Source organism: Mobula birostris, chromosome 25 (assembly GCF_030028105.1).
Source record: "Mobula birostris isolate sMobBir1 chromosome 25, sMobBir1.hap1, whole genome shotgun sequence".
NCBI lineage: Eukaryota > Metazoa > Chordata > Chondrichthyes > Myliobatiformes > Myliobatidae > Mobula > Mobula birostris.
This window is the reverse complement of record NC_092394.1, coordinates 36853243-36997421: the sequence shown is the minus strand read 5'-3', so window position 1 is coordinate 36997421 and position 144179 is coordinate 36853243. Positions and strand designations below refer to the sequence as shown.

The window sequence follows — 144179 nt, the reverse complement described above, 5'->3', positions numbered from 1 at the left end:
CTGGAACATATGCTCAGCAGCTGCCCAAACACCCTGGGAAAAGGCTGCTCCTGCTGGCGCCATAGCCAAGTGCTGATGGCTGTGGCAGAAAATATCTCCTCAGCCATTAACAACAGTACACACCGCCACCCACCCAAACCACCTATAGCCTTTGTCAAAGCTGAAGACCAACTATAGCGTCAGCCTCGATCACCAGCAGGTTTGCTCGTCACAGTGTCTGACTAGCAACTGAGAGTCGATCTTGGCAAGCAATTAAAATTCCCTGACTTCGTTGCATCCTCATCTCTGAGCCTGACATGGTCATTCTATCAGAAACCTTGAAGCAGGTGGTCGCAGTAGAATTAACAGTGTCTTGATCATAGTAGAATTTACAGTGCCTTGGAAAGACCAGATTGAGGAGGTGTTCGAGCATAAGAAGGCCAAATACCCGGAACTGATAGAGCTGTGCCAAAGACAAGGCTGGAAGGCATGTTCCGAGCTTATAAAGGTGGGGTGTAGAGTTTTGCTAGTTGTTCGCTGTGCAGAACCTACTCTCTCCTTGGTATTACAAGGGCTGAAAAGAGAAGAGCCATCACAGAGGCTGCTGATCATGCCTCCAGATGTCTATGAATCAATAGGTGCAACCCGTGAACTAATACTGCTGGGACACAAGCGAGTGCCTTATCAATCCTAATTGGGTTGCCTGGGTGACGGTGTCTGATGCTGAAAGACCCAAAACACCTGATCACACCAGGTTATATCACTGATTACGTGTCTCAGCGCATCTTAGCATGTATCTTAGCATCATGAGCTCTCACTAGAATTCTTCTAATAATTATACATCATCTTCAAATATAGAACGCTAATGTCGACATTTCTACTATAGATTCAAGAATAACAGCAGAGTATTCTGAGGACATGATAGGTTCAGGAGTAGATTTCAGCTATCATATGGATAGCCAGAGGCCTTGTTTACAGATGATCATTATAATGTCTGTCACAAATTATTCATAAGTAATGCCAAAAATCAGTCAAACTGTTCACTAAATCTCAAATACACTTGATAGCTGATTCACATAAAACATGAAAATATTTTGGCTTTTAGACAATGTAATGATGTAATCCAACATTGATTTTTTACTGCTACTATGAATTAATTTTGCAGATAAATGATCTCTTGTTGAAAAAACAGCTGAATCCATTGACTTCTGACATTTAATGCAGTGGTGTTAATGTATATGATTACCATGACTCTGTTTAAACGGATACATTTCAGCTGGAGCTTCCAATCCAGACAAGCTCGCATGGCCTGGCAGGTTGATTTAATTGAGTTTTATTGCAGTGCTATTCCTGATTGTGATCCACTTAACCTATTGCTTTGCATTCCTATTAGGCAATACCTCCATGGTGAAAAGATTAAAATCACACAGAAGAGAATAAAATCCTTGAAATGGATCCTTGAAAAACATGGTCATATTGTAGAACACTAAAGCACAGTACAGGCCTTTCAGCCCGAAATGTTGTGCCGAACCTTCAGCTTACTCTAAGATCAATTTAACCCTCTCCTCTACATAGTCCTCCATTTTTTCTATCATTCATGTGCCTTTCTAAAAGATTCTTAAATGTCTCAAACGTATCTATCTCTAACATCTCCTGTGGCAGAGCATTCCATACACCCACTGCTCTCTGTGTAAAAAACTTAACTCTGACATCTACCCTATGCCTTCCTCCAATCACCTTTAAATAATGCCCTCTCATATTAGCCACTTCTGCCCTGGGAAAGGGTCTCTGGCTATCAACTCTATCTATGCTTCTTATCACCTTAACTATTCTATCAAGAAACCTCTCATCCTCCTTCACTCTAAAGAGAAAAGCTCTAGCTTGTTCAACAGATCCTCGTAAGACATGCTCTCTAATCTAGGCAGCATCCTGGCAGATCTCCTTTGCACCCTCTCTAAAGCTTCTACATCCTTCCTATAATAAAACAACCAGAACTGAACATAATATTCCAAGTGTGATCTAACCAGTCCTTATATCTTAAGCTTAAGTGGAATAGCAAGTCCTTTTAATTTAATACCATCCTGAAGGTAATTTGAAGTGAAAGAATATTTGGCCAGGAATTGCATATTGGTTTAGATACTACATATGTTTGTTTTTATCATTTTATGAGTCATAGAAATGCACAAACCAATGCTCCACTTGTTAAACATTCTGATGAGGTGTAGCCTGGTGCAAATTCTCCAGGATCCTGCAACGGGGAATAATTCCTCATCATGGGAAAGTGCACCATACTTTGCTGCTGTTGGCTCTCAGGGAGCTCAACTGTTTTGTGTGAGCTTTCAAGCTAGTTAATTTATTAGAGTTCACATCACAGCCCAGCACAGCTCCATCTGATTGAGAGCATGATGACCGGCATATGAACAATACATTCTACATCAGATAAAAATTCTATCAAAGTCACAGGCTATAAATTCAAGGGTTATGAGAGATGTAGTTTTGATCCGGTGACTCTACACAATGTCTTGGCAAATTTAAATCTAATCTGCCACATCTCTATCTGAATGAGAACAAGATAACCAGCTGGACGTCAACATTATGACTCGTGGAGCAAAAACTTAGGCATCACAGCTATAAACTTTCTATGTAAACTTCTCATAGATCCACCAATAATCATTATTTGGTTAGTTACACTTGAAGCATACTATACTGTACTTTATTGTGGCATGTCATAATTTTTAAGCATAATGATTAAGAATTCCTGTTGCTTTTTCTTGAAATTGGATCAAAGGTGAATTGTTCTGGAGGAAGTTAAACCTTTTCTTAGTAATTTTATTTAGTGTACAGGCATAGCCAGTAAAGCCACTGCTTCACAACTCCAGTAACCTCTGTTCAATACTCTCCTCTGGTGCTGTCTGTGTGGAGTTTGCATGCTCTCCCCATGACTGCGCACATGGCTTGTTCCATTTTTCTTCCTCATGCCAGATACATGTTGATTAGATGGTTTATTGGCCACAGTAAATTGTCCCTAGTGATTGTGGGGCTGAGTTGATGGGAATGGGGGAAGAATTAAATATGATCACTGTGAATTGGTTGTTGATGGCTGGCATTGACTCGATGGGTCAAAGATCCTACTTCCATGACAGATGATCTTTTTTAATACTTAGAAAGTAAACAATTGGGATGACTGATGTTTTCAAGATTAGATGATAAATAGTGACAGATTTCTTTCACCGGTCAAAGATATGTCAATGAGGGAATATAGCTAAATAGGTAACAATGAAATCTGGAGAAGAAAGTCACAGATAAAAAGATGTTAGTGAGAATATACAATTGTCTGTTATGCACTGCTAGGGCTGCATTCAATGAATATGTTAAAGGGAATCATTTATAATCAAAATTAAAGTCTCACTCGTATTTGGAAGCCTGAGATCTCGGGGCTCTGGAGACTGGGCAGATCGAGGGTCGATGTCACTGCAGGAGATTCACGTGTCGTCGGGGAGGCCGGAAAATCTTTCGCTGTGGGCCCGAAGACACGAGATCTTTGCAATGTTCAGGCATAGAGCTCGTAAAAGAGCTTACGCGTGGGAGGGGGGAGCTGGGGTGGGTCTCACATTTAACTGTCATTTATTCTTTAGGGCACTTCTCTGTTTTCATGGATGTTTGCGAAGAAAAAGCATATCAGGATGTATATTGTATACATTTCTCTGACATTAAGTTGGACCTTTGAACCTTTGAAACTTTGAAATGTTAAATTAGTGTTATGGATTAGAGCAGTGATTCCCAATGGGGTAGTTATGTGGCCTTAGGGGTTGTTAGGGGAAATAGAAGTAATCCGTGAGTGTTCAAGATTCTTCCGGGGGGGGGGGGGCGGTAAATGCGGTAAATGGCACCCTAACTTTAAGCACAAGACCTGACCAACTGTGTCAACTCTCTGCTGTCGTCAACTTTGGATAGGCAATCCCAGTTTCTGTTAGCTTTTTATTTTAATTTAGACCCATAAGTGATAGATAAATATGTACAATGTGACCTCTGAATCGGAAAGTGGTGAAGCCTTGAATTCTAATCCTGCTAAGTAACCCAAATGACAGAAAGTGCGTCAATACAATGTTACGTACGTGGAGCATGGTTTTATTTTGTTCCCGGCAGATCAGCGACACCTCATGTGCCTTATTTTTAATACCATGCTGTCTAATGAAACTATGAAACCATCAAGATTGCATGAACACTTCCGTAAAAGACTGTATACTCCTCAATTTTGGTTTAACCAGAGAAATTGTAAGTTGTTCGGGCTAAAGCAATATGTGCCCTTCAGGTCACCAATGCAAAAGTGCTGCGTTATGAATTCTCAAAAGTAACAGGGTTTTAAGAATGAAAACATGGACTGCAACCTGTCACACTGTGTCTTCCATGAAGATATGTATAAAACTGATTAGATTCTATAAATTATTTGAATATTCTATTTTAACATTTAAGAATAAATTGGACAGATACATGGATGGAAGGTGTATGGAGGAATATGGTCCGTGTGCAGGTCAGTGCGACTAGGCAGAAAATGGTTCGGCATAGCCAAGAAGGGCCAAAAGGCCTGTTTCTGTGCTGTAGTTTCTATGGTTTCTATGGCTTCTATATTTAGCTTTCATTGAAACTTTATCTATCATGATGGACGCAATACAATATGTAAACTGCTGGGAACTATAGGGAACCTGGTTTACATTGTAACTGATTTAACACATTTGATTTGATTTAGTCTATTTTCACTTAATATAATGTCACCTTAAAGTTGTGGTGGCTTTCTCCTTGTACAGATGTTAATCATATGCCTAACAATCGGGGTTAAACATCCATAAGAGGGCCTGGTGTTGCCTCTCCAAATTTGCTATGCTGCTTTCCAATGTGGGCTACTTAAAGACCATCAGCTATGGCCAATTAGAATTGAGTAACTGTCCATGCTTCCTTTGAAATTTGTGAATGAGGATGCAGAATAAAGTCAAGCTGACCATTCAATTTTACACAGGAAACCAAAATGTTCCCTAAAGTAAACAGGAAGACAAGCTGAGCAAATACTTGGACAATGCAAACATTAGAATCCCACTGAGGAGCATATTCAGAGTACTCCACCTGTAGTCCTTGGATTTTCCTTTCATTTTTAAATCTTTTTATTAATATAATCTTCTACAGCTATAAAATACAGAGATTCAACAAATTAGTATATATATAATTAATAAAGCTGAAGAAAAAAAACCATATACACTGTATATGCTAATGAAAAAAAAATTTATAAGAGAAAAAGAAGGAAAAAAGAGAACCCCAGCTAATTAAAAAAAAAATCCCACTAACTATAAAACAAAAAAAGAGGGAAAAAAAACATTAGGAACCAACTCCCGGAGCGATACATCTTACAATCATTTATATATATAAGAAAAAGAAAACAACAACCACCAAATCACATTTATATAACATAAAATTGGAAGGAAACCATGTAAATCGATTCAAATTAAACGATAATATTTAGCGAAAGAGCCCCACCTTCTCTCAAAATCAAATCCGGGATTAAAAGTTCTACTTCTAATTTTTTCCAAACTGAGACATAACATTACTTGGGAAAACCATTGAGTTAGTGTAGGGACAGAGATATCTTTCCACTTCAATAAAATAGCTCTTCTTGCCAACAATGTAACGAATGCAATTACATGTTGGTTTGAAAATGAAATACCCTGAATATGATGCGGAACTTTTCCAAATAGAACAGTCAATGTATTAGGTTGTAAATTAATTTTCAAAGCTTTAGAAATTGTAGAAAATAAAGATTTCCAAAAAGATTTCAACAAGGGACATGACCAGAACATATGAGACAAAGTAGCTATTTCATTTTTGCACCTATCACAATAATTATCTATATTAGGAAATATTTTGGATAGCCTCTCCTTTGTTAAATAATAGCGGTGAACAATTTTAAACTGAAGTAAATAATGATTGGCACATATCGAAGAAGAATTAACCATTTTCGGAATTCGCGACCAGTCTTCATTAACAAAAGTCATATTAAGTTCTCTCTCCCAATCTTGTTTAATCTTTAGTGTGAGGTTATCTTTTTGTAGTAAAAATAAATTATAAATTCTACCAATGGACCCTCTCACTAAGGGATTCATATTCAAAATAGTATCCAACAAATCAGATTCTTGCATATATGGAAACGTAGAAACATATTTTTTGTAAAAAATGTCTGACCTGTAAATATTGCAAGAAATGTGTGTGAGGGAGGGAATATTTACTAATTAACTCTTCAAAAGACATCAATCGACCATCACTAAATAAATCTGCAAACGAACAAATCGGTAATTGAAGGTTTAAATAGCAAATTTTGAAATACAGGACTAGACAATTTAAATTGAAGTTAAAAAAGTTGCGAAACTGAAACCAAATCTGTAAGGACTGTTTAATATAACCATATAACAATTGCAGCACAGAAACAGGTCATCTCGGGCCTTCTAGTCCATGCCGAACTCTTACCCTATCCTATTCCCACCGACCTGCACTCAGCCCATAACCCTCCATTCCCTTCCTGTCCATATATCTATCCAATTTAACTTTAAACGACAACATAGAACCTGCCTCAACCACTTCTGCTGGAAGCTCATTCCACACAGCTACCACTTTCTGAGTAAAGAAGTTCCCCCTCATGTTACCCCTAAACTTTTGTCCTCTAATTCTCAACCCATGCCCTCTTGTTTGAATCTTCCCCACTCTCAATGGAAAAAGTCTAACCACGTCAACTCTATCAATCCCCCTCATAATTTTAAACACCTCTATCAAGTCCCCCCTCAACCTTCTATGCTCCAAAGAATAAAGACCTAACTTATTCAACCTTTCTCTGTAACAGGATAGAAATTTAAGTTAGAGATTTTAGCAAGTTGTAAAGGTAGTGGAGCTCTTAATAGTGAAGTTAAATAAAATTGATTAATAGCTTTAAATTCTAAATCAATCCAAGCTGGTTTTTGGTTCTTATCGTGCCAATATAACCAAAAACATAATTGTTGAATATTAACAGCCTAATAATACGATCTTAAATTAGGTAGTGCGAGTCCACCTTCTTTCTTAGATTTTTGTAAATGAAACTTATTAACTCTTGGTTTTTTATTATTCCAAATAAAGGACGAAATAGTAGAATCAATTTGATCAAAAAATGGATTTTCTGCTGCAGAACCCTGCTCAGTCTCAAAGCTCTCTATTTGCCAAAAAAAGATCATAGATATGCCAAAGAAATGCTGCTATACAGACTCTTAACTCTACTCTTATTGGGTTGCACTGAGTGTGACCTCCAATACAACACAATTTGTAAGATACAGCGAATAATGGGTAATACCAACCTCTCTATTCACAAAGATTTGACAAAAGTTTCATAAGTAAAGTAAATAAAATCACACCACCATTCTGCAACATGGCAACCAACAGCATAGGTCTAAAATTCAACCTTAAAGAACCGATGATGCATCCAGTGCAACTAAGCACAATGTAGAGGTCCTTAGCTTTGACTGTTCTCAGAGTCAGTAGACTTCCATCTGCAAAATTTGAACTGGACAAGGTGTATTTGGCCACCTGCAAGTGGAAAACCCAAATGACAACTGTGGCCATGAGTCCAGCTGCCCTGTAATATATGCTGCAGGAAGCTCCTTTATTCTCTGATATCATAGGAGGCTATTGAGTGAATATGCAGACTAGATGTTTGAGTGAAATTATCTAAGAGATCAGAATCAGATATTTTCTCATGGAGGTGATCCTAAAGAACTCTGGAATAAAAATTCACCTTCAATTCAATTAGAAACATATATGTATTGCATTCTGCTGCCAAATTCAACTCCATTGTCCTTACAGGGAGCAAATAACTCTACATCGAGGCTTTAGTAAATTGTATTTTGAGTTATTGTCTTCGATAGGAAAATAGAAACTCAACAAGCATAAAATGACAGGAATTGGTTAACCAATACAAAATTTCGAGTATTACATTCAATAGAGTGCATCATACAGGAACATGTGGTGAACCTTCTGGAACAGTGACCTCATTTGTTACTTTTAATGTTGCTGCCATTATTTCAAACATCCAGATTCATTGCTAAACATTGAATAAACATAACTGTTAAAAACAAAAAATGTGGGAAAGCATAGTGACACCATTTCACCCAAATAGTCTCTCTAGATATTATTGAGTTACAAAACAGCACCGTCAAGAAGCAGATTCATTAGCTTATGTAACCATTTGCTCTGGAAAACAGATTAGCCAACCTTGATTCAGAAATATAGACAGACTTTCCTGAGCTCCTTGAAATGACTAATTATGTATTTGAAAACCAAACAATGTTTGCTTTGACAATCAGATCCTGGAGGAAACTTCACAGCTTCCCACTGCCCCCGATGACCCTGTGATTTCAGTCTCCGGGAGAGAATGCTTCAGGATGGTGAAACCATGGGAAGCACTCAGCCCGGATGGAGTACCTGGCCGAGCTGATCAGCTGACTAGAGAGGTTACTGATATCTTTAACCTGAGGTACCCACCTGCTTCAAGCTGGCTTCAATTACACCAGTGCCTAAGAAGAACATGGAAACCAGCCTCAACGACCATCATTCAGTATCATCTACATCCATTGTGATGAGGTGCTTTGAGAAGTTGGTGATAGAACATATCAACTCCTGCCTGAGAAACAACTTCCATCCACTCCAATTCATCTACCGGTACAACAGGTCCACAGCAGATGCCATTTTGTTGGCACTTCACTCAACCATGGGACATCTGGATAGTGAGAATGCATACATCAGGATGCTGTTTATCAGCTTGGCATTCAATACTATCATCCCCTCAAAACTAATCAATACCTCCTTGTGCAACTGGATCCTCAATTTCCTCACTTGCAGACCCGAGTCAGATCAGACTGCCAACAACATTTCCTCCAGAATCTCCATCAGCAAGGCTGCACCACAGGGCTATGTGCTTACCCCCCTGCTCTACTGACTTCATAGTTATCACTGTGAGACTAAGCACAGCTCCAAAGCCATATTTAGGTTTGCTGATGACTCCACTGTCACTGGGTGAATCAAAGGTGGTAACGAATCAGCATATAGGAGACAGATTGAAAATCTGGCTGAGTGGTGCCACAGTAACAAACTCTCATTCAATTTCAGCACAATTACTAACTCCAGGAGCAGAAACTGGAGGTCCGTGAGCCAGACATCATCGGGATCAGAGGTGAAGGGAGTCAGCAGCTTTAAAAACATTAGTGTTATCATTTCAGGGGATCTGTCCTGAGTCCAACATGTAAGAGCCATTATGAAGAAAGCACCTCTAGTTGTGTAGAAGTTTACAAAGCCTTGGCATGACAGCTAAAACATTGACAAACTTCTGTCGATGTGTGGTGGAGAGTATATTGACTGGTTGCATCAAAACCTGGTATGGAAACACTAATGTCCTTGTGGAACATACCTCTAGTTGTGTAGTGTTTCATGTTGAACATTAGGTGTATTGCAATTTTCAGGTGTTTCCTTTAAAAGGGTTTTATTAAATGTTAGCGCAGTCTTAGCAATGCCCTTGATTGTTTAAATGAATTGGAAGCATTCTTGGAAGCTAGTTTGAAACACGTTTCTTCCTAGTTGCAAGAGTGGCCAGGCAAGTTTAGGGAAATTGATAGATTATCTATTGAATCCAATTTGGTAGATTTTGAAGTTTATTTTATGATGAGGATCACCAGCTGATGTCTAACCTCCCTCCGCTCAGACTAGAAGGTTATATAGTCCAAAAGAAAGTGCTGTTGGAGTATAGATCATTACGATACAGAAGCTCGTCATACCAAATCTATGACTTACAAAATCTAAATCTAGTCTTCAGAAACAATTTGAACTAGTAAAGAAACTAAACATAGTTTCAAACATCCACCAACACTTTCCAGTATGAGAATTGTTGTCTGTACCGAAGAATGACTCTTTAAAGTTGGTGATCAAACACCGAGCAATTGATTCTGCTCAGTGCCTAGCACTGCATGGACTTCAATAACTCACTGTGTGAAGTGACGAGCCTGAGAGGGACCCAGAATGCAAATTTATGGGAGGGGCTAATCCATTTAAAAGGCTGCAATTCTGAAACATGTTCAGAGAGATTCTGGGAGTCTGAGGTGAGTGACAGGTTGTCTCTAAGTCCAGGGGTTGTGCAGGTTGTTCACTGAAAACCTGCAGGCCCCATACAGTACATCATCATCAGAATTCAGGGTGGCAGCTGGGTTAATGACAATAGAAAGAAGGATAGATATCAGGATTGAAGTAATAGAGAAAGAATGTTGTTAGGACTTGGAAAGAGGAAGCTTCACTTTTGAAACAGATTTGTTAGTGATTTAGACCAATGATTATCTTAATATAAAGTTGCCAGTTACAGGGAGGCATCAGAGTCTGTTTGTTAGTTGCATTAAATGATTTATTTCCATTCCATTATATGGTTGAGCCCTGGGTTTATTTGTTGGTCACAGCACTGTTGCCCCAAACTCATGTAATGATGATTTTTTTTTTTCAGAATGTTGCCTGTGTGGTGGTTGTGTGTGTGCCTTTCTGGGCTTTTACTTCTTCAGGCCTTTGGAGTTCTGGCAGGTAAGATACTGCATACAGACCCTCAGAGTAATGTCACAGTGCAGGAAAATCTAATAGTTTAAGACTACCACTGACAAATTCTGAAATTTAATTACTCTGCCAATTTAAGTCATTGTTTGTTCAGATAAAGCCAAATGGAAAGGAAAAAGGCTGCCTAATTAATTTGGTAGAGGTGGAAGAAGTAAAAGGTGAATTGTTATAATCACTCATTTTAACTGGTGCCCTGCTGATGCAACAATTTGTACTGTGGCCACAGAGCTTCAGGGATCAGAATTTGAACCTAACCTAATGAGAAGGTAACATGCTGTCTCCATAACAGATGAGATTCCTCATAGAGCTGTGTTTTCTTCTCACATCCCAAATATGTGCTACAACTAGCAGAAGTATATTATTTCTTGGTGTGGGTTCACAACAATAATTTTTAAAAATGGGGGTTGATGGATATGTTTAAGGGAGAATAAGTTGTAAAATACTAGGAAATGATGAGATGGGGAATGTGGTTAATGAGATTTGTCCCCTGGGATTCAAAACAGACAGCATGGGCCTTAGTGTTCTTCTGTGCTGTTGAGCTATAAGGTTGTGAGTTAGATTGATCACTGCAATTTTAACTCTACTACCACCCTGCTTCCAATGGGGATGCATTAAAACACCCAGGGATGTGCTTCACAAACCATAAGCCATGGGTTAAAGCAGCAAGGATACTTATCCAAATCAAGCACAGAGCCTTCCCAATTAGATATGAGAGGTTTCAAGCTCTGGGCCAAACACGAGCAGTCGAGACCAACGTGCTGGGCAATACAGTTGGAATGGACAAGTTTGGATGAAAGTGTCTCTTTCAATGTTGTATGACTCTATGGTAAAAATGTATCATGGTTGGATCACCAGTTAACACTCTAAACCACTAGGACAGCAAGCTATAAGAATGTTTCCAGCTCACTGCTCAACTCAGTAATACCAATCTAGACTAGTTAAATCTTTATTTTTTGGCTTGACTTTGTTGGTACAGAATGTTTCGCAGGTGGTCCTGAGTGAACTCCATGAGAAACATCAATCGATTGTTAAGGCACAGTTGATGTTTTGGGCCGAGACCCTTCGTCAGGACTAACTGAAAGAAGAGCTAGTAGGAGAGTTGGTCTCAACTGCTCGTGTTTGGCCCACAAAGCTTGAAGCCTCCCTTACTAGCTCTTCTTTCAGTTAGTCCTGACAAAGGGTCTTGGCCCGAAACGTCGACTGTACCTCTTCCTATCGATGCTGCCTGGCCTGCTGCGTTCACCAGCAACTTTGATGTGTGTTTCTTGAATTTCCAGCATCTGCAGAATTCCTTGTGTTTGCGAATCTATTTTTAAGGGTTGGATATAAAAACATAGTGCCAAATGTGCTTTAACAACATTGCATTCTGTTTTACAGACATGTGATTTTTAATCAGATTGCTTTTGCCAGGAATATCAACCCTAGAGTCCTAAGCCAGGAATGAGAAATTGGACATACTGCCTCTGGGTTCACATTTTCTGAAGCAGAGATTACTGCTGTTATATTCCTTTAAAACACTTTAAAGACAATAATAATACATAAATTTGTTTTACACAATATAAATAATGCACATAACAATGTCCCACAAATATAATGCATTCATCAAGAATGAGTTGATTGCAGCTCTCACCAAGTACCTTAGTTCCATGGAAGGCCCCCTACTAATATAACTTGATCAGCTCTTTGTCTGTGCAATGGCAGAGAGATTATAATGTTACTGTAACATTTCAGAATTAGTGTTCTAAAGCATAGAAGTAGGTTACAGAGACCAGAACTTAAAGTATCTGACTGTCTCTTTCAATCATTAGTCCAAACAAACTTGGTGCTTCTCACTTTCCCAATAGCACTACATTTTTTAATCTCTCTTTCCACATTTATCCATTTCCCATCATTGTTCAGCCCCTATGACAATTGTTTTGCTCTGCAGACCTTCCATGTCATTTGGGTCAGTGTCGAAGTTGACTGGCATCGCTTGCTGACTTGAAAACAGCCCTGTAAACACTGATCGAGTGTACAAAGCTCATATAATCCAGCTGCAGAAATGGTTCAGGTCTCTCTCTCCCACGATTTAATCTGCTGCATGACTACAAAAAACAAGTCAAAACCTCCTCCCAAAATAAACTATTTCTAATACAAAATGTAAATAATATTGCATTTGACATTTCCTCTTTTAACGTGCAACCTTCAACAATTCATTGTCTTACAAGTTTACTGAGAGTTGTGAAGATCCATTTCTCAAGCTTGACAGCCACATTACAAAGAGTAACTACCTACACTTCCATGATACTAACACCAATGATTAAATGTTCAGATGAGAGTTTACATGTATACAGGGAGATCAGTGAAAATACAAAGCATAATCAAATCTACTATGTCTGTTATAAAACTAATCCAGTAATATTAAAATGCTGTAATTGTTTACTCCCTAGATTTTGAGAAACCTATTGGATCAGCAATGATGAACTACCCCAATGTCTACAAGTAGGTATTTCCCACCTCTTGAACATGATATACAGAAACACTCGACGCAACAGTATGGTACATCTAATAACAGACTTGTGGAATCTGTATTGTCAAAAAGGAAAACTAGCATATGGCAATCACCAGCATTTTCAAAACTAGTCTTTAGAATATGTATATTGTAGCATAGAAATTTCCATTAATTAAAATAATATGATACACCTATGCCTGTATTATAGGAAGTATGAACTAACTGAGAATCAAATTGGAACACATAAATTCTTAAAGTACTGGAGGGGCTTGTTCTGTTTGGCTGATTATTTCTGTTCCATTTGAATTCTTTCTATGTTATTTTGATGGATATTAGCTATGAATTGAAATGTACTTTGAACTGGTTGGTAATGAACTAATTTGGTATTTTCAGCCACATTCACAAATAATTATATCATATTATAAATGTTTAATGATGTGAAAAGCAGTGACATAAAATAATTAACATAGTGAGAAAATCTCCAAATGAAAATATTATGCTTCTTTTCTCTGTGTCCTTTATTTCTACATATGCATTAATTTAAGATTGAATTTATCATTGTAGTTTGCATTTCTTGCTTGGGCTTTGTGTGACTAATTTCAGATTTTTTTTCAATCTGATGATTCAAGAAGAAAAGCCATTTCCTCTGCTATTTAAAAGAAGGCTGAAAGAGGGATTGCATTATAATGAATTTGTAGTTTCGGAACACTGGAGGGCAAAAGTCTGATGAACCGTAGGAAACCATTCTCATTCTCTAAAACTTCACCAATTTTCATGTCGTCATCATCAAGCTTACTTAATCAGTCCACAGGTTTATGACAAACAACAAAGGTCCTGACACCAATCCCTGCAGTACACCACAAGTTACAAAGTTCAAGTCAGTAGAACAACCCTCTACCACTACCCTCTGTTTCTTGTCATCAAGTCAATTGAGGATCCATTTTGCCAAAACACCTTGGACCCCATGTGTCCTAACTTTATGGATCAGTCTCCCATGCAGGGGCTCAACAGAAGCTTTGTTAAAGTACCACTTTGCCTTCATCTAATTTTTCAGTAACCTCCTTAGAAAAACTCAACCAGGAGTTATGATGCACAAAACCAAGCTGATTTGCCTTATTCATTCCTTGGCTTTTCAAGTGGTCATTAAACCTATCCCCAGGAATTTGTTCAATAGTTTTCCTACAAATGCATGAAGATGTGCATGAGGACCAATTCTCTGATAACATAGAAAACATACAGTATAATACAGGCCCTTTGGCCCACAAAGCTGTGCTGAGCATGTCCTTACCTTAGAAATTTCCTGGGGTTACAAATAGCCCTCTATTTTTCTGAGCTCCATGTACCTGTCCAGGAGTCTCTTAAAAGATCCTATCATATCCATCTCCACCACCATCGCTGGCAGCCCATTCCACGCATTCACCACTCTCTGCATAAAAAAATTTACCCCTGACATCTCCTCTGTACCTACTTCCAAGCATATTAAAACTGTGCCCTTTCATGCTAGCCATTTCAGCCCTGGGATAACAGCTAATCATTAGCATAATTCTCAACTAAATCCTATTTCAATACAATGCTTACACTGTAATTAAGGCTTCCACTTCTCAATGACATCTTTGTTAAAGGTGTATACCTTTAACAAAAAGTGTCAAATATTTGGAATGATCTAATATACTGGGAAGGAAGCTCAACACTAAATCTAGTACTGGAAAATTAAAATGTGGTGGAATGCCACATTTGGAAGAATCTGAGCAACACAGTGTTGGATTGAAATAGACAAGTGAATGTATTACTGAAATGTACTTTGATGGACAATGAGTTTACCATGGGGCAACCGCTGAGTCTGAGCACTAAAACTGGGAACCTCAGCTGGATAATTAAAGTGCATTTAAATAGAGCCTTTCTCCTTTGCTACCTTGAAATTTTTAGGTTGTCAATCTTCCTTTATTATAAAATATACACCATGAATTCATCAAAAGCTCTTTCAGATTAAGATATTTTATTATGATTGAAGTTATATTAATTGGATCATTTCATCTCAGACAAATTTTATTTTACAGCAATATAATTCCTGCAAATTTGGATCCCTTTGAGAATATCAATGATCTCCAAAGGCATTATTGTGAGTTAAGAAAAGATCTTTAGAATAATATAATCATGGGAATTGTACAAATAGATGAAGAGAAAATACTAAGCACCTTCATTTCTTTGTACTTTTTGTGGAATTTCCAATAAAGGTAAACGGGGTGATTGGAGGAATACTGCAGAAAATTCATTCCCAAGTTTTATAGCGGCAATGCATTTCTGGTGTTGGATGGTAGATTAAATGGTGGTTGTCCATCGTGTCCGATGATGACAGGAAACCTGGGCAGGAGAGCTTGTAAAGTGGAAAAGCCATTGCACTCTCGACCTCAGAAGTCTGGATCCAATGGTATGAACAAGCATTACAAACTGGGGTCGTCCTTGGTTGCAGTGGACCACCATGACATCTTCTGTCCCTTGTCATGCCCTTCACTCTCCACAGATCATTGTAGAGCCACCTCCCTGGCCACTGGATCTCACTGTAGATCCCATTCGCCCAATCCGCTAGATCTGACTTTGTATACTAGCTTAGGCATGTCCCTATCTCACTGGGATATAAGGCTGCTGGCTACCCTCACCTGGTTTAGCCCGCTTGTTGTAGCGGTGTACTGGGGTGTGGCCACTGTTGATTGAAAACAGCTACTGGAGACACAGGTGAGAGCTGAGAGTCCGGTGGGTACCAAAGGTGAGTGAACTGCTACAGAATGGACACGACAATCCCCTTCACCAGAAGGGCTACCCCTCCATGGACAACCCATATAGCCCAATAGATTAAATATTAGAATTATGTGCTTTGATGACCAGAATGATGGGATTCAGAGAATTTAGCCATTGTTAATTTCTAAAATTCAGTTATAAGTGGGCGTACTAAACTCATGGATCAGTACAGTCAAAGTTGTTTGATATTCCTTCAAATGATTATGACTCTGAGGTTAATTGATTTTTATAGCTTTTCATATAATGAGGAGTCCTTACTTTTGAGATTCATAGGGTTATACGGCTTGGAAACTAGCTCTTTGGTTCAACTTATCCATGCCAACTAAGATGTCCGTGCAAGCTGGTCCCACTTGCCTAAATTAGACTTCTATCCTTACAAACCTTGTCTATCCACGTACCTGTCCAAATTTCTCTTAAACATTGTAATTGTACCCACCTCTACAGCTTCCTCTGGCAGTTCCTTCCTTATAGCTCCCAATCTCTGCATTAAAATTTGCCCCTTATGTCCTTTCTAAATCTTTCCCATATAACTTCAGATCAATGTCCTCTAGCTTTAGACTCCCCTGACTACCTGTATAGCCACTTTCAGGGAACTTCTTACCTGTACCTAGATCACTCTTCCTACAACACTGGATCTGTCATCTAGTGTGCAAGTCATGCCCTGGTTGAACTGATGAAATGCAATACCATACACTTCTTTGAGTTAACTTCCATCTGCCAGTCCTTGGTCCGCTTCCCCAGGTCACCCTGATCCCGAACTGAAATTCAACTCCTTTCTTTCTTTTTAAATCTTTTTATTGAATAAGTATACAAAAAGGTAAGCCATATAGGCACTAATACACTGTTAGAATATAATAAAATTACAGGAGATATTAATACAGAAAAAAAAGTGATACAAACAATGTAATTTAAACATAACATACTAAGGTAACATAATAGTATACTGATTTATATATATATATATATATATATATATATATATATATATATATATATACATACATCAATAGAGAAAAGGAAAGAAACCCCCCCCAAAAAAGCCCACCGTGCAACTAAACTAAAAGCAAAGCAAAGCAATGGGCTAACTTGGAACCAAGTAGAGTTAAAGAACTTAAAATCACGTCCTCAAACCCGACCTCCATTAAAAACAGTAAAAAAAAAACAAGAAGGGTATATAAATATGGAGCAAAAAAGAGAAGAAAAAAAAATTACATTAAATGAAAATATTGAATAAAAGATCTCCAGGTCTGTTCAAATTTAAGTGAGGAATCATAAAGATTGCTTCTAATTTTCTCCAAATTCAAGCATAATATCGTCTGAGAAAACCGAAAAAAGGTGGTTGGAGCATTAAGCTCTTTCCAATGTTGTAAGATACATCTTTTCGCCATTAAAGTAAGAAATGCAATCATTCTACGGGCTGAAGGAGAAAGATTACTGGAAATTTTAGGTAGTCCAAAGATAGCAGTAATAGGTTGAGGAGAGATATCCATATTCAATACCTTTGAGATAATATTAAAAATGTCTCTCCAAAATGTTTCCAGAGTAGGACAAGACCAAAACATATGAGTTAAAGAGGCTATCTGCCCCGGACATCTATCACAAAAAGGATTAATATGAGAATAAAAGCGAGCTAATTTATCTTTGGACATATGTGCTCTATGAACAACTTTAAATTGAATTAGGGAATGTTTAGCACAGATAGAGGAAGTATTGACTAATTGTAAAATCTGCCCCCAGTCATCCACGGAAATGATAGACCCCAATTCCTGTTCCCAATCTACCCTAATCTTATCAAATGGAGCTTTCCTAAGTTTCATAATAATATTATAAATCATAGCCGATGCACCTTTCTGACATGGATTAAGGTTAATTGTAGTATCTAAAATGTATGTAGGAGGAAGCATTGGAAAGGAAGAAAGTATAGTACTTAGGAAATTTCTAACTTGTAGATACCTAAAAAAAATGTATTCTTGATAAATTATATTTATTAGATAATTGTTCAAAAGACATAAGGGAACCATCTAAAAATAAATCCAAAAACCGTGAAATACCCTTAGTCTTCCAAATTTGAAAAGCACGATCCGTAAAAGAGGGAGGAAAAAATATGTTACCTAAAATGGGAATCGCTAGCCCAAATTGGTTAAGGTCAAAAAATTTTCTGAATTGAAACCAAATACGTAAGGTATATTTAATTATCGGGTTAGATACCTGTTTGAGGCGTTTCAAATCAAAAGAAAGAGAGGAACCTAAAATAGAACCAAGTGTATAGCCCTGAACAGATTGTAATTCCAATGCTACCCATTTAGGAATGGATAGTACATCCTGGTCAAGTAACCAAAATTTCATATGTCAAATATTAATTGCCCAATAATGGAATCTAAAGTTAGGTAATGCTAAACCTCCATCTCTCTTAGCTTTCTGTAAATGTATTTTACCCAGTCTCGGGTTTTTATTTTGCCAAATAAATGAAGAAATTTTTGAGTCAACTTTATCACAAAAAGATTTTGGAACAAAAATCGGTAATGCCTGAAATATATATAAAAATTTTGGCAGAAAAAACACCTTAACTGCATTAATACGACCAATCAAAGTTAAATATAAAGGAAACCATTTAGATGAAAGTTGAATAATATGGTCAATTAAGGGTAAAAAGTTAATCTTAACTCAACTCCTTCATGCAGAATTAGAATCACCAGAAGTCCGTACACCTGGAAAGCTTTATCCATGTACGAAGTTTAAAGATCAGGAGATTGGTCTCAGCTCTTCATATTGTCTTGGAATTCCTAGCACTTTTCTGTGGTTTAAGACAGAAGAATGAAAGTGAAGGATAAATGGACATCCCCAGGGTTTCGCCTCTATTTTCTCAGTGGAAGCACTTATTAATTCGTCAAGTGCCAGGGTTCCCAAAACCGGCTGATACATCAGCCTTCTTCACAGACTCCATTGGATTATATGCACAGAATGGTAGTCACAAGAGCAGGAAAAAAATATGGGAGTCTTTGAACCTCCTCTCTCCAAATAATAACCAATCATCTGAACATTGAAACTAGAGGTCAGCTGTAAACATCTGGAGTGAGAAGCAGCTCTGAATTTTCTGTCTTAGGTCAGTCAGGGAAGATCAGTTATTAACTGGGCATTCGGAAGAAAGAAAAATAATCTCAGCAGCAAGGCAGATGTAATGTATTTGGGTGTGCTGCCATTTAATGTGTGGGTGACTCCTGAGTTAATCAACCCCATATGGAACTAGAATTGTAACCTCTCTGTAATTTAACCATCACAACAAGTGTACAATGTAGAATCCACAGCTGCTGGTTATCATAATACATTTCATAGTGTGGAGAATGCAATTTTCTAAAATTTATAACAATTCCTTCTAGCTGTTGGAGGATATAAAGTATACAATGTTTAGTTCAGCTTCTGGCATTCATATTGTAGTAGATTTTATGCTTTTGTTCTGCTTTTTGATAATCTAATGGATTGGAATATCTCCCCCACAATTAGACATTAAACATCATTACCTCAGTGGTGCCAACAAATTTCAGCTCATCATTTCTGCCTTCTAATTCTATAACTTTAGCTGCATCACCCCTTCATTAAGTTATCTACCGCTAAATGCATTTTTCACTTCTGAACTCAATAGTGTTACCTAATTTGCTGGGGCCAACTTCTAGCGGAAGCAAAGGAAATCACTGTCCTTGTCTTCTTGTGGTCTACGATTACCTTAGCTGCAATATCTGGGAAGGAATCACACTGATGACTTCATTCACCACTACTAAATACACTAACTACCCTAATTTAGAAAATACTGGTTGGCTTCATGGAATAACGAACCAGACATATTTTTCACCATCCTGAACTACAATTGGTCTGGAAATGGCAGCTGATCTCCATGGATCTGACGGACTTCCACCTGAATAAAGTATCATTTGCTCCTGTCTTCTCTTTGTCCATCTCTCCATTCAATGTGGATAAACTTCAGTCAGTCCACAATTACGTTGCTTGTACCTGCTCATTCACAATTCTCTCTTCCATGACTATCTCTTCCTGAGTGTCCTACACTGAGGCTTCTTATTTGTGCATAAGTTCTAAGTAAACATCATCTCCTCCAGACCAACAGCACACCACTAAGCTCTTCTGATTATAGCCTACCCATTCGGAACTCTGAATACCTCGGATTCAATCCCCAAAGTAGTGAATCTGCTTTTCATTACTGGATTAATTAATAATGTTTTATTTTTTTTGCTCCCTGTTCCAATTGATCCTATTTATGATTCTCAAATGATTTTCTTGTTCAAATACAGTGTCTTTCTGTGGTAATCCACCTACCATTCGAAATGGAGAACCTCGGGTAACTGGCAACTTAGTGACGTACACCTGTCATCCTGGCTATGTGTTGATAGGATCAGCAGCACTACGTTGCCTCTCCTCAGGTCAATGGAACCACGATCCACCAACTTGCATGGGTAGGCTACTTAATGCTCCAACAGCAGATTGATAGGTCTGAGTTACTTATGAGCATTAATAATAGGGAAGCAGTCGTCCATCTAGTCCTCCAAGACTGCTAAATCATTCATCAAGTTCAAGGAAAGCCAAGCTCTTCCACCACAGTGACATTTTCCTCCACCATAACCATATCTCTTGCTTCCTTAATGTCCAAAAAATATTGATCTGCACTTTCAATGAATTGCATGATTGAATTCTCACAGTTTTCTAAGGCAGCAAATTCCAGAAGTTCACTACTGTGAGATGGTTGACTTGCTCTTTCTGAAGCAGTACACCTTGGTCTTTGGTTCCTCATCAAGGCTGAACATCTTACTTCACTTCTGTTGTTTCAATATTCTCTTCTCATTCTCCTAAACCTGCGAGAGCGCTGTCCCAGTCTACTTACTCTCTCCTCATGCAGCAAGCCTGTAATTCCTAGAACCAGTCTGGAGCACCTTTACTGTATTACAGTATTACCTCAATAATAAGCAAATGCCTTGAGAGGCTGGCCAAGGATTGTATCTGCAGCTTGCTACCATCCAAACTGGACCCCCTATAATTCGTCTACCGGCACAACTGATTAACAAATGATGCAATAGCCACTGCTCTATATACTGTCCTTACACATCTGGAGAAGAAGGATGCTTATGTGAGAATGCTGTTCTTGGACAGCATTCAACACCTTTGTTCCATCCAGGCTCAACAAGTAGCTCAGAGACCTCGGCCTTGACCCTGCCATGTGCAGCTGGATCCTGGACTTCCTGTCAGATTGCCAGCAGGTTGTAAGAGTGGGCTCCCTCACCTCTAACCCTCTGACTCTCAATACACAAGACCCTCAGGGCTGCATATTGAGTCCCCTCCTTTACTCCCTGTATACCCATGACAGTATCGCCACCCACTGCTCCAATCGGCTAATTAAATTTGCTGATGACAGTACATTGATTGACCTTATCTCAAACAATAACGAGGTGGCTAACAGGGAAGAAGTCATCTCCCTGACACAGTGGTGTCAAACATAGAAAACATAGAAAATAGGTGCAGGAGTAGGCCATTCAGCCCTTCAAGCCTGCACCGTCATTCAGTATGATCATGGCTGATCATCCAACTCAGAACCCTGTACCTGCCTTCTCTCCATACCTCCGATCCTTTTAGTCACAAGGGCCATATCTAACTCCTTCTTAAATATAGCCAATGAACTGGCCTCAACTGTTTCCTGTGGCAGAGAATTCCACAGATTCACCACTCTCTGTGTGAAGAAGTTTTTCCTCATCTCAGTCCTAAAAGGCTTCCCCTTTATCCTTAAACTGTGACCCCTCATTCTGGATTTCCCCAACATCAGGAACAATCTTCCTTCATCTAGCCTGTCCAATCCCTTTAGGATTTTATACATTTCAATAAGATCCCCCTTCAATCTTCTAAATTCCAGCGAGTATAAGCCTAGTCGATCCAGTCTTTCATCATTTGAAAGTCCTGCCATCCCAGGAATTAATCTGGTAAACCTCCTTTGTACTCCCTCTATGGCAAGTGTGTCTTTCCTCAGATTAGGGGACCAAAACTGCACACAATACTCCAGGTGTGGTCTCACCAAGGCCTTCTATAACTGAGTAGTACCTCCCTGCTCCTGTACTCTAATCCTCTTGCTATGAATGCCAGCATACCATTCGCCTTTTTCACCGCCTGCTGTACCTGCATGCCCACTTTCAATGACTGGTGTATAATAACACCCAGGTCTCATTGCACCTCCCCTTTTCCTAATCAGCCACCATTCAGATAATAATCTGTTTTCCTGTTCTTGCCACCAAAGTGGATAATCTCACATTTATCCACATTAAATTGCATCTGCCATGAATTTGCCCACTCACCTAACCTATCCAAGTCACCCTGCATCCTCTTAACATCTTCCTCACAGCTAACACTGCCGCCCAGCTTCATGTCATCAGCAAACTTGGAGATGCTGCATTTAATTCCCTCGTCTAAGTCATTAATATATATTGTAAACAACTGGAGTCCCAGCATTGAGCCTTGCAGTACCCCACTAGTCACTGCCTGCCATTCTGAAAAGGTCCCGTTTATTCCCACTCTTTGCTTCCTGTCTGCCAACCAATTCTCTATCCACATCAATACCATACCCCCAATACTGTGTGCTTTAAGTTTGCACACTAATCTCCTGTGTGGGACCTTGTCAAAAACCTTTTGAAAATCCAAATATACCACATCTACTGGTTCTCCCCTATCCACTCTACTAGTTACATCCTCAAAAAATTCTATGAGATTTGTCAGACATGATTTTCCTTTCACAAATCCATACTGACTTTGTCTGATGATTTCACCGCATTCCAAATGTGCTGTTATCACATCTTTGATAACTGACTCTAGCATTTTCCCCACCACTGATGTTAGGCTAACCAGTCTATAATTCCCCGGTTTCTCTCTCCCTCCTTTTTTAAAAAGCGGGGTTACATTAGCCACCCCCCAATCCTCAGGATCTAGTCCAGAATCTAAAGAGTTTTGAAAAATTATCACTAATGCATCCACTATTTCTTGGGCTACTTCCTTAAGCACTCTGGGATGCAGACCATCTGGCCCTGGGGATTTATCCCTTCAATTTACCTAACACCACTTCCCTACTAACATGTATTTCCCTCAGTTCCTCCATCTCACTAGACCCTCGGTCCCCTACTATTTCCGGAAGATTATTTATGTCCTCCTTAGTGAAGACAGAACCAAAGTAGTTATTCAATTGGTCTGCCATGTCCTTGTTCCTCATGATCAATTCACCTGTTTCTGACTGTAAGGGACCTACATTTGTCTTAACCAATCTTTTTCTTTTCACATTTCTATAAAAGCTTTTACAGTCAGTTTTTATGTTCCCTGCCAGTTTTCTCTCATAATCTTTTTTCCCTTTCCTGATTAAGCCCTTTGTTCTCCTCTGCTGGACTCTGAATTTCTCCCAGTCCTCAGGTGTGCTGCTTTTTCTGGCTAATTTGTATGTTTCTTCTTTGGAATTGATACTATCCCTAATTTCCCTTGTCAGCCACGGGTGCACTACCTTCCCTGGTTTATTCTTTTGCCAAACTGGGATGAACAATTGTTGTAGTTCATCCATGCAATCTTTAAATGCTTGCCATTGTATATCCATCATCAACCCTTTAAGTATCATTTGCCAGTCTATCGTAGCTAATTCACGTCTCATACCTTCAAAGTTACCCTTCTTTAAGTTCAAGACCTTTGTTTCTGAATTAACTATGTCACTCTCCATCTTAATGAAGAATTCCACCATATTATGGTCACTCTTACCCAAGGGGCCTCTCACGAAAAGATTGCTAATTAATCCTTCCTCATTGCTCAATACTCAGTCTAAAATGGTCTGCTCTCTAGCTGGTTCCTTGACATGTTGGTTCAGAAAACCATTCGGCATACATTCCAAGAAATCCTCTTCCTCAGCACCCTTACCAATTTGGTTCACCCAATCTATATGTAGATTGAAGTCACCCATTATAACTGCTGTTCCTTTATTGCACATATTTCTAATTTCCTTTTTAATGCCATCCAACCTCACTACTACTGTTAGGTGGCCCGTATACAATTCCCACCAGCATTTTTTGCCCCTTAGTGTTATGCAGCTCTACCCATATTGATTCCACATCCTCCCGGCTAATATCCTTCCTTTCTATTGCATTAATCTCCTCTCTAACCAGCAATGCTACCCCACCTCCTTTTCTTTCATGTCTATCCCTCCTGGATATTGAATATCCCTGAATGTTGAGGTCCCATCCTTGGTCACCCTGGAGCTATGTCTCTGTGATCCCAACTATATCATATTCATTAATAACTATCTGCACTTTCAATTCATCCACCTTGTTACAAATGCTCCTTGCATTGACACACAAAGCCTTCAGGCTTGCTTTTACAACACTCTTAGCCCTTATACAATTATGTTGAAAAGTGGCCCTTTTTGATTTTTGCCTTGGATTTGCCTGCCTGCCACTTTTACTTTTCACCTTACTACTTTTTGCTTCGACCCTCATTTTACACCCCTCTCTCTCTCTGCACTTGTTCCCATACCCCTGCCACATTAGTTTAAATCCTCATGAACAACAGTAGCAAATGCTCCCCCTAGGACATTGGTTCCAGTCCAGCCCAGGTGCAGACCGTCCTGTTTGTACCGGTCCCACCCCCTCCAGAACTGGTTCCAATGCCCCAGAAATTTGAATCCCTCCCCCTTGCACCATTTTTCAAACCACATATTCATCTGATATATCCTCCTATTTCTACTCTGACTAGCATGTGGCACTGGTAGTAATCCAGAGATTATTACCTTTGTGGTCCTACTTTTTAGTTTATCTCCTAACTCCCTAAGTTCACGTTGTAGGATCTCATCGCATTTTTTACCTACATCGTTAGTACCTATGTGCACCACGACCACTGGCTGTTCACCTTCCCACTCCAGAATGTCCTGCAGCCGCTCAGAGACATCCTTGACCCTTGCACCAGGGAGGCAACATATCCTCCTGGAGTCTCGTTTGCGGCCACAGAAATGCGTATCTATTCCCCTTACAATCGAATCCCCTATCACTATAGCTCTCCCATTCCTTTTCCTTCCCTCCTGTGCCGCAGAGCCACCCATGGTGCCATGAACTCGGCTGCTGCTGCCTTCCCCTGATGAGACATCTCCCCCAACAGTATCCAAAACAACCTCTCCTTCAATGCTGCAAAAGCAAAGGAGCTGGTTGTGGATTACAGGAGGAATGGAGATGGGCTAACTCCTATTGACATCAATGGATCTGGAGTTGAGAGGGTAAACAGCTTCAAGATCCTCAGCATCCACATCACCGAGCACCTCACTTGGTCTGTGCACACCAGCTGTGTGGTGAAAAAGGCACAACAGCACATCTTTCACCTCAGACAGTTCAGGAAGTTTGGTATGGGCCCCAAATCCGAAGAAAATTCTACAGGGGCACAACTGAGAGCATCCTGACCTGCTGTATTACTGCCTGGTATGGAAACTGTGCCTCCCTTAATCGCAGGACTTAGCAGAGAGTCCTGTAGACAACCCAGCGCATCTGTAGTTGTGAGCTTCCCATGATTCAGGACATTTACAAGAACAGGTATGTTAAAAGGGCCCGTAGGGTCATTGGGGGCCCAAACCATCCCAATCACAATCTATTCCAGCTACTACCATCCAGGAATCATTACTGCAGCATAAAAGTCAGGACCAACAGGCTCTGGGGCAGCTTTTTCCACCAGGCCATCAGACTGATAAACTCACATTGATTTGAGTGCACTGTATATTTCACTGGCTGTTTTATTTATTATAAATTACTATGACTGCACATTGCACATTTAGATGGACACATAACAAAGAGTTTTACTCATTAATGTAAAGAATGTATGAAATAAAGCCATTTCAGTTCAATTCAATATTGCATGTACGCACGTTATGATAAGAAGATCTAAACTCCACATTTGGTATCACTAGGGGCCTATTCAAGTATATAGGACAGGTATTGTGCATCAAAAAAATGGTGTATGAAGTCCCATTGTCAAAACCCATCCCAGACCTCTGTTAAACATGTCAAATTCAGCAAAGTCAATAGAGGGCAAGGACCTGGCGTCAGCCAACATCCAAAGCCCTGCTAACTCCATTGATTAACAATGAGGAACAAGAGCAGGAGCTCTTCTATACCATTGTTGTAATTGTTATATCACTGATTTTTTCCTTACTGTAGTTTTCTATTCTAGAGTACATCAACTGTTTTTCATTCTTATTCTTACTTTTCTTCAACAGAAATTGCCTGTCCACCCCCTAAAAGGATTGCAAATGGCTTTTTCAAACGTGTAGGACCAGTCGTGACATATTCCTGTGCAGAAGGCTATTACATGTTAGGGTATGAAGTAATAACCTGTCTCAGCACTGGCAAATGGACTGGACCCGCACCACGGTGCATACGTAAGTATTAACTAACTCCTTGTGTTCCAAAAGTAGCTTTTTCTCAATAAGTTATCACATGATAAGTTTCCTCAACTCCTAGCCATACCAAATATACAGAGTGTTGCTGTAATTGTGTAAAGTTTGATTGCTTATAGCAACATTGCATTTTTAGTCACATTCTGACAGGCGTTTTTGACTTCTGCAGATTTGGAGAGGGTATCTCTAGTGGCAGGATATTCACCCATAAAATACAACAAGTCTTCCAGTCCAGCTGGTTTCACAGATAATCTTTCTTAGAACGAAACAGTAGTTTCACAGGCATTGTTTCTGAACTTAGTTTTTTAGCCAGTGATGTTTTTAGTGTGTAATTGATTGAATTTTTATACTCCATGATGAGATTTGAACATCTGTCTCCAGTTCATCAGTCCATGCCAATAAATTAATGGTCCACTAACAACTATTAATGAAGCTTGTAATACATGCGCTTCCTTCACTATTAAAGTTCCTTGCCAAATACAGGTTTATTATATAAGATAAACACGAGGAAGTCTGCAGATGCTGGAAATCCAAAGCAACACACACAAAAAATACTGGAGAAACTCAGTAGGTCAGGCAACATCTATGGAAATAAATAAACAGTCGATGTTTTGGGCTGTGACCCTTCTTCAGACCAGGAAAGGAAGGGGGAAGACTCCAGAATAAACATTTGGGGGAGGGAAAGGAGGATAGCTAGAAGGTGATAGGTGAAGCCAGGTGGGTGGGAAAAATAAAGGGCTGGAAAGGAAGGAATCTTTATATTACAGTTCTTATTAATCTTATTATATTACAATCATTTGAAGGTTCTCACACTAAACAAGATGAACATCTTTTTGAACAGATATTAATGCCCCAAGAGGACCACCAGGAGAACCAGGTCCAATGGGACCAAAAGGACCAAAAGGTGATCCAGGTGCAGATGGATCAAGAGGATCGCCAGGTAAACCAGGGCAACCTGGAGTACAAGGAGAACCTGGACCCCAAGGCTATCCTGGAACACCTGGACAGCCAGGTCCACGTGGCCCAAGAGGAGTACCCGGACTTAAAGGTGGAAATGGAGCTAATGGTTTACCAGGTGCAGATGGTAACAGAGGTCTCCCTGGGTTGAGAGGACAAATAGGACCAGGAGGAAAGGTTGGACCAGCAGGAGAGAAAGGAGATACGGGAGCCCCAGGACCACCAGGTCTTCCAGGAACCTACAAAGTAGTTCTTGCTGCTTTCTCTGTGAGCCTTGGCTATAACTTCCCAGAGGGGAAAACACCAATTAAATTTGAAAATATAATATACAATGCCCAAAATCTTTATAGTCCTACAACAGGTTTGTTTACATGTAGAATTCCTGGTGTCTATTTTTTTACATTTCATGCTGAAGTTGCTAAAGCTAATGCATATATAGCATTGAAGAAAAATGATGTAACCATTGTCGTTGCATACCAAGCATTTCGAAATGGCTATCAGTCAATGGCTGGAGGTGCTATCATTGCACTGAACATTGATGACACAGTTCATTTGGAAACTCTGAAAGAACAGAATGGCCTCACAAAAGCATGCATCTTTTCTGGCCATTTGCTTTTTGTTTGTCCAACTTTTCACCTTTGAAACAGCGAGGAATCTGCTGGGAATACTCAGCAGGTCAAGTAGCATCTGTGGGAAGGGAGGAATAGTTGACATTTTGGGTTGAAACCCTGCATCAGGTCCCAAAGCGTTGACAGTTCCTTTCATCACATAGATACTGCTCAGCCCACTGAGCTATTCCAGCAGATTGCTGGCTGCTCCAGATTCCAGCATCTGCAGTCTCTTTTGTCACTTTTTCATCTTTGAAGATATGTTAAATATAAAATTATTTTATTCTTACTGTGGTCTATATTTAATAATACACCATTTCACAACTTCTAAATTTTAATTTTAGGATTACCCACAAGTGTCATCTCCAGGACACGGTGGTGATTAGAGAAGGGGTTTGGGAAATGTGACACCAGCGTAGTTTGGCCAAAGATTTAAAAAGTAGTTATAATGTCATCTTATGTATACCATAACTTATGGAACTGTACCCCTGCTGTCAACATCAAAGGCAAGTTAAGTTTGTTTCAACTCTCTTTGGACATGTTCTGAAAAATCTAGGGATGGTTTTCTTCACGATAATCATAGCAATAAATTGACATCAGATCCAATATACTCACAAACCAAACCATGAATATGGATCTAGTGCTTTCCCAGGGTATATGACGAATAAACTTTCTTGGGTTTCAAGCTGGGTACAGGTATCAATTATAACCGACATTTCGATGAGAAACTCTGCCATCTTCTTCCCTGAAGAATATAGAAGATAGTCAGAGCAAAGATAGAAGATAGTCAGAGCATAGCTAGATCATTTTACAATCAAAATGTTTACCATTTTGTGTAATGTGCATTTCAGAATCAAAATCAGAATCAGAATCAGGTTTATTATCACCGGCATGTGATGTGAAATTTGTTAACTTAGCAGCAGCAGTTCAATGCAATACATAATCTAGCAGAAAGATAAAAATAATAATAATAAATAAAATAATAATAATAAATAAAGTAAATCAGTTACATATATTGAATAGATTTTCAAAAACATGCAAAAACAGAAATACTGTATAGTAAAAAAAAGTGAGGTAGTGTCCAAAGATTCAATGTCCATTTAGGAATCGGATGGCAGAGGGGAAGAAGCTGTTCCTGAATCACTGAGTGTGTGCCTTCAGGCTTCTGTACCTCCTACCTGATGGTAACAGTGAGAAAAGGGCACGCCCTGGGTGCTGGTGGTCCTGTAATAATGGACACTGCTTTTCTGAAACACTGCTCCCTAAAGGTGTCCTGGGTACTTTGTAGGCTAGTACCCCAAGATGGAGCTGACTAGATTTGCAACCTTCTACAGCTTCTTTCGGTCCTCCATACCAGACAGTGACGCAGCCTGTCAGAATGCTCTCTACGGTATAACTATAGAAGTTTTTTAGTGTATTTGTTGACATACCAAATCTCTTCAAACTCCTAATAAAGTATAGCACTGTCTTGCTTTCTTTATAACTACATTAATATATTGGGACTAGGTTAGATCCTCAGAGATCTTGCCACCCAGGAACTTGAAGCTGCTCACTCTCTCCACTTCTGATCCCTCTGTAGGATTGGTATGTGTTCCTTCATCTTACCCTTCCTTTCTGTAATGTATTTTACCCAATCTCGGGTTTTTATTTTGCCAAATAAATGAAGAAATTTTAGAGTCAACTTTAGCAAAAAAGGATTTTGGAACAAAAATCGGTAGTGCCTGAAATACATATAAAAATTTTCAAAGAATAAACATCTTAACAGCATTAATACGACCAATCAAAGTTAAATAAAATGGAGACTATTTAAATGAAAGTTGAGTAATGTGATCGATTAAGGGTAAGAAATTAGTCTTAATTAAATCTTACCCTTCCTGAAGTCCACAATCAGCTCTTTCATTTTGTGACGTTGAGTGCCAGGTTGTTACTGCAGCACCACTCTACTGGTTGGAATATTTCACTCCTGTATGCCCTCTCATCACCACCTGAGACTTTATCAAGAATGGTTGTATCATCAGCAAATTTATAGATTGTATTTGAGCTATGCCTAGCTGCACAGTCATGTGTGTATATAGAGTAGAGCAGTGGGCTAAGCACACACCCCTGAGGTGCACCAGTGTTGATTGTCAGTGAGGAGGATATGTTATCACCAATCTACACAGATTGTGGTCTTCCAGTTAGGAAATCGAGGATCCAATTGCAGAGGGAGGTACAGAGGCCCAGGTTCTGTAACTTCTCAATCAGGATTGTGGGAATGATGGTATTAAATGCTGAGCTATAGTCGATGAACAACATCCTGATGTAGGTGTTTGTGTTGTCCAGGTAGTCTAAAGCCGTTTTGGAGAGCCATTGAGATTGTACCTGCCATTGACCTATTATGGCGATAAGCAAAGTGCAATGGGCCCTGGTCTTTGCTGAGTCAGGAGTTCAGTCTAGTCATGACCAACCTCTCAAAGCATTCCTTCACTGTCAATGTGAGTGCTACCGGGCAATAGCATTTCCAAGAAAATATTGTTCTATGGGATCTTCTCAAATAAAATGATACAGAATGCTGTGTCATAAAATAAATTGGATAGATCCCAGTAGTTTTTGTGATCATTCTTTAAAAAATGACATTTCAATGTTGGGGTCATGGGTGAAGTATTCTGCAGTACATGCTTCTTTAATAATATGTCATGAACAACTGAACGTTATGAGCAGGTAATAGATCTGTAAGCTGCTCCTTCCCTCTGCTAGCCCGCGGGTCACCCTTTGGCAAGGTATACACCTGCTTAGGTCCTCGATCAGAACATTGTAAAGCCACAGGAGCAGCTGGTGGATGGTCGTATGAGCAAAATTCCTGGTTACGTGACCATTGATACCACGCAGACAATCTCTGAAGAGTATTGATAATGGCTGGGGTAACCTATCTTGTAAAGGTACTGCCCAGAAGAAGGCAATGGCAAACCACTTTTGTAGAAAAAATTTACCAAGAGCAATCATGGTCATGGGACCATGATCGCCTACATCATACGACACGGCACATAATGACAATAATGAACAGATCTCATTGGGATTTTAGATCTATCATTTATTGCTGCATTTAAAACAGCAACCTTATCATTTATTATCAATTATTCTCTTTGGATTTTAGATCTACTCTCATTTATTGCTGCATTTACAACAGCAACCTTATTATAGTGGCTTCATGGTAGCACCTTTGATGAAGGTTACCAGAAGCAATAATACGAGAGCTCTTGCATAGCTTCCATGGCTTAGCCAAAATTTTTCATTTAATAGATGTACAAAGTCTGGATTTACAAGATGTCAACTGTCTTATCAGTAGACGACCTGACAGACGACATATCAGGTCATTGACTGTGGGTCCTGCTTTCTCTGGTGAAGTTTTATGTAGGTAGTACCTTGCACTGCCATGCTCCACTTTTCAGGACCCCACTAGTACACACTTCAGTTCTGTGGCCCAGTTTCTGTGTTAAAGAAAATCTTCCATATTCATAGCAGGCCAGGCAGCATCTATAGGAAGAGGTACAGTCGACGTTTCGGGCTGGGACCCTTCGTCAGGACTAACTCGAAGAAGAGATAGTAAGAGATTTGAAAGTGGGAGGGGAAGGCGGAGATCCAAAAAGATAGGAGAAGACAGGAGGGGGTCTATCTCTTCTTTCAGTTAGTCCTGACGAAGGGTCTCGGCCCAGAACATTGACTGTACCTCTTCCTAGAGATGCTGCCTGGCCTGCTGCGTTCACCAGCATTTTTTTGTGTGTGTTGCTTGAACTTCCAGCATCTGCAGAATTCCTCATGTCTGCACTTCCCTATTCATATTCCTTTCCTGAATGGAATTCTTCAAATTAAAACATTTCACTTGACCTACCTTTCACAGTTTTACAATTTTGACGAACGTAGACAGGAACAAACAGATTAGTATGTGTTAATTTTATTTTGTAGTTTCTGTAATTCATTTTGTGGATATTATGAATATACATTGCAAAATAAATCAACTATTCACAGAGAGAATGGATGAAAATATATAGTGAACTCAGTCAGTTATTCCAGTGGGAAACAGATTGTTAAAACTGTACTTTCAAAATGGCTGTTTCAGTAAAATTTTGACTGTATGAAATTTGAATTCTCGATTGTTCAGGTACATAATAAAGAACTTTGCACTCTCACTTAATTGTGACTTTATATGTGCAACTTCTGATGAATAAAGGAATGACCTTTGACTGCATTCTGTTGTTCTGAAGCTCAGAGTGAAATAATTGGTAAAAGAAGTTCCCTATGGAAATATAATATCTAATAACTGATTTACTCAGAGCCATCTTACTGTAAGGGACAGGCTAATGTAACATACTTCAACTCGTAGGGCTAGCGCTTCTCCAGGCTGCTTATATTTACAAAGAGTCAGTAATTGGATTATTAGCTGCATAGAAAACCTGAAAAGAGGCTTCTTGTAAATGGCATATAGAAGGAGAATTCCATATTCTGTGCTGAAACCTGTATCTGAAGTTGGAAAATTGAGATAATGTTATTGTAACTGCTGACAACATAACATATTTCTATTTCTGTCTAAGCATCATAACTACTAACCAAACCCTGTATATATTCACAGCTTCCTAGGTGGTCAATCTAACTCCCATTGACTGACAAAACCATCTTTCCAAACTTCAGTCCGTGTCAATGGTTCACTGCCTAACATCTGCTGGTAAATGAGCAGTTCCCCTTACTCCATTACAGTCCCTGTCTCAGTGGTCCACCTCCTGACATATGCTGGTGATTGGCAAGATAACTCGTTTTGATTTCAGTACCTCTTGAGGATGAGGGATTTCACTTCAAAGGTAACACCCCACCCTCCCCCATCCCCTTGCCATAAACCATACTAATTGCAGCTTCTCCTTTGATCTAAGAACATGTTTCACACTATCTACCTCCTAGCTGGCCTGAACAAGCAGTGCTTTAGCTCTTCTCTCCTTCCCTCCCTTGCTAATTGCGTCAGCTGGTTATTGCAATATTGATATTTTTGTAGATACCAGGGGACACATCAATGAGGAGAGTTGAATGAAATTGCACATTCACAATATGATGCATGGTAGGTGGCAAGATATAAATTTTTCATAACATCCCAGCACCTGTTCTCTGTCCTGCACATAATTTCAATTTAGTAGTTTTGGCTATACAACAAAAATGCTTTTTTAGCTCTACACTCAAATAGCTTTTGACAATTTGGACCCTATTTTACAAAGTTTTGGTGAATATTATAGCTCTGGACAGTCAAGAGCCACAGGGAGTATCAAGGACAATGCTCTCTATCCTTCCACACCTTCTCCCTCTGTCACCACTTCATAGCTTGCACATTTCCCAGAACCGAGATGCTATCCCAGCACAATAGAAAACTAGCCCCAGCTCAGTTTACACAGTTGTCTGAGCAACAGTCTATATAACCACCCATCCCTATTAATATAAGTAGAGTTAACTATTCTTCCTGCAGATAATCTTACACACTGTCAAAAAGACTCATTAAATATTAACCAGCTAAACTGCCAGCTTCAAAGATTTGTCTGCCCACATGAGGAGTCAAGTACATCACTCAGAAACAATCTACATCTTTAACTCTGTAACCATTTCCATTGCTAAGGACACATATCTCTGCTCCCTTCGCCCCCATCTGCTTTCCACAGGAATCTATCCCTCTGCGATTCCCTTGTCCATTTGTCCCTCTCCACTGATCTCTCGCCAGGCCTTTATCCCTGCAAGCTATACGTCCCTATACATCTTCTCCCTCACCTCCAATCAGGGTCCCAAACAGTTCTTCTAGGTGAGTCAACACTTCACCTGTGAATCTGCTAGTGTCGTCTATTGTGTCTGATGCTCCCATGGCAGCCTCTTCTACATTGGTGAACAATCGTAAATTGGTGGACCACTTCTCAAGCACCTCGGCACCATCCACCACATGAGGGACTTCACAGTGGCCATAAGATGATAAGATATAGAAGCATAAATAGGCCATTCAGCTCATTGAGCCTGCTCCACCATCTCAACATGGCAGATCCCAGATCCCACTCAACCCTATACACCTGCCTTCTCACCATATCCTTTGATGCCCTGGCCAAACAGGAATCTATCAATTTGCACTTTATATAAACCCACAGACTTGGCCTCCACTGCAGTCTGTGGCAGAGCATTCCACAGATTCACTACTCTCTGGCTAAAAAAATTCATCCTTATCTCTAAAATGCCACTCCTCAATTTTGAGACTGTGTTCACTGGTTCTGGAGACACATCCATCCTATCTACATCCATCCAATCTAGTCCTTTCAACATTCAGTAGGTTCCAATGAGATCCCCCCTTTTTAATTTCAAACATTTTAATTCCCATTTCAACATGTCGGTCCATGGCCTCCTCTTCTGCCAAGGTGAGGCCAGCCTCAGAGCGGAGGTGCAGCATCTTATATTCCATATGGGTTGCCTCCAACCTCATGACAAGAATCTCAATTTCTCTTTGTCATAAACAAATTCCTCCCCCTCCCCCTTCCTCTATTCCCCACTTTGACCTTTTACTTGTTTTCAACTGCCTTTTACTTCCCCCTAGGTCTCCTCCCCCTTCCATTTCTCCTATGTTCCACTCTTCTCTTCCATCAGAATCTTTTTTCTTCAGCCCTTGACCATTCCCACCAAACCAGGCTTCACCTATCATCGACCAGCTAGCCCTTCCTCCCCCCCACCCTTTTATTCAGGCATCTTCCCCCCTTCCTTTCCTGCCCTGAAGAAGGGCCTCAGTCCGAAATATCGGCTGTCTATTCATTTCCATACATAGTGTCTGATCTGCTGAGTTCCTCCAGCATTTTGTGTGTGTTGCTTTCCATTGCGAAGGATTAAGATGGGGCATCAAGCAAATTGGATCATTGTTTCTCAGGAGCACAGTTTTGGGAGTGTATGATCTCTGTCACAGAATAAATAAAAACAATCTGTGTTCTACGACTGAGTGGCGACCAGCATTCTATTCTACGCTGTTGTCAGCTGGAGCAGTATGGTGAGGGCGGCTGGCAGCAAGAAGATCGATAAGCTTGTCAGGAAGGCTGGTTTTGTTCTGGGGGCAGAACTGGATTTCCTGGTGGTTGTGTCTGAGAACAGGATGCTGCAGAAGCTACGGAGCATTATGGACAATCCCTCTCACCCCCTCCATGACATACTGGACTGTCACGTACCTCGTGACGGGGATAAAGAACCAGCAGAAATAGAAACCACTTTGGAGTCTCGTATTGCTATAAGCTACTAATATTTATTAGTAACTATGCAATACAGTGATATCAGAGTAAATAAATCACACAGGTTAGCAATGAATATATATATATATGTACGTAAATCAATAAGTGTGGAAACATATGTATGAAAACCAAGCTTCTTTAAGTCTAGGGGTAAAAAGATACAGTCTTATGATGTTGAGTAAAGTTCAGTTCAGTTCAGTTTGTGGTATTTAGTTGAGTAGTGATGGAGAGAGAGAGAGAGAGAGAGAGAGAGAGAGTTGAGTCTTCAGGTGAGCTGTTGCCATCGATCTTCTCGTCGTCCTCCGAAATCCTTCAGAAGTCACCGACTGTGACTTTAACCAGGGCGACCGGTTTTCCTGTGGTAGAGCTATCACCCCGGCAAGGATGAACACATAAACAACTCCTCACCAGTCAACCCCTTCTTCACCACTGGAATAGCAATTTGGATCGATCTGATTGATCGATCCTCCAAACCCCACTTTCTCTGCGGGCACAACAATGTTCATTCAGTGCCCAGATCATGTGTCCGAGGTCTGTATCATCTGACCTCCCATTTATCTCACCAGGCTGAGCATCACCTGTCATTCAAAGAGTCCCTCCTTCCTTTGTCAGCAAAGAAAGGCAAGCAGGCAACAAGTCCTTGAAAGTAACATCAATAATGTGCTGTTAGTCACCATAGCAACCTTCGAGCTGCTCAGTGCTGCCTCCATCTCCAGACTCAGTAGAAATCCAAAGTTACTTCTAATGCCTTAAAGTGATAGTCCAACCGTTAATCTTCGTCTCTCTCTCTCTCTCTCTCTCTCTTTCCAAAAGCAACATATCGGTGGTAAATAACTCTCTCTCTGTCTCTCTTCAAACAGTTAATAGGGGCGCTCCTGGATCCTCTCACACTCCACCTCCTCAGGGAAAAAAAATTGTCGAAGATGATTTTTTAAAAAATGTCCATCACAGGGTTTTAAACAATACAGGGAAAAAACATCAGATGACAAAGCAAAAATGGTTACAGTTTTCAACTTAACATCTGGATAACTAATCAGCTATAACATTGTCAGTACCTTTCACATGTTTGATTTTTAAGTCACCTTCCTGCAATATCAGACTCCAATTTAACAACCACCTATTCTTATCCTTCATCTTAGTTAGAATCATCAACAGATTATAACCCATGTAAACTGCAAGTGGTCTCTGAACAACAGAAAGGTTTTGAGGTCTCTGATCATAGGCCTCAAAATGTTGTAAAGCCAGAATAAGTGCTAGTAATTCCTTTTCAACAGTTGAATAATTTTTCTGGTGTACATTAAAGTTCTTTGAGAAATAAGCTACTGGATGTTCAATGTCATCCACTCCCTTCTGTAACAGTACTGCCCCAGCGTCACTAACACCGGTGGTTATAGAAAATGGCTTTGAAAAGTCAGGTGCTTTGAGCACAGGATGATAACACAGGATGGTTTCCAGACATTCAAATGCCTCCTGGCAAAGGTCACTCCATTCAAACCTTTCACTCTTCCCTAGGAGTTTTGTTAGGGGGAGGGCAATGTCAGCAAAGTTCTTACAGAATTTTCTATAATACCCAACCATCCCTAAAAACCTTCTCACAGCTTTCTTGCTGGTCAGAACAGGAACTTCAGCAATAGCTTGAACCTTGGCCTGTACAGAAGCCATTTGGCCTTGGCCCACCACATAACCCAGATATGTAACTATGGCATGGCCAAACTCACTTTTAGCGAGGTTCACAGTAAGAGTGGCATTGGAAGGTCTGTCAAACCGTTTTTCTACCGCTGCAATATGTACTTCCCATGTGTTATTCCAAACCACTAAATCATTGATATGAACTCCTGTGCTTCCTAACCCTCCAATCATAGAATTGATTATTCTTTGAAATGTTTCTGGAGCATTCTTCATCCCAAAGTGTAAAACATTGTATTCATACAGTCTAGACGGTGTCACAAATGTTGATATCCCTTTAATCCTCTCTGTTAAAGGAACACCCCGGTATCCTTTTAACAAGTCAATCTTAATAAGGTATTTAGTCTTCCCCACTCTATCAATACAGTCATCGGTTCTCTTTCCTTGTTCTTTCTTGTTTCTAATTTCTTCTTCACCCATTTTACTTTCCTCAAGGTTCATTCTGTGAAGATGCCGTTTCATAAGCTGGGCTAAATTCATAATGACGTGATGCACTGCACCTGTGCACCATTTCAAAACACGAATTAGTCCTTTTACTTGTTTTTTCGGCTTTGGGTCCAACTGGTGGACCTTATCAGTAATATTTTTCAGAACAATGGAATTCTGACATCTGGGTGAGTCTAGATTCAATGAGTAAACATGTCTTTCCATTCCGTTATCAGATTTCACGACTCCATTTTGTTCTACAACAATTCTCCCAGCTGTAATTCTAGTAAACAAGTGTCTTATTTTGACTCAACCATTTTGTAAACTTTCCTTAGCAAGGACACAAAGCTTACTAAATCCCTTCCAGAGTTCTCTGAGTAGGGTCAAAGGTCCTTTTGGCCTGTAACTGAACACAGCTTCCAACAAATTACCCTTCACTGCCTTCTGAATCGAATATCCATCACTAAATAAGAAGAGGGGAACCCCCTTGTTCCAATTTTCCTCATTTCTCACACAATGATGTCCACCTAAAGGCATACTGTAAGCCGTGTTTAAAATTTCAGCCCTGTAACCTTCCAGAACCACCACGTGATTTGCAGGCACTACGTCTGGTCTCCACCTCCTCATCAACACCCCATCTTTAAGGTAATATCCCACTGACTCTCTCTGAACCTCCTCTCCTGTGAGAGCTATCTCCCTAAATCCACAATTCCAGAATCTCGCTTCTGTTCCTCAATAGATTCCTTTCTCAATAAAGACAAACCTTTCTTATACACCTTACCCTTATCAATTGTACTACCCTCTAAGTCCTGCTGAAATCTGGAAGGTAGAAAAGTCTGTGACACATCATTATAATTTAAACCTTTGGTTTTCCTATCATAGTTCTCAATAGTAACTATTCTGATCAGCTGAATTGCTGAAACACTCTTATCTTGGAGAGCTGTCAACATGCCTCCATTGTTTATTAAACTCAGTACCATCACCAGGCTGATCAGAATCATGTATACATTATGAAAGAGACCAAATAAACTACTCGTCTGATTACGACCTATACTTCGACTTGTATCCATAGCAACTTCCACTCCAAAACCACAACAATTATTCTTCCTCTCCATAACATCACCCTGAATAACAGCATGACCTTGCAGGTGGTTGCTTCCACTTGTCCAAACAAAATTCAACAACCTGGAGCATCCTGTCTCAGCAGGCCTTTGTCCTGCAAGCAGGGTCAAAGGTTGCGCAATCCATCCAACCTTTTCCATCACTTTATCCAAAAGTCCAGGAACAGCACTTTTCCCATTATTTTCAGCAAAACTGACCTCACCAGCTTTTAAAACACGGTCTACTACAAATAACTGAGAATCCTCACATTCCACTGATACCAAGGTTAACCCCTTACTTACTGAACCAAGATCATCTGACACACAAAAACTGCTTTCCTTTCCAACCAAGTCAGGCACCTCAGACTTCAACTGAGCCTCAACATAAGGTTCAGAATCCTGTGAACTCACAGGTACTTCAACAATCTGAACACATTCAATCAGAATAACTGCCTCTTCTGGGCTGTCATCATTTGTCCCAGTTTCAAATTCAAGGTCATCTCGAACCTCCCAGCTATTTTCTGGCCAACTCTCATCTGGAGTTAACTCAACCTCGTGGGTTAAAACTTCTTTGTCTGCCTTCTCAACAAACCCCTTCAGGGTAGGGGCATCCTCTGTCACTGGGTATGCCCTTACCTCATCAGGAACACAACTTTTAAATTCATCACACAAAACTAGCCCTTCCAAGCTGTAAAAATCATCAGGGTCCAACACTAAACCTCTTTGCTGCAACCTCTCCCTTTTAAACTGTCTCTGCCTTTCTGCCACGTGATCTTCATGTTGCCATTTCTCCCTCTCGAGCTGTCTCTGTCTTTCTGCCTCTTCTGTCTGTTTTGCTGCCTCTTCTCTCTGTTTCTCTGCCTTTCTAGCCTCACAGACCCTCCTCTTTTCTGCTTCAACGGCTTCCCTCTCGAGCTGTTTTAATTTCAATTCATGCTCTCTTCTTAATATTTCCAACTGAAGCTGAAACACATCCTCAGTAGATTCACCTTCCATGAACAACTCTAACGACTCCTCATCAAATGTTCCCTTATCTATATAATATTCAACTATTTTCCTTTGAATTTCTACCTTAGTCACACCCTTCTTTACCTCAATTCTCAATTCTTTAGCAATGTCCTGCAACTCATACTTTTTAGTTAACTTCAAAGTCACCAGGTCTGGTGATTTCAGAAAGTCTCTAACATCCATTTCTGCTATTTTTCCACACAACCAAATCAAAAGTCCAAATCAAAAGGGATTTGCCCCAATCAATTCAAACCAGCCTCCCGACCAATTTGTTCATATCCCCAACGAGCCCCCAATTAATGTCATGTACCCTGTGACGGGGATAAAGAACCAGCAGAAATAGAAACCACTTTGGAGTCTCGTATTGCTATAAACTAATAATATTTATTAGTAACTACGCAATACAGTAATATCAAAGTAAATAAATCACACAGGTTAGCAATGAATATACAAACTGTATATGTATGTACGTAAATCAGTAAGTGTGGAAATATATGTATGAAAACCAAGCTTCTTTAAGTCTAGGGGTAAAAAGATACAGTCTTACGATGTTGAGTAAAGTTCAGTTCAGTTCAGTTTGTGGTATTTAGTTGAGTAGTGATGGAGAGAGAGAGAGTTCAGTCTTCAGGTGAGCTGTTGCCATCGATCTTCTCGTCATTCTCTGAAATCCTTCACAAGTCACCGACTGTGACTTTAACCAGGGGGGCCAATTTTCCTGTGGTGGAGCTATCACCCCGGCAAGGGTGGACACATAGACAACTCCTCACCAGTCAACCCCTTCTTCACCGCTGGAATCAATTTGGATCGATCTGATTGATCGGTCCTCCAAACCCCACTTTCTCTGCGGGCACAACAATGTTCATTCAGTGCCCAGATCATGTGTCTGAGGTCTGTATCATCTGACCTCCCATTTATTTCACCAGGTTGAGCATCACCTGTCATTCAAAGAGTCCCTCCTTCCCTTGTCAGCAAAGAAATGCAAGCAGGCAACAAGTCCTTGAAAGTAACATCAATAATGTGCTGCTAGTCACTATAGCAACCTTCGAGCTGCTTGGTGCTGTCTCCAACTCCAAACTCAGTAGAAATCCAAAGTTACTTCCAATACCTTAAAGTGACAGTCCAACCGTTAATCTTCGTCTCTCTCTCTCTCTCTCTCTCTCTTTTCAAAAGCAAAATATCGGTGGTAAATAACTCTCACTCTGTCTCTCTTCAAACAGTTAATAGGGGCACTCCTGGATCCCCTCACAGGACAAACAGAGGAACACCTTTAGTAACAGTCTGATTGCACTGAGGTGAACCAATGAAAGGCACAGGAGATCCTTTCTCCTTGTGGCTACACGACTCGACAACTCCTTCTCCTTAAGTATATAAGTATATGATTTCATTGCCCATCTCTGTGTAGTACTATTACTTTTTAATGCACATTTGTGGTTGTGGTTTTTTTCATACCTCAATGATTATATTTTTTATTTTAAGGTACTGTATAGATGTCGGACTGAGAAATCTTGCAACAATAATTTCCTTTGGGATAAATAAAGTTTTATCTTATCTTATATAAAACCAAAATACATGGGAAAATATTCAGCCATGTGCATTTTTTGTGAAAAGCAAAATAGAATTAATGCTTTAGTTTGAAAATCCTTCACTATATAACTGCATTTTATAGGCATCTGTTAGTCGCATGAGACCATGGATTTGCGCCTTGCCTGGTCAAGGTTGTATGGAAGACCAGCAGTTGTCCATGCTGCAAGTCTCCCCTCTCCACGCCACCGATGTTGTCCAAGGGAAGGGCATTAGGACCCATACAGCTTGGCATCGGTGTTGTCGCAGAGCAATGTGTGGTTAAGTGCCTTGCTGCCTCAGCCAAGTCTCGAACTAACGACCTTAAAATCACTAGGCGAACGCCTTAACCACTTGGCCACGCGCCAACACTGCATTTGATCAAAGGATATTCAGACAACATTATCAGTCACCTTCATTGGCGTGTCACTACTGGAAGCCTAACTTCTGCAAAATTCATCAGGCACACAGTACACATAGTCGCTTGATTTTTATAACAACCACTGAAAGTCAGCATAAAAAATATTTCCTTTATTCATTCACAGAGAGCAGCCATCAGGTTTAGATTCAGATTCACTTATCACATGTACATTGATATGTACAGTGAAATGCATGACCATTGTTTGTACTGGGAGCAGCACACAAGCGTCACCACGCATTCCAGCACCAACATAGCATCCTCACAATGTTCCACAGAACAACAATGTAAATGTCAGCATTTGTCCCCTGACTGAGTGATTTTTCAGAGTGTAGTTAAAAATTGCATACAGGCCATAACACGTAAAGATTTATTTTATTGAAGCACAAAACTTGTATGATCAATATTACTAATATTATCTTTCTTATTTCAAATTTATCTGGCTACTTAAATTTCTATTCATTATAATAAATTTTGAATTCATGAGTATATCAATAATAGAAGATATTGGAAAGCTAATTGCCAAGCCATCTAGACTACCCTACTCTTAAGCTACTTAACAATGAATTAGCCAAAATCATCCCTTCTGTTGGTCATTGCCAGTACTGCACACAGTCTTGATTGAACTGCATCAAGTTCTGAGACTTGTCTCTTGGCATCTTATTGGTAGTTGCAGTCAGATGGACTTCAGGAAATGAAACCAAAGCCCCATTTCGGACAAACCTCAAATCTCAGATTTTTGGTGTACCTTGCAAGTTTGCTAATCACTTCGTAAGTAAAATTGGAGCCTAACTAGTGACAGCCTCAGAAAATCGTACAGAATTTTCCTTCTACAGCAGTTGCTCTTTTTAATCTGAGTAGTATAATGTCTAACAACCTGCTGGTGAATTATTTTGCATATAATGGATAATCTGGCAAAGTTGTACTTTTTACTGATGCAATATGGTTTTGTTACCAAGGGCAACATTTAAATCCATCTTTGATTAATTGAGTCAGTAATAGTGAATTGCCTTCTTAAACACCTGCATCTTTTGTGGGGAAGTTATCCCGATAGCACATTTCTTGCACTTTTGTCATCTATAAAACAATGGTACTGTCATGGTGGTGTTATAAAGGGAATTCAATCTTTTTGACCCTGTCTCCGTGAACACACAGACATATGTGTTGGGCACGTGGCCAAGTGGTTAAGGCGTTCATCTAGTTACCTCAAGGTTGCTAGTTTCAGCCTCAGCTGTGGCAGCTTGTTTGTGCCCTTGAGAAAGGCACTTAACCACACATTGCTCTAATGTCTGTGTGAGGAGTGGCGCCCCACATAGACTTCCAATATGCACCTTGTAAGGCATGAAAATGCCCGATGCAGGCCTCTCATGGTCTGAGTCGATGTTCCCCTCCTGTGAAGAAATTACAATGTATTTCCAAATCAGAATCAGAATATGACTTGTAGAAAAATGCAGGCAGTGCTGATCCCACTGTTCTCTGCTCCTAGATGCATTAGTCTTGTGTGGTAAGCACTGCAGCCATACAGAGCTGACGGTAGAGGGGGATGAATATTGAGGGATGGTGCAATTAAATGGACTGTTTAGTGCTGAGTAGGTTTAAACTATTTGTATATGATTAGAAATGTAGGACACACAAAATATAAGAGCAGAAGTAGCCCTGTTCCAGCTCCAGCATTCAATAAGATTATGACTTTTTTACCTTGAACTCGAAACACTTGTATGATCTCTCCCCAAATGCCTTGACTTCCTTGTAGTCAAAATGTTTGACAGTCTCTGCCTTGAATGTGCCCAACGACTCTACTTCCAGAACTCTCCAGGTTTGAGAATTTCAGGAGTTCACAGACCCTAAGACACAAAATTCCGCTTCATCGTCATCAGAAATGGGTGACCACTTCTTCTGAAACAATGCTCCCTAGTTTGAGTTAAGCCCATTCAGGGAAATATCCTCTCAGCTTCCACCCAGTAAATCTACCTTCAGATTCTTATATGCTTTAGTTAAATCACTTCTCATTCTTCTAAACTTCAAAGACTATGGGAGAAAACTGCTCTAGTTTTCTACCTACACCAACCCCTTCCTCCTGGAACTCAACCTAGCTAATATTTACTGCACCCTCAATGCTGGAATATTATCCACTAAATAAGGATACTGTCTCTCCAGGGCCCTGTAAAGTAGCATCAAAATTCCCTTACTTTTGTTCCGTGTATTTTGCGTTATACCAAATAGATAAAAGGCTTTAGGGAGTCAAGGCATAGATCACTCATGACAGATTACCCAATCTCTTGCCCACTCCTAAATTTCTGATTAATTATGATCCACTCCCACACCTCACAATGTTGGTGAGTGATGGAGAGCTATTGTTATTAAAAAGCAAAGGGAGGTGCTTCGACTTCCTCGAACTGGAGATGATTATAGACTGGCACTTGCATGTCACAGATGTTTGTGGCTATGTTCTTTGTACTAGCCTACAAAGTATCCAAGACCTCTTCAAGGAGCGGCGTCTCAGAAAGGCAGCACCCATTATTGAGGACCTCCAGCACCCAGGGCATGCCCTTTTCTCACTATTATCATCAGGTAGGAGGTACAGAAACCTGAAGGCACACACTCAGCCATTCAAAAACAACTTCTTCCCCTCTGCCATCCGATTCCTAAATGCACATTGAACCTGTGAACACTACCTCAACTTTTTTCTTTTTCAATCTTTTTATTAAGTTTCAAAATTAATAAACATAACAATAATAGTAATGATACAAAGAGATTGGGATTACATTAATAACGATTAACATGCACAAGCACAGATTCCAAGTAAAAAATAAAATTTAGCCTCCCAATCTCAGAGTAATTAACCAGGAAAAAGATGTTTTATAAAGAGAAACAAAACCCTAAACTAAAAAAAAACAAAGATTGGGCTGTCATATTATATTGGCTAAAATTATTATTTGTCGTTAACTCCTCTCCTCTATACCTGAACAAAAAATTACTACAAAGGATTCAGAAAGGGTCAACTTACATCATATGAAAATATTGAATAAATGGCCTCCAAATTTTTTCAAATTTAACCAAATTTATCCTGTCAAGTTCTATTATATCTAATTTTTTCTTTCAACCATCTAGAATTGATCAAGCTTTTTTTATGGAAAAGAAAGGGAATAACACGTTTTCATGATTTATTCGTGGATGATTGTTTTATGTCTTTTGAACAGCTGTCTGATAAATATAATTTGCCTAGATCACACTTTTTCAGATATTTACAGATTACAAACTTTCTGAATGTTATTTTACCTACCTTTCCGATATCACATCAAATTGAAGTTACAGAAAAAAAAATTAAGTTTAAATCCCTATCAGAAGAGTTTAATATCAAATATTTATGATTTAATTATGAAAATACGCTTAGGTACTTCCGATAAAATTAAGAATGAGTGGGAAAGAGAACTTCAGATACCTTTACCTACTACCTCACATTTTTAAGATATATTATTTCTGGTTTTTGCACGATTTTTAATCTATTCAATATACGTATACTTTAACTGATTTAGCTATGTATTTATTATTATTATTGTTTTATTTTTTTCCTTCTATATTACGTATTGCATTGAACTGCTGCTGCTAATCTAACAAATTTCATGACACATTCCAGTGATAATAAACCTGCTTCTGATTCTAATTCTGAATCTGTTAGCGTGCATGTTGTTCAAATCTTGTTGCAGATATAATGTCTGGATTGCTCCCAGTGACACATATACCTCATTTCTTAGTTGTTTGAATAGGAATAGACATTGTCCAGTCTTTTGCAAACATTCCTACTACTTACACAATGCTGAGTGATGGCCCTTAATGAAGTTGCTGAGGATGATTGGGCCTCAGATACTGCCTGCAGAAACTCAAAGTGATGAAGGTGCTTTGACTTGATAATTACCCCTATTTCTCTTTCCAAAGATGTTGCTTTCTGCTGAATATTTTCACCTTTTCCTGTTTTTACTTTAGATCCCAGTATTCCTCCATTTTAACTTCTTCCATGTCCCTGATTACTTGCACCTGACTGCATGCCTACCAGCAGATATTTTGCTTATACTTACTGTTAGATTTACACACTAGAATACTTAGGAGCTTAGAAAACAGGAGTCTGGCCCTTAAACACATTCTGTCATTCAATAAGCTCAGGGCCTACCTTTCTCCATATCCCTGATGTTTTGAGGAATCTATCTCCCTCATGAATGACACTCAACAACTTGGCTGCCTCCACCTTCTGTGGTAGAGAATTCCAGAGTTCAGTGGAGTGCATGTTAGGTAATTGCACTGTATCACTATCCCAAATGTATTACCCCACATCCTGAGACAGACCTTTTGTTCTAAATCCCTAGCCAGGAAAGAAAGCCACCTCTGCAAACCCTGTTATCAAGCTCTGTCAGAATTTTAAATGTTTTGATGAGATCCCTTAACATTCCCCTGAACTAGAGAAAGGAAGTCAAACTAATTTCTCTCCACATGCAGTCTCACTACCCGGAAATCATTCTTTCAATGCCCTCCCTCAGTAGCAAATACATCCTTCCTTTAGTACGGAGACCAAAGTTGCACACACAATTCCAGGTATGGTTTTATTAAGGCATGCAGAACTGTAGTTAGATATCTGTGCTTCATTACTCAAAACTTACGGCAATGAAAGTCAATGTACCATTTGCTTACTTAGCTACATATTGTATTTGCAGGGAGACGCAAGAGAATGCACGTGCTGAAATCTCAAGCAACAAACAACCTGCTGGACAAGCACGGTGGGTCAAGTAGCATCTGTTGTGGGAAAAGAACTGCGGTTGGTTTGGGTCTAAACCCCACATGAGGACTAAATTCACACCTACTTCTAAACTTGTGAAGGCTCTTCCTATTTTGTTTTGAAAGCAATAGTGTAAGAGAAGAGGAGCCCAGGGAGAAGAACAAGGAGTCAGAATAGGACAGCAAAACGAATGGGTAGGTGGGCCTGGATCTAATCATCTGCTCTGTACACACTGAACATTTATTAGCAATTTAAGAGCAATGCAAAGAATGTTTTTCAACCCTGACTCAGTTTGGGTTGTGTTACGTATTTAATATTTTAATAATATTTGAGCAATATTGTAAATATTTTGTTTCATCAAACATTGTTGCTTAAATGATTTATTATGGGTTATATGTAAAAGTACGTGAATGGCTTAAGTCTTTATGCCACCAGGTCATAAATGCGCAACTCCCTAAAGTAAAAATGAAGTACACATGCTCCCTTGTTTTTCTTTTGATTAGTTTTATGTTTTGCAGTTACAAAACATAACACCAGTGACAAGTAAATTTTAAAATTAACCCGCGGCAACTGCCTACCTGTTAAAGCACAGTGCATTTTTTTTTGTGAGAGGAAAGAGATGGCATTGTGCATAATGAGGTAGGTTTTCAAAGCCTGCAGAGAGATTTAGGCCAGTTAGAAGAGTGGGCTGAAAGATGGCAGATGGAGTTTCATGCTGAAAAATGTGAGGTGCTACATTTCGGTAGGACTAATCAAAATAGAACATACATGGTAAATGGCAGGGCATTGAAGAATGCAGTAGAACAGAGGGATCTAGGAATAATGGTGCATAGTTCCCTGAAGGTGGAATCTCATGTGGATAGGGTAGTGAAGAAAGCTTTTGGTATGCTGGCCTTTATTAATCAGAGCATTGAGTATGTAATGTTGAAATTGTACAAGGCATTGGTAAGGCCAAATTTGGAGTATTGTGTATAGTTCTGGTCACCGAATTATAGGAAAGATGTCAACAAAATTGAGAGGGTAAAGAGAAGATTTACTAGAATGTTACCTGGGTTTCATCTCCTAAGTTACAGAGAAAGGTTGAACAAGGTGGGTCTTTATTCTTTGGAGAATAGAAGGTTGAGGGGGGACTTGATAGAGGTATTTAAAATTATGAGGGGAATAGATAGAGTTGATGTGGATAGGCTTTTTCCATTGAGAGTGGGGGAGATTGAAACAAGAGGACATGAGTTGAGAGTTAAAGGGAAAATGTTTAGGGGTAACATGAGGGGGAACTTCTTTACTCAGATAGTGGTAGCTGTGTGGAATGAGCTTCCAGCAGAAGTGGTTGAGGCAGGTTCGATGTTGTCATTTAAAGTTAAATTAGATAGCTATATGGACAGGAAAGGAATGGAGGGTTATGGGCTGAGTGCAGGTCGGTGGAACTAAGTGAGAGTAAGCGTTCGGCACGGACTAGAAGGGCCGAGATGGCCTGTTTCCGTGCTGTAATTATTATATGGTTATATAGTTATATATGGTCAAGTTTTTTAAAAAGCACGGCTCGTGTCTCTTCAGAAAAAGAAAAATATGTGAGAGTTGAAAATAAGGCGGAACAAGGACAAAATTCATGGGTTCATTAGCAGTGAGTACTGAGTGATAATAATAATAAATTTTAAAAAAGCAAGAGGAAAAAGATGGTTACATCAGAAAGGTAGACATGTTCAATTGCACAACAGATAACTGGATTACGTGTACTGAATGAAATGAACAATATTTTAAAACAAATGGAATAGCTGATGAGAAACAAGTGCAAGTTTTGCTGAGTAAATTGGTGGAAGGACATACAGCTTGCTTAGATGTTTAAATGCTACAACTACACCAGCTGAAATGACTTTTGCTGATATCAGTAATGTAATGCAGGAACATTTTGAACTAAAACCATTGCTGATTGCAGAACACTTTAGGTTTCATAAGCAGTATCAAAAAGAATGGGAGTCAATTTCAGCTTAAATGGCTGAATTGAAGACATTGTCCTAGTATTGTCAGTTCAGTGATGGGACTAATGATGCAATGAGAAATCATTTAGTTTGTAGAATCTTGCAAGAAAACATTCAAAAACAGCTCCTAACCTAAGCATAGCTAACATTTGAAATCGCTGTATAAATGGAAATTACAGCAATCAAGTTGCAATCAGGAATGAAACTGAACATAAAATTGCAACCTCTAACGAGAAACCTACATTGTTGAACAAATTGCATTAATGTTATGGCAAGGGCTCACATACACCAGAGCAATGCAGTTTTAAAGGCGTAACTTACAGAAAATGAAACAAAGTAGGACTCACACAAAGAGCATATCAAGCAGTCAAAAACAAATGGACTGCACAAGGATGAAAAACAGATAAAAAATCAAGTTGCAGTTTCAAAAAGAGCACTTATTTGCATACTGTTGATGAAAAATCTGATAGTGATGAGAGTAACACAGGACTGAGTAGCGTCGAGATTCACAATATCAAATTTAACAATAGACAAGCAATATGACCTACACCAGGAGTGAATGACAAATTAATTAAAATATAATTGGACATTGCCTCATCTGTTTCAGTGATTCCACAAAATGAGTTTGACTAGCATTTCAAAGATACTGAACTGAAGCCTGTAGATATCCAACTAGTTAGTGAGGACAGAAATAGGAAGTTCATACATTTTAACATATGGCTAAGAAGTTGGTGCAGGAGGGAGGGATTCAGACTTTTGGATCATTGTGCTTTCTTCTAGGGAAGGTGGGACCTGTACAGAAGAGGCGGATTGTATCTCGGCTGGAAGGGGATCAATATCCTAGTTAGAAGGTTTGCTAGTAGTACGTGGCTGGGTGGCCAGGGGAAGTTAAACTAGAGTTACAGGGGGATGGGAACCAGAGTGCCAGAACAAATGGTAGAGTGGTTGTGGAGACAGGTATTGTAAAGACCTTAGACAAAATAGGGAAGCCAAAGATTGAGTATGGTGGGACTACTGTTTTTCTGAGTTGGGTATATTTCAATGCAAGACATGTTTAAGAAAGGCAGGTGAACCCAGATTATGGATCAATTCATGAAATTATGATATTGTAACCATTAATGAGATGTGGTTGCAAGAGGGGCAGGACTCAATATTTCAGGGTTCCATTGTTTTAGACACGATAGAGCTGGAGGGATTAAAGCAAGAAGGAATAGCACCATGGCCGTGCTCAGTCAGGACAGACTGCAGAACTCTCCTTTCTGCAACACTTACAAAGTACTCCTCCACCCTCCCTATTTGGAAAATCAGATCACTCCTCCATTTTGCTGTTGCCAAAGTACAGGCAGGAGCTGAAACAAGAGGCAGGTATGGGTAAAACCGTCCGCTGTTGGTCTGACCAATCGGCCTCCATACTGCAGTACTGCTTTGATGACAGCGACTGGAATGTCTTCCATGATGAGGATGTCTCCAAGTTCACAGAAGGGGTTGTGAGTTGCATCCAGAAGTGCACAAGGATGCTGTCTCCCAGAAGTCGGTCAGGGTCTATCCAAACCAGAAACCCTGGATCAACAGTCCCGTGCGAACAGCACTTCCTGTGTGATACAGAGCTTACACTGACAGTAACCAGCTGGAGTTCAAGAAATGCAGCTACGATCTGCGCAAAGTCTTCAAGACAGTGAAACGACAATACAGGGACAAGATTCAGACACAACTTTCTACCAAAAACACACACAACTTATGGCAGGGTCTGCACATCATCGCAGACTTCAAAGCGAAACGCAGTGGAGATGCCTCTCTCCCAGACGAGCTAAATCTTTTTTAAGCTTGATTCAATATCGCCAATACTGAGCCCCTGAGGAGACCTGAAGATGATGTGACCAGCAGCTTGGTCATCTCTGAGGCTGAAGTATGCAGGTGTTTCCAACGGGTGGATATGTAAGGCCGCGGGACTGGACGGCATTGCAGGGCAAGTACTTATGATGTACACGGCACAACTGGCAGGTGTGTTCACAGACATTTCTACTCTCTCCCTCTCCCAGTGTAGAGTGCCTTCCTGCTTCAAAACATCCGCAGTTTTTCCTGTACCTAAAAAGACCAAGGTAACATGTCTGAATGACTGGCGTCCTGTTGCACTCACCTCAATAATAAGCAAATGCTTTAAAGGTTGGTCCAAGGACTGCATCTGCAGCATGCTACCACCCACAATAGACCACCCCTACAATTCACCGACCGACATAACCAATCGACAGATGACACAATAGCCACAGCTCTACACACCGTCCTTACATATCTGGAGAAGAGGGATGCTTATGTGAGAATGCAGTTCTTGGACTACAATTCAATACTCAACACCATAATCCCCTCCAGTCTCAACAAGAAGCTCAGAGACCTCGGCCTTCATCCTGCCTTGTGTAACTGGATCCTGGACTTCCTGTCAGATCGCCGGCAGGTGGTAAAAGTGGGCTCCCTCACCTCTGCCCCTCTGACCCTCAACACAGGTGCCCCTCAGGGCTGTGTCCTGAGCCCCTTCCTTTACTCTCTGTATACCCATGATTGTGTCCCCACCCACAGCTCCAATCTGCTAATTAAGTTTGCAGACGACACTACTCTGATTGGCCTAATCTCAAATAATAACGTGGCAGCCTACAGAGAAGAAGTCACCACCCAGACACAGTGATGTCAAGAAAATAAACTCTCCCTCAATGTCACAAAAGCAAGGGAGCTGGTTGTGGATTACAGGAGGAATGGAGACAGGCGAATCCCTATAGATATCAATGGATCTAGGGTTGAGGGGGTGAACAGCTTTATGTTCCTCAGCATACACAGCATCGAGGATCTCACGTGGTCTGTACCTACCGGCTGTGTGGTGAAAAAAGCACAGCAGCCTCTTTCACCTCAGACAGTTGAAGAAGTTTGGTGTGGGCCCCCAAATCATAAGAACTTTCTACAGGGGCACAATTGAGAGCATCCTAACTGGCTGCATCACTACCTGGTGTGGGAACTATACCTCCCTTAATCACAGGGCTCTGCAGAGAGTGGTGCGGACTGTTCAGCGCATCCGTAGATGTGAACTTCCCACTATTCAGGACATTTACAAAGACAGGTGTGTAAAAAGGGCCCAAAGGATCATTGGGTCCCAACTCACCCCAACCACAAACTGTCCCTGCTGCTACCATCTGGGAAATGGGACCGCAGCATAAAAGCCAGGATCAACAGGCTCCAGGACAGCTTCTTCCACCAGGCCATCAGACTGATTAACTCATGCTGATGCAACTGTATTTTTATGTTATATTGACTATCTTGTTGTGCATACTATTAATGATAAATTACTATAAATTGCACATTGCACATTTAGACAGAGATGTAATGTAAAGATTTTTACTCATGTTTCTGAAGGATGTAAGTAATAAAGTCAATTCAATTCAGAACTCATCGAGTGAGGCTTCATGGAATAAGAAAGGTATGACCACATTAATGGGGCTATATTATAGACCACACAACTGTTTGTGGGATTTGAAGGAAGAAGTTTGTTGAGAGGTTGCAGACTGTTGCAAGAAACATAAGAGTGTAATAGTGATTTTTACTTTCCACAAATTGACTAGGACTCATATAATGTAAAAGGACTAGGTAGGATAGAGTTTGTCAAATGTGTTCAGGAAACTTTTAAGTCACCAGGACTGGACGGGGTGTACCCCAGGCTACTGTGGGAAGCGAGGGAGGAGATTGTTCAGCCACTGGAAATGATCCTTGCATCATCAATGACGGCTGTCAGGGGTTACAGTGGGACATTGATAGGATACAAAACTGGGCTGAGAAGTGGCAGATGGAGTTCAACCCAGATAAGTGTGAGGTGGTTCATTTTGGTAGGTCAAATAGGATGGCAGAATATAGTATTATTGATAAGACTCTTGGGAGTGCGGAGCATCAGAGGGATCTTGGGGTCCGAGCCCATAGGACACTCAAAGCTGCTACGCAGGTTGACTCTGTGGTTAAGAAGGTATACGGTGTATTGGCCTTCATCAATCTTGGGACTGAGTTTAAGAGCCAAGAGGTAATGTTGCAGCTATATAGGACCCTGGTCAGACCCCACTTGGAGTATGTGCTCAATTCTGGTCGCCTCACTACAGGAAGGACGTGGAAACCATAGAAAGGGTGCAGAGAAGATTTACAAGGATGTTGCCTGGATTGGGGAGCATGCCTTATGAGAATAGGTTGAGTGAACTTGGCCTTTTCTCCTTGGAGCAGCGGAGGATGAGAGGTGACCTAATAGAGGTGTATAAGATGATGAGAGGCATTGATCATGTGGATAGTCATGGCTACCATGAGAGGGCATAGTTTTAAGGTGCTTGGAAGTAGGTACAGAGGAGATGTCAGGGGTAGGTTTTTTTTTACACAGAGAGTGGTGAGTGCGTGGAATGGGCTGCCAGCGGTGGTGGTGGAGGTGGAAACGAAAGGGTCTTTTAAGAGACATCTGGATGGCTACATGGAGCTTAGAAAAATAGAGGGCCATGGGTAAAGCCTAGGTAGTTCTAAGGTAGGGACATTTTCGGCACAGCTTTGTGAGTTGAAGGGCCTGTATTGTGCTGTATGTTTTCTATGTTTCTATGTTTCTTAATTATACATAGAAGTCTCATGTCAGAGTGTGCAAAACTTGATCTGCTATTAGGGAATGAGACAGGGCACATGACAGAAATTTGTGTAGGGAAACATTTTGCATCCAGTGATCATAATGCCATTAGTTTCAAGGTAATTATAGAAAAGGACAGAGCTGGTCCTCCAGTTGAGATTCTAAATTGGAGAAAGGCCAATTTGGTGGTATCAGAAAGTATCTAGCAAACGTGGATTGGAACTGGCTGTTTTCTGGCAAAGGTGTACTTGGTAAGTGGGAGACATTCAAAAAAGAAATTCTGAGAGTACAGAGCTTTTATGTGCCTGTCAGAATAAAAGGACAATGAACTGAGGGAACTTTGGGTTTTTGAGAGGTATTGATGCCTGGTTAAGAGAAAAAAGGAGGTGCCTGGCAGGTATAGGCAGTTAGGAATAAATAATGTACTGGATGAATATAAGAAATGCAAGAAATCAGGAGGGCTAAAAGAAGGCATGAGGTTGCCCTAGCAGACAAGGTGAAGGAGAATCCTAAGGTCTTCTACAGATGTCTTAAGAGAAAAAGGATAAAACGGATTGCAAGGGACAAAATCGATCCTCTGGGAGATCAGAATGGTAATCTATTCATGGAGCCAAGAGAGATGGGGATGATCTTAAATGGATATTTGCATCTGTATAAGAATCTATAGAGGTGAGGCAAAGCAGAAGCAAGGTCATGGACCATATACAGATTACAGAGGGGATGTGTTTGCTGTATTGAGGCAAGTTAGAGTGGATAAATCCCGAGGCATTGACAAGGTGTTCCCTCAGGCCCTGGGAGGCAAGTGCAGAAATCACAGGGGTGCTAGCAGAGATATTTAAAACATCCTTACCAATAGGTGAGGTACCCAAGGACTGGAGGATAGCTAATGTTCTTTTGCTGTTTAAGAAAGGCTCGAAGAATAAACCAGAAAACTATAGGCCAGTGAGCCTGACATCAGTAGTGGGGAAGCTATTGGAAGGTATTCTAAGAAACCATATATATGAATATTTGAATAGACAGAGATTGACTAGGGAGAGTCAGCATGGCTCTTTCTGTGATAGGTCATATTTAACCAACCTAATAGAGCTTTTTGAGGATGTTACTAGGAACGGTGATGAAGACAAGGCAATAAATGTAATCTACATGGGCTTCAGCAAAACATTTGACAAGGTCACGCTTGGAAGGTTGTTCAAGAAGGTTCAGTTGCTTGACATTCATGATGAGGTAGTAAAGTGAATTAGACATTGGCTTTGTGGGAGAAGGTGGTAGATGGTTACCTCCCTGACTGGGGGCCTGTGACTAGTGGAGTACCATAGGGAAAAGTGCTGGGTCCATTGTTGTTTGTTATCTATATCAACAATCTGAATGACAATGTTGTTAACTGGATGAGTAAATTTACAGATAGTACCAAGATTGGCGGTGTAGTGGATAGCGAGGAAGACTATCATGGCTTGCAGTGGGATCTGGACCAGCTGGAAAAATAGGCTAAAAAACGGCAGATGGACTTTAATACAGACAAGTGTGAGGTACTGTATTTTGGAAGGACCAAGTAGGATACACAATGAGTGATAAGCCACTGAGGAGTGTACTAGAACAAAGGGATCTGAGAATAGAAGTCAATAATTCATTGGAAATTGCCTCATAGGTAGATGCAGCCGTTAAGAAAGCTTTTGGCACATTGGCCCTCATTGATCAAGGTATTGAATACAAGAGTTGGGATGTTATGTTGAAGTTATATAAGACATTGTTGAGGCCTAATTTGGATTATTGTGTGCAGTTTCGCCCACCTACCTACCGAAATGATGTGAATAAGATTGAACACACATAAAACACTGGAGGAACTCAGCAGGCCAGCCAGCATCTATGGAAAAGAGTTCATTCGATGTTTTGGGCCAAAATCCTTTGGCAGGACTCTTGCTTGGAAATAAGATTGAACATATACAGAGAAAAATTACAAGCAAATTGCTGGAACTGGAGGACCCAACTGGAATAGTTTAGAACATTTTTCCCTACAACATAAAAGATTGAGGGAGATTTGATAGAGGTATACAAAATTATGAAGAGTGTATATAGGGTAAATGCAAGTAGCCTTTTTCCACTGAGGCTGGGGAGATGACAACTAGAGGTCATGGGTTAAGGGTGAAAGGTGAAATGTTTAATGGGAACATGAGGAGCAATGTCTTCACTCAGAGGGTGGTGAGAGTGCGGAAACGAGCTGCCAGCTCCCACTTCTAACTATCTTCTTTTCCATTTTGTTCACATTTATTGTAATAGAAATCTAACTTTTCTCAGGTCAATTATTTTAAAAGTACTTGTCAGCTATGTTGTAATCATCAAAGCACTTTCACTGAGCTAAGCACTCATTGTTCCAATAGGATGAATATTCAGTTGTTAAACTGAGGGTTTGAGCTTTCTGGTAACTATATGTGCAACGCCCTTCACTGAAATGTTGAAGCTGCTATTTCACAACCAAAACAAGTTCAGCAAAACCATGTTTTTTCATTCCTTGTCACTTCCTCTTCACCTGTGCACTTTACAGATAAGGAACAAGGTGGGGTGTGGAATATTCAAGCTACATGTTCCAACACGTCAGCCCTACTCAACCATCCTGCATGCTGGCATTTATTTAAAAGGTTGCCTCAGAGACTCCTCAGGTGTTCTGCTACCTAAAAACTCCACCAAACATTGGTACATATTCTAACACAAATTGTGAAAAAAGAATTAGATTAGATTATGAGGACACGCAATCCTCTTTTATTGTCATTTAGTAATGCATGCATTAAGAAATGATGCAATGTTCCTCCAGAATGATATCACAGAAACACAAGACAAACCACGACTAAAAAAACTGACAAAAACCACATAATTATAACATTTAGTTACAACGGTGCAAAGCAATACTGCAATTTGATAAAGAACAGACCATGGGCACGGTAAAAAAAAGTCTCAAAGTCTCTCGAAAGTCCCATCATCTCACACAGACGATAGAAGGGAGAAACTCTCCCTGTCATGAGCTTCCAGCGCCGCAAACTTGCCGATGCAGCACCCTGGGAGCACCTGACCACAGCCGACTCTTGAGTCTGTCCGAAAACTTCGAGCCTCTGACCAGCCCTCCGACACCGAGCACCGAGCACCATTTCTGCCGAGCACTTCAACCCCGGCCCCAGCAACAAGCAATAGGCAAAGCCGAGGATTTGGGGCCTTCCCCTCCGGAGATTCTCGATCGCACAGTAGCAGAGGCAGCGAAGCAGGCATTTCAGAAGTTTCTCCAGATGTTCCTCACATTCTGACACTTCTCACGTCTGTCTCCGTCAAATCAGGATTGTGCATGGCCCCTACTTAACAAATACAATATCATTTTGGAGCGGCTGCGCGCTGCGTCGCGCCACCGTCTTCTCCTCCCCTTCTGATATCCATTTCAGAATTACGTTGATATCTACTTTCTGCTGATTCTTACTTATTAGAAAAAACTGTCTTTTGCATGAGGGTGATTTAAGGTGTGCTTAGGTATGTGGATAATCTTCCAAAAAGTGATTTTTTAATCTTGACATTTTGTGTCATATTAACGAGCCCTGACACAAATAACATCTCACACCTTTGTACAATTGCTCAATAATATGCTTCTCTCCTCAGTACCAGCATTTCATTCCATTTTTACCTGTCAACAATCATCTTCTCTGGTTACACACATAAAAGTTGCTGGTGAACGCAGCAGGCCAGGCAGCATCTCTAGGAAGAGGTGCAGTCGACGTTTCAGGCCGAGACCCTACGTCAAGACTGGTTGTCTGTTTTGCCTTGACATGGCAAAGTGTTTTGTACTGGTCCTGTTTTACACTGAAATGGCTTTTGCACTAGAATCGCAAGTCACCTTGTTGGAAGTTCCTCTCATGTTTTGGATCAGAGATTACTTCAAATTCTCAGTGATATTTTCTGAGTTACTAAATTAACTATTTTCATCATAAAGAATTCTAAAAAATAGCCTGGCACTGACAACATTAACATTTTACTGACAGATATCCTTTGAAATCTGTTTCATATCCTAATTTGTACCCCAGTGACTTTGAATAATGGCTTGGATATGTTTTCAAATGGAATTCCATTAAATGCCTCAATTCAAGGACATTTGTTTAAATGACTTAATGTGGGATTGATCAAATAATCCATTTCAGAATGTAAGCAAGGATTGGCAATGTGTTGAGGAAGGTTGGATAGGATAGGCTTTTATCCAGTGTTATTTAGAAGAATGAGAGAACACTCAATTGAAAATCCTATTGAGATATGACTGTGTTGATGTAGAGGAGATGTTTCTTCATGTGGGAACATCTGGAACTTGGACTCCTTGCTTAAAAGTAAGGGCTGGTACAAAGCAGAGAGAAGACTTTTTTTTCTGTCTGGATGGTTATCGACTGGATGCAGGTCAATGGGACTAACAGAATAATGTTTCAGCACAGATTAGAAGGGCCAAATGGTCTGTTTTCTGTGCTGTAGTGTTCTACGGTTCTATGGTCAGATGGCTGTGAGACTTTGGAACTCTTCTCAAAATGAGGTGGCAGAGTTTTTAATTATTTTTAAGACGGAGCCAGATAGATTGGCTTCATTGGCTCGTCACTCAACCCTGGAACATCTGGACAGCAAAAATGCATACATCAGGATGCTCTTTGTTGACCAAAGTTTAGCATTCAATTCTATCATACCCTCAAAACTAGTCAGTAAACTTCAAGACCTTGGTCTCAATACTTCCTTGTGCAATTAGATCCTTGGCTTCCAGTAAGATAGTGGTGTGAGCGAACATTGGGTTCTGCAGAGCTGCTCGTTGATTGGAGTAGCTGGATTGGTGTTGGCTGTGAAGCCAGCGAGGTGTCGATGGAGCTGGTAAGGATATCGGAAGAGCTGGTCGGCATATTAGAGGATCCCATTGGGATTACGGATGATCCTGTCGGCATATCGGAGAATTCTGCCAAGGTACTGGAGGAGCCGGTCTGGGTACAGCGGAGATGACTTAGCAGCAGACTGTGTTGCTGCCCACTCAGAAGCCTCGAAGTTGGTGCAGTATAACTGTGGGAGATTGTCACGGACATTTCACTTGCGATTGCAAGACTCTGTTGGACAGTGATAATGTAAGTTGCTACAGGCCTGTTACCCTTGTCTGGTGGAGGGACAGTCAACATGGGCTGTGTAGCCTCAATTGTAGGGAGAACAAGGCCCCAAGCCTCAGGCTTGCCTGCTGCTGCAGACCAGTTGAGCGACACAGAAGCACTGCAGTGTGGTTGAGCTCAGCCGAGGCCTGGCTTCACCCATTAGTGCTGCCCTCCCGTTACGAGCAGTGGAATGACAGGCTGGATTGTGTGCATCTGTACACTGCCTGGAGGCTGTACCATCAACTGCTGGACATTATCACTCAGGGTCTTGACTATATATGTTTCTTTTTGGGTGAATATGCTTCTTTGCTCGAAATTTTGAATTATGTTACTCGCTATTTTTGAATGTTGGCTTGCTATTTTGAATGTTTTGCACCTTGGCCTCAAGGGAATCTTATCTTGTTCAGCTGTATCTATGTATGGTTTGAATGATAATTAAACCTGATTTGATTTTGATGTGATTTCCTAACCTGCAGACCCCAGTTAGTTTGGATTGGCAGCAACACCTCCTCCACTACCTCCAGCAGCACAGGTGAACCACAAGGCTGTGTTCTTAGACCCCTGCGCTACTCATTTTATTTACTTATGACTGTGAGGCTAAGCACGTCTCCCGTGCCATATTGAAGTTCACTGATGTTGGCCAAATCATAAGTGATGATGAATCAGCATGTAGAAGGGAGATTGAAAATTTGGCTGAGTGGTGTCACAACAACAACCTCTCACTCAATGTCAGCAAGACCAAGGAGCTGATTATTGACTTTAGGAGGAGGAAACCAGAGGTGCACGAGCCAGCTTTTTTTAGGGGTCTGAGCTGGAGAGAGCCAGCATCTTTAAATTCTTCCGTGGTATCATTTCAGGGGATCTATCTTGGTCCCACAACAGTACAATTACAAAGAAAGCATGGAAATACCACTACTTTCTTAGAAGTTTGCAAAGATTTGGCAAATTAAAACTTTGACAAACTTCTGTAGATGTGTAGTGGAGAGTATATTGACTGTTCACATCACGAATCATCCCTGTACAGAAAAACCTAGAAAAAGTAAAGATACAGTCCAATCCAGCATGGGTATAGCCCTTCCCAACATTGAGCGCATCTACACGGATCGCTGTTGCTGGAAAGCAGCTTCTATCTTCGAGGACCACCATCACCCAGGCCATGCTTTCTTCTTGCTACTGCCATCAGGAAGGAGGTACGGGAACCTTGGTACCCTCACAAACAGTTATTACCCCTCAACTATCAGGCTCTTGAACTAGTGGGGATAACTTTGCTCAACTTCACTCACCCCAAATGTTGCCTGGTTTGATGCAATCCAATTTACACAAGCCCATTATCTTAACATTTGGCTTTTGTATATGCAGCCCCTGCTTTTAACTTCAATTTACTGCTTGCAATTTACACAAAAAAAATGAAGGCTAATAGCAAGCTTCCTGAACTTATCTACATTTACAAAAAGAACTGTATCCTGGTTCTTGCTATATTCACATAACTGCAGAATACTCCCTAACATACCATCTTCTTGGCCCCTGGACAGAAATCTGTCCCAGGAAAGCCAAGCTTTGAGGAGTATCTGATTAAGCAGGGCAGCAAAAATGCACTTCACTGTGGATCCCTTCTCCATTTATTAACCTTTGTGTACCTGCATATACACTATCTAAAGTCCCTAGCTGGTTATCTACATGACTGCAAAGAGATGGAAATAAAACATTGTCATATCTCCTCCGCCCCTTCAATCTCTGTTAGTCAAAACTATCAGTAATTGCTGTCACAACAAGGTAATTTTGTTTCAGGTTCACAGGCAACAGCTCACATTCCATGCCATAACAAAAGATTATCAGAATAATCCTGACAGCCGCTTTTTGATCCATCTACGGAAGAGTTTGGGGTGTTCCCTATTTTGAATAGCTGTAAGAACCTTGTCCCAGTGATAACCCCTCCTAGACTGTCTTTTCAATCACTGGCCCAACCACTGAAAGGATCCAGCTTATATCCCTTCTCTCTCCACTCAACTGGGGTGGCAGCCTTCCAACGCTATGTGCGATTTCTTCTCTCTTTCTTGCCATTGAAGTTGTGGAACTTAATTTCTCTGCCTTAACTCAGATCCCTTCCCATCTATTTTCCCCAATACCTTTCTATTCTGATCTTTACAACTAATCATCTACTTCCAACAGCCAGCCTTTGTTAGAAAACATTGTTACCATTACAATTTAAACTTTATTCACGATTCACTGACGGTCTTGTTTCTCTGTCTTCTGCTTTTATGTTTCTGTTTACTTTCAGCTATAGGTCTATGTCCATCAGGTGTGGTCAGATGGGATGTAGTAGGTTGGTATTCATCACTTAAATTCTCTGTAATAACACTATTAATGGGTGGACTGATCCCTTGTTCTGTCTGTGAGGGCGACAAGGAGGCGAGTCATATGGTTTACCTGAGTCCAGTGTTTCCACTGGCTGCCTTGCTGGGTCTGAACATAAACACAGGTGTCATTTGTCAGAAGCACCTATCCACCTGGGAGCAAACCCTGCCTTTTGAGGCAGCTCCCTTACCATGACCCAGTCACCTGGCTGTAGGAGGACTACCTTCTCTCTCTCTGACTTTCTCCCATCAGCAATGTGTTGCTGCTGTTTTGCTCCATCCCTCATTGTGTTAACCTGGTTACAATGGTCTTTCACACACCCATATAATCATACTAAATTGGCTGTAGAACTTTCTTCCTGTACACTTTCAATTTCTGTTGTCTGATGTTCTTCTGTTGCTTTCTTTGTTCCGTGGTTGGTGCACTCATTCTCTTTCTGCTCCTTACTTTCCCCTTTCCTGTGTGCCTTTACTTTAATTGCTGCCATCACTGCAGGCAACCACACTGTTTTCAACACTTCTTGACTGTGTTTGGCCCCATCCTTGGAATACCTTGATCAATCAAGGTGCCCATGATTACGAGGAGAAGGCAGGAGAATGGAGTTGATGAGGATAATAAATCAGCCATGGCTCAGTCCTTCAACACTTTAAACTGGTGACAGAAGTCCTTTACATACTGGGTCATTTTATCTCTGAGTTCCAGGTTCGCCAGAACCTGTAATCACTCCATAAGTGAGGCATATTGCTTGCCACTTCAGTAATTCATAGGGCTCAGACCCAGCGTGTGGTTTGGAGTTGCTCACAATCTCATCAGGATTCCTGACAGTACATCAGCCCATGTCTGTGAAATGTGCTAATATGCTTCCTGATCTGAGTCCATCTGGGATTGGATTCCCCATCTGGGGAGGATTTCCTGACCTAAAATCTGTATTGCTGTGCTGGCAGTACAATCTCTCTGCCCCTGTTGAGATTACAAATCGATGTCTTCCACACACCATCAGATATTCATGCACCACCCTGAAGGCCTGCACATATATATTTACTCATCTGCCCTTACTGTAGCTTAGTGCTCTGTTAGAGCCACAGGTTTTGTCACCTGAGCTAAGCAACCCCCTTCAGGATTTCTGCCGTTAATTCCTCACCTATTTCCTTCACTGTGGCCTATCCAGTCTGTGGCTTCTCATCTATGTACCTCCAAAACCCATCAATAAAAATTTCCTATGATTCTTGGGGGGGGGAAGGGGGAGGAGGAATGGCATTATTGGTCAGGGATACTATTACAGCTACAGAAAGGGTGGGTAATGTAGCAGTCAGTATGGGTGGAAGTCAGGAACAGGAAGGGAGCAGTTACTCTATTAGGGGTATTCTATAGGCCCCCTGGTAGCAGCAGAGATACCGAGGAGCAGATTGGGAGGCAGATTTTGGAAAGGTGCAAAAATAACAGGGTTGTTATCATGGGTGACTTTAACTTCCCTAATATTGATTGGCACCTGATTAGTTCCAAGGGTTCAGATGGGGCAGAGTTTGTTAAGTGTGTCCAGGACGGATCCCTGTCACAGTATGTGGACAGGCCAACTAGGGGGAATGCCAAACTACATCTAGTACTAGGTAATGAACCGGGTCAGGTCACAGATCTCTCAGTGGGTGAGCATCTGGGGGACAGTGACCACCGCTCCCTGGCCTTTAGCATTATCATGGAAAAGGATAGAATCAGAGAGGACAGGAAAATTTTTAATTGGGGAAGGGAAAATTATGAGGCGATAAGGCTAGAACTTGAGGGTGTGAATTGGGATGATGTTTTTGCAGAGAAATGTACTATGGACATGTGGTCGATGTTTAGAGATCTCTTGCAGGAGGTTAGGGATAAATTTGTCCTGGTAAGGGAGATAAAGAATGGTAGGGTGAAGGAACCATGGGTGACAAGTGAGGTGGAAAATCTAGTCAGGTGGAAGAAGCCAGCATACATTGGGTTTAGGAAGCAAGGATCAGATGAGTCTATTGAGGAATATAGGGAAGCAAGAAAGGAGCTTAAGAAGGGGCTGAGAAGAGCAAGAAGGGGGCATGAGAAGGCCTTCGTGAGTAGGGTGAAGGAAAACCCCAAGGCATTCTTCAATTATGTGAAGAACAAAAGGATGACAGGAGTGAAGGTAGGACCCATTAGAGATAAAGGTGGAACGATGTGCCTGGATGCTGTGGAAGTGAGTGAGGTCCTCAATGAATACTTCTCTTCAGTATTCACCAATGAGAGGGAACTTGATGACGGTGAGGACAATATGAGTGAGGTTGATGTTCTGGAGCATGTTGATATTAAGGGAGAGGAGGCGTTGGAGTTGTTAAAATACATTAGGATGGATAAGTCCCCGGGGCCTGATGGAATATTCCCCAGGCTGCTCCATGAGGCAAGGGAAGAGATTGCTGAGCTTCTGGCTAGGATCTTTATGTCCTTGTTGTCCACAGGAATGGTACCGGAGGATTAGAGGGAGGTGAATGTTGTCCCCTTGTTCAAAAAAGGTAGTAGGGATAGTCCGGGTAATTGTAGACCAGTGAGCCTTATGTCTGTGGTGGGAAAGCTGTTGAAAAAGATTCTTAGAGATAAGATCTATGGGCATTTAGAGAATCATGGTCTGATCAGGGACAGTCAGCATGGCTTTGTGAAGGGCAGATCATGTCTAACAAGCCTGATAGAGTTCTTTGAGGAGGTGACCAGGCATATAGATGACGGTAGTGCAGTGGATGTGATCTATATGGATTTTGGTAAGGCACTTGACAAGATTTCACACGGTAGGTTTATTCAGAAAATCAGAAGGCATGGGATCCAGGGAAGTTTGGCCAGGTGGATTCAGAATTGGCTTGCCTGCAGAAGGCAGAGGGTCATGGTGGAGGGAGTACATTCAGACTGGAGGATTGTGACTAGTGGTGTCCCACAAGGATCTGTTCTGGGACCTCTACTTTTCGTGATTTTTATTAATGACCTGGATGTGGGGGTAGAAGGGTGGGTTGGCAAGTTTGCAGATGACACAAAGGTTGGTGGTGTTGTAGATAGTGTAGAGGATTGTCGAAGATTGCAGAGGGACATTGATAGGATGCAGAAGTGGGCTGAGAAGTGGCAGATGGAGTTCAACCCGGAGAAGTGTGAGGTGGTACACTTTGGAAGGACAAACTCCAAGGCAGAGTACAAAGTAAATGGCAGGATACTTGGTAGTGTGGAGGAGCAGAGGGATCTGGTGGTCCATGTCCACAAATCCCTGAAAGTTGCCTCACAGGTGGATAGGGTAGTTAAGAAAGCTTATGGAGTTTTAGCTTTCATAAGTTGAGGGATAGAGTTTAAGAGCCACAATGTAATGATGCAGCTCTATAAAACTCTAGTTAGGCCACACTTGGAGTACCATGTCCAGTTCTGGTCGCCTCACTGTAGGAAGGATGTGGAAGCATTGGAAAGGGTACAGAGGAGATTTACCAGGATGCTGCCTGGTTTAGAGAGTACGGATTATGATCAGAGATTCAGGGAGCTAGGGCTTTACTCTTTGGAGAGAAGGAGGATGAGAGGAGATATGATAGGGTGTGTACAAGATAATAAGAGGAATAGATAGAGTGGATAGCCAGCGCCTCTTCCCCAGGGCACCACTGCTCAATACAAGAGGACATGGCTTTAAGATAAGAGGTGAGAATTTCAAGGGGGATATTAGAGGAAGGTTTTTTACTCAGAGAGTGGTTGGTGTGTGGAATGCACTGCCTGAGTCAGTGGTGGAGGCAGATACACGAGTGGAGTTTAAGAGACTACTAGACAGGTATATGGAGGAAGTTAAGGTGGGGGTTTGAGTGTCGGAACAACAATGTGGGCCGAAGGGCCTGTAATGTGCTGTACTATTCTATAATCTACGTTCTATGTTCTATTCCCCTTCTAGAGGTGTTTCCCATACACTGATATCTTCCTCCTGTTCTACTTCCTTCTGATAATCATGTGCCTCCCCCTCTGTTAGGATGGTACGTGCAGGGTTCATTCTAGTGTCCCTTATTGTTCTAACTGACTTGTCTTTGGGGGGTGAGAACTGCCTCCCAAGCTGCCCCTCTGCTGTCAGTGACTGCTCTCAGCCTCGCTGTGTACAATGGTATGGGGAGTGTGTGGCATGAGTTGTCCCATAAGCACAACAGGTGTGATTCCAGCTCTTCATTCTTTCTGCAAATATGCATGGCATAGAATGACTGCTGCTTTATCTCCCTTCCTCTTTGGCTTTTTCATCATTGCCAATGTTCCCCCAGGGGTCAGGACTTAACCCATTCATTCCCATTCAAACTTCTCATTTATGGAGTATATACTCTGTGAGTTCTCCACTCTTCATAATTGATCCCATGATGTTCTTGTATCCCTTTTATATAGCAATATTAATATTTCTGCGCTATCATCCATTTGGAATTTGATTACAAACAAGAGAAAACCTGCAGAAACTGTATACCCAAGCAACACACTCAAAATGCTGGAGCAACTCTGCAGGCCAGGCAGCCTCTATGGAAAAGAGTAAACAGTTGATGTTTCGGGCCAAGACCCTTCATCAAGACCGAAGATGGGTCTCGGCCCAAAACGTCGAATGTTTACAGGGTTGTTCCAGCATTTTGTGTGCGATGCTAGGATCTGATTCTCAGGTTTTCCCACACACCATCAGGCACACACAAAGAATTCCTCGAACAAATGTACATACACTCTCTGGAATCCCAAGCTATCCTCCACAATACTGCTCTCAGTAGCCCAGGTACGCCTAATCCTTTGCCCACCGAACAAGTAAGCATGCATCCTCGTTGAAGGTACAAGCACCTTAGGGAGAAACCAATTAACACAAACATTCTAAAATCTTTTGATGACAAAGAGACAAACACCCAAAATTAATGGTGTCAGGGCTATTTCTAACAACATTCCCTCCAATTTTTTTTAAAGTTGCGCAGACTAACCATTGCTCTGGCAGGAAATTTTTACCCTGCCTGAAAACTGTACAACACTCTAAATAATTTTTCTTTGTAATATGCATACTATGAATATTGAGAATGAAAATTGAAAAATAGTCACGTACATTTGATTTTACTTATTAATTGAAATATATAATGAAATGCAGTGCAACAAAGGAAATCTTTCATGTTTTGTTATCTTTTTCTAGCTGCTTCCAATTCCAGCTGTGCAGCAACAAAAGAAGGTGCACCAAAGCATGTCAGTTACTGTGCGGACGTGCAACTAATCAGCTTAGAGGAAACAGCAGTCACCGAGTACACAAGTATGGTAAATACACAAAGGCTATTGACTGCCTACACCAGTGACTATGTTCAGTGTTGTGTATTTAATTTTCAGTAACATTTGAGTAATATTGTAAATATATTGTTTGAATGAGCATTCTTGTTCATATAAATAATTCATTATGGGTTATACGTTCGTACTGACGGAAATAAATTTCATTCATTCATTCATTCATAATAAAACGTGAATTTCATATGCCATGATGCTACCACATCATATGTGCATGCCTTGCTTAAAGTAAATATGAATGTACATGAGTTACCGCCTGGCTGGCTTGTTTTCCTTTCAATTCATTTTTATGTTTCCGGGTTACAAAACATAACAGTGGCGATCAGAAAGTTTTAAATGGACTTGAGACGACTTCCTAACTATTCAAGCGCAGTAAGGTGTTTAAGAGTTTAAAAACCTCAGCAATACGATCGAGTAAAAATAAATCAGCGCAGCGTGTGTTCTTTGGAAGACATAGACAAGATTAAAGAACAAAAAATGGACAAATTTACAAGTTCTTAAACAGCGAGTACTGAGTAAGAATAATCATAAATTTAAAAAAGCAGAAGTGTCTGACTACGTCAAAATAATAGACTCGTTTGATTGCACATGAGATAACTGGATTTTGTATACTGAATGGATTGATCAATATGTTGAAGCAAATGAAGTGGCCAATGAGAAGCAGTTTTGCTGAGTGCTTTTCCACAAAATGAGTTTGAATGGCATTTCAAAGAAACTGAAATGAAGCCTACAGATCTCCAACTAAGAACTTATACTGAAGAAAAGATAACTCCTGTGCGAATGACATTGCTAACAGTGAAATACAATAACCAATAAGCCACATTGAGTTTGAATGTGGTAAAAACAGGACGGCCAGTATTGTGGGGCCATGAGTGGCTGAGACAACTACAATTTGATTGGAGATCCATCCACCATTGCCATGCCACATTCCCTGCAAAAGTGTCAATTGAAAACGAATTAAGAAAGGTACTGGATGATGCCACAGTTGTGCTCAAGGATGGCATTGGAAAATTCAAACATATCAAGGGTAAAATAGTGTCAAATGAAAATGCCTCACCCAAGTCTTGCAAAGCCATTCCAGCTCCTTATACCATTTGTGATAAATTAGCCACTGAGCTAGATCACATGGTGGCTGAAGGAATTCTTTCAAAACCTGAGTGGAGCCCATGGGTAACACCAGTGGTCCCAGTAGCCAAGAAGAATGGCTCTGGCAGGATTTGTGGTGATTTTAAGGTCACTATCAATCCAGTACTGAAAGTAGTTCAATACCCTCTGCCCAAGATAGAGGATATCTTTGCAAACCTTTCTGGAGGAAAACGATTCAGCAAAGTGGCTTGAATACAGATGGAGGTGTTTCTCATCATAAACACTCACAAAGGCTTTATCACTATAAAGGCTTATTTTTGGAGTAGCATCTACACCTGCACTCGGGAAGAAAGCTATGGACCAGGTGTTGCAAGACTGTCCAGGCACTCAGTATTACCTGGATGACATAATTGTTACTGGTAAGGATAATAAAGAACATCTTTAAAATCTCAAGACAGTGTTACAAAGATTGGAAGAATATGGGCTCAGGGCATGATGTGACAAGTGTGAATTATTTAAACTCATCACTTACTGTAGCTACACCATCGATGCATAAGGATTACACAAGTGTTTTGAGAAAATTCAAGAAGTAGTGGATGCCCCAAGGCCCAAGGATATGTCACAGCTATAGTCCTTTCTAGGATTTTTTAACTACTATAACAGGCTCCTGCCAAACCTGGCTGCTGTGCTCCACCCTTTGAACTTATTACTACTGATCAGGAAGAAATGGCAATGGACAAAGCAGTGTGAGGTGGCTTCCCAAAAGGTGAAGGAAATAGTGATGGCCGACGCTGTACTCACACATTATGATCTACATTGTTCAGTAAAGCTTCCCTGTGATACATCACCTTATGGTGCACCATAGGTGCAGTCATGTCAAATGTTATGAGTGATGGAAGTAAACACCCCAATGCCTTTGCATTACATTCCCTTATCACTCCAGAGAAAAACTATGCACAACTTGATAGAGAGGAATTGTGTCTGGTCTGGGGTGTAAAATGTTTCATCCAGTACTTGTATGAGAGGGAGTTTACCCTCGTTACTGATCATCAACTACTAGTGTCCATTTTTAATCGACAGAACGGTGTTCCACTGACAGCAGCAGCACAAATGCAGAGATGGGCTCTACTTCTTGGAGGACCCAATTACAAGTTTGATTTCAAGAGGACAACTAATCATGGAAATGCTGATGGATTGTCCAGTTTACCCTTGGAAAAGGAAATATCTGAAACATTTCCAAAAGAGGGAAACCAGAAAAGGACCCTACACTGTCTCAGCTCTACATGGCCACTCCAAATTGATGGAATGTACAGCAGCAATTCCAGTTCCCCCTTTTTGCCAGCGCTGGAATGAACTTGCCCTTCATGGAGGTAGCCTTACGCAGGGATTGAGAGCTGTTGTACGATTGAAGCCAAGAACTGAAGTGTTGGAGGAGCTACATGCTGGTCATTTAGGAATAGCCAAAATGAATAAGTTGGCACAAATCTTTGCCTGTTGGCCTGGGATAGACGAGCAGATCGAGCAGCTTGCCTTGCACAGTGTGGGATACCGATACATCCAGAAGATGCCAAGAGCAGGGCCACTAAATCCCTGGGACCTGCCTGCATCGTCCTAGCAGAGGACTCGTATAGATTTTGCTGGACCATTTATGGACATGTTTCTTGGTTTGCAGCCGGAAGTGTTCCCTATAGCCTCCACTACAAACTCAAGAACTGTTGTTGTGTTGAGAAGCCTCTTCACAAGGGGTCAGTGATAATGATCCAAAATTTGTTGCGGACCAGTTTCAGCCATTCCCGAAAATGAATGGAATAAGACATATTACATCTGTACCATACCACCCAGCTACAAATGGCTCTTTAAAAATTTATTCCTTTATGGGATGTAGGTGTCGCATCTTGAGAAGGTGGTGATGAGCTGCCTTCTTGAACTGCTGCCGTCCCTGAGGTGTAGGTACACCCACAGTGCTGTTAGGAAGGGAATTCCATGATTTTGTCCCAGCAATATGTTTCCAAGTCAGGATGGTGAGTGACTTGTAGAGGGATTTCCATGTGGTGGTGTTCCCAGGTATCTACTGTTCTCGTCCTTCTAGATGGTGGTGGTTGTGGGTCTGGAAGGTGCTGCCTTAGGAGTTTTGGTGTGTTGTTGCAATGCATCTTGTAGATAGTACACACTGCTGCAAATATTCCTTGATGGTGGAGGGATTGGATGCTTGTGAAAGGGGTACCGATCAAGTGGACTGCCTTGTACTGGCTGGTGTCAAGCTTCTTGAGTGTTGATGGAGCTGCATTCATCCAGACAAGTGGTAAGTATTCCATTACACTCCTGACCCGAGCCTTGTAGATGGTGGACAGGCTTTGGGGGGGAGTCAGGAGGTAAATCACATAGAACAGGATCCCTAGCCTTTGACCTGCTCTGATAGCCACAGTGTTTATATGGCTAGACCAGTTCAGTTTCCTGTTGATGGTAAGAGATTCCGTGATGGTGATGCCACTGAAAGTCAAGGGAAAATGTTTAGGGCCTCTCTTGTTGGAGTTGGTCATTGTCTGGCACTTGTGTGGCTTGAATGTTACTTGCCACTTGTCAGCTCAAGCCTAGATATTGTCCAGGTCCTGCTGCATTTGGGTATGAACTGCTTCACTATCTGAGGAGTCACAAATGGTGCAGAATACTGCACAGTCATCTGTGAACATCCCCACTTTGGGCCTTATGATGGAAGGAAAGTCATTGATGAAGCATTTGAAGATGGTTGGGCCTAGGACAGTATTTGTGGAGACTAAATCCTGCCTCCACATTGAAGAAACCCTCCAGCGTGTGGTGTAGCGACCCTGGTTCAATGAAGAGTGCAGGAGGGCATGCCAAGAACAACACCAGGTATACCTCAATATGAGGCGTCACCGTGGTGAAGCCACAATACAGGACTACTTGCTTGTCAAACACCATAAGCAGCAAGTAATAGACGGAGCTAAGTTGTCCCGCAACCAACAGATCAGATGTAAGCTCCGTAGTCCTGTCATATCCAGCCGTGAATGGTGGTGGACAATCAAACAACTTACTGGAGGAGGAGGCTCCACAAACATCCCCATCCTCAATGCTAGAAGAGCCCAGCACACCTGTGCAAAAGATAAGGCTGAGGGCATTTGCAGCAGTCCCAGTCAGAAGTGCCGAGTAGATGATCCAGCTTGGCCTCCTCCTGAAGTCCCCAGCATCCCAGATGTCTGTATGCAGCCAATTCGATTCACTCCATGTGATATCAAGAAATGGCTGAAAGCACTGGATACTGCGAAGGCTATGGGCCCGGACAAAATCCCGGCAATAGTCCTGAAGACTTGTGTTCAGAACTTGCTGTGCCACAAGCCATGGTGTTCCAGTACAGCTACAATACTGGCATCTACCTGGCAATGTGGAAAATTGCCCAAGTATATCCTGTACACAGGAAACAGGACAAGTAAAACCCAGCCAATTACCGCCCTATCAGCCTACTCCCCATCATCAGCAAAGTAATGGAAGAGCTCATCACAGTGCTACCATGCAGCACCTATTTGGCAGTAACCTGCTTATGAATGTCCAGTTTGGGTTCCATCAAGGCCACTCAGCTCCTGACCTCATCACCACCATAGACCAAACATGGACCAAAGAGCTAAATACCAGAGGTGAGGTGAGAGTGATAGCCCTCAACATCAAGGCAACATTTGACCGGGTATGGCCATCAAGGTGCCCTAGCTAAATGGCTTGACAGAAAGATTTGTTCAGCGTCTAAAGAACGCACTGTGAGCAATGTCAGCAGAGCACACTGCACTAACACTGAATCAGAAACCTCCTTGCATGTCACAATGCAACGTACTCCACAACCAGCAATACTCCAACTAAGCCGTTGTTGGGTTGTTCCTTGTTAGCACACTTGCATCTCCTCAAACCCAGTCTCAGAAGGAGTATGCAGAACAAACAGCTGAGACATATTAAGGACTCTGCAAACAAGGAGGTTTGATGTTTCACTCTTGCACAAGCAGTCCTAGTGAGCGATGCCAGAGATGATCAAAAGTGGATACTTGGAAAGATTAAGGACAGAACTGGACCACTCTCCTACACAATGGAGGTTGTGTCTGATATCATCTGAAGATGCTGTGTCGATCAGTTTGGGAGAGCAGAGTCAATTGTTAGAGAAGAAAGATGTCTAGAGCTGTCAGAACCACTTTGTACAGTCCCAGAGTCAACTCCTACAGAGGAGGCCCCAGAACCTGAGATTGTTTCACAGTTATATTTCACCTAGCAAGCAGAGAGATCTCCCTGTCAGGAAAGATGTTATGCCACAAGAGTATGAAATCTTCCACAGCGATTAAATCATTAGACCTAAATGGGACAAATTAAAATTTACCATGCTGTGGATGTCTGTATCATAGTTTTATTATACTATGTATAGCAAAAGTGCGTTCTATATTGAGTTGAAGTTTATAGCTAAGCAGGGAAGAGTTATACATTTAATATTTCGGTAATATTGTAAATATATTTTTGATTAAGCATTCTTGTTCATTTAAATAATTCACCATGGGTTATATGTAAAATATTTCAATTGCATACATCATGACACTACCACATCAAATATCCACACCTTGTTTAAAGTTTTAACAAACAAACATGAATTAAGTCCTAACTCCCATGCTTTCCTTTCAATTAGTTTTTATGTTTACATAACATCTCTGCCAGTAGTACTCACGTTGCAATGGTTCAAGTAGCTTAGTCATATTGCCTGGTTTGATGCAAGCCCATTGTCTTAACATTTGGTTCTATGCAATCTCCTAGTCTATGGAGTAGACTGCGCTTTAACTTCAATTTACTGTTTACAATTTACAAAAAAAAACTGAAGGCTAATTACAAGCTTCCTGAATTTATTTACACGTAGAATGAGAACTGAAGACGGGTTCTTGTTTAACTTAATATCTGATATATTCCCATACCTCCAGAATACTCCCTAACACCATCACAGAACTGCTTGTACAACCTGTGGAGTCACTTGTAAGGACTCTTCATCTCATGTTCCTGATATTTATTGTTTATTTATTTTTTTAATTATTTCTTTTTGGTTTCTTTCGTATTGACATATTTTGTTGTCTTTTGCAAATAGGTTGCTTGTCCATCCTGTTGGGTGCAGTCTTTCATTCAATCTATTATGTTTCTTGGCTCTACTGAGTATGCCCAAAAGAAAATGAATCTCAGCATAGCATATGGTAACATACAGGTACTTTGATAATAAATTTTACTTTGACTTTGATTAAACAAAGGGGTGAAAGGTTACAAGTGATAGGCAGGAATGTAGAGTGTACAAACAGATTAGACACAATAGACTAACAGGTTTGCGGGTTTGCATACCCTGCACCCAGCTCTCTATGTTGATACTTCACTTCCAATACAAAGGTATTTGTATTCATTGTTTCTCAACCTGTGAGCAATTCATGGCTGGATTCCAACTCTTCTGTAGTGAGAAATGTTGTACTTATGCAATACAAGTTGCTGCCCACCAGCCCAAATGTCTTACTTATCTTTGCACTCTACGTAGGAAATTCTTTACCGATATCTTGGTTCAAAAGTTCAATTTTCACACATGCTAACTCAATACAATATAAAGTAACATCAGAATTCCCAACTGTTTGAGCCTCTAGATTGGAAAGGTTGTAGGAGTGACTTGATGGTGGTCAAAGGTAGGTAAATTAACTTCAACAAGTTATATTATTAAGAGTTCCATGAAAAGCTGGTATCTATCTGAACCCTTAATCCTGATCTCGGTACCGAATTGCTTGGTATGTCATATCATGTTTGTAATATTATTATCATAACCAGTATCAAATATTTCTTTCCTTAGCTTGACCCACAAAATTCATAGTACATTATTTTTATAACACCTTTCTCATGACCAAGATTAATACTGATTTTGTCATAACAAAATCCAACAAGCTTTTCGCTGAGGTCATTCTTTAACAACTGAAGGGTCAGCTCTGTGACACAGCAAGTAAACCCAGCAACCTAGGTTCAGTCCTGAACTCTGGTACTATCTGTGAGGAACTTGTGCATTCTATGCCTGGTTGCTTGGGTTCATAAGTTTCATCTCGTATCGCGAAGACTTGCATGTTGGTGAATTAATGGTATACTCTAAATTGCCGCTCGGGTAAGGAGAAAGTAGTAAATTTTGGGTGTGTGGGGTGGCAGGGTGGGGGGCAGTTAGTGGGAATGTGGGACAGAATCAACACAGGATTAGTGTAAAAGGGTGGTTGAAAGCCAATGCTGACTTGATGGCTAAAGGACCTGTTTTGTGCCATTTCACCCTGTGAATCTATGAAATTTGCTTTGCAAGTTAGATGTCTCATTTGGTAGAGAAATAAACTGAGATTTTTGTTTTCTTCCTGTTGTATATTTAGTATTTCAGTAGTATTTGATTAATATTGTAAATATATTGTTTGATTAAGCATTCTTGATTGTTTAAAAATCCTTTAAGGGTTTTATGTTAAAAATAAGTGAATTGCAAATAACACTACCATGCCATAGTTACAAGACTCACTTAAAGTAAAAACAAACGTACACAAGTCATCTCCCAGTTCCCTTGTTTTCCTTTCAATTGGCTTTTATGTTTTGAAGTTGCAAAACATAACAGTAGTGACAAGTAAGTTTCAAATGAACCCAAAACAATTACCTAACTGTTGAAGAGCAGTGAGACGTTTGAGTTTTTAAAAAGTGCAGCAAGAAATGGTCAAGTAAAATAAGCAGTACAGCTCTTGACTGTTTAGAAAAGGAGAGAGAAACAATTGAGTTTTTTTAAAAAAGCAGAAAACAGACAAATTCACTGGTTCATAAACAGCAAGTACTGTGTGATGATAATCATAAATAAATAAAAAAGCAGAAATGGGTGGCTACGTTATAAAGATAGACACATTCAATCACATAAAAGGTAACTCAAATATGTATATTGAACAAATTGAGCAGTTTTTTGAAGCAAATGAAATAGCCAACAAGAAGTGAATGCCAATTTTGCTGAGTGCATTGGAGTTTAAGTTTGCATAGAAGTTTTACTGCTCCAACCATAAGCAGACACAAAAGGAGGGGAACATTTCAGCGTATGTGGCTGAATTGAAGAAATTGAGCTTTGTCATTTCAATAATAGGCTAAATGATATACTGAGAATCATTTGGTTTGTGAAATCTTACAAGAAAGTATTCAAAAATGTCTCCTAACTCAAGCACAACTTACATTTAAAAGAGCAGTTGAAATAGCTGTATCAATGGAAACAGCAGAGAGAGATGTAACTGAATTGCTCAGGAATAAAAGTGAGTATGAACAAAATTGCAACATCTAAACAGAAACTGGCCTGACCGAACAAAATGTATTACTGTTGTGGCAGGGGATCACATACACCAGACCAATGCAGGTTTAAATGTGAAACTTTCAGTAAAAGCAACAAAGAACACAACCAAAGAGCATGTCAGGCAGACAAAATAAATAGACTGCGCAGGGAAGAGAAAAAAATAAAAAGTCCAGTTGTAGTTTCAATAAAAGCACTAATTTGCAAAATGAGTTTGAATGGCATTTCAAAGATACTGAAATGAAGCCTGCAGATATCCAGCGAAGAACTTATACTAGAGAAAAGTTAACTCCTGTGGGAATGACATTTGTAACAGTCAAGTACAATAACCAACAAGCCACACTGGGCTAGTATAGAGTAAAAATAAAATGGCCCACATTGTGTGGTCATGAATGGCTGAAACAACTTTAGCTTGATTGGAGATCCATCCACCATTTACATGCCACATCCCCTGCACAGAGTCAACTGAAGGCAAATTAAGGAAGATAGAAAAATAGAAACATAAAAAAACTACAGCACAATACAGGCCTTTCAGCCCACAATGCTGTGCCGAACATGTACTTACTTTAGAAATTACCTAGGGTTACCCACAGCCCTCTATTTTTCTAAGCTCCATGTACCTATCCCGGAGTCTCTAAAAAGACCCTATCATATCCGCCTCCACCACCATGGCTGGCAGCCCATTCCACGCACTCACCTCTTTCTGCATAAGATGACGAGAGGCATTGATCATGTGGATAGTCAGAGGCTTTTTCCCAGTGCTGAAACATGATCAATGTCTCTCATCATCTTATACACCTCTATCAGGTCACCTCTCATCCTCCGTCGCTCCAAGGATAAAAGGCCAAGTTCACTCAATCTATTCTTGTAACGCATGCTCCCCAATCCAGGCAACATCCTTGTAAATTTCCTCTGCACCCTTCCTATAGTTTCCACATCCTTCCTGTAGTGAGGTGAGCAGAACTGAGCACAGTACTCCAAGTGGGGTCTGACCAGGGTCCTATATAACTATAACTTTACCTCTCGGCTCTTAAGCTTAATCCCACGATTGATGAAGGCCAATGCATCGTACGTCTTTGTAACCACAGAGTCAACCTGCACAGCAGCTTTGAGTGTCTTATGGACTCAGACCCCAAGATCCCTCTGATCCTCCACACTGCCAAGAGTCTTACCATTAATATTATATTCTGCCATTATATTTGACCTACCAAAATGAACCACCTCACACTTATCTGGGTTGAACGCCATCTGCCACTTCTCAGCCCAGTTTTGTATCCTGTCGATGTTCCACTGTAACCTCCGACAGCCCTCCACACTATCCACATGACAAAGCCATTCTGCAGCTGCACTCTGGCAGAACGCTATGGACCTGGTGCTGGAAGGCTACACAGGCACTCAGTCATCTCCAAAATCTCAAGACAGAGTTAAAAAGATTAGAAGATTAGATCAGAGCACAATATGTCAACAGTGTATTCTTAAACCAAGCAACACTTACTGTGGGCACACCACGAAGCACAAGAATTACACAAGTGTACTGAGAAAATTCAAGCAGTAGTGGATGCTCCAAGGCCAAAGAACATGTTATAGTTCTGGACCTTTTTAATATTCATCAATTACCAAGGATTCAAAGTACAAATGGTACATCTATTATCAAAATATGTATGCAGCATACAACCCTAAGGTTTGTCTTCCCCACGGGCAGCCATGAAACAAAGAAGAACTATGGAACCTGTTCAAAGAAAAAAAAACACCTAACCCCCCCCTTCTTCCCACATGCAAAAGAAAACAAGTCGTGCAAGAAGCAACAACAGAAAAAAGAGCAAAAAACACAAAATATAAAACACAAAATCAAAAGGCATATTTCAGTTTAGCTCAGTATTCATTATCTGCAGGTTGCTCTGATACAAAATCACCCAAAATAGCAACAAAAAAGGGAGCAACCAGAAAACTAGAAACACATCATAATGTGGATTAGAGGCTGATCTGTAAACCACGTCAATTAAACCTTGTCCCAGAACCCAAGATTGCTTCACATCCACAAGTCTCACCTGGCAGACAGAGTGACACCCCTTGTCATGAGAGTCATTATTGCACAAGAGTAAGAAAGCCTCCACAGCAATTAAATCTTTAAGCTTGAATCAGACAATTTAAAATTACTGAGGATATTTCTATAGTAGTTGCATTATATTGTATACTTTGTTGAGATGTATTCTATATTGGATTGAAGTTTATAGCAAAGCAGGGAGGAGTGTCATCACAAGAAAACAAAGCTTCAGAAATAGTAACAATTTTGGACTGGCTGGTGGCGCAATGACATCAGCGCCGGACCCAGGAGCAGAGGTTCCCGGGTTTGAAACCAGTCAGGTCCGCTCCAGAGTATGCTTTCCACCCGTGCCAGGCTGACTGTCGAGATCGCAACTCAACCTCATAAAATAAAGGGGAAAATACTGCAAAAATGTCTGTGTGAGGAGTCTCTCTCTCCCACTCCGCGCCTTGTAAAAAGCCATGAAAAAGACATCATCACAGACGCACGCACACCCAGACGCACACGCACAGACTCGCACGCACGCAGGCACACGCCAAAAAAAAAGAAATAGGTACAATTTTGTTCAATGTATCCAAGCTAAATGAGATATTAAATGCACCATATAAACACTCAGCAGCTCCTCGTTTGGCAATGGTGCCTTTTGTTTGTAAATAATTGTCTCTGATTTGAAAATTCATTAATCCATTTTTTAGTCAACTTTGGTGCATGATCACTAGATCTGAAACTGTGCCATGGCACACTGACTTACAAACAAACTATTCTCAGTTTGTATAATGCTAGATAGTGAATAATTTTTGTTTTATAAAGGATAGTGAGTTCCACACATATTTAGTTTAGCTAAACATACAAAATTCTGGTGGAACGCAGCAGGCCAGGCAGCATCTATAGGAAGAAGTACAGTTGACGTTTTGGGCCGAGACCCTTCATCAGATCGTTCCTCTTCAGTCCTGACAAAGGGTCTCGGCCCGAAACGTTGACTGTTTGTTTCCACGGATGCTGCCCGACCTGCTGAGTTCCTCCAGCGTAGTGTGTGTGTTATTATCACCGGCATGGGTCTTGAAATTTGTAAAACTGTGAATTACAGTAAAAATTTATATATATATAAAATTAAATAAGTGCTGCAAAAACAGAAACAAAAATGTCATGAGGTAGTGTTCATGGGTTCAATAACCATTCAGAATTCAGAAATTTAGTACAATATTTTAAATTATTAATCCAGGTAGAGAAACTATATCCAGGCTCAATCATTAGCTTATACCCTATTAAGAATATTTTATTTCTTGCAGAATGATGTCCCTTTGCATCCTGAAAGTGTACTTTGTTGTGTTCATCCTTATTTTAATGGATGGACTTCCAACAGGTAAGAAACTGAACACAATACAGAAATGTTAAAGGCAATCAAGTTCTTTAAATATGTGTGAGCAAAAGAATGCAACAAGTATGTGGTTTGAATTTATCATATGGAAATTCTTAACTAAGTTGTTAGAAATAAAAATCAGGCAAGTATTACAAAAATAAATCTTTAAATAAGGTATTAGTTGATGAGCAGGGAATGGTGCTGGGATAAATTGGAAATAAGTGAGATAAGATCCATGCATTGAATCAGTGACGTGAAACAGATTCTCTTCACAAAGTCAACAAGTATAGAAAACTCCATGAGAAACTTATGATTTAATCTTTACAGAGGAAATTGGGCATTTAACTCCACTGTTCACCAGCCTTAATTCTCCTGTCCTTCCCTCAAATCCTTTGATTCATTCAAAGTCTATTTATCTCAGTCTGACTGCAAACGGTAACTGAGCTCAACCCTTTGGTGTAGAGAAGATCAAATGTTCATAACCTTCTGAGTGAGAAAAAAATTGTAATTTTGATCTTAAGTAGCCTATCCTTATTCTAAATTCGTTACCCCTAGTTCCACACCAGTGAGCGCATATACACATTGAGCATTATTGCAGGAAAGTAGCATCCATCATCAGGAACCACTACCACCCAGGCCATGCTCTCTTCTCCCTGCTGCCATCAGGAAGAAGGTACAGGAGCCTCATGGCTCACACCACCAGGTTCAGGAACTGTTATTACTCCTTAACCATCAGGCTCCTGAACCAGAGAGGATAACTTCACTCCATTCGCCCCATCATTGAAATGTTCCTGCAAACTATGGGCTCACTTTCAAGAAAGCTTCATCTTACATTCTCGATATTTATTGTTTATTTATTTATTATTATAATTTCTTTTCTTTTTTTGTATTTGCAAGGTTGTTGTCTTATGCACACTAGTTGCCTACCCTGTTGGGTGCGCTCTTTCATGGATTCTATAATCGTTTTTGGATCTATTGAGTATGCCCCCCAAAAAAAACAATCTCAGGGTTTTATATGGTGACACAAATGTACCTTGATAATAAATTTACTTTGAACTGAACTTTCCAGTCTCACTTAGGAATAATATTCTCCCCTGAACTTGCAGAATAAACTCTTCATCAATGCCTCTTGCTCTTTACCCCATCAATCAATTTAATGATTTTCTATATTTCCTAAAGATATTTTATTCTAAATTCCAAAAACAGAGACCTACTTAAAGTCCTATCACATAATAGACCTCCCATCCCAGGAACCAACCTTTTTAACCTTCAATGCACTTCCTTCAAATCAAGCCCGTTCTATTCTAAGAATAGAAATCAAAACTATTCACAATATTCCAGGTATAATCCTGGAACAACCTGATATGCAGCACAGTGTTGGCCTTATAGGAGCACAGTGTTAACCCTATAGGGAGTACGGTGTTGACACTATAGGGAGTACGGTGTTGACCCTATAGGCAGCACAGTGTTGACCCTATAGGGAGCACAGTGTTCACCCTATAGGGAGCACATTGTTGATGCTATAGGCTAGTAGAGCTGCTGTCTCACAGCTCTCGTGAGCTGGATTTGATTCTGATCTCAGGTGACTGTGTGGAGTTTTGCATGTTCTTCCCGTGACTGTAAGGTGCTCTGGGCACTCCAGTTTCCTCCCAAGTCCCAAGGATGTGCAGACTAGTAAATCAATTGGCCATTGAAAGTTACTCCTGGTATGTTGGGGAGAGGTAGATCCTGGCAATAGAAGTGTGTGGAGACTGGTCAATATGAATTAGGTTAGCTAAGGGGCATGTTTCTGTATTGCATGACTTTCTGTTAGTTTATAACTGCACTAAGATTTACTCTTATGCTGAAATCACCTGAAAATAAAGGGGATTATACCACTGATCTTGACAACTGCCTGCTGAAACTGCAGGTTAGCTTTCAGTGCTTTGTTTATTGAATGGTCTCAGGTCCCTCTGAAACTCAATGCTTTTCAATCTCTCACCAGTTAAAAATTATTCTGTATTTGTTTTTCTAACCTTGTGCTTTTCTTAATTCGATTCTATCTGCTATGTTGTTGCCACCCCAGTCAGCATGTATACCTCCTCCTAGTGACTCTTTGATTCTTCTTAATTACCACATCCACAGTTTAATGTTTCATATCATCAATATTTTGGTTTATCTGGAAGATAAATATAATTTATTCAATCTGGAACAAACCTCAAAAGTAAACTGACCTGGTTTTGCATGACAATTACTGAAGCTAAAAGTAAGTGAAGGATTTATACCATCAGGTCAACACAAGAAAAATGGAAGTTTACTCAGTAAACAAATAATGAAGTTAGCTGAGGACAGGAATACTGGTGAATTGATTTCACTTCTCCATAATAACTCAGAAAAATTAAATCGTTCAAAATTTGTGGGTGAAATGAACTTCCAATTCAGTTCTATAGTCCAATCTATTTACCAGTCAGTGATAGTTATGCCTTCAGTTGTGTAGACCCAAAGAAGGGATCTTCCAGAACAAGCTGTCCAGCATTCCTCCCCCTGACCTTCTTTTCCTCCTTTTTAGTGTATGTCCAAATTGCACAAAGTGCAATTCATTCAAAATCTCTGTTATTCCGGACCTACAATGGCTTGCAGTTCAGCAATGCCTCATTTTTATAATTCCATCCTTGTCTCTGCTTACCTTTATATGTCAATTTTACAGACCTCTGCAATGACAATGCGAGGTGTTTTGTGCTTTATCATTCTTGATATGTCAACACTAGTGGCCAGGTGCTCCTCCAGTTTCGTCCTCTTGTGGACTCCCAATTTTAACGCTCCCAACACTCCATTTATGGCAGAATTGCTCTTCCTAAATCTCTTTCCCTCTCTAAACCTCTATCTTCCTTAAAACTTAGCTCTTTTGCTAACTCTTCTGGGTAGAGACTTTAATAACTCCTTCCCTGGATCAGTATCAAAAGTTATATTTTAGAATTCTTCCTTGAATAGCCCCAGGGTATTTTTCAATATTAAGAGCACTCTATAAATTACTTCAGTGAAGAGGAAGTGTTGATTCAAAATTCCCCCAATCCAAGTTGTTTCCAATTTATAGCAATGACGTGATTTCAGGAATCCATTCACACGAGTCATATTTCCAAGTTGGAGAAACAATTAAACTGATGTGACAGCACAGATATCATATAATGTGTTTGAAAAACAGTGGTAGTTGATGTTAAATTCTGATAGGTACGCTCAGTGTCTGTTTTATTAGGTACGTACTGTACCTAATAAAGTGGCCACTGAGTGTATGCTCATGGTTTCCTGCAGCGGTAGCCACTTCAAGGTTCTTCTGCACACCACTGTTGTAACACATGATTATCTGAGTTATAGTTGCCTTTCTGTTGGCTTGAATATTCTCCTCTGCCCTCTCTCATTAACAAGGCGTTTTTGCCCACATATCTGCCACTCACTGAATTTTTTTTTGTTTTTGCACTATCCTCCCTAAACTCTAGATACTGTTGTGCATGAAAATCAGCAGATCTGCAGTTTCTGAGGTATTCAAACCACCCTGTTTGGCACGAACAATCATTCCACAGTCAAAGTCACTTAGATCACATTTCTTCCCCATTCTGATATTTGGTCTAAACAACAACTGAACCTCTTACCATATCCCCATGCCTTTATGCATTGATTTGCTGCCACATGATTGGATGATTAGATATTTGCATTAACGGGTAGGTGTACAGGTTAAGTAAGTGGCCACTGGGTTTAAAATGTACCGCATGAAGAGAAGAAAAACAGACACTATTCAACAAGACAAAATACCATGAATATTGTCAAGGTATTGTTAAAAGACTCTTGGACTGTTAGATTCATACCCAACCAATGCAGAAGCACAAATACCAAAGAATATTACTCTGCAGTAGTAGATGTTGTAATGCTTATGCAATCTATCCTGTCATAGTTCGATCATGGTAAGATTCTCCTCATCTCATCAATGGAAATCAAAGTTAAATGACAGCACGTGCTGGTCAGTTTATACCTCAATTGCTATGTCTATTTTGGCCATTGAGAAACACCAGTGATCGAAGTGCAAGGTAACCCAGATGTTCAAGCACATACTGGAATCATCATTTTATTTACTTGATCAGAGCTCATTTCAGTTAAAGGAAGATTACACCTAATGTCATGTGATAGAACTGATGTTTATGAGTTCCACATTTGACCAGTGCACATCCAAGTACTTAAGACAACGCTGCAGTGAATAGTGGCAAAGTTTATTGATAGACCAGAACTTGGAATAAGTAGATTTTCTTCTTATTTGTCTCATTTCAGTTTTAAATTCATGAATATTTTCATGTGAATCTAATTGTGGAATTTTCCATTTGTATCTAATTGTGAAATTGTGGAAAAAATAACTTACATAGTAGATTTTTATTGATCTGTTATGATATCATGGCACCACTCCCCATCTGTCCACCTCCCTATCCCCAGTAAAAAATGATTTAAAGAAGGACATCCAAAGAATGATATGTATCAGACACCCACACCCACACCCAGAAGGCTGTTTCTGACACCTCAGTCCTTTTCCTTGATCTCTCTGCCTCCATTTCTGGAGATGAACTGTCTACTGATATCTTTTATAAACCTACCAATTCCCACTGTTATCTTGAGTGTAGCACTTCACACCCTAGTTCCTGTAACAATGCTATTCCCTGTTCTCAGTTCTTTTGCCTCTGTTCCCAGGATGCGGATTTCCTTTCCAGGACATCAGAGATGTCCTCCTTCTTCAAAGAACAGGGTTTCTTACCTTCCAATATTGATGCTGCCCTCATCTGCATCTCCTCCATTTTCCGAACATCCACGCTCACCTCATCTTCGCACTGCCTTAACAGTGATAGAGTTCCTCTTGACCTTACCTACCACCCCATGAGCCTCTGCATCCAAAACATCATCCTCTGCTTCTTCTGGCATCTCCAAAGGGATCCTACAACTAAACATATCTTTACCTCCACCATCTTCTTCCTTTCCGCAGGGATTGCTCCCTCCATAATTCCCTTGTCCATTCATCCCTCCCCACTAATCTCCTTCCTGGCACTTATCCCTGCAGTGGTCTAAGTACTACACCTGCCCATTCACCTCCTCCCTCACCTCCATTCATGGCCCCAAACTCCTTCCAGGTGAGGCAGCACTTCACCAGCAAATCTGCTGGGGGTGTCTATTATCCCACTGCCTCCAGTTCTACATTGATGAGACCTATCATAAACTGGGGGACCATTTCATTGAGCACCTCTGCTCCATCCACCAAAAGCGGAACTTCAATGCGGCCAAACATTTTAATTCTGATTCCCATTCTCATTCTGACCTCAGTCCATGACCTCCACTTATGCCTTGAAGAGGCCACCCTCAGAGTGGAGGGGCAACACCTGATATTCCATCTGGGTATCCTCCAACCTGATGGCATAAATATCAATTTCTCCCTCCAGTAAAAAAATTGCCTCCTCCTCCCCCCCTCCTCTATTCCCCACTCGGGTGTTTTACCTCTTCTCACCTGCCTATCACTTTTCCCAGGGTCTCCTCCTCCTTCCCTTTCTCATATGGTCCACTCTCCTCTCTTATCAGATTCCAGACTCTCCAGCCCTTTACCTTTCCCACCCAATTGGCTTCGCCCAGCATCTTCCAGCTAGCCTTCCTCCCCTACCCTACCTTTTTATTCTGTCGTCATCTTCTTTCCTTTTCGGTCCTGAAGAAGGGTCTTGGCTTGAAAAGTAGACTGCTTGTTCACTTCTATAGATGCTGCCTGACCCGTAAGTTCCTCTAGCATTTTGTGTGTATAGCATGTATAATGCCATCGCACACTGGTGATGTTCACTACAAGCAAATTTCTGATACTGCCAAACTGAAGCCCAACTCTACGATTAAATCTAAAGGTTTAATATGCATTAGGGATCAAGCATTAAGTAACAGCAATGACAGCTCATTCACCTTAACTCCGCTATTTAAGATCATTTAATATATTCAAGTGAGTTATTATTTCATTTCTTCTGGGTGTTTTGCTTTGAATTGCTTGAGCTTCTTTTGCGTTGCTGAAATTTACAGGGAGCGGTGAGTTTGGCTTGAATTCAAAACCACAGTAGGAATCAGTTGCTCCTTAGCTGTCCAGAAAATGCTCTAGAAATCATTGTTCTTGGATTGCAACATGACTGAGTGAACATAAGGCAAGAAGAACAGAACATTCTGATAGAACAGAAGGGAGGAGAACGGGATGGATGCCATATCTGTCAAGCATTTTTACAGAACCATTCACTTGGCAGAACTCAGTAGCAATTTTGCGAATGAGATTCACCAAGGTCTGCAGACTTATTGAGAATAATGAGCTCCTCTGCATCAAGATGTCTTGGCAATAGTTTATAATGTCTTCTGCTTACTAGAGATTCCCAGACGCTGTTGAACTAAGAAGGCTCAGGCATCAAACTCAGAGGTAGCTTCAATAAAATCCTCAGTGTCCATTTGATCTGGCAGCCTTTCGTGCCACAAAAGACTGAACAGACCCAAAATTCTGAGAGCGGACATAATACCCTTAATCTCTACGAGTCTGTTGTGACATCTGCATTTGATGCTCTATGGGAGATGAGAGAGTTACAACTGGATGAGAAACTCGTGTCCATAAATAATGGGACTTCATTCAGCCATATGGCTCACACAGACCAGCCAGTGAGAGCACAAAGAGACAGCACAGACATAACACAGATATCTGATGTGCTTGAACCGTTTTGCCACCTAAGCTGCTCAGGGAAACCTTGCAGACCTCAACAGAGTGAGTTCAAGATTTGTAGCAGCATGCCATATGCTCCAAAACAATGTAGTCATTAAGGTTCAGGCCTTGGCACTAGGTGTATGACAATGGTTGCAGATCAGGGTGAGAAAGAGCATTTTGGCTATTGGTTTCCTCTCTAGGCATGGGGCTCAGAGAGCTTTAAAAAAACAAGCTGGGTCCTCTGCATTTGGACAAGGTGAGGTGTAAAGTGAACAGGGGTGGAGATACAAGATGCTAGCACTGAGTAGTAACATTCAGCCCATGCCAAGGTTGCTTGATGTTTGACGCACAATGAAGACTATTAAGATCTGGCTGAAGGGGGCTGACTCTGCTCTTCAGCACCAATTCCAGCACACATACTGGAGCGTGTTTGCTGCCCATGCCACCACGGACTCTCAGATTAACATTGATTTATATACCAACTCTGTCCTTGAGCACATCAACAAGTGTGTTAATAGAGTGACATCACAAAAACAAATAAAAGTTTTCCCCAATCAGAAACCATGGATGAACAGAGAGGTTCGCCTCCTGCTCAAAGCCAGAGATTCAGCATTCAGGTCTGGAAACTGGGAGGCTTACAGTTCAGCCAGGGCCAACTTGAGGAGGGGAATCTCTCAGGCTAAACACACATACAAACAGAGAATCCAGGAGCAGTTCAACTCCTCAGACCCCCGGCGTATGTGGCATGGCATATAGGTCATTACAGACTTCAAACCACCTAGTACTGTTCCCCCTTCCAGCTCTGCTCCCCTCCCTGATGAGCTCAATTACTTCTACACTCCCTTTGACCGAGAGATCAAGGAAGTCACCCTCAAAGCGGATCTCCCACCTGGTGAACTGCCTCTCTCACTTTCCACCTCCGATGTTTGCGCCACCCTGAACAGGGTGAATGTACGGAAGGCGGCTGGTCCGAATGGAATACCTGGCCGTGTGCTCAGAGTCTGTGCAGGGCAGTTGGCCGGGGTCTTCACGGACAATTTTAATCTGTCCCTGGCCCAGGCAGTTCAAAATCGCCACCATCGTGCCACTGCCGAAGCATTCCACTGCCACGGGCCTGAATGACTTCCGCCCAGTTGCCCTCAACCCCATCATTTCAAAGTGCTTTGAGAGACTGGTTCTATCACATCTGAGATCCTGTCTGCTCACTACCCTGGACCCCCATCAATTTGCCTATTGCACCAACAGGTCAACAGAGGACGCCATCTCCACGGCACTTCACTCTGCCCTGACCCACCTGGACAGCTCCAACTCTTACGTCAGAATGCTGTTCATTGACTTTAGGTCGGCATTCAATACTGTGATCCCTCCAAGCTGATCGCCAAACTTCGCCAGCTTGGTATTAGCACATCCCTCTGCAATTGGACCTAGAACTTTCTGACTAAGAGACCCCAATCAGTTAGATTAGACAACCTCTCCTCCTCTATTCTCACCCTGAACACCGGCGTGCCTCAAGGCTGTGTGCTGAGCTCTCTTCTGTACTCCCTTTTTACCTATGACTGCGTTCCTGTACATGGTTCTAACTCCAGAAGCCAGTTCACAGACGACACCACGGTGGTTGGCCTGATCAGAGGGGATGACGAGACGACCTACAGGGATGAGGTCCAGCACCTGGCTGCGTGGTGTGCCGACAACAACCTGGCCCTTAACACCCAGAAGACCAAGGAAATCTTTGTGGACTTCAGGCATGCTAAGAGCCACACTCACATCCCCATCTACATCAACGGAGCTGTAGTGCAGCATGTATCAAGCTTCAAATTCCTTGGTGTCCACATTTACAAGGATCTCACCTGGTTCCTGATCTCACCTCCATCCTGATCAAAAAGGCCTTTATTTCCTGTGGAGCATCAAGAAAGCTCACCTCTCTCCCGCGATATTGACGGACTTTTACCACTGTACCAGTGAGAGCATACTCACCAACTGAGACTTCCTTATCCTATCATCTCCTTCTTCAGTTTCAGACACTCCTTGGGATCCTTCTTGTCTACATGGCGAGGCCTCCCCCGCTCATTACTCGTGCCTTTCGGCAACTCCGATCCCCCTGTCACTTGGCTGAGCTCAGCTTCATTCCCAGTTACATTAGGGCCCAGTGTCCCTTCATTGTCCAACTGTAAGCCTGCTTGTCCACTGCAAGTGCTCCCCCCCATTTCATCCGCCTCAGCATGAGAAAGGTTGGGAATCTCTTCATCAGTTATAGGGGAGTTTGTGAAGGGTAGCATGTACCACACCCCATTTCCTCATCCTCCGAGTCCGTATCACATTCAGGGGTGAGGTCAGGTCTAATCCTTCCCACTGCTGGTCCTTCAGATCCCCCACGTCATTGCAGACTAGCTGTAGGGTCCAGGTCAGGCTCTGGGTCACCTCTTGTCTCAAAGGTAGAGGTGGTTCTGATGGAGAATCTCGACAGGTCCATTCCCATCCTCTGGTTTCATTGGTACATTTGGCATATGATTCTCCACTACACAGGGCGTAGCCACCCAGCAGTCAGCCAACGTACAGTTCTCTGATAGCCCCAAATCCTTTATGAGGACTCTGTCTCCAGGCATTAGTTGGGAGAACCTAATCTTTTGATTATACCTCCTCTTATTTCCTTGATTCTGCTTAGAAGCCAAGACCTCAGTTAGTTCATAAGCCTTTTTCAGTTCCCTTCTCATATCAGATACGTACTTCCGATAAGTTTTCTGTGATAAATCCTCTTTGCCAGTCTCACAACAGAGGTCGACGGGCAACCTCGCTTTGCACCCAAACATCAGATAATATGGCGAGTACCCGGTAGCTTCATTCTGTTTACTGTTGTAGCAGTGGACCAGGTGTCCAATATGTTGACCCCACTTGTTCTTTTTACTGATCTCCAAGGTACCAAGCATGTCTAGCAAGGTCCGATTGAACCTCTGGGGCTGGGGATCACCCTGCAGGTGATAAGGCTTAGATCTTGACTTCTCGACTCCAAACAATCTCAGTAACTCATGTATGAGCCTACTCTCGAAACCACGGCCCTGATCGCTATGCATACACCTGGGGAAGCCAAGTTGCAGTAAGCTTGTGGAATGGCACCATCAGAGGCTCCCAAATGATCTATCAATCGACTCTGCCCTTGCTTTTCCCCCATGATGGAAAACTGGCACTTGGCTTTCATTCTAGGGGCAGCAATGCTCTCCCACTCTCCATCCCTGTCCAGTGCTTCATGCGCACATCGGGACCATGCATTGGCATCAATGTTCCAACTCCCTGGCCATTACTTCAGACTGAAATCATAGGCAGACAATGCTGCCAACGACCGATGGCCTGTGGCATCCAATTTCACCAAGGTCAAGATATAAGTTAATGGGATGTCCGACCTCACCTCAAACTTTGCACCATATAGACAATCATTTAGCTTACCCACCGTACCTGCTTCAAGGCCAGGACCTCCAACTTGTGTGTTAGGTAATTTCACTCAGAAGGTGACAGACTCTGGCTAACAAACTTGACAGGTCTTGACCCTGTGCCCTGATCCTAATACAGAACACCCCCTAAGCCCTCTCTGCTAGCATCTGTATGCAGTACATATTGCAATCGGGGGTCTGCAAAAGCCAGCACAGGTGCTTTAGTCAGCAGCTCCATCAGCAGCTGAAAGACCTTTTCACATTTTGCATCCCATCTCACTTGAAAGGCTCCGAAGGTCTAAGATAATCTTTACCATCCTGTTCTCTTGTTCTCCTCCCTTTCTTCCCCAAGGGAGGGTAACCGCACTGCTGTTGATTTAAAGAGCGACTCACTTTACAGTAGCCCTTCATGAAGCTCCGATAGTACCAAGAATCCAAGGAACAAGTGCAGGGCGCTCACAGTCTGGGGCCTCGGCCATATGGTTACCGCCTCTATCTTAGATGGATCCATACCTGCTCCATCCCATGAGACTATGTGCCCCACATAGTTGACAGGCGTCTTGCAGAAATGGCACTTGTAAGTGTTAAACCCTTCAGTTTTCAGGCAGCCCAGCACCTTCAGTAGCTTTGCTTTGATTTCCTCCAAGGCGGACTCGAACACTATGAAGTCATCCAAATACACCAATACCTCAAGTAAGTTCATATCCCCCACTGTTTCCTCCAAGATATGCTGAAAGGTCGCAGGGGCTCCCGATATGCCCTGGGAAATCCTTTTGAATGGAAGAATCCCAGTGGACATATGAATGCTGTCTTCTCTTTGTCAGCCTCACTGAAGGGAATCTGATAATACCCACTCTTCAAGTCCAGCACATTGAACCACTTTCCACCACTCAGACAGGCCAGCGCGTTCCTGATTCTTGGGACCATATACTGGTCGGGGACTGAACGCCTGTGGAGTGTCGCCTGGATGGTGTGGCAAGTGCACTTGGAACAACACACATCAAACTCGTCAGTAGAAAAAAGATCTTCCAGCTTCAACACCTTCTCTATCAACCTTCTCTTCCAACCTCCAGGTACCAGGGAGTCCCCAAAGTTGAACGACTCGGCAGTCAACTTCCGCTTTTTCGGAGTGAGTTTCTTCACGGCTTGTCTTACAGGAACACCAGACATTACTGTTATCAGGAAGAGCTGCACAGTGGCATTCCCCACCTGAGGGTAACATCCCTCTCTGAAGTGTTCCTGACACTCACTGTTATCCTCTTCACCTGTACAACTGAGGGCTTCTGCAGTTCGGACCTCACCAGTACCCCAGCAGATAAGCGTGACTCCTCTGTGGTCTTCCGGAGCATCCACCATCAGGCATTCCGGGAAACTTGGGATTTCCTGTCAGTCTAGCTACCTCCCCGAGGCCGTAACATGACTGGTATGGATTGGGTGTAACGCACAGTCCCTTGTTTATACTCATCATCCAGCCCCGTGCGGCCACACCCCTCCTCAAAAGCACCTCGGAACACAGGGTGAATGGACAATGTTTTCAGAAAGCTCTCTCCAACTTTCGCCTTGCAGGTTCCCACTAGCCTTCTCACAATAGAAGTATTTGTCCCCACAAGAATTGAAGCTTCATCGTTCTCAACTGGTCCAGACAAACCAACACTAATGTACCAAGGGCCTCAGCTACTCCCATGTCTGCCTCTGAAAACTCCAGCTTCAACAACAAGTAGCCATCATACGGGTAATCATCTGTAGTAAAACCCCAGATCTCTTGGGCACTGAGTGGCATCAGTGGTAAATGCATCAAATACCGGTCGTAAAACAAACAGTACAGCAGTGTAACCTGAGAGCCAGTGTCAAGTATGCCTCTAGCATAAATACCCTCAATCTGTAGTGATACACTGGAGCTTGGCCCCACTAAGCCTTCAGGAATGGGTTTTTTTGCTTTAGAAGGTTCCTGGATGTATTGCTGGGAATGTGTTCACCCCGAGATGCCAGACCGTTCCCTCATTGGGTCTCTTTTAAGTTTCCCAACATCTCTCTCCACTTTGGTACCCGGGGGCTCATTCTCCAAATGTTTTCCCGTACTTCACTCTCCCGACTGAAGTGTCCCTGTTCACCACAGTTACAACAGACAATACCGGTCACTCCCCTTCCCGAGGGACCCTATTCACTAGCAGCCCTCTGCTTAGTCCATCCCCTTCGTAGGTCCAATTCCCTGTTGGCTTTGTCATGCGGGGTGGCCACACCGGCCAATAACATCCAGGACACTTCAGTCCTAAACTCTGCCATGAGCTCCTTTACCACTCTCTGGGATGGGCTATCAGTGGTCACTTCAGCCAAGGGGACTACTACTGAGGACTGTACCCTGCTGACAGAGGCCTCCTGTGCCTCCATCGCATTCTCTTCTCTTACTTCTCTGATCAGCTCGACAAGTGAGGGAGGGGACGCGTCTTATGAGACATTCAGAGACCCCAAACGATCAAGTCCTGCGACTGCACCTTTCGCCACTTGGTTAATTCTTAACTGATTCCCCTCAGCCATTTGAATGGCCCCTCTACGCCACAAGCTGCCTCTCTAGCGGAAAAATGTAGGTGGGAAGATGCTCCTCTTTTTCCCGAAGCATGTTCTGAAACCCCGTCATAAGCTCCATTGGGCTTCCCGTCGTGCCAAAAACATTTTCTAGCACTTGCATGTAGCCTGCAGAGGTAGCAAAGGGGATCTGTGTCTTTAACGGTCTCAATATGTCAGTAGCCGATCCCCTCAGACTCTCTACCAGTGGCTGTCTTTTCATATCATCAGAGCTCTGCCACTAATCCAGTCTCTGAGAGATCTGCTCTGCCCAAGTCTCATACTCTTCCTCCCCATCGGGGGTGGCAGTATCGCCCAGAACATGCTGAGCAGGCGGTAACAGAGACTTGGAACCTAGGCTTTTATTTGTCAGGGAGGTAAGGGCCGCTACCAAGACAGGATGCCCATCCCTTGCTGGAGGACTCGTTAGACCTTCCACATCAGACCACTCCTTCCCCTCGCTCCGCAGAAACAAGAGCAACTAGTCTTCAAAGTCCCCGCCCACAGCTACAGGAAACTTGGCTTCTGATTCAGCACACTCACCTACACTACCCTCCTCCCGGAAAGTGTGGCCCCTCCTGGGGCCCCAATAGTACCAGGCAGATCCACTGTCATTATGTCAGCACTAGTCTAAGCTAAAACAAAGTCTCTGCCCACCATTTTGCCAAACCTCCGTTCCATGATCGTAACTGTTCCTAATGGTACTTAAAGCCTGGATTAACAATTCATCACAGATACGAACGTCCACCCCACTCAATATACATGCATTCGATACCGGTAACCCTGTGGATTCGCACCACTGCTCCATCCCTGCAGCGTCCACAACCACATATCTTAATTACGTTACTTGACAATAGTTTAACACAGGATTAAACACTCAATGCACTGGATAAATGCTCAGAGCAATCATGCAGCATCCAACAATATCAATCTGGGACAATACCCCACAAATGAAATTCTCCTGGTTTCCTTGGCTGTCTAAGTCTAGGGAATACATACTTCGGTCCCACCTACCCGCGAGATTGAGACAACTCTCCCACCCTCTCTGTGGATGCTGTGTAATTTGCTACCCTGTTACAACTCAGTGCCAAGAAATAACAGAGAGCACATTGCATATGATTAGAGGAATTATATTTATGAACCTTAATTTAACTAAAGGGTTAATAAAGAAAAGAAACATAAAAAAACCCAAAATAAGCCCATTATAATTAAACAGTCAAATGAGCACAAGTTGGAGCTCAACTCTTCCCAAAATTCATATTCACCGATCCTCAGTTGACCTCGGCGCCTGGCTCCATCGAATCACAGTCCACCACCGAGTCGAATCCTATGATCCATTTTCTCCAGCATCTCCTCTCTTCATCTCCTGCCGAACAAAAGACCAACCTTAAGTTTACCTCACAAAGCCTCTCCCCCAGTGTTCTCTCGATCCTTCTCCCAGTTCTACCATTCTAACTGGATGACTCTTTTCCTCCACTCCCTTATCTTCAAGAATAACCCAAACAGACTGCTCTTACAGAACTGCAAAAATGAAATTCCTACAGCATAGCAGTAAAAACGTGAACCAGGGTGTTACAAAACAAATGAATATGGAGCAGACCAATGGTAGAGTCATCATGAGGGAACTAATTCCAGGGAACCTGAAATAAAAATAGAAAATGCAGGAAACTATTAACAGATCATGACAATAGGTCAAAAACGTAAATTTTTCTCTCCAGATGACTCCCAATGATTGTCTCCAAAAATTTCTGCTTTTATTACACACTTCAAGTGTCAGGATCCTGTAGTTAATGGGGGTTTAAGAAACCATGTGAGTTGTTATTCTTTTTTTAAAAGAACGGACAAGATGAGAGAGTTGAAGATTACCAGAGGGCTACAGTTATCTGGATTTATAACCTTTGCCAGCCATCATTGTTGGTGCACTCATGGTAGTAATGTAAGGCCACAGAGCCCTATGAACCTGTATATAAAATGTCAGGAATGGTCATACAGGAAGAATTAGGACCCATATGTAGTTAGGCTCTCTAAGTGATCCAATGAAATGAATAATCAAACTTGACTTTAGTAAGTGCTCCACTTCCATATGCAGATTCTGAGGATGTTCAGAGCAATCTGATCAAGCAAAATGCTGCACAGGAAACTGCCAAACAATTGAATGAAGTGATCAAAGAGACAAGAGGAAGGTGAGTAATAACCTTGAAAACAACACCCTTCTACAGGCTAATCAACAAATAAATGTGTTTTCAGTAACTTGATGATGGAACCAGTTTAGATTTAGAATTACTGATGGTAGTTTTATACTGATTGATCTGCAAGTAAATTGTTAATTACCTGAACCAAACCATACCTATCTTCAGCTCTGCAAATCAATCGTTACGGTTATTAAAGTATAATTCAATGTGCTTTCCTTTCTTTAATCTACTCTTAATTACAGGAAATGTACCATTTTCTGGTTCATTTGCTTCATCAGTTTCATCCATCTAGGTACTTTAGTTTTCCACTGGATTAATTACGTGAAACATATCTGGAAGCCTTGGGCACATTTATTAAAATTATAAGGCTTAAAGTGCTTTGCATCTTTTGTAAAAGACTTGAAAAACATGAAACTTCAGGTGAAGTCTCTGGTGATATCTCTCAGCAGATTTATTTTTATTTATTGACCATTAATGAGATAGCCCTGAAATCTGCATTTTTCCAAAGTGTTTATTGTAAATAGCATTTTTAAGAAATCATTGTCAGATAATAATATTTATAATCTGATCAGTAAGATTAAATTTATACCTCTGCAAAATCCAATCATTTGGATCCAGGTTTGTGCATGTACCTCTCTGTACGTCAGAAATAATGCAATCAAACATTGAATTAAATCATCTTTGAAAAATAGACCTGAACCTCTTCAGCAGTAATTTCCACAATGGCCCACATTGACCTTCTTTTGTCTGAAAGCTATTTTGCTGATCCACTACTTTTGTAGGTGTTGGTATAACATTCAAGACACTTCATATCATTGTGAAGTCTCAGAGAGTTTGAAATTATGTACAAACGTACTTGACAGAAACTTGTCCACACATCATAGGTTGAAAGTGTAACAGCTTGAATGGTGGGCATTAATGAAAATGTTCAACAAGTGAGCTTGGAGCTTCTATAGATATCCATAGGAGCTTGGCTTCAACTTGTCAACATACCTATAAGTAAAAAGTGGGGAGAGACTAAAGACCTGCAAATAATCCAGAAACTCTGGCACTTCAGAACTACCAAAGTCCCAAACATGCCACATTATTGAATTCTATATAATTCGTATATTCAGGTTGCTGTAAAACTATATTGTTCACTCTGATTATATCATAATAATCTTGTAGAAACGTATGTTCAAAGCGTATGAGTCTTGAAGCTATCATTAGTTGGGAAAATGCTTGAAGCTATCATTAAAGAAGAAATAGCAAGGCATCTGGAAAGAAATGGATCCATCAGGCAGATGAGGCATGGATTCAGCAAAGGCAGGTCCTATTTGACAAACTTACTGGAGTTCTTTGAGAATATAACAAGCACAGTGGATAGAGAGGAACAGATGGTTGTTATTTACTTGGATTTCCAGAAGGCGCTCGATAAGGTGCCACATAAAAAACTTATCAATAAGATAAGGATGCATAGAGTTGCAAATGGTGTATTAGCATGGTTAGAGGATTAGTTACCTAATAGAAAGCAGAGAGTTGGGATAGATGGGTGTTACTCTGGTTGGCAATCAGTGGTGAGTGGTGTACCACAGGGGTCGGTGCTGGGCTTGCAACTGTTCAAGATATACATTAATCATCTGGAAGAGGGACTGAGTGAAGTGTATCTAAGTTTGCTGATGGTGCTAAATTGAGTGAAAAAGGAAATAGTGCAGAATATACGGCGAGTCTGCAGAGAGATATAGATAGGTTAAGTGAATGGGCAAGGGTCTGGCAGATGGAATACAATGTTGGTGAATGCAAGGTCATCCCCTTCGGAAGGAAAACTGAAAGAGCAGATTATTATTTAAATAGTAAAAAAATTGCAGCACACTGCTGTGCAGAGGGACTTGGGAGTGCTTGTGTATGAATCACAAAAGGTTGGTCTGCAGATGCAGCAAGCTATCAATGCAGCAAATGGAGTGTTGGCCTGCATTGCTAGAGGAATTGAATTTAAGAGCAGGGAGGTTATGCTGCCAATGTGCGGGGTACTGGTGAGGCCGCACCTGGGGTAATGAATGCAGTTCTGGTCTCCTTCCTTAAGGATATACTGACTTTGGAGGTGGTGCAGAGGTGGTTCACCAGGTTGATTCTATAGATGAGGGAGTTAGACTATGAGGAGAGATTGAATCGCCTGGGACTGTACTGCCTGGAGTTCAGAAGAATGAGAGGAGATCTTATAGAAACATATAAAATTATGAAAGAGATAGATAGAGACAGGAAAGCTGTTTCCACTGGTAGGTGAGGCTAGAACTAGGGGACATAGCCTCAAGATTCGAGGGAATAGATTTAGGATGGAGATGAGGAAGAACTGCTTCTCCCTGAGAGTGGTGAATCTATGGAATTTTCTGCCCAATGAAGCAGTGGAGGTTACCTCAGTAAATATATTTAAGACAAGGTTGGATAGATTTTTGCATAGTAGGGGAATTAAGGGTTATGGGGGAAAGGCAGGTAGGTGCAGATGAGTCCATGGCCAGAACAGTCATGATATGATTGGATGGCGGAGCAGGCTCGACAGGCTTATGGCCTTCTCCTGCTCCTACTTCTTATGTTCTCATTTCTTATGACTCATCACAAATCACAATTTTGCTCAAATTAATTTGTGTCTGTCATGAAACCCATCAGATTGTTGTTCTTTCCTGTGTTAGTGGCAGAGGAAATGGTGATAACACATCCCTGGCATCTTTACATGACCTGACTTTCTTCAAGCAGCTGGCAGCAATGAGAAGACATATGGTGCAAAGTGCTGCTAATGTGCAGGCTTCAATGACACACAAGCTTCATGTGGAAGAGCAATGGACAATCAATATAACAGGTCAGTTTAAAAATGTTTCAGGCACATAACAAATAGGAGGTCATCTGGCCTCTCAAGCTTGTTATGCTGTACATCAGCATTGTTGTTGATCTTTTATGTCGACATCATTTTCCAGTTTTACCCTTTGATTTCCTCAAAGAACAGAAATCTGTCAATCTGTATTTGCAATCAACATAATGACTAAGCCTCCATAGGCACCCATGGTAAAGAATGTCAAAGATTCAACATCTTCTCAGTGAAGAAATGTTTCCTCAATGTGGCCTACTTCTGGTTTTCGATGAACTCAGCAGCTCATACAGCACCTACGGAGAGGAATGAAGAATTTATTCCTCTCCATAGATGTTGTCTAACCTGATGAGTTCCCTTAGCATTTTGTCTGTTATACTCTAGATTTCCAGCATCTGCCGAATCTCTTATATTCGTATTTTCAATCAGTGTCTACTCCTCAGTCTGGAGAAGTATTCTCAATGCATCTGGCCCATCGATCTTTTTAAGAACTTCATAAACTTTGATGAGATCTCCTCAAGTTCTTCTGTACTCTAAAGAATACAATCCCAGTCCTCTCAATTTAACATATGAAAATCTACCATCTGTGGAAATGCAAGTATGTCATTTCTTGGAAAAGGATATTAAAAATATACACAATAATGCAATTGTGTTCTCACCATGATTGTGTACAATTGCAATAAGATTTCTTTATTCTGGTGTTTGAATTCTCTCATTATAAAAGCTAAGATATAATTTGCTCTCTTAATGAATTACTTCACCTACACATTGACCTTCCAGAACTCAAGTACAAGCACAAACGAGTACTATTTAATATCAACAGTGCCCAGTCTCTCATCATTTAAAAATACCATTCTTTTTGTTATCAGCACCAAAATGATCTTTTTTTAAAATATGTCCCATCACTTGTCTCCTCTGAAGTTCAAGTTCAATCTCAAGTTTATTTTCATCTGATTGTACATATCAGATGTACCAAATGAAACAATGTCCCTCTGGTCTGCAGTGCACCCACAAAATATATATCAGGCACAGTGCGTAAAACAAAATAAAACTGTGTAAACCAGTACAGGTAAACATTTAACAGCTCAGAGTCACAGTGATGAGATTTCAGTGGTGGCAGGGTATTCAGTAGACTCACAGCACGAGGGAGGAAGCTGCTTCCCAGTCTGGTAGGCCTAGTTCTGATGCTCCTGTACCTCCGTTCTAATGGTAGTGGATCAAAGATTGTGGGATGGGTGGTAGGGCTCCACAACAATGCTGTAGGTCCTTTGTATACAACACTCAGTGGGGTGGTGAGGGAGACTCTGGTGATCCTTTTGGCGATTTTTACAATCCTCTGTAGGGTCCGATGCCTTGCAGCTTCTGTACCACACAACGATGCAGACAGACAAGACACTCTCGATGGTTCTTCTATAGAAAATCATGCCTTTCAATGCATTCTCCTGATCAAACACAGTCAAACCTCCACATGTTCATTCATAGTTCCCATCAATTAGATTTACGGCCCTATATGCACATACAAATATATCCCTTTCAAACTGATTGTAAAATTCTATCATGTTATGGTTGCTCCGCTTGTTGACAATATTATCAATCAACCATTTCTCATTTCACAAAAAAAGGTCTAAAATAGCCTTTACTTATTTATGGAGTCATGGAGCCGTAGAAAAGTACAGCATAGAAACAAGCTCTTTGGTCCATCTCGTCTAGCCGAACCATTTAAGCTGCCTATTGAACCTGCACTTGGACCACAGCCATCCATACCCCTACTATCCACGTACCTATCCAAATTTCTCTTAAGTGTTGAAATCGAGCTCACATGCACTACTTGTGCTGGCAGTTCATTCCACATTTTCACCACCCTCTGAGTGAAGAAGTTCCCTCTCATGCTCCCCTTAAGCTTTTCACCTTTCACCCTTAACCCATGACCTCTAGTTGTAGTCCAAACCAACATCAGTGGAAAAGACTGCTTGCATTTACCCTATCTGTAATCCTTATGATTTTGTATACCTCTATCAAATCTATCTGCAATCTTCTATGTTCCAAGGAACGAAGTCCTAACCTATTCAATCTTTCCTTATAACTCAGGTCATCCTGTCCTGGCAACATCCTTGTATATTTTCTCTGTACTCTTTCAACCTTATTCACTTCTTTCCTGTAGGTAGGTGACCCAAACTGGACACAATACTCCAAATTAAGCCTTATACAATCAAAGTCTCAGACAATCTTAACATAACATCACATTCTCTGTACTCTATACTTTGATATATGAAGGCTTTCTTTATGACCTTATCTATCTGTGTCATCTCTTTCAATGAATTATGTACCTGCATTCACAGATCCCCTTATTCTACCGCACTCCTCAGTGTCCTAACATTCACTGGTTGGTCCTACCGAAGTGCAACACCTCGTACTTGTCTGCATTAAATTTCATCTGCTATTTTTCACTCTATTTTTTCAGCTGGTCCAGATCCTGCTGCAAGCTCTGATAGTCTTCCTCACTGTCCACTACACCCCCCTAATCTTGGTGTCAACTGCAAATTTGTTGATCCAGTTAACCTCATTATCTTGTAGTTCATTATTATAGATGACAAACAACACCAATCCTCGTGGCACTCTACTAGTCACAGCCCTCCAGTCAGAGAGGCAACCATCAACTACAACTCTCCGTTTATTCCCACAAAACCAATGTCTAATTCAATTTACTACCTCATCTTGAATACCAAGTGACTGAACCTTTCTGACCAACCTCCCCCATGGGGCCTTGTCAAATGTATTGTTAAAGTCCAGGTAGATAACATCCATTGCCTTGCCTTCATGAACTTTCCTGGTAACTGGCTCAAAAAACTCTATAAGATTGGTTAGACACGACCTACCATACGCAAAGTTATGCTGCCTATCCCTAATCAATTCCTGTCTACCCAAATCAATCCCTTAGAATACCTTCCAATAACTTTCCCAGCACAGATGTCAGGCTCACCAGCCTATAATTTCTTAGTTTTATTTTTTAGAGCCTTTCTTAAACAACAGAACACCATTAACCATCCTCTAATGCCCCCATACCTCACTTGTCACTAAGGATGACCTCTGTTAGGGCCCCTGTAATTTCTGCACTTGCCTCCCATAGGGTCTGAGGGAACACCTTGTCAGGCCCTGGAGATTTATCCAGTCTAATTTGCATCAAAACAGCAAACACCCCCTCCTCTATAATCAGTACGTGGTCCATGACCTTGCAGCCACATTGCCTAGCTACTATAGACGCTATGGCCATCTCCTCAGTAAATACAGATGCAAAAAAATTCATTTAAGATCTCCTCCATCTGTTTTGGCTCCATGAATAGATTACAATTCTGATCTTCCAGAGGACCAGTTTTGGCCCTTGCATTCCTTCTGCTCTGAACATACCTGTATAATCGCTTGGGACTCTCCTTCACTTTGTCTGCTAGGGCAACCTCATGCCTTCTTTTAGCTCTCATGATTTCTTTCTTAGGTGTTCCCTTGCATTTCTTATATTCTATAAGTACCTTTTTTGTTCCTCCCTGCCTATACTTGCTATGCACCTCCTTTTCGTCTTAACCAGGACTTCAATTTCTCTTGAAAACCAAGGTTCCCTAAACCTGTTATCCTTCCCTTTTATTCTGATAGGTGCATACAAGCTTTGTACTCTCAAAATTTTACTTTTTAAAGCCTCCCACTAAGTATACCTTTGCTGGAAAACAGCCTGTCCCAATCCGCACTTGCCAGATCCTTTCTGACGCCATCAAAATTGGTCTTTCTACAATTTAGAATCTCAACACCCCCACCACTCCCCCACACCCCAGAGCAGACCTAGCTTTTAGCACATTTACTTTGAAATTAATGGCATCCTATTCACTAGATGCAAAGTGTTCCTCTACAGATACTTCAGTCACCTGCCCAGTTTCATTGCCTAATAGTAGATCTAGTATTGCATACTCTCTTGTTGGGACTTCTATCTACTGATTAAGGAAACTTTCTTGAACACATTTGATTAACTCTATCCCATCTAATCCTTTTACAGTATGCGAGTGCCAGCCAGTTTGTGGAAAATTAAAATCACCTTCTATAACAACCTTATGTTTTGTGCAACAGTCTGAGACCTCTTGACAAATTTATTTCTCTAAATCCCTAGGACTGTCAGGTGGTCTGTAATATAGCCCCACTAACTAATGTATCATTGTAACTAAATAACATAGTTAATAATGTATCATTTCTTAATGCGTGCATTACTAAATGACAATAAAAGGGGACTACGTGTCTTCATAATCTAACATTGTCATATTTTTTTTTTATTTCTCAGTTCCACCCATAACACCTCACTGGTTGAGTTCTCCAGTCTGTCCTGTCGGAGTACTGCCATGACGTTTTTCCTGACTAATACTGCTACTCCTCCTTCTTTAATCCGTTCTGCTCTGTCCGGTTTAATACAAGGTAACCCTGGAATATTGAGCTCCCAGTCCTGCTCTTCCTGCAACCAAGTCTCACTACTGGCTAAATATCTTAATTCTATGTGTTAGTCCATACCATGAGCTCATCTGCCTTTACTACAATACTTCTTACATTGAAATATATGCACCTCAGAACACTAGTCGCACCAAGCTCAACCTTTGATTCCTGACTTTGAGGTCTTAACATTGACCTCCATCACCTGTCCACTATCTGTTCTTACACTTTGGTTCCCATCCCCCTGCAACTCTAGTTCAATCCTCAAATATTGATTTAAAAATGCCTCGAATACATTGCATGAATTTATCTTCCACATTATTCCATTAAGCTTAATTTACTAGTCTATATGAAGATTGAAATATCGTATTACCCCTGTTGTATGCACCTCCAATCTCCTGATATATACTGTGCCCAGTATTTCAGATACTATTTGGAGGCCTATAAATAATACGTACCAATGATTTATGACCTTTGTTACATTTTGCTCCACCCAGATTGATCTAATTCTACATTGTGATCCATCATACTATATTCATTCCTTACCACTGTACACCTTTTTGCTATTTCCGCCTAACTCTCAGATGCCCTGGAATATTTGACTCATCTTTGTCATCACATGTCTGTAATAATGGAGACACGAGATAGTTGGCAGATATTGGAAATCCAGGGTAACAAATGAAATGCTGCAGCGTCTATGGAGGGAAATAGACAGTGAGTGTTTTGGGTTGAGACTGCTCATCATGATGGGAAAGAAAGCAGATATCCATTTTCCAATGGAACCAGCACAACCCTCTTTTTTTCTGCCCATATTAACACATGGAGTAGTCCTGAGGCACAGTTTTTTAAAAATGTTTTTTCTCCAGTTTTTTAAACTCTGCCTGCAGGACATCATTCCCATTTTTACCTATTTTTGTAACTTGGTAAATGAGTTTATAATTGTCACATTGTACTGAAGTACAGTGGAAAACTTAACATGCATGCTATCCATAGAGATCGATTAGTTACAACAGTGCATTGAGGTAGAACAAGGTACATGAGTAACAGAATGCAGAATAAAGTGTTACAGGACAGATGAAGTACAGTGCAGGTAGACAGGAAGTTCATGGCCACAACAAGGTAAATAATTGTTGATGTGAATATGGAGCAGTTCCCACTTGCCTATCAAAATGATCTATAATCATTCATCAACATTCTCAACCCCAGCACCAGGCAAGCAACAACATGGGGTTACATTTACTACTGAAAAAAAAACACATGCCTGTCCCCTTAACTATTAGGTTGCCAATGACTATTGATGTCTTGTTCCTCCTTCTCACTCTTCCCCTCTACTCTAAAACTATGGAATTGCACCACTTGCGTTTGCATGATCCTGGATCAGACCAGATTCGTCCAAGGAGCCATCCTGCTTTCAGTATGATATTGATACAGATAATTCCAGCACTACTGACCTGCTGCGCTCAGTCTATCTGATGGTCATCCACACTCTCACTGCTTGGTCATGCTTAAACAGTGATGTGACAGCTTCCCTAAACATTCTATGCATGATGTTCGCAGCCTGACAGAACGCCCAAGTGACTTCTGATCAAAAACATGGATCTCAGCTGGAGTCACTACCTGCAGATATATTTGTCTGGATCACTGGACATATCCAGGACCTCCCACATGGTGCAGGGAGTATATTCCCCTCAGCCATTTACCCCATCTTTCTCACCCTCACTAATAACCTATACAATTTCAATGCATCAGAAAAGACTCAGCACAATCTGCCTGGTTTGCAGTGGTGTCACCTAAGTCCCACGCTCTGAGGACGGTTGCACTCCCAGGACCACAAATCAAACAGCACATATCTCAAAGAGTGTGGGCACTTCTTTGATGAAACTTCTCGAAAAGCAGGTATTCCTATTTTCTAAAATTTATTCCTAGTTACTTCTAAACTACCTGTCCAATGGAGCCAGGAAAACCTTTCTGTTCTTGGCTAATATTATTTTTGTATTTAAAAATGTTGTCCTGGTTCAGAATCTATACATTAGGCTTAGAAAAAAAGTGATAGAATGAGGATTAAATGAAGAAATAATTTGGATTATGTAGATTGGGTGCTTAAATCTCAGAACAAATTTCAAAATATAGTAAAATTCCCAGCAAAGGATAAATTTCTGGATGAAAGCCATCAATGTCAGTTAAAATTTTAACTACATTCACCAGTGCTGATATTTATAATTTCCATAAGACAAAGGAGCAGAATTAGGTCATTTGGTCTCCCAAGTCTACTCTGCCATTCTGTCATTACTAATTTATGATCTCCTTAACCCTTCTCTGTCTTCTCTGCATAACCATTACCACCCTTACTAAACAAGAACCTATCAACTTCTGCTTTAAAAATAACCAATGATTTTGCTTCCACAGCCATTCATAGCAATGTACTCCACAGATTCTGGTTAAAGAAATTTCTCCTCATTCCATTCTAAATGACATACTTCTATTCTGAGTCTGTATCCTCTGGTCCTAGACTCCTACACCACAGGAAACATCCTCCCCATGTTTACTCTATCTATGCCTTTCAAAATGCAATAGGTTTCAATGAGATCCCTCCTGATTCTTCTAAACTCTAGTGATTAGAGGCCAGGATCTATCAAACGCTCTTCATAAATTAACTCTTTCATTCTCAGGATCATTCTCATGAACCTGCTCTGGACCCTCTCCAATGCCAGCACATCCTTGCTTCAATAATATGCCAAAACTATGATTATAATTATATATAATTATATAATATATAATTATATATAATTATAATTATAATTATATATAATTATCTGGATAGACAGTCTAATTAGGAACAGTCAACATGGATTTGTGCGTGGAAGGTCATGTTTGACAAATCTTATTGAATTTTTTGATGAGGTTACTAAGAAAGTTGACGAGGGTAAAGCGGTGGATGTTGTCTATATGAACTTCAGTAAGGCCTTTGACAAGGTTCCTCACGGAAGGTTAGTTAGGAAGGTTCAATCGTTAGGCATTAACATGGAAGTAGTAAAATGGATTCAGCAGTGGCAAGATGGGAGACGCCAGAGTGTAGTGGTGGATAACTGTGTGTCAGATTGGAGGACGGTGTGTAGCGGTGTGCCTCAGGGATCTGTACTGGGTCAGATGTTGTTTGTCATATATATTAATGAACTGGATGATGGGGTGGTAAATTGGATTAGTAAGTACGCAGATGATACTAAGATAGGTGGCATTGTGGATAATGAAGTAGGTTTTCAAAGCTTGCAGAGAGATTTAGGACAGTTAGAAGAGTGGGCTGAAAGATGGCAGATGGAGTTTAATGCTGAAAAATGTGAGGTACTACATTTTGGTAGGACTAATCAAAATAGGACATACATGGTAAATGGTAGGGCATTGAAGAATGCAGTAGAACAGAGGGACCTAGGAATAATGGTGCATAGTTCCCTGAAGGTGGAATCTCATGTGGATAGGGTAGTGAAGAAAGCTTTTGGTATGCTGACCTTTATAAATCAGAGCATTGAGTATAGGAGTTGGGATGTAATGTTGAAATTGTATAGGGCATTGGTAAGGCCAGATTTGGAGTATTGTGTACAGTTCTGGTCACTGAATTATAGAAAAGATGTCAATAAACTTGAAAGAGTACAGAGGAGGTTTACTAAAATGTTGCCTGGGTTTCATCTCCTAAGTTACAGAGAAAGGTTGAATAAGTTAGGTCTTTATTCTTTGGAGCGTAGAAGGTTGAGGGGGGACTTGATAGAGGTGTTTAAAATTATGAACGGGATTGATAGAGTTGACGTGGATAGGCTTTTTCCATTGAGAGTGGGGAAGATTCAAACAAGAGGACATGAGTTGAGAGTAAAAGGACAAAAGTTTAGGAGTAACATGAGGGGGAACTTCTTTACTCAGGGAGTGGTAGCTGTGTGGAATGAGCTTCCAGCAGAAGTGGTTGAGGCAGGTTCAATATTGTCATTTAAAGTTAAATTGGATAGATATATAGACAGGAAAGGAATGGAGGGTTATGGGCTGAGTGCAGGTTGGTGGGACTAGGTGAGAGCAAGACTTTGGCATGGACTAGAAGGGCCGAGATGGCCTGTTTCCATGCTGTAATTGTTATATGGTTATATTGTTAAAACTGTTTATCATATTCCAAGTGCAGTCTGACCAATTCCTTATAAAGCCTCAGCTTTACATCTTTACTCTTATATTCTAGTCCTCTCGAAATGAATGCTAACATTGCATTTGCCTTCCTTACTACCAACTCAACCTGCAAGGTATCCTTAATGGAAACCTGCACTAGGACTCCCAAGACCCTTTGCACCTCTGATTTCTGAATTTGTTTCCTGTTTAGAAAATAGTCTATGTCTTTAATCTTTCTACCAAAGTGCATGACCATGCACTTCCCCACACTATATTCCATCTGCCACTTTTTTGCCCTTTCTCCCAATCGGTCCAAGACCTTCTGTAGACTCCCTGTTTCCTCAACACTACTTACCCCTCCACCTATCCTCGTATTGTCCACAAACTTAGCCACAAAGGCATCAATTCCATCATCCAGATCACTGATGTATAAAGACCCTCTTTTTCCCACTTTTTACCTCCTGCCTGCCAGATCATTTTCTGTCCACTCTGGTATTTTTCCTGTCATACCGTGTGCTCTTTTCTTGTTCAGCAGCCACATGTGTGGCACCTTGTCAAAAGCCTTTTGAAAATCCAAGTAAACAACATCTACTGACTCTCATTTATTTATCCTGCTTGTTCCAGAACCAGTCTGTGACTGTACACTTTGGGAAATGTAGTAACTCAGTCTAATTCATTAAATATGCCCTGCAGCATCAATATAAACCCATTATTGCTCTAGAAAATAGTTTGCATTTCCAGATGCTTCCACTTATCAGAACTTATTCCATAGATCATTCAAGTCAAAGTGACCTGGACAATATATCAAATACCATAAAGTGTTCAACGGCTGTCCAGCCTTCTGTCTGTAAGAATGACTGTTGGTCCAATCGATACAGAGCCATCAATTCCATGTGCAACAACAGGTAACTTTAATACAAGGTTCATTCAACTATAGATCTAGGTAAATTATACTTTAAAAATAAGCAATACAGCTACTTATATGAAAGAGACAAATATACGGGCAATACAAAAATGGACAACTGAAATAGACTTTTCATAATCCTTTAATAACATAATCTACTTTTGACTCTCTCAAACGAAGAGGTGAAGGTGTATGCCTCATGATCAGCTCCTCCTGGTGCACAAATGTATCAGTGATGTGCCAGTTTTGCTCACCAGATCTGGAATATCTTGCAATTAAGTGCTGTCCATTTTACCTGCCGCGGGAGATTTCTGTGGTCATTTTGGTAGCAGTATACATTCCACCTCAAGTTAATGTCAAACAGGTTCTGGATGATCTGAGCAATGGAATCAACATGCACGAAATAACACACCCTAACATCATCATTTTGGGGGATTTTAACCAGACCAGCCTGAGAAAAAAAAATCACTAAATAATTACCATCAACAAATCACTCGTAGTATCGGAGGAAACAACACACTGCACTTGGTGACCCTATGATGTCTGTCTCGGAGGCTGATGTTAGGCTGCCTTTAAGGAGGGTGAACTCTTGCAAGGTGGCAGGCCCCAATGGAGTACCTGGTAAGGCTCTGAAAACTTGTGCCAAGCAACTGGTGGGAGTATTTAAGGACATTTTCAACCTCTCACTGCTATGGTCAGAAGTTCCCATCTGCTTCAAAAATACAATTATACCAGTTCCTAAGAAGAGTAGTGTTGGCCGCCCTAATGATTATCGCCTAGTAGTACTCACATCTATGCTGATGAAATGCCTTGAAAGGTTAGTCATAGCTAGAATGAATTCCTGCCTCAGCAAGGACCTGGACCCACTGCAATTTGCCTATCACCACAATAGGTCAACAGCAGGCGCAATCTCAATGGCTCTTCACATGGCCTTAGATTACCTGGACAATACAAACTGGATGCAGTTCATTGACTATAGCTCAGCATTTAACATCATCATTCCCACAATCCTGATCAATATGTTACAGAACCTGGGCCTCTGTACCTTCCTCTGCAATTGTATCCTCGACTTTCTAACTGGAAGAGCACTACTTGTGCGGATTTGTAATAATATCTTTTCCTTGTTGACAATCAACTCAGGCACACCTCAAGGGTGTGTGCTTAGCCCACTGTTCTACCTTCGCTATACCCATGACTGGGTGGCTAGGTATAGCTGAAATATCATTTATAAATTTCCTGATGATACAACCATTGTTGGTAGAATCTCAGATGGTGATGAGAGGGCGTACAGGAGTGAGATATACCAGCTAGTGGAGTGGTATCGCAGCAACAACCTTGCACTCAATGTCAGTGAGACGAAAGAGCTGATTGAGGACTTCAGGAAGGGTAAGATGAGGGAACACCAACCATTCCTCATAGAGGGATTACAAGTGGAGAGAGTGAGTAATTTCAAGTTCCCAGGTGTCAAGATCTTTGAAGTTCTAACCTGGTTTCAACATATTGATACAGCTATGAAGAAGGAAAGTCAGCAGCTGTATAAATTTATTAGGAGGCTGAAGAGGCAAACACGAGGAAATCTGCAGGTGCTGGAAATTCAAGCAACACACACAAAATGCTGGTGGAACGCAGCAGGCCAGGCGGCATCTATAGGAAAAGGTACAGTCGACGTTTCCCTATAAATGCTGCCTGGCCTGCTGCGTTCACCAGCATTTTGTGTGTGTTGCAGAAGGTTGAAGAGATTTGGTTTGTCAACTAAAACACATGAAAACTTCTATAGACATACTCCCGAGAGCATTCTGACAGACGGCATCACCATCTGGTATGGGGGGGTGGGGGGGAACTACTGCACAGGACCAAAAGAAGCTACAGAAAGTTGTAAAATTAGTCAGCTCCATCATGGGTACTAGCCTCCATAGCCCCAAGACATCTTCAAGGAGTGATGCATCAGAAAGGCGAAGTCCATTATTAAGGTCCCCCATCACACAGTGCATGCCCTCTTCTCATTGTAACCTTCAGGAAGGAGGTACAGAAGCCTGAAGGCACTCACTCAGCGACTCAGGAACAGCTTCTTCCCCTCTGCCATATGATTCCTAAATGGAAATTGAACCCATGAACACTAACTCATTTTCTTTTCGATATACTGTATATTATTTTTGTTTTTTGCGCTATTTTTAATCTATTCAGTATATATACTTACTGCGCAACACACACAAAACACTGGAGGAACTCAGCAAGCCAGCCAGCATTGAGGACTCCTTCAAAAGGCGAGGCCCACCTGAGTTCCTCCAACATTGTGTGTGTGTTGCTCGGATTTCCAGAGTCTGCAGATTTTCTCTTGTTTATATACTTACTGTAATTGATTTATTTATTTTTTTCTTCCCATATTATCATGTATTGCATTGAACTACTGCTGCTAAGCTAACAAATTTCACGACACATGATGGTGATAATAAATCTGATTCTGATTCTACTGAAATTTATGAATGGTAAAAGTGATAGTTTGGCACTCAGCTCTCTCCTTGAATCACCTGGACAATAGTCATACTTACAACAGGCTGCTGTGTATTGACTACAGCTCAGCGTTCCACAGAATCATATCCTCAGTTCTAATCAACATGCTCCAAAAACTGGATCTCTGTACCTTCCTCTGCAATTGGATCCTTCTCTTCCCCACTGGGAGACCACATAGGAAATAATATCTCCTCCTTGCTGACAATCAACACCTCAAGGAATTGTGCTTAGCGCATTATTTTACACTCTCTGAACACATGACTGTGTGGCTAAGCACAGCTCAAACACCATCTATAACTTTGCTGAGTACCCAACTATTGTTGGCAGAATATCAGATGGTGACAACGAAGCGTACAGGAGCAAGATAGATCAGCTGTTTGAGTGGTGTTGCAGCAACAACTCTGCACTCAGTGCCAGGACACCAGGAAGGGTATGTCGAGGAAACACACACTAGTCCTCATTGAGGGAACAGGTGTGAAGTGTCAATATCCCTAAGGATCTATCCTGGGCCCAACATATTGATGCAATTACAAAGAAGGTAAGGCAGCAGCTATATTTCATTAGGAGTCTGAGGAAAGTTGGTGTTTTACCAAAGACACTCGCAAATTTCTACAGACGTACCATGGACAGCATGCTAAATGGTTGCATCACCATCTACTATGGAGGGGCCACTGCACAGGTTCAGGAAAAAACTGCAGCGAGGTGTAAGCTTAGCCAGCGCCATGATGGGCACTAGCTTCCTCAGCATTGAGGGCTCCTTCAAAAGGTAAGGCCCAAAATGTTGTCATCCATCATTAAGGACCCCATCACTCCAGACATGCCCTCTTTTTATTGCTACCATCAAAGAAGAGGTACAAGAGCCTGAAGACATACACTCAACATCTCAGGAACAGCTTCTTCTCCGCTGTCATTAGATTTTTGAATGGACAATAAGCCCATGAGGAGTATCTCAGTATTTTTCCCATCTCTTTTTGCACTACTTTTTAAATTTTATTTTTTATTTATATTTCTTATTGTAATTTATAGTTTTTATTACTACATATTGCAATGTACTGCTGCTGCAAAACAACAAGTATATTGACATGTGTCATTGAAATTAAACCGATTCTGATTCTGATGCATTGGGGAGGATGTGTTCAATTTTTAGATGTAACCAAAGCACATGCATTTTCTGAAAGACTGCAAGCATTTCCACACACATTTTTCATGTCAGTACTGGGTACTTGAAGCAAATACAGACAGTAAATTCAGATTCATGCTTAATATTTTCTGTCGGTGTATAAATATGCAAATTTGCCACTTCCCTGGGGATATTTTTTCCTATTTGATTATATGTATGTACAGCAGGTGAAAAAAATGCAATGGTTAAGAGCTCCCAGTGACATACTCCCTGCCTAATTTTATACGACATGGAACTATTTTCCATTTTAATTTTACATTTATATGTTGGCAAATACAGAATCTGGAACTAGAGTCAATGTTTATATTTTCCTTTTATTCACTTCCAGGAAGATTCCCCATCTGGGAGCATCCAACATGCCTTATATTCGCTGGCTCCCAGCTCAATATGAGGATAAATTTTCCCTTCCAAAAGGCTGGATAGATGGGAAACGTTACAATGGATTCCCTCTGCCACTGGTAAATACAGTAGCCATTCTATCAATCAGATAGCACTTAATCAGTTGTATTAGAGAAGAGGATTGTACCTCAGATAATGACTTATTTCTATCAGAAAGTTGTGTGAGGATGTAGGGGACATTTTCCTGGAATCAGTCAGGGTGAAAGTGGAGAAAGAAAGACCAATAAGGGAGCATTATTTGGATGATATTGTTTAGACTTTAAATTCTCTGAACTGTTGATCTAGAGGAGAAAAGGGATTCTGTGCCTTTGAAGTTGGTGCAGTCTAATCCTATTAATATCCATATTGCTGAGGGAAAGGGACCAAACACCTGGGTATGTTGGCTGGTATTGACCAAACAGTCCTCAAAGTTCAAAGTAAAGTTTATTATCTGAGTACATATACGTTGCCATATACTTCCTTGAGATTCATTTTATTTTAGGTATTTACAGGAAAGTTAAGAATATAATTGAATTTACAAGAGATTGTATGTAAGTAAAGACTGACAAGCAACCAATGGGCCCAAGAAGACAAACCGTGCAAATAAACAGAAATAATACTTAGAACGTGTGTTGTAATAAATCATGCCTTGTTTATGATTGTGGACTCAAGAAGGGTAAAATGAAGGAACACATACCAATCCTCACAGAGGGATCAGAAGTGGAGAGAGTGAGCAGTTTCCAGTTCCTGGGTGTCAAGATCTCTGAGGATCTAACCTGGTCCCAACATATAGATATAGCTATAAGAAAGGCAAGACAGCAACTATACTCCATTAGGAGTTTGAAGAAATTTGGCATGTCAACAAAAATACTCAAAAACTTCTATAGATGTACAGTGGAGAGTATTCTGACAGGCTTCATCACTGTCTGGTATGGGAGTGGGGGCTACTGCACAGAACTGAAAGAAGCTGCTGAGGGTCATAAATTTAGTCGGCTCCGTCTTGGGTACTAGCCTACAAAGTACCCAGGACATCTTCAAAAAGCTGAGTCTTAGAAAGATAGCTTCCATTATTAAGGACCCCCAGCACCCAGGGCATGCCCTTTTCTCACTGTTACCATCAGGTAGGAGATACAGAAGCCTGAAGGCACACACTCAGCAAATCAGTACAGCTTCTTCCCCTCTGCCATCCGATTCCAAAATGGACATTGAACCCATGAACACTACCTCACTTTTTTAATGTATATTATTTCTGCTTTTGTACAAATTTTAATCTATTCAATATGCATATGCTGTTATTTATTTATTTGTTTGTTTGTTTAGTTATTTTCTTCTATATTATGCATTGCATTGAACTGCTGTTGCTAAGTTACCAAATTTCAGAACACATGCCGGTGATAGTAAACCTGATTCTGATTCTGATGATGGCACTAACATGTTGGCCTCAGGACAAATCCTCTGATATAATAACCCTAAGGCATTTAAACCCTCTCCACCTCTGATCCCTGACAAAGGACTGTCCCATGGACCTCTGGCTTCTTCCTCCTGTTATCTATAATTGTCTCTTTGGTTTTGCTGATATTGAGTGAGAGGTTGTTGCTGCAGGACAACTCAACCCGATCTTCAATCTCCCTCCTGTATGTCACCACCTTTGATCTGGCCAACAACAGTGGTGTCGTCAGCAAACTTAAATATGGCATTGGAGCTGCACTCAGTCACAGAATCACAGGTGAGTAAAGCAGGGGGCGAAGCACACAGCCTTGTGGTACACATGACCTGGAAAACAATAGCTTTTGGCAACAGAATGTATACAATTTTTGAGTACAAAAAAGATGGTGAGGGATGGTGGATTTTTCTGTCCTGGTTGCTTTAGATGTTGCCTGCAATGTTAAAGTATTAATATGCAAATGTACAAAACATCACAGCTGACATTTGAACAGATGTCACTTCTGAACTCCACTTAAGTTCAAATTACTTTTTAACATTTAATGAAAATGTTTCCATTGAGAAAATTTGAATCAATTAGAATAGATAGTTCAATAATTTCTGAATCAATCTCTTCTCATTTAGTACAATTTATGTCAAAAACTAATCTAAATAAAAAAAGACATAATTTTAAAATCAAAATTCTCAGTCAGTGTTCAATTATCATTGTAGGTTTCACATAAAATTTAATTTATGCAGCAACGGAGGAACATAATATCTGTGCACCTGAAGCCAGGCTTTTCAATCACTTGTCAAACTAAGTCCAGATATTTCATTCCCACCATTTTGCTTGCCCTCTGCAGAAGGCCATAGCTACAAAGAGGATTCTAAATCATTTTTCAAATGGTGTAGCAGCAGGCAGCTAGCTTCAGGTTAGTGCCACTGCAGCTGCAAGGTCAAAGGTCTCATTGTGCCTGTAAAAGGAAAGTAATCGTTTTTATTTAATTTATTTATTTACTGAGATACAACACAGAATAAGCCCTTCTTGCCTTTGGAGCTGTGCTGCCCAGCAATCCCTGATTTAATCCTAGCCTAATCTTGGGACAATTTACAATGACCAATTAACCTACCAACTAGTGTGTCTTGGGGAGGAAACTGGGGCACGCGGAGGAAACCCACACGGTCACAGGGAGAACGTGCAAACTCCTTAAAGGCAGTGGTGGGATTTGAATCCCAGTCTCCTGTACTGTAAAGCATTGTGCTAACCACTACGCTACTGTGCTGTGAACAGTAATCTGCAATTATCCTTAACTGTTATTATTTTTTAAGATCAATTTCAAGTAGTGATCTATCTTCATGTAAAACCATTTATTCAGATCCATAAATAATTTTGTCACCACTAGATTCAGATTCATCACATGATCATTGAAACGTATAGAGATTGCATGCATTAACAGCCAACACAACCGCTGTGTAGTCCACAAGTTTTGTCACACATTCTGGCACCAGCATAGCATGTTCACAATGTTCAGCAGAACAGCACAAAAACAGCAACAAAACAACAACAGCAAAACCCTTACGTACGTCCACCCACCCCAACTACTCACACACATAGACAACCCTCTAACTACAGGGCAGGCTGCTTCTAGATCCCCAGTCTCCAGTGGACATGTGGACTCGGACACCACATCTCTGATTTCCCAAGCCCTCTGTACCTATAAATTTATTGTGGTGTGATCAGTAATTACATCACTGTGGGGAGAGGAGGGAACGTTGTAACAGCACCAATGGCAAAAAGATGTAAAGGTCCTCCCCAGCTTGTAAACCCCCAACAAGTGTTTGGGAGAGAAGCAGGATGGATAAGCAGGCTGCTGTGTGGCTGCAGGCATCTTCTGCTACCATGCAGGAGCCTGGATCGCAGCCACATTTCCAATATGCACACTGCTTGTGTGCAAACAATTCGTAGGAACAGAACCCTGTTGGAACCCGGGGAGGTGTTTAAGTAGCTGTGAGTCTATGGATTTACTCCTAAGGACTCTAAAGTCATATTCCCAATATTTACTGCTTGCTCGTTTATTGATTGTATTTGCGTAGTTTGTTGTCGTTTGCACTATGCCCATTTGCCCATTTTTGCCACGTGCATTTTTTCATTGATTCTTTTGTGTTGCTTTATATCTACCGGGAATGCCCAAAAGAAAATGAATTTCAGTATAGTATATCGTGATATGCATGTATTTGATCATAAATTTCCTTTGAACTTTGAATGTGACGGGTCTCCATGGGAAGTTTACATTTGAAACTTGGTCAAGGAAATTTAAAGAAAAACATGTAAAATTCAGGGCAGCATAATACAAGATTCAGCAGTGACTAGACCAAACAGAAGAACAATATTCCAGCGGCTTCACAAACAAAAAAAAGGTGAGGATTTAGCAAGAAGCATAATGTACACTGTTATATAAGCACCTTTTAGTCTCGTGAGGCCATGGATTTGCGCCTTGGAAGCTTTCCAGGGTGCAGGTCTGGACAAGGTTATATGGAAGACCAGCAGTTGCCCATGCTGCAAGTCTCCCCCATTCACGCCACCGATGTTGTCCAAGAGAAGGGCATTAGGACCCATACAGCTTGGCATCGGTGTCGTCGCAGAGCAATGTGTGGTTAAGTGCCTTGCTCAAGGACACAACATGCTGCCTCAGCCAAGGCTCGAACTAGCAGCCTTCAGATCACTAGACAAACAACTTAACCACTTGGCCATGTGCCAACACTCAGTTGCCACCATATTAGGTACACCTGCTCTTTAATGCAAGTATCCAATCAGACAATCATGTGGCAGTAACTTAATGCTAAAAACATGCAGACATGGTCAAGCGGTTCAGTTGTTGTTTAGACCAAACATCAGAATGGGGAAGAAATGGGATCCAAGTGACTTTGACCATGTGTTGGTGCCAAATGGGGTGGTATCTCAGAATCTGCTGATCTCCTGGGATTTTCACACACAACAAGTCTGTAAAGTTTACAGAGAATAGTGGGAGAAACCAAAAGCATCCAGTGAGCACAAGTTCTGTGGGCAAAACCACCTAGTTAAAGAAAGAGGACAGGGGACAATGGGCAGAACGGTTTAAGCTGATAGGAAGGTAACAATAACTCAAGTAACTTTGCATTACAAGAGTGGTGTGCAGAAGAGCATCTCTGAAAGCACAACACATCAAACCTTGAAGTAGATGGGCTACAAAAGCTGAAGACCACAAACACACACTCAGTGGCCACTCTGTTAGCTATGGGAGGGACTTAATAAAGTAGCCACTGAGTGTTAAAATGGCAACTTTGTGCAAATTAAAGGCAAGAGGATATATGTGATGGATCCATCATGTGCATACACTGAGGGGGATGGAGGTATATGGACCACAATTCCACTGGCTTTTCCCTTTATAGAGAGATTCTTTTACCATATGATTCAAAAATGATTCCAGGATTGAAAAACTTATCACATGAGGGGCGTTTGATGGCTCTGGGCCTGTACTCACTGGAATTCCAAAGAATGATTGGGGATCTCATTGAAACCTATAGAATGTTGAAAGTCCTCGATAGAGTGGATGTGGAGAGAATGTCTTCTATGGTGGGGGGGTCTAAGATGAGAGGACACAGCTTAGAATAGATGGACATCCATTTAGAATGAAGATGTGGAGGAATGTCATTAGCCAAAGAGTGGTAAATCCGTGGAATATGTTGCCACAGATGGCTGAGGAGGCTAAGTCATTGGGTATGTTTAAGGCAGAGATTGATTAGTCAGGCATGAAGGGATACAGAGAGAAGGCAGGAGATTGGGGCTGAGAAGGAAATGGATGAGCCATGATGAAATGGCAGAGCAAGCTCAATGAGCCAAATGGCCAAATTCTGCTTCTATTTCTTATGGTCTAATGGTCTTATATGTTGGAGAAACTGGGAAGTAATCAAGAACAAAAACAGAGATATTAAACTAAAAACATAGGAAAACACTAAAAATGTTTAATGTAAGTTAATTCCCAAAATAATGATATGCTAAAATTTGCAGGCATTTGTCGAAGAATGCAGCTGATGCAATTTGCCATTCCATGTGGAGACCTGCTCAGCCTACACTGGTCTGTGTCCTTCAGTGTCAGCCTACTAAGTAGGAGGATCCATATCCTGCATATTGAAAATTAATTACTAATCATTCTTATTCATCTTCAGGTCAGAGAAGTTTCCAACAAAATCCTGAAAGCACCCTTGAAAAGTATTGTTTCAGATCCCGAAAGAAGTCTGTTTTTTACACAGTGGGGCCAGTGGATTAGTCATGAAATAAGCTTAACTCAACCATCCAACAATCCGCAGACCGCCATCAATGAAATCAACTGTGCAACGTCTTGTGTGAAGAAATTTCCTTGCTTCCCCATTAAGGTACAAAATTGCTTTCTTATTTCTAGACAGCCTTGACTAAAATGAATAAATTCTTCTCAGGCTTCCTGCGGGTATAGGTATAATTTGAGGTTAAAATCGATTCATGTGCCCGGCTAGAAACCCAAAAGGAGTTTCTTTGTCATATACACTGGGAAAGCACTAGATCCTTTTTCAGCCTTGACTCTGCTTGTGCCGGATGTGTGCCCATAAGAGATCTGTAGAATTTAATTCAATACCAATACTGGTAATACATGTCTACTTTCCAGCCTTAACGGTAGTCATCTTTCCTAAGTCTTAACAAAAATGAAACTATTTATTATGGCCAAATAAGCATTGGAAACAATTAGGTCCAGGAACAGTTATTATCCCTCAACCATGAGGCGCTTGAACAAAAGGGGATAACTTCACTCAACTTCACTTGCCCCATCACTGAAATATTCCCACAAGCAATGCACTCATTTTCAAGGACTCTTCATCTCATCTTCTCAATATTTATTGCTTATTTAGTTTTATTATTGTTTCTTCTTTTTGCATTTGCACAGTTTGTTGTCTTCTGCCCTCTGGTTGGAACCTTAGTTTGGCGGTTATTCATTGATGTTACAGTTAAGATTCTATAGATTTGTTGAGTATGCCCACAAGAAAATTAATCTCAGTGACATATATGGTGATGATTAAGCACTTTGATAATAAATTTACTTTGATCTTTAAACTTAGAAGATTTATGTGTCAGACAACCATTTAAAAAATAAACCATTTAGTTTATATTGCTGGCTCATTATTCACAAGTGCTTTTATAACCATTAGCCATACTTTGATACAATACTCAACTCCGAAAAAATTTTGGGAAACATCCTGGTCGCTTCGAGAGCGGATCTGAAGCCTGGCCTCAGGCAAGCCACATGTTGGTCTCTGATAACTATTTTCCTGCCTTCCTCCCCAGCTGCTTCTTCATGTTGAAGAGGTGGGAATGTTGACAGAAGGCAGCAGATGCTAGAATCTGAGGCAAAAATATAGACTGCTGAAAAAAATTAGTGGGTGTAGTCGCATCTGTGAAGATAGAGAGGCTGTGGACACTTTGGGTCAAGACATTGTATCCGGACTGAGAATGTAGATATCCACTCTGTGGAAGTGAGAAGAGGGGGTGAGGCCACACTGGTAGGTGAGAGGTGAGAATGGATGGGAGGTGGAGGACAGTGGGAATTTTGAGACACTGGCTTCTTGGAGATAGGTGGAAGCAAATGGGGTGGGGATGGTAAAATACGCAAATAGAACTGGGGGATGGCTGAGAAATAGACAAATAAAACCGGGTGGGGAGAGGAGAGACAGAAGTGGGAAAGAACACGGTAAGGAAGGGATAATGGACAGATGGAAGGGGGGGGAGGGACAGTTGGGAGAGAACAAGTGAGAATGTCAGCTGGCAAAGAAACATTAATCTGAGAAATTTAACACCTTAGCAACACCAGTAGTTAACACCTACTGCATATTCAGCAAAGCAAAGTTGGGTTCTACTTCTGTATGCAGTGCAAGTCAAATTCCACAGCAGCTGAGTATTGTACATTCTTTGAGGCCTCCATTGGCTAGGGTCAACCATGGATGTTCCATCCCAGCTGTCAAGCCAAGGTGATACAATATGGAGAGCAAACTGTTGCCCATGTAGCAAGATCCCCTTCTTCACTCAGCTGATAAATCGAAAGGAGCAGCAGAGATGGATACACTTTGGCACCAGAGGCATTGCTGAAGTTGCCAGTCAGTGTTGAACTCAACATAGCACTGCTTTAGGGTCTCCAGCCCTAGATTTTTCCTCAGGGTTTACTCCCAAAGCCTTCCCCATGAGTAAGTATAGCATCAAGGCAGCGGAGGTTTGAGATCAGAGTTTTCCTTCTCCTAGGTGAGCTGCCAACCATGGCTGACGAGCCCCATTTACCCAAAGCAGCTGGTTTTAAGGCATAACCCACTTTTGCCCCTTCTTCTGTCAATAGAAATGGTTCCTCAGGGCTTAGTAGTTAAGCCACACATGAAGGCCAGGAGCTGGTCTTGATCATCAGAGGCTATTTGAGATGCACACCACAGGAAGCATATCCCCACTACCACCCCACGCTACATGTAACAACCTTAAGGAACCTTTTCTTAAAGCATCTTGAGCTGGCACTGTGGCTTAGTTGGTTAAAGTGCCTGTCTAGTAAACAGGAGATCCTGAGTTCAAATCTCAGCAGTGTCTACTACAGCTAAATTCTACTTTAACTTGCTGTACCTTTGGCTGAACCCTCTAATGATTGATGGGTTTCTCAATCTCCCTGCTCACATGTTCCCAAACACCCAGGAGGTGGCCAGGTGGAATATTGCCTAAAGCCCTGCGCACAGCCATTCTAACTGGTTTCTCTGCTTCATTGTGTCCCTCATAGAGAGCGAGCCCAGCACATGCATTACAGAAGCTTGGGAATTAAGCAATTAAGTTTTGCATTCAATTTGGCACATTGGTTCTTGCTGAGCTTGTGTATTTGTCCTTGAAGTACATGCCTTAAAATATTTTATGTATTAACTATTATAGAAATACTTAATAGTCAGTCATTAATACAAATATTGATCATGAGCTTTGTCTTGCATGCAACCGAATCTGGAAAATTTTCATAAATTTGGAAGCAATTAAAAAATAATTCAGCTGCATTACAGAGCCCAGGGAGTGGTGGCTTTGCCTTGGTTAATCTGGGGCTGATGACACAAAGTTCCCTCTGCTGTTCAGCATTCTAACTTTAGAGCTGTGCAGGATGTCACCAGGATAGCGGTGTGCAGGGTAACCACTGGGGCACTGAGAGCTTAAAGCAACAGTGGGATATTGCTCAGGAGTCAGGCAAGTGTATGTTCTTGCACCACTGTTCCCTCTGTCTGCTCCAGATCTTCTTAAAAAAAGCTCAGGGGCGGGCGGGGGGGGCAGTGGAAGATATGCCTCTGTGTGAAAAATTCTGCAGCTGACGCACATTCTCATGGATAAAATTAAACCAGTGTTCTTTCCTAGTATATGTCAGACTCTGATTTATTCTGAAATAGAAATCTCATAACATGATCTTTTCAGGGAATGAGAATGCAATGTATACATCATCTGGGGCATCCAAAACATTTAAGTCCAGACTCCCACACTGAAAGTGTTGGTAGAAATGTAGACACAGGTGGTGAAATCGTTTGGAAAAAGTCAGAAGACTTAGTGATGAAGCTGTTTTGGGTGACTGTAATGGGCTGAGTTGATCAGACACAAAAGACCCAAACAATTCGGGTGTCCAGGACATGTGGTAATAAGCTACAAAGATTTCAGGGCTCGCAAATCTTGGTGCCCACTTGATTGTTGCTGTCGTCAGGGCTGCGATTGTCGCTGTCGTTTGGGGATCTCCAAATTCTAACTCATGAAATCACCATGAGTCCATCCTAGGTGCCAATCGATTGCGAGTCCTTGTTCTAGGTGAAGTCCCAAGAACCAAGTGAAAGGTGATTAATAAACAGGGATTCAATCCCCAAGAGAAGCGAGACACACAGAGAAAGGCAAACTATTTGATTTTTTGTTCTCATGCCACTGGTGGTCTGAGGCCAAGAAAGAATCCAGCCACTATTAGCGAACACTGAACAAAACTAGAGTGTAAGAATCCAGCCGTTATTAGCAAACATTTAACAAACCTACTTGTACAGACTCCTCACATGCTGTGGCTTACAAAGAGTTAAAGTGTCACTCGAAATGGTTCAGACTATCATCTAATATTTTAACAAAATTTAATGAAACACAACACAGTAATGAGGAGAGGGCCCCTCTCTAGGTAGCCTAGTACTTGGTGCCTTCATTGTCAAAACCAGTTGCTGTGGACCCGATGAAGAGTCTCGGCCCAAAATGTCAACTGTTTATTCATTTCCATTGATGCTGCCTGACCCGCTGAGTTCCTCCAGCATTTTGTGTGTGTTGCTTTGGATTTCTGACATCTGCAGAATTTCTCATGTTTATGTTATGCTATGATAATTTGCCTCTGTAGCTCTTGATGATGACAATGGAAGGAACAAATAACAATGTAAGGTAAAGAATATTCTTAAGAACAGTACTTAAAGTGAAAAGTTGTTCTTTATCTAGAGTATGTAATAGTGCCCTTGCTTTGATGTTTTGTTGGCATTGAGCCAGCAGCATCTGACAAGGTTCTGCAGGCTATTCTCTTTCCCTCTACATCTATTCCCTTCACTACTGCTCCCTCAAATATAAACAAAGCTGTGGAGTTTTAATAAACTCACTGTCCCAGGGCAAGACCATGCTATTGATTTATCACACACTGCCAAAGGTAACTCCATATGCAGAGGGTGCTCTCCTCAGGATCTAACAAAGCAGCAGAATTGGAAATCAATGCAGGTGTGTTCAGATTTGTGTCTGATATGCTTGGCTGGTTAGATATTTGCATTAATGAGAAGGTGTAATTATTTAAATGGCTGCGGTGATAGAACGTGTCAGAACATGATTGGAGAGAGTTCTGAGCATGCGCAGAAATGATAGAATGATCTGGAACATGGTTTGGTAAAAACGTGGTTTGGTTTTGTTGCTGTAAATAAAAGTTCTAATTCTTCCAGAATATGATTCTTTATTGTTAATCCACGGTACATATAAATATAAGAACACAACATGGTGTCAGAAGTCAGTCTGGAAGAACAATACGTTCGCTAACATGGGAGAAGCAAAGATCATCAAAGAAAAAAGAGCTCGAACTGTTTTGGTGTTTGCTAACAGTTTTAAAAAAGGAAGGTTTGCAACCTCCACTGACAATTCAGCTGACTGGGAATGTAGCTGAGAACTGGAGAAAATTAAAGCAGCATTTTGAAATATATTTATCGACGATCGGAGCTGATGAAAAACTGGAAAAAACAAAAGCTACGCTTCTACTCCACGTAATAGGTGATGACACATTTGAGGTATATACTCAGTTTGTTTTTCAAAATGGAGATAATTTAAAGTTGGAAGCAATAATGGACACATTTGAAGCATTTTGTATATCGAAGAGAGCTCTGAGCATGCGCAGAAATGATAGAATGATCTGGAACATGGCTCGGTAAAAACGTGGTTTGGTTTTGTTGCTGTAAATAAAAGTTCTAATTCTTCCAGAATATGATTCTTTATTGTTAAACCACAGTACGTATAAATATAAGAATACAACAATGGCCACTGGGTGTATATCAAAATCAAAATGTATGACAGATGCCAGAAATCTAAAACAAAAAGAGAAAAAGCTGGGAATGCTTCAGGCTGAAGCAGTGGGAAGAGAAACAAGGTCCAAGGTTCAGATGCAGGGCCTGCGATCTGAAATGTTAACTCTGATTCTCTTCCCGCAGATGTGCCTGACCTGCTGAACAGCAACACTTCTTTGTCTTAAATCTATCTCAGAAATGTTCCAGAGACATGCCAATATTAGCCAGCCCATCTATTCATTAAGCTGCTTCTTCTCTCTGGGTCAATCATCATTCCCACTGTTTTTCTTCGGCAGATACCTCCCGATGACCCACGTGTCACAGGCACTCGGCAGTGCATCCCATTCACCCGTTCAGCTTTTGTATGCCACTCGGCCTTTGGGAAAGTGAACACTTGTGAGCAGATTAATGCACAGACACCTTACCTTGATGCCAGCAATGTCTACGGCACCACGGAAAAACAGGCAGAGAGACTACGGGATTTCACCAATGAAATGGGCTTGTTGAAAGTCAATCCCACTTTTTCAGACCACAGCTTGCAATTCCTGCCTTTCGCAAACGGTAGCAGAATGGATGGTTGTGCAGCGGCCAACAGCAACTCCTTCTGTCTCAGCATGGAGGCTGGTAAGAAATTATTGATGCTGTTGTAGTACAAAACTAGCTCAGTGTATCAGAATTTAGGCCATGCAATTCTGGTTTAAGATGGCGCTGGTGAAGCAATCTTATTGGCAGCAAACAAAACAAAGGATACAACTAAATACTTTATTAATAACATTTTTCTGGTAAACAATTACTGCAGACAATGGAGAGGAGAGCAGAGGTGAGGCAGAGTCGAGGGTCGGAACAAGTGGGGTTGAAGCAGAGTTGAGTTGAGCAGAGTCGGGGCGAATGGAAGCGAGACAGAGACGAGGCCTGTCCTCCAGAACTCAGAGCAAGGCAAGACCCAAGGTTTGATTGATCTAGGCGCCGGGACAATTTGGTGGGTAACATCTGAAATGTGGCAGCAGGGTCCAGGCCCAGAGCATATCGAAGCAACAGGGCCCAGATCCTTGGGCGAGGAACGACCCGATATTTAGATGATTTAGATGTCATGCCAGATTGAAAAGGCAGGGTGTTGGGACCAGAGGCAAAGGTTGGGCCGGTTCTGCTCACTACTTCGTGACACTTACTCGGCTCTGTGCTGGACTGAGGTTGCGGCCAGCTCCAGTTGCTGTGGGCTCCAAGTCTGTGGACTCACTTTTGTTCTGAATGTTACTTTCTTACTTTTATTTCCTCCTTGGTTTGTTTGCTTTTCTGTGCACATTGGGTGTTTGAGGGTCTTTTTTTAATGGGTTCTTTTGGGTTTCTTTGTTTTGTGGCTACGAATCAAATCTGAGAATTTTAACCTTTCTGTTCAATCAGGCCACTCTGCTATTATACATTCTAATAACCACATCTACTCAAACCATTTGGAGGAAAAGCTCATTCATTTGGCAGGGAGCAAAGCTTCTCCATCTGTGTCCCAATTATCCTAAAACTCAAGTGAATGTACTTTCAGTACTGGTGAAATCCTTCCACCCACAATGTTCATGCCAATGAGATGATTTTTGGATCTTCAAACCATTGTATTCATATTCGAATTGTTAATGTGTTTAATAAAGAATAAGGTTCCTAGTACAAATCCCTGTTTTACACCACCAATCAGAGGCTTGCAATCAGATAAACAACCCTCAGTTTCCTATTAGTAAAAACGAGTGCTTGCCTTTTAGTATGTTCTTTCATATGGGACCTTGTAAAAGGACTTGATGAGTGAGGTCGATATGGACTACACCAAGCACTCGTTAGCATATTTTATTACCTCTTTAAATGTTGAAACAGGATCTCCTCAGAGCAAAACATTTCTGGCCATTTTAAACTAATCCCAGCCTTTCCAAATGCAGATTTACCCTATCGCTTAGATTTTTTTCTAATACTTTCCCTACCACTATCACAATGTTGTGTTTAACTGGCGTATCCCTGTTACCCTTCTTGAATAAAGGTACCACTTTTGCTGTCATCCATTCAACAGTGACCATCAAGACTTAAAAGTCTCTGTTAAGGCCACAGCAATCTCCTCTGAGTTCAAGTCCAAGTTTATTGCCATTCAACTATATAAGTGTATATAGCTAAATGAAACATTGTTCCTCAGGGACAAAGGCACAAAAGAGAGTAGATATATCTCACATAGCACATCAAATGATATTAACATAATATACTACATAATGTATGCTATTAATTGCTTATTTAATAATTTAAGATTCTAAGGATGATACCCATGGCATAAATTCAATCTTGTCCATACATGTGTTAATCTCTCCATGTTTCTGTCCTTGGGAAAATAATAGATAAATCTCATTCCTGTAGGTGATGCCCGTGCAAATGAAAACATGGGGCTGTTGTCATTCCATACGATATTTCTACGGGAGCACAATCGTTTAGCTAGGAAGTTGAAGAGACTGAACCCGCACTGGAGTGGAGAAACCATCTATCAAGAAGCAAGGAAAATTATTGGAGCATTTCAACAGGTAAGGACAAAGTGGAACATACATGGACACTGATGGGAGGTTTCTACAATTATATTTCCACAGCTTATCAATACTTTATCTTTTCATCCTTGTATATCTGGAGCTATTGTAGACTAATTGATAAAGATTGATTTCTAGGTTCGTTCAGCAATTTCATATAGATTGTATTATGCAACCTCCAAGATGGAGAAAGAGGTCAAAACACCTTATTTTTCTATCTTGTTTTTACTATATTAATCTATTTTGGTGTGTTTTTACCGCCAAGTGTGAGATTGTATACTTGTGCCTGCCTCCAACATTATGTACTTGACCATGTTCATCATCTAGGTTACTTTGCATTGTAAAGATGCAATATTTTAAGCTTGTGTTTGGGTGAGGGACTTTCATCTCCAGCTCTTGGGCAGGGAATTGATAATGCAGATGGCCCACACACAGTGGAAATTTGGCATTTCTTGCTTGGTTCTATACCAGAGATTTGGTACACCCTGTTCTGGCTTGTGGTGAAGGTGAGAATTATCCAATTTTGTTATTCTTGTTTAATGACTTGTCCAAGCCATCTTCATATTGTTTTGATTGGACTTTCCCACTGAGTTTCTAATGCTTAAAATGTGAAGCAGTTTTCATGGGTGAACTCTTTAAAAAATTAAGAGATGTAAGCAGAGAATGCTCAAACTATTCCACAGGTCAGACAGTATCTGAGAGGGAAGCAAAGCTGATGTCTCAGGTCAATGAGCTTTAAAGAGAGCTCAGTGGTGAGGGGCAGAGGAGAAGTTCTGGTAAACACCTTATCAAAAGCAAAAAAGGGAAGTGGAAATAAGAGATGTTGATTGAGATAAAAGAAACAAATTGAAATCCCATCAGAAAGAAGATTAGAGCTTCTTCAAGCTTGCCCTTTCTGGAAGAGTAGTGGCAGGGAAATAAGCAATAATCCAGAAGTAAGATACGGCAGATTGTGTAAATCTGAAATAAAATGGAAAATACTGCAAATACTGTACCCAAAGGTGAAGAGAGAAGCAGAGTTAATGTTTCAGCTCCAAGTTCTAACTCAGGAGTGATAAAATGTTGAAGTTCTCCTTACAGCACGATTATAATGTACATCTTTTTAAGGACATCAATGCATTCAGAGAACTGGAGATCATTCCACCTAGAGTTTTTTTTGGAAAGAGTATATCACATTAAGCACAACTTTACCAGATCACAAATGTCTCCAGGTGTTTTATGAGACCAAAGAAAATTAAGTAGTGCCAAAAGAAATGAGTTATCTGAAGGGTAAATGCTAGAATGAAGGGCATAAGTAAAGTGAGTGTTGGAATGAGAGAATTGTCCTAGCATGTGGTAATTATCCTATCATGAGCACCTAAGGATCTGTATTCTTTGTAGTTTAGAAGAATGACAGATAACTTAATGAAACAAGGTGACATTATATAGTACGTGTTGAGAAGGAGAGTGTCTTGAAGGCAGAGACATAGTTACAAAGTCATTTAAAACAGTGATACGTAGGAATTTCTTCTTGCAGAGGTTAGTGAATCATTGGAATCCATGGAGGACAGATCATTGTGAGTATTTAAGGGGAGGTAGATACATTTTTCTGAAGGATCAGTAAATTTGAGGGTGTTGGGTGGGGGGAGGGTTGCCCTAGGAGCCTGAGGGCCTATTCATGCTCCTGTTGTCTTTAACCTTTGAACCTTTGTCCTGCGTTTTTTTTTAAAGAAGGCCTTAAAAAATGAGAGCGAGCTGAGCTGGCAGAAGGTACTTCTGCAATCTGGAAATGAGACAGTTGAAAACACAATTTCCACTGATGAAGCCAAAGGAAGGGTTATGTACCAGAGACAGAGCATTGTAATGATTGATGGATTGTAAGACTGGAAAAGGTTATACTATATAGACAGTAGTTAGCAAAAACATAAAATATTTTAATCACAAAGTGAATCATTTTAAATTTATTAATTAACTCTGGGCCCAGGTGTCAAATTAAATCAATTAAAAGTGACATGTGTGGGAGCACTTGCGTTTGAGGACAGGGTGCAGGTAAGAGAATGCTTGAATGAGTGCGTTTAGAGACTGGAAGATGGGAGACAGATATAGAAATTAATCTGAAGAGCACCAGAATAGTTTAGGCCAGAGGTGATTTAAGCATGAAAGTTAGTTTTACCAGCTGAACAGCTGAGGCAGGGTCAGAGGTGAGCTGTAGGAAAAATAACCCACCCTTGCAGTTGACAGAATACAGAATCAGAAAGCCAGCTCAGGTCATTCAGACTACTAAACTTCCTGCAGACTAAATCAGGAAACTGGGCTGGAGAATGGAATCTCAACTTTCTGACTAATTCAAAGAAGAATGTTTGGTTTTAGCTGGAAAAAAAAACAAAACAGAAATGATTGAAAAATGAAGCTAGTAATGTTAGCCCCTACCCCAGCCCCTTATTGGTCCATGCTCACTAGAAAGGAGACTTGTTTCAGAATGACAATTCAAAACTGGAATAAAATAAATACTGGAAGAGAGTTAAGGATTATATATAAACGACTAAAACAATTTATTACAAGTGTTTACAATGTCTTTCTGCTTTTTCTATGATAGATTATAACCTACAGGGATTATATTCCTCTGGTAATTGGCAAGCATGCGACAGGGAAGTACCTTTCCCAATACCAAGGCGATGATGAATCTGCCGATCCCAGGGTTTCCAATGTTTTTGCCACAGCTGCCATGCGCTTTGGCCATGTCACCATCCAACCAGTTGTGAAACGTTACAATGAGAATTACCAGGAGGATCCAAGCTATCCCAGCAAGCTCCTGCACAACACTTTGTTCACTCCAAGGAATGTAATTAAGGAAGGTCTTTAACATTATTATTCCACATACAAATTATCAGTAGTCAATGTAACAATGTTTAAAATGTTACTGCATCTTTGTGTTTAGTGATTGTGTCAAAACGGGTTCACAGAACAATTTCTCAGTGAGAGCGTACAGTAGAACAGAACATAAACAGGCTCTTCCACACTTGATTTTAAGACCATAAACTATAGGAGCAGAATTAGCTCATTTGGCCCATTGAGTCTGCTCCACCGTTTTATGATGGCCGATCCATTTTTCCTCTCAGCCCCAATCTCCTGTCTTCCCCCATATCCCTTCATGCCCTGACCATGCCCTGACTAATCACGAACCTATCAGCCTCTGCCTTAACTATAAATACAGACTTGGCCTCAACAGCTGCCTGTGGCAATGACTTCCACAGATACACCACTCTCGTGCAGAGGAATTCCTCCTCATCTCCATTCTAAAAGGATGCCCCCCACTTCTGAATCTGTGTCCTCTGGTCTTAGACTCTCCCATCATCAGAAACATCCTATCCACACCCACTCTATCAAAGCCTTTCACCAGTCAATAGGTTTCAATTAAGTCACCCCTCATTCTTCTGAATTCTACTGAATACAGGCCCAGAGCCATCAAAAGCTCTTCATATGAAAAGCCATTCAATCCTGGAATAATTTTCATGTACCTCCTTTGAACCCTCTCCAGCTTCAGCACATCTTTTCTCAGAAAAGGGGCCCAAAACTGCTCACAATACTCCAAGTGAGGCCTCACCAGTGCTTCGTAAAGTATCAACATTACATCCCTGCTTTTATATTCTAGTCCTCTTGAAGTGAATGCTAACATCACAACTCCCTTCCTCATCAAAGACTCAACATGAAAATAACCTTCAGGGAATCCTGCACAAGGACTCCCAAGTCCCTTTATACTTCAGATTTTTTTTTGTATTTTCTCTCCATTTAGAAAATAGACTACACTGTCATTTTTTTCTAACAAAGTACATGACGATACACTTCCCAATACTGTATTCCATCTGCCATTTCTTTGCTCATTCTCTGAATCTGTCTAAGTCCTTCTGTAGCCTCTCTACTTCCTCAAAATTACCTGTCCCTTCACCAATCTTTGTATCATCTACAAACTTTGCAACAAAGCCATGAATTCCATCATCCAAATCATTGACATATAACATTAAAAAAATGGTCTCAACACAGACCCCTGTGGAACACCACTGGTTACCAGGAGCCAACCAGAAAAGTCTCCCTTTATTCCCATTCTTTGCCTCCTGCCAATCAACCACTGCTTTATCCATGTTAGCATCTTTCCTGTAATACCATGGGCTCATAGCTTGTTAAAGAGCCTCATGTGGCACATTGTCAAAGGCCTTCTGAATATCCATGTACTGTATATAATATCAGCCAATTCTTTTTTTGTCTATCCTGTTTGTTATTTCTTCAAAGAATTCCAACAGATATTTCAAGCAAGATTTTCTCTTGAGGAAACCATGCTGACTACCGTCTATTTTATCACATGCCTTCAAGTACCCTGAAACCACATCATTAACAATCGATTCCAACATCTTCCCAACCACTGAGGTCAGATTACTGGCTTAAAGTATCCTTTCTTCTGCCTCTCTCCCTTCTTGAAGAGTGGAATGACATTTGCCATTTTCCAGGCTTCCCAAACCATTCCAGAATCTAGTGTTTCTTGAAAACACATTACTAATGCCTCCTCAATCCCTTCAGATACCTCTTTCAGAACCCTGGGGTGAACACCATTTGATTCAGGTGACATATCTACCTTCAGACCTTTCAGTTTCCCAAAAGCCTTCTCCCTAGTAATGGTAACTTCACGCACTTCATGAACTCTGACACCTGGAATGTCCACCATACTGCAAGTGTCTTCCACAGTTAAGACTGATGAAAAATACTTATTCTGTTCATCTGCCATTTCCTTCTCCCCTATTACTCCATTACCAGCATCATTTTCCAGCAATACGATATCCACTCTTGCCACTCTTTTACACTTTATGTATCTCAAGAAACTTTTGGAATCCTCTTTAACATTATTGGCTTGCTTACTTTCGTATTCCATCTTTACCTTCTTCATGACTCTTTACTTGTCTTCTGTTGTGTTTTTTTAAAAAGCTTCCCAATCCTCTAACTTCCCTCAAGTTTTTTTTTACTCTATGCCCTCTCTTTGGCTTTTATGTTGGCTTTGACTTCTCCTGTTATCCACAGTTGTATTGTCTTGCCTTCAGAATACTTCTTCCTCTTTGGGATGTATATAGCCTGGGCTGGTGGGGGTGGGGATAGGGGTTGTTGCCTTGCTGCTGCTTCTGCATGGGAGGGGGAGCTGGGGGATGCTTTGGGGTACTAATATTTTAACTGTTGTTCATTCTTTGGGGCATGTTTATCCATGCTAGAATCTTTCCTGTAATACCATGGGCTCGTGGATGTTTACGAAGAAAAAGCATTTCAGGATGCATATTGTATTCATTTTTCTGACATTAAATGTAATGGTTGAAACCTTCCAAATTGCTTCCTGAAATTCCAACCATGCTGCTCTGCCGTTATCCCTGCCAAGGTTCTTTTCCAATCAATTCTGGCCAGTTCCTTTCTCATGTCTCTGTAATTCCCTTTACTCCACTGTAATACTGATACATCTGACTTCAGCTTCTTCTCAGTTGTCAGGGTGAATTTGATCATATTATGATCACTCAGCCCTGAGGTTTCTTATACCTTAAGCTCTCTAATCAATTCCAGTTCATTGCACAGCACCCAGTCCAGAATAGCTGAGCCCCTAAGTAGCCTCAACCATGAGGCATCTCATAAGCATTCCAGAAATTTCCCCTCTGGGGATCCAGCACCTTCCTGATTTTCCCAAGCTCTATGCATATTGAAATACCTCATGACTGTTGTAACATTGCCCTTTTGTCAAGCATTTTCTGTTCCCTATTGTAAGTTGCAGACCACATCCTTACTACTGTTTGGGAGTCTGTATACAACTCCCATCAGGATCTTTTTACCCTTGCAGTTCCTTGGTTCTGACCATAATGATTCTGCACCTTCTAACCCTATGTCACCTTTTTCTAATGATTTGATTTCATTTTTTTACTGACAGACCAATGCCGCCCCACTTTGCCTTCCTGCCTATCAACACAATGTGTATCTTTGGACATTAAGTTCCCAGTTGTAATCTTCTTTCAGCCATGATTCAGTGATGCCTACAACATCATGCCTGCCAATCTGTAACTGTGCGACAAGTTCACCTATCTTATTCCGTATACTGGGTGCGTTCTAGAGTAACACCTTCAGTCCTGATTTCACCCTTTTCGATTTTGTCTGCCTGTTACATTGCAGCTCATCCTGTTGGCTGTAATGTTACCCTATCATCAACCTCTCCTTGGCAGAAGTCTCGGTACACATCGCCTTTGTTTGTAAACCAACTACCTCATCCTCAGCACTATCACTCTGGCTCCCATTCCCCTGCCAAATCTTGTACCGAACGATCCCTCAAACCTGCAACCTTTGTTGAACAATGCAAACAACAGGAATTCTGCAGATGCTGGAAATTCAAGCAACACACGTCAAAGTTGCTGGTGAACGCAGCAGGCCAGGCAGCAACTTTGATGTGTGTTATCTTTATTGAACATATCCTTTATTCTACATTGTTTCTTATTATTCTTCCTTAAAAATATACAAAACCTCACATTTATCTGTACTAAACTTTATCTTCTAAATATAAGCTCATTCCATGATCTGGTCCATATCTGGTTTCAATCTGTCACTAAACTCTCTGCAGTTTGCGGTCTACTAAGTTTAGAAATTGTGGCTTATCATTCCAGTCCAGCTCATTACTAATGTTCATACAAAGGGAAGGCCCCAACACTGGTCCCTGGAAAATGCCTCCAGTCCAAAAACAACAATTATCAGGACCCTCTGTTCTCTGTTACTTTGCCAATATCTAACTATACTGTAAATGTCTCTTTTATTGGCTATATTTAAGAGGGAGTTAGATATGGCCCTTGTGGCTAAAGGGATCGGGGGTATGGAGAGAAGGCAGGTACAGGGTTCTGAGTTGGATGATCAGCCATGATCATACTGAATGGCGGTGCAGGCTCGAAGGGCCGAATGGCCTACTCCTGCACCTATTTTCTATGTCTATGTAATGATTTGTGCTCTGATTTTCCTGCTAAGCCTGTGATATGACTCCTTATCAAAAGCTTCTGAATATCAATGTACATTACCCACACTGTGTCCTCCTCATCAATTCTAAGTGTGACCTCATCAAATATTTCAACGAAATTGCCCGTAAGATACCCATGCTTGCTTGCCTTAACTAATCCATTTTCCTCCTGGTGACTATTAGTCCTGTCTAATCAATGATTCTTGAAGCTTTTCTACCCATGAGTTCAAATTGGTCAATCTGTAGTCCTTGAATCTTCCTTAGTCCCTTTACTTGAACAAGGAAGTATCACTTGCTATTCTGCAACCTTTGGCATCATTAGCTATCCAAAAGCCATCCAAAGATATGATTAGTGCCCCACGATTTCCTTAAAGTCCTGGAATACATCCCACTCTCTCCTGTTTAGGCTACCTTCTAAATCAGAAGTGAATTCAGATATCAGAGGTGCAAGGGGACTTGGAAATTCTCTTGCAGGATTCCCTAAAGGTTAACTTGCAGGTTGAGTCAGTGGTAAGAAAGGTAAATGCAATATTAGCATTCATTTCCAGATGACTAGTATATAAAAGCAAGGATGTAAAGCTGAGGCTTTATAAGTCATTGGTCAGACTGCACTTTTGCAGTTTTGGACTCTTATTTAAGAAAGGAATGTATTGAGGTGGTCCAAAAGAGGTTCATGAGAATAATTCCAGAAATGAAAGGGTTAACATATGAGGAGTGTTTGATGGCTCTGGGCCTGTGCACACTGAAGTTTAGAAGAATGAGGGGGGGATCTCATAAAACCTATCGAATATTGAAAGGCCCGGACGGAGTGGACGTGGAGGACATGTTTCTATTCTTGGGAAAGTCTAGGACTAGAAGACACAACTTCAGATTGGAAGAACAACCCTTAAAAACAGTGATGAAGAGGAATTTCTTTAGCCAGAAGGTGATGAATCTGTGGAATTCATTGCCACAGACAGCTGTAGAGGTCAAGTCTTTCAATATATCTAAAGTAGAGTTTGATAGCTTCTTAATTATTAAGGGTGTCAAAGGCAGGAGAATGGGACAGAAGTAAAACAAATCAGCCATGACTAAATGGTAGAGCAGCCACGATGGGCTGAATGGCCTAACACTGCTCCTATGTCTTATAGTCCTGTTGTGACTTAACTACATCATATTCAGACAGTTTTATGCTATTATATTTTAATGTAGCTGGTTCAAAACCCCTTTTTATTTAAATTTAAGCAGGAATTAAATACAAATAAAAATAACTGAGCTGTTATTTAGGAGGAATTGATCCAATCATGCGTGGGTTGTATGCTAGCCCAGCCAAGCTGCAGACCCAGACTGCAATGATGCCGGATGAGCTGAGGGAGAAGCTGGTTGTATCACAACATAAGATGAATCTGGACCTATCATCCATTAATATCCAACGTTCCAGGGACCATGGTCTTCAAGGTAATAGAAGATATTGATTTCAGTGAAAGGCCTGAGTTGTTAATTCAGCTCTTTCAATCCAACCTGTAGTTAGTTGCTTGTGACTTTACTACAACTCTATTAAATCTGTGACTTTGCATTCTATATTTGTTAAAATAGGTTCTGATTATCTTAACTCATGAACACAATGATTAACTTCCATTCCTCCACCCTGAATCCAGGTTACAATGCTTGGCGAAGGTTCTGTGGATTATCTGAACCGCATGATCTCTCTGCTCTTTCACTTATCCTCAAGAATAAGAAACTTGCATTTAATCTTCTCAAACTGTATGGAACACCAGAGAACATTGATGTGTGGGTTGGCGGAATCTCTGAACCCTTTGTGGAAGGTGGCAGAGTGGGACCATTGTTCGCCTGCTTGATAGGACAACAATACAAGAACCTCCGAGATGGAGACAGGTAACAGAAGCATTAAAACTTTCAATACAGTCCTTTTGTTGAAAACTAGATCACCAGAATCGAGCTGATCCAGGGACTAGCTGATCAGTTACAACTGTAATTCACCCACTTTACTTACAGTAAAGGATGACACATAACACTTCTTTGGTGGCCAACCCCATTGGTTAAATCAGTCACAGAGTCATACAACATAGAAATGGGCTCCTTAGCCCTCGTCGACCATGCCAAATCTTTTTACATATCCACACTCATCCTATGTGTTCACATTAGGATCTTATCTTTTTTAAAGTCAAAGCTATATAGCAGGGACACAGGTCTTTGGCCTAATCCATTTGTACCAACCAATGTACAAAAGATTCCAGATATAGTTCTGGTAGTTGAATGTAGAGGCAAATTGGTACTGACTTCTCAACAAGGCAGCCTCAGAACCTTTTGCAAGTTTCAAAGCTGTTGAAGGAATGGGAGCAATATTGGACTGCGTTGCTAGGATTCCTCACACAGTACGTGAACGTATGGGGAGTGTAGCTTACAGAGGTTGTGAGTCAATGAGCAAGTATCATCTGGTTTCTTTCCTGATCAAAAGATAAATTTGATGTATAAATATGCTTGATCGACTCCCGGCAGCCACTTTATTACGTTCACCTCAACACCTGCTTGTAAATGCAAATGTCTAATCAGCCAACCATGTAGCAGCAGCCCTGTTCATAGACGCGTGCAAACATGGTCAAGGTTCAGTTGTTGCCCGGACCAAGTATCCGAATGGGAAAGAAATGACTTTGTGACTAAGTGACTTTGGCACTAAGTGAATTTGACTGTGGAATAATGGTTGTTGCCAGACAGAGTGGTTTGAGTATCTTAGAAGCTACTGATTTCCTGGGATTTTCATGCACAACATTCTCTAGGGTTTACAGAGAATGGTGCGAGAAACAAAAAAAAAATCCAGTAGGTGGTGGTTCTGTTGGCAAAAATGCCTTGTTTATGAGTGAGGTCAGTAAAGAATAGCCTGACTGGTTCACACTGACTGGAAGGTGATTGCAATTCAAGTAACCATGCTTTACAACAGTGGGGTGCAAAAGAGCATTCCTGAATGCACAACACATCAAACCTTGCTGTGGATAGGCTACAGCAGCAGAGGATCATGAACGAACAGAAGTACACTCAGTGGCCATTTTATTTGATACCTCCTCTACCTAATAAAGTGGCCACTGAGTATATATTAGTGCTTGTATTTTCAACATAAGATTTTATCCCAGGGTTTCAATGAGAAAGTTTTGTCAACATTTCTTTTCTGTTTTGCAGAGGCACATTATTGTCACGATCTGGATTATTACAAACCAACTTCCTGACCAAGTCATCTCAATTTAAAGCATAATTATTGTTTGCTAGTCATGACAGTCTTCCCCAAATCACCCTGAAGACTCTAGGCTTTTTTTCCATTTCTATTTGTTACCCAAATCTATAATCTCCTGTTCGGCATCTCTGGCATCCTTTTGATTTTACTATAGAACAATTTCTTTCCACAGCTGTGCTCTGAGCTCTTAATTCCAATGATAGTTTAAAAACTGGCAGTGAACTGTAATTTGTTGTTTCATGTTACAGATCATTTGCTCTGTTTTATTCCTCTTTACTTTTAATAATTACATAATCTTTTCATGTTGGTGTGCACAAAAACATATTCAAATGTCAAATGCTCATACAAGACTTGATTTTCCGGTACTTTGTTCATTTGTACATTGTTTGAATTTCCTTTCTGTTAATAGAACACTGCCAGTCATGCAATCCTCCAGCAAAACTCCAGTAAAACTAGATTCTAGAACTTACCTTTTGACACCTGCACCATTTTATGCACCTTTTATAACATCAACATGGCTATCTACTAGCTTTCAGTTTTCTTCCCAAATCAACAAGAAGCATCTTAGATGGCCTAGAGCTATCTTGCCAACGGCACATCGTAAATCAATTCCTGGCTACTGCCTCACTAATTGACAAAGAAGCTTGCTCACTAAAACTTTGACTCTGTGGTTAAGAAAGCATACGGTGCATTGGCCTTCATCAATCGTGGGATTGAGTTTAGGAGCCAAGAGGTAATGTTGCAGCTATATAGAACCCTGGTCAGACCCCACTTGGAGTACTTTGCTCAGTTCTGGTCACCTCACTATAGGAAGGATATGGAAACCATAGAAAGGGTACAGAGGAGATTTACAAGGACGTTGCCTGGATTGAGGAGCATTCCTTATGAGAATAGGTTGAGTGAACTCGGCCTTTTCTCCTTGGAGTGATGGAAGATGAGAGGTGACCGAATAGAGGTGTATAAGATGATGAGAGGCATTGGTCATATGGATAGTCAGAGGCTTTTTCCCAGGGCCGAAACGGCTAAAACGAGAGGGCACAGTTTTAAGGTACTTGGAAGTAGGTACAGAGGAGATGTCAGCGGTAAATTTTTTACGCAGAGAGTGATGAGTGCATGGAATGGGCTGCCAGCGATGGTGGTGGAGGCAGATACGATAGGGTCTTTTAAGAGACTCCTGAACAGGTACATGGAGCTCAGAAAATTAGAGGGTTATGGGTAACCCTAGGTAATTTCCAAGGTAAGGACATGTTCGGCATAGCTTTGTGGGCTGAAGGGCCTGTATTGTGCTGTAGGTTTTCTATGTTTCTCTGTTTCTAACCTAATCCAATGATTTCAGTGGATTTGTGTAAGCTAGGCATCTACTCTTTATAATCTAAAAGAATTAGTTATGACCTCATTGAAGCATAGAGAAATTTCATAGTCAGTGTAGATATGGGGAGGATGTTTCCCCTGACCACATTCACAAAATAAGTCAGCTACCTTTGGGCTGAAACAAAGAGCATTAACCAGGACCCCTAGCAACTGGATCATGCACTCTTCTCCAAATTGCCATCAAGTAGGCAGTGCAGAAGCCTAATAACCCACACCTTAAGGTTCAACAACAGTTTCTTCCCCACTGACATCAGATTCCTGAAATGACCTGAAAAACCCAAACATTACTTTGGATTATTTTTCATTCTCCCTCTTTCCCAACTTGCGCTAATATTCTTCTGTTTAGTTTGTCATGTAGGTTAGATATAATTTACATTAATTTAAGGTCATGTTAATTATATATCTTGTTTGAAATGTGCTGTGCAGAAAATGCAAAAAATTAGTTTTTATGGTATTTATACTGTGTGTGTGCATGCCTATGACAAATAAAGAACTTGAAATCACTTTACTCAAAGGGTAGTGAATCTTTTGTATTCCTTACCTCAGGCTTATTTATCAATTGCATTCAAAACTGAGACCAGTAAATTTATAAATATGTAAAGGGTTTCTTCTTTTATGTTACTGCTGAGGCTTATCAAACTGGCTTCTTTGTTATGTTACTGCTGAGAAAGTTCTCTGTCTAGCAGCTTGTTTGGGTTATAAAGAGAATTGTATTCATTTGCTAACCAATTGGGATAGATGTTATTCTTTCTTGTCTGTCTGTCAGCCATTGTTTTTCGCGGGGCTTTGGGGCAGAAGGCGCGATGGGGACAGAGAGAGGAAAAGCGATGCTGTGACACTGGGCGGCAGGACCGACCCCGAGCGGGAGTCCGAGGTCCAGGGTCTTCGGCGAGGAGATGAGACAAAGACAGACTCATGTGGAGCGTCTGGTCGACCACCGTGGTCGGTCCCAGGCAGCGGGTCGAGGGGGTCGGAGGGGATCAAATGGTGGAAAGAAGACTCCGTTAATTGAGCTCCAACTGTTGTACACGAAGTGGTTGAACTTTGATGTTTGGCGCCATTTATTTTCCTTTTATATTTTATCTCTATTAATTACATAGTTCCAGTAAGATCTATAAAGTGTAATCATTTAATCACATATGGTGTATTGTCTGTTGTTTGGCGGGGTGGGATACATCACACAGCATCCACACAAACTTGATAACCCAGTTTGGCAAGGCCAAAGGCTGCTCCCTCTAGACAAAAGCGAGCTGAGCGAGCCTGAGGCTTACCAGGGGCTACAAATATTAGAAAAATCAAAGTATATGGGGAAAGGTCAGGAAAATATTGAGTTAGAAAGTCAGCTATGATCTTATTGAGAGATGGATCAGCCTCAGAAAGCTGAATGTTCTTCTCCTGTTCTCTTGTATCAGTTCATATCAGTTTAGTAGCTGACACTGAAATATATAAGAACTGACTTCCTACTTTATTGCTTCTGCTAAACTATTTCTTGCTGTCTGAACGTTCTTATACCTTGGTTTTCATTCTGAAACTTCCTAAGTTTCTTCTGAATTTGCAGACCTTTTGTCTTAGTATCATTTTGCTAGTGGTTTCAGTGGTGGTGGCATCCGTTAGTCTCGCGGGACCATGGATCTGCACTTGGAAAGTCTTCCTCTCCAGGGTGCAGGCCTGGGCAAGGTTGTATGGAAGACCGGCAGTTGCCCATGCAGCAAGCCTCCCCTCTCCATGCCACCGATGTTGTCCAAGGGAAGGGCAAGGGCCGATACAGCTTGGCACCTGTGTCGTCACAGGACTTGCCAGAACGAGGTGGTAAATGTGAGTTCTTTTTTAACATTTAAGAATAAATTGGACAGATACACGGATGGGAGGTGTATGGAGGGATATGGTCCGTGTGCAGGTCAGTGGGACTAGGCAGAAAATGGTTCGGCACAGCCAAGAAGGACCAAAAGACCTGTTTCTGTGAGGTAGTTTTGCTATGGTTTCTATGGTTTCTAACGAGGTTAAAGGCAACGTCGGACTGCCTTAGGAACTCCAGCTCAGGATTTGTCCTCAGGGTTTACTCCCGAAGCCTTTCCCACGAGTAGATAAGGCCACAAGGCAGCAGAGGTTTAAAATCAGAGTTTTCCCACTCTTAGATGGACTGCCTTCCCAGGCTGATGAGCTCCATCTACCCAAAGCACTGGTTTTAAGGCGCCAAGACCCGCCTTCACCCCTTCTTCTGTCAGTAAAAACAGTTCCGCCGGGCTTTGAGGCTAAGCCACACGAGAAGGCCAGGAGTTGGACTTGGTTGTCAGAGGCTATTTGAGGCGCATGCTGTGAGGAGCACTTTTAGGTAGTGGGAGCTGGTGCCCACTACCACACTTCGGCTTGACAACCTTTTGGTTTCTGTACAGTCCCTTTTACAATGTATTACAATACATTTTACAATGTATTTTCTTCAACAGTACAATACCACTCTTCAAGCATGCATATAGCATGAAAAAAATAGGAAAGATGTTGGTAAGACTGGCACCCTCGCCTCTATCACTGGCATTTCATCCTTCACCACAAACAATTTCCCATTATCATAAACACTGTCATTTTCAAACAGTCGCAGAGATTTGGCCCCTAGAATCAATATCCAGCTCCACCTGAGTCTCTATCTTAACTATCATTTGATACTCAAGTCACAAGCCTTGTGGTGTTTATGTTGCGACAGACCCTACAGAGGATGACAGAAATGTAAACAGAAACTTGTTAACCTGAGAAAAATGCCAGATCTCTTTCCATTCCTGGTCCCTTTCAAATCTGGAAGTTGCATACCACCAGCAATGAGGAGTTGCTCTAAACAATTACCAGCTAAATTTTATTCCTGATCACTCAGAAAGAGGTTCAAGCCTGGAGAGAAGCTTGGAGTCACCAATAGATATTTCATTGGTTTTCGAAGAAGCAGAATAAATGTACCTACAACAAAAAAAAATGGAGCATGCTGTAAATAGTCAGCAGGTCAAGGAACACGAATGGAGTTAGCTCTTCAGATTAATGACTTTTCATCATGATACATTAATTATGAAACACTGATTTATTTTATGGTGAAGAAACTTTGACCTGAAACATTATCTGCGTCTTTCTCCACAGATGCTGCCCGTTCTGTTGAGTCTTTCAATCATTTTACTATTTTTATTTCAGATTTCCATTATTTGCAGTTCTTTTGACTTTCTATGTCCACATTGATTCTATTTCAGTCCTATCTGACAGCTGGAGCACGTGAAGTGACTCGAGGATTTTTTCCTCCCATCGTCCCATCCCTTCAGTCGTAGGTAGTTGGAAGACCATCCATCATGAAGCCTACACCCAGTTTCAATTAAGTTAGATGTTGCCCCCCAGCTTCCTGAAAATTTGTAGCATGATGACTGGACATTTTGGAATATTTTAACCATAAGATGTTCTATCATCATGTCTACACACAATATATTTATTCCTCCTCCATAGATACCTGTTGTGTCCCTGCACCAGATGCCTTTGAGAGAACAGTGAGGACCAGTTCTTAATGTCCATCAGTAGAGAAAGAATTTGAAATTTTCCCTGGTTTCTCAATAATGTCTCTAAAGTTTTATTTATATGAATATTATTGTTCGGTTCTGTTACATAAGCAGACACAGTAGACAAGATTCCAAGCAAACAGAAATCAGATTTGTTGGAATTCCATAAGTTGGTCTAAATATTCTCACCCTTCCTAATGTTCCTTCCCCTATTTCTTTGTGTTTCAGATTCTGGTGGGAAAATGAAGGAGTTTTTACTGCTAACCAACGGCAGGCTCTTCAACATGTCTCATTATCTGCCTCCATCTGCGATAATACCGGCATTGAGAGACTTCCAAGGGATGTATTTGCATTCAGACCAAATCCAAAAGCATATGATAGATGCAGTCGCATACCACGGATAGATCTGAGTGCCTGGAAAGAAAGGTTTAACGGTATGGCCCTATTAAGCCTTCACTTAGTTTAGATGTTTGGATTTATTGGGTTGGACTCATGTTCACCCTGATTTACGATCGCATGTGCACTGTGCCTAGGACTTGCTGAACGATTTGGAGCGATTATTCTGTCAGTCCGTTGAGCCACTGGAGTGCAATGGCAGGCCCAATGCTGTGTTGGCTCATGTACTTCACACAGATTCCTGGACAGGTCAGATCTTAAGGCATTGACTTAAATGGGGATTGTAGGAAAAAAATACTACAAGGTAGAAGGGGAAAGTAAGTTACTTTACTTGACTTGATTAACATTTTAAACATACCTTATTTTAAATTAACTATATCAATGTTAATAATTCTTAACAAGCTGTAAGTGTCATAGATATATGAAATTGCTAAAATTTCTAATAGCTCTTACAGAAGGCAAGGCACACCACCAGCATTATATTCTCTCAATGACAGGACTTTCTCAATATATTTTTCAAGGCCTATCTATTGTCTGGTCCATAACACTAGACTCCAGTGTGCAGAAGACCAATATGATGGGCCTTCTACACCAGCCCAGTGTATATGCAGTTGTGTAGTGACCATAAGCAGCAATTCCAAACAGGAAGTCGAAGTAAACAAAGTCATTTTTGCCCAAAAACTAAACAAATGATTGTATCTGCTAAAATATTTGACTATTAACTTTGAAGTAAATTATCATTCATACCTCTTGATTATCACCAATTTTGAAAGCACTACCATTGACTTAGCTTTAAAATTGTTTCCCTAATTATCCTCTTATTTTTGCTGTAAATACCCCTTTTAAGCTATCTCTATGAACACGTGTTTGCTTATCCATCCAATTATTTATTTTGATAATCTTCTGCACTTTGTTGAGCTTATTTGTTCAATTTCAATATTTACACACCTCTCCGAAGCCTTATTTCTTACATTTAAAATACCCTATGCATTCTAGATCACTTCCAAGAAAATGAATTGATTGATATTTAACTTATGTGTTTCAAATACCATCAAATAAACACTGGAAAACTCAGTTAAATTATTCAGATTCAAGGATGTTGTCCAGAACTTTGACATTTTAAACTACTTTATAAAATCTCTATTCCATTTGACTTTAATTCTGTTCCTCTTTCACTCGACATGTAAAGATCCTTTCAAGTCTAAGGTTATTCGTTCAAGGGCCACAAGACAATTTTACTTGTTTGCTTTTTCATCACTTTGACTCCTTAGGGGTTATAGATATCTACTCTATGCCCTGTGTTCTGAAGTCACTGATGAGGTCTTTGTCCTGACTCTGAGTCACCCTCCCACTCAGTCTGTGGCGCAGCAAATATCTGATCAAGTGAGTGGGAGGTGTGACTGGGAGATGGTGAACTGCTTCAGCCATCTATGCTGAATGCTAAATATTGTATGTTCTTAGTGAAGGGCCTTGAGATTCTGAGTACTATCCGAAATGTTCCTTCTCCTTTTTAGTCATGGGCCAAAACAATGTCACACTCATTCAAGGAAGATATGGGAACACATTTAAATCATTTCTTCCATCTACTTCATAATCTTTGCTATATTAGAACTTGAGCAACCAAACAATACAACATGTGAGAATCAGTCACTGACCTAAGTGTCAGGGGTGTTGAGCATGTAGAAGACACAAACATGGCCTGCCAATTGATTTGGAGGACTTTGCAGTATTGGTAATATTTTTCAAGTGCTTTGAAGCACCTACTGTGGTTTACCTATGTCTCAGAAGGATGGAGGACTGCAGAGATAGCAGCTGCTGAGCAGGTCATGACCCTTTTATTATGTCAGAAGCACTAACCTTCACACACATTTTTTTCTCAAATAGTTATAGGTTGTACTGGGGCACTGAACACTGAAATTTGTCATCAATGTCTGCCTTTCTTCTCTTTGAACTGACAGTCACTTAATCCCATGTTTCAGAATTACTACCTAGACTGCAAGAGTCAACTATTTTATTTCAGTAAGTCTTAAAGATGGTTAAAGAAATGAGCTACTGGTTACTCATGGTTGCATTTGTCCAATATGACACTATGAGGACACAGCTTACAATTTGACAAAAGTTTGCTCAAATATTCCCTGTAATTCTAAAACTCCCTTTAATGGCAGTTTCTGTTCCTTTTCCTTATAGAAACCTCCTGTGGACCCATCCCTCTGGTCTGTCATGCCTTTTTTGCAGTCTGTGGATCATTGGTCAGATACACCTGCCGTTCTGGATTCAGGCTGGTAGGAGAGGACACAATAAAATGCCTGAGAAATGGACTCTGGAGTTCCACACCACCTACTTGTACGAGTAAGAACCAAAATCCAATGGGGAAGAAAACACATTTGAACAATGATTTTACTTTTTAGTTAAATGTAAACTGTCCATAGATTTTCCTAAATCGTATGCACACTTTGAAGCTAATAATGAAATGAGCTAGAGCAAGATTTTGCTGATTTATATTTTATCATTTTAATTAGTATTGAATGAAGTGAGAAATGTAGTGGCTCCACCAATCAATAATCAGCAGATTAATTCTCGTATAATAAAATATGTCAAGGCATATAGGTTTTTGGAAAATTCTTCATGCATTGCTCAGTCACAGATATAGAGCTAGTTAAAAGGGAAAGACTAGAAAATGGAATTAGTTTAAGGATGGAAGTCCAAAGTGTTCAGCAAAATATTGACCTTATGGACCTTGCTTTTAATAGTACACCCAAAAACTATTCCAGTTTCATTTATTTTAAAATTTGTAATTTTTTAAACCACAGGAGCTTGTATTAATAGAGATTTCAAACTTGTTCAGATGTTCACAGGATATGGAAAAGGCTGTTATTTATTGTCTATCCCTATGCACCATGACCGAGTATGCAGTTAAGAGTCAAACACATTGGTGGGTCTTGACTTGCATGTAGACAGATGGAATAAGCATGGCAGGATTTCTTCCTTGAAGAGCATTATAGAACCAGATGTGTTTCTGCAACAAAATGTTAGTTTCACAAATAATATTTCTGTTTTTTAATTCTAGATTTATTTAATTACTTACATTTAAATTTCATGGCCTCCTTGGTGAGAAAAAACTTGTGTCTCTAAATCAGTATCCAAAGCTCGGCATACAAGCCCACAGCAGCCATTATACCACTATACTCCCCTGTTAGAATATGTCAAAACCAAATTAACTAGTGTATTGGTGTACAGAGAACACCAATCTAAAACAGATTCTATTCACACACCTACACAAGATTAACTTTCCATTCAGGAATGCAAGTTTGATTCGTATTCTCTGATTTACAGTGTATTACTTTTTATTCATTTTTTCAAAGATTCATTTTATTATCAAAGTATATTTGCATAATACAGCTCTGAAATACTTAGCTGCCTATTGCCCATTACACCGTTGGTGTTTAGGACAGCAATGAAGGTCCTCCATCTCTAGCTAGGTTCAGGTCTTCTTTCACCATACCATAGCTTCCTCTTGGTTTTCACTTCTGTCAAACATTCAAGTGCCAGATGGGGACTCAGGAATACCATCACACTCTGATGCAGAAGGATTCTTCTTTGTTGTTTCCATAACAGTCTAGTTTTACCAGTCAGATTTGTCAGCACTGAGCTTAACCCCCAAACTTGGAGGACCAGTGGATCACTCTTAGTCTGACCTCTACCCTTTGGCCTGTTTGCCATGGTGACCTTACCAAGAGCCAAAGCACAAAACCCTGACTCAAGCCCACAGAGCTCTCCAGGTTATTGAGGCGTACAAGCTTCCACCTATGCTCTGTCTACCAGAAAAAGTGGGATCTTCCACTTCCTAATTTTAATTTTTAATTTTAATTCCACTTCCAATTTCCATTCCAACATGTCAGTCCAGGCCTCCTCTACTGTCACAATAAGGCCATACTCAGATTGGAGGAGCAACGCCTTATATTTCATCTGGGTAGTCTCCAACCTGATGGCATGAACATTAATTTCTTGAATTTCCAGCAGTACACCCCCCAAATCATTCCCCTTTCTCATTTCCCTCTCTCACCTCATCTCCTTACCTGCGCATCATCTCCCTCTGGTGCTCCTCACCCTTTTCTTTCTTCCATGACCTTCTGTCCTTTCCTATCAGATTCCCCCATCTCTAGCCTTGCATCTCTTTCACCAATCAATTTCCCATCTCTTTACAGTACTTCACCCCCTCCCTCCCCCACCCTCAGTTCCACCTATCACCTCGTGTTTCTTCCTCGTCTCCTCCCACCTTCTAACTCTGATTCCTCATCTTCTTTTATCCCATCCTCATGAAGTGCCTTGGCCTGAAACGTCGACTATACTCTTTTTCATTGATGTTGCCTGGCCTGCTGAGTTCTTCTAGCATTTTGTGCACGTTGCTTGGATTTCTAGCATCTGCAGAATTTCTCTTGTTTGTATTTATTACTATCACTGTTAATATACACAGCATTCTATAAAATATTCTCTTATATCTTGATTTAACAAGTTGTTTCTTTAGTATGTACCAAATTTGAAGGGCATAGACTATGACATATTAAAAATAATTTACAGAACTGCCTGGAAGTTTAGATAAGGTTACAGAGGAAGGTGAATGTGAACCTAAGTCAGCAGAATTGGAAAAGATTATAGATTTTGTCAATGGTTTAGAAGAAGGTCTTTGGGCTGCAATCTAAGGTCAAATGTTTTCAGCTGGTGGAAATGTAATAAGGGCGATGGACTCTGGATTAAAGCCGAGGATTTCTGGATGGATGTGATGTGTAAGCACAGCTACTGCTTGCTGTCTGTGGAGGTGCAGGAAAGGTGTTTATTAAGAAAGACATCCCACGTTCTCTCTGTAAAAGGTTGATCATTAGCAATGTCATGAGTTCAAAATCCTTTGATTCCAGCTCTAGTATTTTATGTTCATTTGAACCAGCAATGTCAGTAACACTGACTAGGTGGTCATCATTATCTACCATAGCTGCTTGGACTGAATTTTTCGTCTTTTGAGAACCACAACCATCCATAATGTTCTGTTGATCTCCCAACTATAGTCATGATTTTCCTTCAGTAGTATTGAAGAGACTAGCCAAGCCAGGGTGATATATAATTATGTTGATCCCAAGGCATTGATTTTAGCTTTATCAAGCATGTCACTAACTGTAGTTGGATGTTCCTTGTAATCTCACTTCATGAAAAGGTCTAAAATCAGAGATTCTGTTCTGTTTCTTCCACCAGCCTGATTCCAAACAACTCTGCAGAATACCTTCTCTGATGTACCACTGCAGAATATCTTCTCTGAAGCTGGCTTTATCCTACAGGAAATTAATTCATCCAACCTTCATGATCACCAAGAACACTGTTCAAAAAAAGAAGTATTTTGTGTTTGTTCAGACATCAAAGAGTACCACGGAGGAGGAGTTGGAGCTCGTGTACAATTAACTTCTACAGAATCAGAAATACAATGTTTTTAGTTGTTTGTATATGGATAATGTATCAAATCAATCTGCCTAGCATTAACACCTTTCTAATTAAAAGATGAAGTCTGTTCACCTGCCTCCTGCTTCTTCAATCAATGAAACTCCTATTTCACCTGTGAGAACTAGCTGGGTGGGATTTGTGTACTTCACTTACCTTCATCACAAGTTCAACTGAATATTATCTGTTGTTGTCTAATGTACATGAACATATTTTGTATTCTATAGATTAAACTCTTGTTATTCTGTGTCAATAATGTTCTAAACTAATGCTTTGCCTTTCTAACTACGAAATGAGATTTAGTGCTGACTATCTTTGCCTTTAGAAGCTGAAAAATAAAGTTAACTGTATAGTGCTGAATTATGTATGACCTGAGTGAAATGTTATTTCTAGCAGAGATTACTTTTTGCTCCTTCTGATAGATAAAGCAGCTTACTCCCTCACATCCCTTTCGATAGTTCACAAAATTTAAGATGCCACACCTGACAATTTCCTGAGAAGACCTGAAGGGGAATTTGACATCTTGTAAATAGCAAAGGCTATGATGAAATTCTGTTCGCCTCAGTGGAAATGTTGACATGATATTTAAGATAAAAAACTTCCTCAATGGAAGTCAAAACCATTGCTTATGTTTCTAAAGAAGTGTGCTATATAGATTGTGAAAGATACTTTTATTGTCTTGGATTTAATGCTGAAATCTTTTCAAATTTAGTACCAATTTTTGGAAGATACCTGGGTGTGTCACTGCATGAATGGAATTTTAATTTTATTTAATACTAACATACAAGTTCCACAAAAGCAGATCATCCCACAATTGCAGCAACACACATCAAAGTTGCTGGTGAACGCAGCAGGCCAGGCAGCATCTCTCGGAAGAGGTACAGTTGACATTTCGGGCTGAGACCCTTCGTCAGGACTAAC

The 144179-nt window shown here is 40.9% G+C and overlaps 1 protein-coding gene and 1 non-coding gene across 5 annotated transcripts; both read left to right on the top strand.

Moving 5' to 3' along the window:
• Positions 1 to 72257: 72257 nt before the first annotated feature.
• LOC140187812 (myeloperoxidase-like) lies at positions 72258 to 143623 on the top strand. 4 transcript variants are annotated; one of them, XR_011883158.1, is made up of 15 exons: positions 72258 to 72323; positions 77309 to 77382; positions 92171 to 92264; positions 94940 to 95106; positions 104486 to 104618; positions 108637 to 108766; positions 114315 to 114521; positions 120020 to 120347; positions 122106 to 122266; positions 124842 to 125100; positions 130527 to 130697; positions 130898 to 131135; positions 137607 to 137812; positions 137912 to 138091; positions 139962 to 140048. XR_011883158.1 is itself a non-coding variant. In XM_072243582.1 (15 exons), exons 2-15 carry the CDS (start codon positions 77310 to 77312, stop codon positions 143021 to 143023), a joined length of 2328 nt encoding a protein of 775 aa, XP_072099683.1. In that variant the 5' UTR covers positions 72258 to 72323; position 77309; the 3' UTR covers positions 143024 to 143623. The 4 variants fall into 4 exon arrangements, 3 of the variants coding, with proteins under 3 accessions (XP_072099683.1, XP_072099682.1, XP_072099684.1); XM_072243582.1 differs by lacking the exon at positions 137912 to 138091 and adding an exon at positions 143019 to 143623 and having other exon boundaries at positions 139962 to 140117; XM_072243581.1 differs by lacking the exon at positions 137912 to 138091 and adding an exon at positions 143019 to 143623 and having other exon boundaries at positions 139962 to 140123.
• On the top strand, positions 116666 to 116739 carry trnat-agu (transfer RNA threonine (anticodon AGU)). Its single transcript has one exon. It is a non-coding gene; the product is annotated as a tRNA-Thr (tRNA).
• Positions 143624 to 144179: the final 556 nt, after the last annotated feature.

Coding starts and splice junctions, on each gene's coding strand:
- LOC140187812 (XM_072243581.1), top strand. CDS start 77,310: ATGATGTCCCTTTGCATCCTGAAAGTGTACTTTGTTGTGTTCATCCTT. Junction 77,383..92,170: donor AATGGATGGACTTCCAACAG/GTAAGAAACTGA, acceptor TTCCATATGCAG/ATTCTGAGGATGTTCAGAGC. Junction 104,619..108,636: donor AATTCCATGTGCAACAACAG/GTAACTTTAATA, acceptor ATTCACTTCCAG/GAAGATTCCCCATCTGGGAG.